Below are 144,179 nucleotides of genomic sequence, written 5' to 3' on the forward strand. Positions count from 1 at the left end.
AAATAAATAAATAAAATTAAATAAATAAATAAATAAATAAATAAATAAATAATAAAAGTGCAGTTAGTTGAGGAAGACATCCAGAGTCAGCCTCTGGCCTTCACATGAGCACACAGGTGAACTCTCACCTGCACAAACACATTTACATCACAAGCCAAGACTTCAGCTCATCTGTGTCCTTGTTCCTTCTCTGTGTCCATTCATCTTTACTGCTTTCCCATGAGACCTTGCATGGCAGGGATGTCTCCTCTTCTAGGGGTCTACATATATAATAACACTATCTTCATAATAATTTCTACATCTATGTATATTACACAACTAACTGAAACAAAGGCTGCATACCATGTACCAAGCATGTGATGATATCACACAGGTGGGTGCCTTAGGTTCAGATTAAAAACACCAAAGTATAAATAAATTATTTCCAATTTTGAGAATCAGGAAATGCTTCAAGGGAGATGTGTTATTTCAAATGTGTGTTGAATGGTATGCAAAATGTGAACAAAAACCACAAGTACTGTGGGAGGAAAGTTAGTAAAGGGAACAGACTAAGCATAGGTTGAGTCCAGTTGGATTTCAGAAAGATGGAAGATAAAGACCTGGAGAGGTCAAGCCTAAAGGGCATGTCAAAGCTGTCTCCATAATCATGCTTCTTTGAAATATCGGGTCAGTGTCTTACTTTTAACAATTAGAGTAGTCATGGATTCATACAAAAATGGTAACTTCCAAACAGAGCAAAGCAAGATCTATAGTTGACATTGACTTGTTCATATGTTGGAGAAAGAAGTTTGTTGTAATCAACAAAAAATGAAAAAGGAGTTAGAGGTTAGAGATCTGAAGACTGCTTTGACATCAGACATGGAGATGCAGAGTTTGGAGTTTGTCCAGCTGGTTTCCTGTCTTGCTTTGGGGATTACAATTAATTGACTGGGTAAATCGCACAAGAGACTTTAAGTCTGGGACTTTTAACATCATTGAGACTGCTATAGACTATGGGGACTTCAGAAATTGGATTAAATGTATTTTTTATTATGCTATGTGTAAGAAGGGCCCCCATAGACTCATATGTTTGAATAAGCCTATGAGAACCAGGGAGTGGAATGTTATGGTTTGTATATGCTTGCCAAAAGAGTAGCACTCTTAGGAGGTGTAGCCTTGTTGTATTAGGTATGTAAATGTGGTTGTGGGCTTAAGCCCTCATCCTAGCTGCCTAGAAGTCAGTATTCTGCTAGCAGCCTTCAGATGAAGATGAAACCCTCACTAAGACATATGTATTAGCTTACTTTTCTGTTCCAGTGATAAAAACACCTTGCCAAGGAAATTTATAAAATAAAGGGTTAGTTTGAGCTTCCAGCTCCAGGGGGACAAGGGTCCATCATGGTCAAGCAGACACATGGCAGCAGGAGCAACTAAGTGCTCACGACTCAATTAGCAAGAAGGAAACAGATACCAAACTGGGAATGACAAACTCTTGAAACCTCAAAGCCTACCCCTAGTGGCATACTTTTTCCAGTAAGGCCATATATCCTAAGCCTCTTGTCTTAGGTAGTGTTTTACTGCTGTGAACAGACACCATGACCAAGGCAACTCTTATAAGGACAACATTTAATTGGGGCTGTCTTACAGGTTCAGAGGTTCAGTTCATTATTATCAGAGCAGGAACATGGCAGCTTCCAGCCAGGCATGGCTCAGGAGAAGCTGAGAGTTCGACATTTTCATCTGAATGCCAATAGAAGACTGACTTCCAGGCAGCTAGGATGAGGGTCTTAAAGTCCATGCCTACAGTGACTCATTTCCTACAACAAGACCATACCTACTCCAACAAGACTCTACCTACTCCTAATGGTGCCACTCCCTGAGCCAAGCATATTCAAACCACCTCACCTCCCCAAACAGCATGACCAACTGGGGACCAAATAGTCAAATACTGGACTTTGAGGATACCTCATTCAAACTACCACACCATGTGTCAAACCTGTGATGTATGCTGGTGGCAGGAAGCAGAGGATATTAACACAGGTAGCGTAATGACAATGGCTCAGCTTCTGAAGGCACTCAATTTGACGGCCCTATCAACATTTCCAGGATAAACATTTTCATCACTGTGTGGCAAATGTAATAGACCTTAAGGTTGTATTTTCAAGAATTAATACTACACATGCTGTGTGAAAACATTATTCTCACAGGCATTTTTTTCAGATGTTTCTAATACAACATCTTTAAAGAAATCATTCTGAGATGAAATCATAAAGCTTCACAATGTATGATTCCAGAAACAATGCATAGGAAATAGATTTACAAGTGAAAAGTAGGAGGAGGTAACAGAGACGGGCTATACTCAGTATTTCTATTCCATTAAATTTTAAATTACTTCAATTACATTCTTTCACCAGGGCATAATGGGGAATCTGTTAATAGATGTTTGTGAGACATTTTGAGAGAGAGAAAAATACACAGTCAACATAGTCATAAAGTAAAAAAGAAATCCTAACTTCTATCTCATGAGGTCTCATCCAGAAAGCCTTGTGAAAATAATCTATTGTCATATGCAAAAGGGGACAATTTGACAACAGAGTCAAGACTTTCAAGGTAGACTTTTCCCTGAATTCAAAGACCTAATAGGGAAAATAATAATTATAATTTGGACGTATTTTTAATTATAGTCACATGAGTTTGATTGGGTGTCTGGCAAAATCTTTGAAAGGCCTGATCCTTTCAGAATAGGAAGAAAGTGGGAAAGTCAAATCATTTGCTCCTTGAATGCTCTTTGTATATGCAAGCAATGTACTGTGAAGAACTTATTGCACAATAAATATTGGTTTTCAGACTACTAAGCCCTTCAGCACTTGTAAACAAAGACACTTTGCTTCCTCCTCAGAAGATTTAACATGTTGGACACACTGAAGGATGAGTGCCTTATGGGGACAAAGTAGGCAGAGATCCTTCTGGTCATCAAGCACGAATCTGTTTCATTCCTTTATTCGACTCTCATCAGCCTTTGTGACTTAAATACTAGTTTTCTTGTTGTTTGAGCTTCAATAGAAGCAACTTCCTCCATTTCTATCACTCATGTGCTAAGGATTATAAACTGACCATAATGTAAAACTGGTTTCAAAATCAAATCGGCAGTTAATAGTTAGGTATGTATCAACCGGCAAGCTTGCAGAATTCTTTAATTCTCCCCACTGTTTTCATCTTAACCAACATTATCAGTGCATTAAATAGTATGTTGCAGATACCAAAGTAACAGAAAGGGTATGTGAGCCAAAGGAGGACAAGAGGTGGAAGGGACAGATAGAAGGAATGTGGTGTGAAAGTACAGGAGAACTTCCTGGGAATCAATGGGTTTAATTGAGGATTGGGGAGAGGAGCGAGTTGAAAGGAGGTTAAGCAATTCCCCACTCATTGTTGGCTTTCAGAGTGCTAGAAGGTGATATACAGCCTAAAGAGGGAGAAGATTCATCATGGTATTTGCCCAAGGATGGACCCTGGCATATAATACTGACAAATGTGCCTCATGGTTCAATAGTACTATGAATTTTATAAGGGTAATGAACCACTTCCTGATTGTATCTGAGGCCCCTCCTCAGACAGAATTCATAGTGAGTACTGTAATCCTGGAGAAATCATGGCCATAATGAGGACTTCCTATCTACTTTGATGTGCCTCATTGTTGGGGTGCCTAGAGTACTGCCCCAACAATGCTCAGGGGAGGCAATCAGAGTCTATAATGGTGCTTCACAGTTACTGCTTTCCTTCGATGGACTGGGAGGAGAAACAGCGGGATCTGGGACAAATGCTGCAGTTCCCAGATTTCTGAGTACCAGGGAGCCACTGGCTTACCTCTGGGAATCTGAGAATGGGTCCCAGGTCCCTGCTTCCTCTCAGGGCACTCATGTACTGGACAGGAATGGGGAAAACATACCACAGGATAGGGAGGAACCCAGTTTGATTCCCAATGAGTATGAAGGGGATGGAGGAGAGGTCTTCTGCAGGAGTTTAGGTGCAGTTGGTTAAGATAAATGCCTTCTCCTCCTACCTCTACTCCACCACCCCCACTCCACCCTACCCCTCATCCTTAATGAAGAAATGATCCTTGTTTGTTAATACTGCTTTATTCAATGGCAGATAGGAAGGCATATATTTTACTCAGGGTGAACCAGAGATTAAATAGCTTTTGTAGTAAGGGATGACCAGGAAAAGAAGCTCATTGGTGACTGCTGACGAGCTATGTAGGTACCGAATTAGCATGGAGAACTCCAGGTTTTATGCTATGTAACTGGTTGTCATGGACCTCAGTGGGGTGTCATGGTTCTGTGTTCCAGAACAGTTAGAGAAATGAGTAGCAAGTGTCTATACTCCTGAAGAACTCAAGTCTCTGAGACTTCCAGGGTCACTCAACTTTACCAGTTCTTACACCCCTCTGGTAACAAGGTCCCACATGCCCTACAACTGCCTCTTGTTTTTAATAAATGGATACGTTTTCAAACTGCCTTCTAAATATTTATGTATTAAAGTTGACTTTGTCCCAGATCAGGGAAGCTTTGCAGCAGCAGTTAATGAATCTAGTGATTCACAATGGGTCACACTGCTGAAAATAAGTGGCTATGGAGAGTTTTGTTCCAAACAGGACATTATACCACACCACACCCCAGAAGCTCACAGAACATCATAGTTGAGGATATGAAAAGAGTGTAACAACTATTCAATGGGAAGAAATGCTGTGAAACACTGTCTTCTGGACACAATGTGGCTGTCATACACATGAGCTAATGGCTGTGGTTACCACACAAGGCTTGAACAAGTCAAGTCCTTCAGCATTCCACTTTGGGGGTGGGGGTGGGCTGGGAACAGCATAGCCCATCCCTAGCTTAAGAACTTTTGACAGTTAATCCCCAGGAGAGATAGGTCAGTTTTCCTCCATAATTTAGCTACTGAGAAGTTCCCATGACTTATAACCCAACCACCATGTACATGCAAGTGATCCAAATTAAACTCAATGGATTAAAGAAATAAAAAGGCATTGAAAGTCATAGAAAAATATGGTGAGAAGAAGGATTCCAGGGAAAGTATTAGTGGGATAAGAGAGGGGAATGGGATGGAGTAAATAGGCTCAAAATCCATTTTATGCACATGTGGAGAATAAATAAAAGTTCATTGGTGTGGGCAGAAACACAAGATGACTCTGTCCTCAGGGTGTTCACAGGACATAATAAATAGTCAGCAGTGGTTAGCTAGGGATGCCCTTACCTAAATACTAAGTTGCCAAAAACCTGGTACAGACAATTGGTGTTACAGGAATTCTACTTGCATGCCACAGCTTCAGTCAGGGAAATAGGTAAATACATTGAACTCAGTTCTAGGGGGGCATCTGAAGGTATAATTCAGTGGTCCCTGATCTATGATCTGAGTGCAAGCATTCAGGAAAATGGAGGTAATAGTCCATCAGTGGCAAAAACCAAAGTCTGATGAGTGTGAGACACTTATCCTCCTCTCAGTTCCTTGTGACTTGTTAGTACTGGGAGTGAGTTTGTTGGTATTGTTACTTGGTTTTGGATCCAAATTTCTGGAAAGCTATCTAGGCGATGGCAAGAGTGTTCTTCATATAGAAGCACATCTGTATGCAAGTCTAGTGGCCTGAGTTCAAGTGCATGTCCCCACTGCAGAACATGAGAATGGACACTTGAAAGTTATCCTCTGCACTAAACCCATCTGGTCCTGGGATTTTTTTGGTTGGGAGACTATTGATGACTGCTTCTGTTTCTTTAGAGGAAATGAGACTGTTTAGATCATTAATCTGATCCTGATTTAACTTTGGTACCTGGTATCTGTCAAGGAAGTTGTCCATTTCATCCAGGTTTTCCAGTTTTGTTGAGTATAGCCTTTTGTAGTAGGATATGAAGATGTTTTGGTCTTGCAAACTTTATATGCCCCAGTACAGGGGAATGCCAGGGCCAAGAAGTGGGAGTGAGTGGATAGGAGAGCAGGGCAGGGAGGGGGGTATAGGGAACTTTTGGGATAGCATTTGAAATGTAAAAAAAGAAAATATCTAATAAAAAAATTAAAATAAAAAAGAAAGTTGTCCTCGTACATCCACACATGCATACACTCCCAGATACACCATATACACACAAACACCAAAATAATAAGTAATAAACGTTAACTTTAAGAAATAATGACATCTACAAATAAATACATAGGGGCTAATGAGAATATAGCACATTTGGTATGTAAAATTAAAATTATAGGTGCTGAAGAGATGAATCAGCGGTTAAAACCACTTCCTGCTCCTACAAAGGACATGAGTTTGCTTCCTAGCACCTACTTTGTGGCTCACAATCATCTGTAACTCCAGTTACAATAGATTTGATGTACTCCTCTAATGTTTGTGGGCGCCAGGTACAAATATGATACACAAACAAACATGTAGGCAAGATACTCATAGAAATAAAATAGAAATTCTTTAAGTAGATCAGGTATTACTATTCCTCCCCATGGTAAAAAGTGTTTCTGCTATATTTAGTTCTGTTCTTCTCATGGTAATTTTTGTGACAAGGCAAACATCTGGAGAATGTTGCTGTTTAGTTGCACAAGTCTTTGAGTAACTCAGATTATATCTCATAGTCTAGCTTAATCATTAGTAGTCATAAGGCCTTTCATCAAACCATTGACCTCTATGTGTCATCCTGATAAATAAAATCTGAAGGGTAAATGCAACTCAAAGAAGAACAATGTTGTCTCCTCACAGCAGCAAAACCCTAACGAAGACAACATTTAGCTATAGTTCAGCATCCAATCATTCAGAGACAATTATCCAAGTAGGTAATACACGTGAAACAACTGATGTTTGGTGAATATATTTAAATACCAGACGATTCCTTTTTGGTCAAGCTTGAATGCAGGATTTAGCCACTAAAAGTAAATAGACAAGAAGAAAAAAGGGAGGAAAGGGGAAAAAAACATAATGCCAAATAATTCTTTTTACCACCTTTAGGCCTCATAAAAAAGCATGTTTCCACCAGCGGGTCTAAGCAGCAATATATGGTAGAACATAGGAAACCATTAGGCCAAAATGTCAGATTCCTAAAGAAATGATGAAAAAGTAGAATAGGCTTAGCTGTAAAAGGCTCAGTCATACAAGGAGAAAACAGAGCTCAGGCCATACAAGGTCCTGTGGATACCGAACTACTGCTGAATGTTGTCTTAGTTAAGGTTTTACTGCTGTGAAGAGATACCATGACCAAGGCAACTCTTATAAGGACAACATTTAATCAGGGCTGGCTTACATGTTCAGAGGTTCAGTCCATTATCATCAAGGCAGGAGCTTGGCAGTGTCCAGGCAGGCATGGTGCAGGAGGAGCTGAGAGTTCTACATCTTTATCTGAAGGTCAGGAGGAGAAGACTTGCTTCCAGGTATCTAGAATAAGGCTCTTAAAGTCCACACCTTCAGTGACACACCTACTCCAACAAGGCCACACCTGTAAATAGTGCCACTCCCTGGCCAAGCATATACAAACCATCACAGCTGTCATTTGATATGATCTCTCTCTACCTAAAGCATACCTCTACATAACATGGTGCAATACTGGCAAGAGCATTCTTCCTCCCTCCTCATTAGAGAGGATGCATTGAAAAAGACCCAGAAAGATTTACACCACGGTTCTGTCTCTGGGAACTCTAGCTTGGTGATTTATTTCATTATCAAATTCAAAACTAGGACCAGACATCCTTCATTATCATCTAATATGAATCTATTTCATTAACTAATTTAAAATCATGCATTATTCATCACATGCATTTCTCACTTGTGGTTCAGCATTTATTTCTCTAGATGTGGTCCCGGTATTAGCTTTGCTTCAGTCTTTTTAATTCATTAAATAATGAAGATATATATTTCTTTATTGATAGATAGAGGAGGGCTCTTCTGTCTTTGACAAAATGGATCCCTAATTTCTCAGAGTATCATAAAAGCTTCCAACCCTTTCATATATATTGTCATTTTAAACTTCTAATAATCATATTTTACTGACCTAATAACAATGTTTAATTTATTTAAAAAGCAGGGAATGCATAATATCAAAAGGCTGATTTGCTCATGTAAAATACAATATGTTTAAATCTAGAATTTAAAACTGGCTTCTAACATCTGTATTTTCTGATGATCAACATGAAAATATTAGCGTATATACTTTAAGCTATAAAATTATTTAATCAGTTTTAAATTTTATCACTATTAATATGACAATAACAGCATTAATGACTACATTCTCAAATGTATATCTGATTGTTGTTGGGGTCTGATGAGGCCAACATAACAGGAGACAAACGCCATTGAAAAGATAGTTATTTTGTTTTTTGTTTTTTAATGTGGTTGGTTGGCTGATTACTTTGGTTTATTAAAAAGAGGAGCCACATAGTGAAACACTTGAGTCTTTCAAGGAGGCTAAGAGAACAAGTGAAATATATGGAGAGTGAACTGAAATTCCCAGAGGATGTCATACCTATGCAAAGATTAAAGATTATTTGAGGATGATTGACTGACTGATCAATTGATTGCTGATTATGGAATGTTAGAAAGTTGCAGATGTGAAGCCAAATTCTTTTTGGTAAGTCCTGTGTTTGTCCAAAATCTACTAACAGAGCCCTTCTCTTTCACCAACCCAAGTGCTAGGAATGTCTGCAGCACCTAACTAGAGCAGAGACTTCCCTACTTTGTTGCAACCTGCCTGCTTCACGCTTCTCCCATAGATTTGATGTATGACTTTTGTTGTTGTTCTGAAACTATGAGAATATTGTAGGATTATTACCACATTGAAAGATAGCAGTAGGGGTGCTCTAAATCCATGTTCCCAGGCCATGGTCATGCATGTGTCACTCTAGAATAACTACTCTTATTCCTTTAGAAGGTAGAGCTGTGTTTTTGCACTGATGGGAAATAAGCCTTTATTATAGCATTCAAGGAAAGGAGTACAGAGGGAAGCTAAACAGGCCTCATGCTGGGTACTTTGAATAATAGCTTCAGAGCCTGGAACATGACAACCATTAGCAGGGTTTTGTTTTGTTTCATTTTGTTCTGTTTTGCTTTGTTTTGTTTGTTTGTCTGTTTGTTTGTTTTGGAGGGTTCTTTTTGGTTTTGATTTTGGTTTTGTTTGCTTGTTTGCTTTTTTTATTATTATTATTAATTCCTGAGATAGATGAACAAGGGAAAGAGCACTGGAAAGATAAGTAAGTAACGTTCCTGTCATGTGGAGCTCAGAGAAAATACACTAAATCTTGAATCCTGGTAATTATTAGCAAGATGATCTGAGCAACGCCAATTATAGGGTTCACCTAAAAAGGAATGCCCAGATACTTTACTTGAACTTGGGGGTCTATAGGGAGTCAGAAAGTTTCTGAAGAGGTCCATTTATTAGACTGTTCTATTCAGGAATTTCTCATTGTTAGCTAAGGCTTCCAAAGACTTTTGGTTCCCTAGGCTCTAAATTATTGTTGTGCTGTTCCCATAATAGCATTAATCTGTATACCTACCAATCATCTGACCACTTCATATACACAGTTATAACCTTTACAGAGTCATTAAGCATGCTTGACAAAGAAAATGACATACTCTGCTTGGAGGGTCATTTATTAAATGCCACAAAGTGCAACATCAAAGAAATTTTAGCTCTACAGAAGAAGTCTGCTCTTCATTACAATTTACTTACATATTCTCAGTTTACAGGTCTTCAGTACCACACTAATATTTGGCAATAATAGATACAAGGACATCAAAATGCAGAGAGACAATTATTATTTAATATCTAAATTGACACATTGTAAAATAAATGTTAAATGGATCACTGTTAATAATCACACAGGGACAACACACATGGATGAGTTCAATACCAGACAAGCAGGAATGTCTGACATCATGAGGAGTGAGACAGGGAAACACACATCAGTTCACCATTACATGAGCATTGACTTTGGGGATGTTTGTCTCCATGTATCACCTATGTCTTCAGAAGACAATAGCATTGGCTATGAACTCTATCCCTCTGAAACTATAAGCCTCAAATGAACTCTTTTATACATTTCATTGGACACTGTGTGTGTGTGTGTGTGTGTGTGTGTGTGTGTGTGTGTGTATTTTTACAGCAATTGAAAAGAAACCAAGGCAGCCTTCTATCAGAAAGTGTGGCAATGATAAATTTCACAATCTGAATTTAATCTCCCAAACTATCTGGAAACTTCAAGAATTAAGCAAGAACTCAACATTATTATTAAGAACATCACTAAACAGAGGGAAAATTTTGTGAGATAAAAGGTATGAAAATTTCATGTTAAACTGATTATATAATTTTGAATAGTTCATTCAGTATTATTTTGTGTTCAACTCACGTGTTACAGAAGGGAAACATGAGAGGTGGCACTGCACCTGAAGGCTCTAGGAGGCTTTATGGCTAAGAATAATCATGTAGTTAGCATGATGCCAATACTTCGAAACCAAGGCAGAAAGGTGATTTATTTACATGGGAATGAAGCTTCACGATATATGTGCAAATTATAGAACATCATAAAGGCACAGTAGAGAGTCGTAAAAGTTATATGCATAGTAAGGCCTTGGTGAATAGCTTCAAAAATACAAGAGAAAGAGGAGACAGTGGGGTGACTGTGGTCAAAATTTACTACAGAAATGTATGAAAATGTCACAATGAAGCTCCCTTGGCATGTATGACTAACAGACACTAATAAAGGCTAAAATGTATTCGAGGACTTCCAGAAGGAAACATTAAGACTAACACAGGACGATTATAACTTTGATGGAGAGAAACACTTACCTGGAAGAAACAGGATCTGAAACTAACACTGAAAATGAGAAAGATTTTGATGCTCAAAGGAGAGACTGGGAGTCTTAAAGAAGAAGTGAATGCAAGATAAGGAAGGAGGCAGAACACTTCATTGCTGGTTTGAAGATGGGAAGGTGGGCCCTGGACTAGACTGGTACCATCAAGCGCCATATTTTCCAATACAAATTTCTTTACAGCAGTTGTGGAGGAATGGCTCAGTCATAACCTCTAAACATTCCTGTGATAATTGTGATTATTCATGAATATTACGTGCCTTTGGGAAATAGAATATTGATAGATACATTTGTACTCTCAGATGCAAAGGTAAAATCCCCCAAGCCTGCCCAGCTGTGAGCAACCTAGATAAGAAATGAAGCTGTGCAGGTTATTTTAATATAAACGCAAAACGTAAGAAAAATAAGCTTGCAAACTAGCAAAGTTCTCTTTGGATTTTTTGCACATTAAAGCCTTAAATAAAGTAGAGCTATTTCTGGATATCAAAAGAATTTTAAAGATATATTCAAATACTTCTTGAATTTTTTGAAAATGAAAAAAAAGGTGATTTTCTTTGGGATAACATGATAGAATAATTAGAACATTAATTTACAATTCCTACAGAAAATACCTTGTAGATCTTTCTACTAATAATAGTTAACATTTAAACATTGCTTACTATACACCAAATACTGTTTTAAATAACATATATTTACCAAAATAACTTGTGTTCAGATAAAATTTAAGACCCACAAACAAACATACAAATTCATAAGACAAAAAATCCCAAGGATAACCTATCAGCTGAGATCTGGGGGAAAACTATTGTGAAAATTACTATACAGGTTTCACACAGTGGACATCAGAAACCCAATGACAGTAAACATTAGTACTGCTCTTCTTGAGTTCTATGAAAATACCAAAGAAAGGGAGCAGATATGTTTGTTTCTCCTGTATAGGTTTTTTTTTTTTAATGCTTGCTAATATTTTTAAATAAGGAGATTCAGTATTAAAGTTGGAATGTCTATCTGTATGTATGTATACATGTCTCTGTCTTGGCTTTCTCTCTCTCTTTCCTTCTTTCCTTTCTTTTTTTTTGGGGGGGGGGAGGTAGAGAATCAGAAGGTCTAAAAACTGGGTGCAATGATCTAAAAGAGCAGTCATATCTTACCTGGCAGATGGTGTTCCCTTTAGATGGTCTATGTCCTCTGCTCTTCAGTTCATAGTCATCCCCAACCATGTACTTTCCTGCCCAAGAGAATAAAAGTTTTTAAAAGTGTGATATAGGAAGCATATTTTAAAAGCTACATACAGATTACACAGAAGAATGGCTGGGACTAGTGCTACATCAGAACAAGTTCCCTTGGAATTTTGACTTAGTTCTTAGAAAGTCAAGGTTCACACAACGTGGACAACCAGCTAAGAGTTGAACATGTGATTTTCAATAAATTTTCTTTACCTTTGTAATGTTTTCATGAGAGAGTTAGAGATGATTTAGGTTAATCCTTCTGTTATAAATATGAATTATTGGATTTGGTGGCACCGTAGAAATCTTTAGAACCTCCATCATCAAAGACTTTTGATTTCTTCACACATCACTGGCTCTCAACAATCAATAATTTTCTGGATGACTACTGAGAACAGTTTTTGTCTTTAAAAAGTCTCTTTTTTTCTATTCAATAAATATTTTGTTGTTATTGGAATTTTTGTTATACACACATACAAACATACGTACACACAATATGAGTGTGTGCATATTTAAGAGGAAAGAGAAAAACATGGTTTAACCTAAATTCAAATAAAAGGATTGAGGTGGCAGATAATTAGTTCTAATAATTAAATACAAATTATGAAAATTAGACCCTTTGTTTAAAACTAAAGCATAGTCTATTCAAGAAAGACAGTCAATATTTTCTACCATAGAAAATAATGGGGTCCCTCTTGAAGGACCCTATGTTCACACTCTGAGGTATCAAGCATTATTATTATAACACAGAAATTTGGAGAAAATAAAATTGAGACCATGATAGCATAAGTTAAAAAAAAAAAAAAAGGAACAAAATCAGAGAACTCAGAATAGAGCACCGAAAAACACTTTTTATGACTGCTCCTTAAATTTTGCATCCTGATATTTTCCTTGACACACCCTAGTCTTGACCCTGAAAACACTGAATTGCTAGAACTCTAGCACCAGAAAGAGTTGAAACTGAGAGGTCATCCAGCTACTGATCCACATCCCCAGTCCATTTCACATTCACGTCAGACATGAAGGAAGCTTGGGACCACTGAAGTGATCCACATCTTCCCTATCTAACGCTTTCAAGAGTACACAGAAGAGAACATTTAAAAGAAGGTAATCAGGGTAATGATGGGCACTGAGTTCCCATGGATACATATTTTTTTTTTATCTGAGGTATCAACCAAGTGTGTTAAATTCCACCTGTTATTTTTAAAGTGAGAATTATGTAGATGGAATAAGATGGAAGAGATGCTGAGAGCAAACACTTCCCTTGATGATGACAAGGTGGTAATGTGACATAGTAGTTGGTCATAACAGCAGCATCAGTTAAACAAAGAGAAATAAAAATCAGAAAGATCAGAATACAGCACTGAAGACCACAAAGAAGGGAAGTTCTCTAGCCCACATACCCGGCCACCAGGCAGAGACTGAAGAAAGTGACCTGAAGGCACATGACAACCTAGGGGCTCCAAGCCTGCACTTAATCTTTCTAGGGCCAGCGTCATTCAACCCTGTTGGATTTGGAGGTTGATAATTCTAGAACACAGATTGTCTTGTGCTCTGGAGTTTTTCAGATCAGCAGAACATGACTCATTCCTCTCTTGAGTTATCCACTCACATATCAAGGTTCAATGAGCTGATCATTTTGAATGTGCTGTTTTTGTTTGTTTCTTCCAGGCCATGGCCATATGGAAATTTACAGCGCAGAATAATACAAAATGTGAACCCCTGGTTTTATCAAAGCCACTAACCGCAGTCATCTTTGCCAGGCACCTGGCTTAATTGGAAACTATTTCAGTAATTGTGATGTAATTCTTCTAAAACAATCTTTAGTTTAATTATGGTTTAAAGTTAACATAATTGAATTACTTAGTCTGTAAAAGATGGCTGAATAGTGACTCGGTAGCTGTATTATCTTAATATAAAGGAATTTTCCACTAACACTCTCTGCTACAAGAAGGCTTATTGTAAGTAATCCACTGTTCCTTAGACACAATGATAGGAAGATGAACACATTTTATGCAAAGAATTAATGTTAGCAAGCAGTCTTTTTAAGTTCTGCATAGTGAAATAAAAGACTGCACTGAGAAGCTCTAAAACATCTAAAAATGTATATCTGGGGTATTTGGTATCTTCAGCAAAATAGTTTGACATTCTTCTTGGAGGCAACTGAGGACAACAGCAGTAGTCTATATTGTTTTCGGAGTCTCGGGACTATCTTTAGCAACAACTTGGAAGTTTCTCATGTTTGTTCATGTGACTTTTGTTAGTCTATGTCTCTTGTATCTGTGTATAATGGTATGACTTTATTGTATAGCAAGACATAGTAGTCTGTAGTATAATATATATGTATACACACGCATCTATGTGTGTGTGTGTGTGTGTGTGTGTGTAATATGGTATAATGTAGTATACAAGATAGTCTAATGTATAGCTTATGTTATGGTATATTATAGTTAAAAGTATAGTGCAATATATATAGCTTATTACAGTACCTACCACCAGATAGTGTACAGGATAGAATATCAAATAATATAGTATATTGTAGGCTTTTTAGCATGGTGCACTATAGTATACTATTCTGTAGAGTATAGTATGGAATGTAGGACAGTATATTATATAGTAGAGTTTATAATATTGTGTGGTATACTATAATATAGTACACAATAGAGTTGAATAAAATATAGTATAAAGATAGTATAGTATAATTTCTAGTATAGAATATTATACTATAGTTCCTGGTAAACTATAGCATAGAACAGTGTTTGGTGTTGTATAGTATGGCATAGTGCAGTATATAGCATAGTACAGTGAAGTATAGGTTCTGCTTATTGAACAACAGTGAATGAGTATAGAAAGACTATTAACAAAAATCCTCATGCTTATTTCACTGTGTTCACTCTCCCAAGTAATATGATTGATCTTCCATGTAGAGCAAATCACTCATAATTTTCTTCAATGATAGATCATGTATTATCTAAAACAAAAGCATCATTCCCAGGAGAGGTACTACATATGATAAAACAATATATGATAAGAAATTTTCCCATCTGAGTTGCCAATGTTCTCATTAAGAGTCATTGACTATATCACAAAAACTCAGTACCAGGCATGAGCAAACCCTCTTTTAAGTAGTTCAGAGTTGTCCAAGAGATTTTCCAAACATTATAAGCTACTTCCTCTTGTTGACCCCTAGCTGTAAGTTGCAAATTTTTAATCTGATGATACCATGAACTTCAGACTCAGGACCCAGAGGTACCAACCTGAATCTGACTGGAAAACTTTCTCCCAAATGACTAGTTTTCATGGTACCAGAAGGCATCATGAAACTTTTCAAAGGAGAGAATAGTTCTACCTACCTATGATATGGATGAACTGTGTCAGTGGCCGGCATGGCAACTTACCACTAAGTATGCAGAAGTGTCACCCATACTTTAGTAGTGACTAATAGCTCTCTAATTACACTATACTCTTAACTATACATTCAATAAAATTCAAAGTATTTGTGGTACTGGATATCTAGCCAACCAGGACTAATGAAGTCATGGATCTTACAGAAGAAATGAAAACTGCCACTTCACGAAACAAGTGTAATCCAGAAGTACATTCTAAATGTTTGTCCTTACACCCACATGTAAGGGTAGCTATCATCCCTCATCAAAACTTCTCTTTGCAACAGACAAATACCACTCCAGAAAGCTACAACCAATCAAAACACAGGGTTGTAGAGCCTAGTTCCAGTAGATACATCTAAAACACAGTTCCTCCACCTAAGGCTAAAAGCTCATTGCAGAAGAACATGGCAGAAAGACTGTAAGAACCAAAGGAATCAAGAGTTGCCCATAATATTGTGTCTTCTAGAAACACCAGAAACTACTCCCATAGAGTTCACAGTACCTGAACATGGATGGTACAAGTATATATGTAAACCTGGAAGAGGGATTTCTAGAGACCTCAACCCTACACAAGCAACTACTTGCTATTAAGGAATGTTACAATTAAGAGACAGAGTTAAGATGAGGGTAACTACAAAAGAGAGCAAGCAAGAGTGAGCAAGAGCAAGGGAGAAGTATCCCTCCCAAGCAAAGAACATATCAAGTGGTTATCTAATACAAAATGGTCAGCCCTGAAAATGTGTATATATAAATGCCATTATGAGCACTGAGAAAGTTATAATTATATATTTAGGAACACATACATATAACACACATATACAAACATACACATACATACACACATACATATACTTATTCATATTCATATACATATATAAAACAAATGCTATGTAGCAACAATTTTAAATGAGGAACATTGAAAGAGAGCAAAGGGTTTGGATGGACAAAATGGAAGTCATAAATGATATAATTATTTTATAATCTCAAAAAATAGAAAAATACTTTTAAAACAAAGGATTTTTCTTTTCAGTATGCAAAGGTTTTCCAACCTACATGTGGGGCTTCCCAAAAGTGAAAGGGCAACACTTCTCAACCTACTCTGGGCTCTGTAGGTATTTGGTTTCTCCCATACCCATAGGAAGAATTTTTCATCAGAAGAGACAGAGAAGGAGGACATTCTTGAGAGCAGAGCCATCAGGACTTACTCTTTGTGTGTTCAGGGCTTAGAATATGCAATCATCAGTTCCAGGCTGGTACCAAGTATTTGAATTTTCAGTACTAGTCTGGCTGTGGCCACAGGAGGATAGCACTTCAAAAGCTTGATCCTCACATGATACTACTGAAAAGAATAGTACCAACCAGCTCAAAGCAAAAGGCAAACCATACCCATGACTTATTGACAGAAAATGAGTACTTAACAAATTAGAATTAGAAAGATGGGTGATTCTAACATCTTGGGTATATTCTGAGATGTCAGAACTAAGATGTTTGCAAAGAGTAATCCCTTCTGTCTCCAGTCTCATATTGTCACTGGTTTCTAGTTCCCATTCACTGCTGTAGTCGTTTCTAGTTCCACTCCCCCTGTGCCCATTTAGTTTCCATCAACTAGAGACAGAACCAACATATAAGAGAAAATTACTTCAAGTTTCTGAGAACACAGAGGCTTGCATATCACAGCCGGACACTGTTTATCACTCATAGTGCAGATATTTTTGAAACTCCTAGATTAATTTTTCATTACTCCCATCCTTCCTATTTATAAGTAAAACTATTGTCTATTCCATTTTATATCTTTGGGGAATTCTAGTCCTAGTTTACTCATGCTCTGCAATTCAAAATGTGGGTCAAGAGCACATTACAAAGCCTTCCAATGAATTATGTACTTACTTGATGGCTATAGACATTCCCCGCAGTGATGGCTTCACTGTACTTTCTTAGCCAAGCTTCTCTTGTTGGCTTCCCCCACTTACATCCTAGCAGTTATTACAAAACTCTCTATACCAAACTTTAAAAATAATACAAATGTGGTAAAAAATATATCGTCTCCAAGAGCTGAGATGAAGGCAGTGCTTGGGATTACTACAAATCTATTATACAAGCAAACATGTAAATTTGTATCCCAGAAAATATATGCAATTATGTGCATAAGGAACACAAACCATAAATTCTGAAGTCATAATTAGAAAATGTTATCAAATATCTAATGTTTTTCTACAAGAATATTTCTTTTCATAAAATTCAATACATCTAACTTTAACATAATTTGTGTTTTAGAAAAAGCTTAGGCTCACAGAACAAAATGGAGCAGACGGTGTGGTTTCTCATATACCTTCTACCCCATATCCAAATAGTCTTTCCATTATTTCCATGCCTCCATGAGAGTAATATATTTATTACAAGTGGCTATTCTCTACTTACAAGTAATCACTCAGTGTCTTTAACTACATGCTGGGTGCTATGCATTCTATGGACTTAGGCAAATATACAAGGGCTCATATTCACCATGGCAGCATCATACAGAGTAGTTGTACCAGTTAAAAAAACTGTTAACAACTGTTCTCCAGCTGTTCATCACTCCCATATTTCCAGTCCTCGGAAATTACTGATCCTTTTATAGTCTCCATAGTTTTGCCTTTTTCAAAGCATCATTTCTTTGAGAATCATTCATTATATGGAATCCTTAAGACAGAGTCCTTTACTTGTTAATGGTCCTGTAAGCGTCTTCCCTGCATTTTCATGGTACATTTATCATTTAATTCCTCAAATACTTGCTAAATACCTTCTGTGCTATGGCATGGATCAGGTTGGCAGAGAGATGCTAAAGGATGCACTGTCTCATTTTCACAAGTTCATATGGAGCCAGGCAAAAATGCGTGAGTAAACATACATGATGAAGAGAAATAATTTTGAGGTAAAGAAGAGACAATGCTTTATATCTCTAAGATCACTCTTATCCTCACATATTAATAGATTCCAAAAACAGTTATCCAGCCAGGTATGGTTAGTGGCAGAGTAGGGATGCAGATAAAAACCAGCAAAAGGAAGGTGCATGCATAAAGTCCTGGAGGAATGAGGGACAAACTTGCACATATCTATCCCAGTGGAGTTACATGGAGAAGAGACATGTGTAGAGTTTACTGTGGAAGTTTTAATAATAGCTGATGGATGGGAACAAAGACAATCAGTTCCCAAGCATCTGTCCTTGACTTCTTATCGTTAAAATTCCTTGCAAACACAGAGGGGAAACAAGCTCCCATTAAACAAAATATTACAAAGGCGATCTTTAAGGACATAATACAAATGTGTTCTGGATAGTGTACACATATGAGCAGGCCATACATATTAAATAAGTCCTATAGTATATTCCCCAAAACTAACAGGATATACATAGATACATACATACACACACAGGCGCGCACACACACACACACACACACACACACACACTCGCATGCACATCCTTCAGGGATACCTTCAACAAATAAATAACATTAACCTGAGACTAAGAAGATAAATATATAAAAAGTAGAGAAAAGAGTGTTTTGAGCAGAAGAACCAAGGGTGAAGGTTCTTGGTAGAATGAGCTCAGGCTTCCGAGGAAAGAAAACTAAGGCCAGGGTTATTAATCAAAGGAGTAAATGACTCAAAGCATGCACAAAAGTAGGTAAGGATCAGACTGCACAAAGTAAACACAGATGTTTTAGATGTAACTGTTTTTTTTTCTTTTTCTTTTTTGCTTTTTAAAAAAATACATTAGATATTTTCTATATTTACATTTCTAATGTTATCCCCTTTCCAGGTTCCCCCCAAAACCTCCTATCCTATATCCCTTCCCCCTGCCTCCAGGAGGGTGCTCTCCTCCCACCTACCCTCTCCTGCCTCCCCACCCTTACATCCCCCTACACTAGGTCATCAAGCCTTCACAGGACCAGGGATCTCTTCTCCCATTGGTGCCTGACAAGGCCATTCTCTGCTACATATGCAGCTGAAGCCATGGGTCTCTCCATGTGTACTCTTTGGTTGGTGTCTCAGTCCCTAGGAGCTTTGGGGGGGTGGGGAATCTGGTTGGTTGATATTGTTGTTCTTCTCATGGGGTTGCAACCAGAGCCTGACAAATACAGAGGCAGATGCTCGCAGCCAACCATTGGACTGAGCATGGGTTCCCAATGGAGGAGCTAGAGAAAGGACTGAAAGGACTGATGTGATTGTTTCTTAATCACAAATACATTTTTTTAAAAAAGTCAAAACATTCTAATAGCTTTTGAAGAGCTACTGTTTGCTCTCTGGCAGTTGGATTAGAAGGAATGCAATGTGATACAGAGATGATGGCTACAGCAGCACTGAAAAACAGTTGTACTGAAAATGTCTCTGTACTCAAGGAAATGAGCCATAGGTGGATAAAAGCAGATTTGGGTGACTGGAATTTCTGGATGGTTCCTGGGCTTCAGGTCTGTGCATCTTGGTCAACAGAGGTTATGTTGCCAAGTGAAGAAGCCTGGACAAGAGCCAAACTCATAGAGGAATGCACGGGGCTTAACACCCAAATAATACTTTTATGACTCACCAACAAATAACAGTATGACAATGAGAGACCTTAATGTTATCCAAGATTAGCACTTATCCAAACCATAGCATTTATTATCTGATTCAAGTCTGACCCTCAGCAACCCTCATAGAAGAGAACTACTGGGCTTCAATTTCAAGCCTGTAAATAGGGGGAAATTGCATACTTCCTGTGGGTGCTCTCTTCTTCCTCCAACAAGAAAACACATTTGTGCAAAGCACAAAACAAACTCATTTTATGAATCTAAAGTACACTCACAGTAAGTCTGAAACCCCTGATGTGAGGAAACTTAAGGGTTGCGGTCCATCACCTGCATAAATATACCGTTCCAGCTCTGAGGATCAGGGTAATTCAGTACATATTAAATTGCTTACATGAAAGCCATCAAAGACTTGTAAGCTTAAAGCCTGGTATTACAGAAATGAGCCATAAAGGACTAGAGGCAGATGGATAAGTAAAGGGGTCCTGAGAGTTTAAGCTTTTTGCCAAGTATCACCTATGGCGTCCTTCTTTTATTTTTTATTTTTTGGCTTATATTTTATAGCTAAAAATACCAAAAACATATTCCTAGAGTTTCAAACAAGACTGTGATAGCCCAGATAAATTTATCAAAGAAAAGCACAACCCCCCCCCCCCCAGAGAGTGAGTGTCATACTCTCAGAATCCTCAGTACATGGCCAAGACATAAGATAAGAAAATTTGAGATAAAATGATAGACATAATACTATAATTACATGAAGCTTATACATGATATTCATGCCACCAGAATTATTATTCATTTAGGTAAACCTACCTTATGATCTAGAGCTTGTGTGATTATTATTCGTCAACATTCTATAATTTAAGACTACAACTTAAAACTAATTTAGCATATTAGTTCATGGCTACAGATCTTTCACTGATGTATGAAATCATATCTTATATTGTATTTTCCAAATTAAAATCAATGTGCAAAAATGCATAATTTTAAAGCCACATAATCAACACAATATATTTTGAAGCCAAACTGAAAGGAATATCAGTAAATAATCTTAAGTGGGGAAATGAGGTTGAACACATCAACAAAGTACATCAGAGTGCTGAGGAGGAACTGTATTTTGCTCTCAGAATCTGTTGCTCCATTTGTTTGGGTAGAAGATGCTTTAATGTCCTCTTCTAGCACAGCTGACAACACTTGAGTGCTTGTCTGCAGGCAAAGGAGACATTATTCCATTCCACTACATCTTTACCAAAGGGCAAGTCTGCTCCAATAACAGTTTGGATGGGATCTGGAGAGTTTCCTTTCGAGCTCTGGTTCACTGGTCTGATCTACACTGATTTGTGCCGACATGTAAATGGGGCTAGCCACTTAGAAAACTGAATACCCTGAACTTCCAGATCAATTGAAATGAACTATGTTGTAGTGAGCTGTTGAACCACATTGGCAGTTGCATATTCTGATTTTCAATAAGGAACATAAAAACGGACAAGGGATGGAAGTCCTCATTCTGGATCCAAGGCTACACATCAATGACCCAAAGTCACATTTGCTCATTTCTCATTACGGATGGCTTCACTCTGCATCCCCAGCATCCGAGGTTGTAAGGTTGTGCCAGTAAGCCCAAATGATTCATAAAACAGGAATAACTGGAGTTACTGATGGGTACTACTGATGGATAAGAAATTTGTAACAGAAAACAAGCATTTGGTGATTAATTTTATATGCTACAAGATATCAAAGTGTCCAATGCTATTAAAGCCAGCTTAAAGCAAAGATATTTAATATGTGTGTAGACCTTCAGAACCAAGTGCATATTCTATACTGTGTGTAGGCACTTTTTACATTTTGACCTATTAAAACTTAAGTATAAGTAAATTTGCCTAGAGCCTGACTTTTCAATAAATAATGCACTAGACCAATTCAATTACTGTTTTAGTTAAAATGCCTAGCATTTTATATAGCCCAAATGTGCAAAGAAATCAATATTAATTTGGGAATCTGAGTGTAAGAACTTTAGAATGTCAAATTGTTGCATCAAATCTCCAAAAGGGATTGTATGACTTGGCATTTGTGCAGATAACAGCAACAGTATATGGTAGCCATTGGTTTTGTTTTGTTTTGTTTTGTTTTTAATCTGTTCAATTGTGTTGTAGTTAAGAACACTAAAAGTCTTTACTCGGCTGGCTTCCTAAGCTATTAAGTATCTAGAACTGTTTGTTGTTAATGAGTTATTTCTTAATGTAGCATTCTAAAGCTTTTATCAACTATTCAAATCAGTATGGTTCCATAACTGAAAATCTGTCAAGCAACATGGAATCTAAAACAAATACAGGAACATCTTAAGCATCTAACTGCTGCCTCACTCATCTTCACGGGGTTCATTTTAGACCTCTAGAAAATCCTTCATGCTTTGACTTCCAATAAATATTGGTCAGGACTTCCCTTCCTATGATTATATTAAATTATCAATTAAATTATATGTCTTTAGTTTATAACTGTGTATATAATCCCACAGATGGCACAAAGCTTCCTGGCCCTAGAGCAATATGTATGGTTTAAATAAGCCGAATGGATAACTTCAAAGTAAAAGGTCAAAGGAGGTGCTATGATGGGAGTCAGCAAGAAAATATGAGCAATTACAGGCTGTGAGAGAAGTAAGAGAAAGGTCAGGTTCAAAGAGGAGCCCAGGGTCCACCGATCCTTCCCCACCCCCATAACATGTACTATTGACCTTAAAGTATTTTTGTTTGCTTAACTAGTGTGTTCCCATTGTTCAATCAGTCTGTTCCCATGATTTTAGTGTGTGTGTGTGTGTGTGTGTGTGTGTGTGTGTGTGTGTATGGTGTTTGCCATAGGCAAAATTCCACTTCTCCTGGGATGAATATCATTAGGACCCAGATATCTCTTTTCTCTAAACCACTCCCAGAAATATCCAGTGTCTCTTGTTGGTGACAATCTATCCTTTATGGGACTTCCCCTCTGTTTTTTCACTTCAAAAATAGTTCTCCCATACCTAGCAAGGGTCACATCAATCCCAGAAGAAGTTCACTGTGGTTTTTCTGATTCTTTGTTTGTTTGTTTGTTTGTTTTCTCCCTGGGTTTTGTTTTTCATTTTAAAAATGACTCTGCAGGACCGATGACAGAGGGTTTATTTAAATTGACTTAAAAGCAGCTTCTTGATGTTCACATATGGTTCCTGATCAAGGAAAGGAGTGTATCCCCGCTTGGTTTGAAGTATTTGGGTAATTTTGCTTCGGCTACCATATGGCACCACACACCCTCCTTCCTGTATTTAAAATCTTTTGGTTCTTTGTTATTTTTTCATTTATACTTGAGGCCAGGCATAGTTATAAAAAGAAGAGAAGAAATTAGTTTGGAAACTTAATTATCTTCGTATGTTGAGGAGCCAAGACATTCATACCCCCTTTTCTTTTGTTTTATCACATGGACTCACTCGGGGTGCCTCTTTTTATTGCTGCACACAATCACTGCTGTTGATGCTTATAATGAGAATGCTACCTCCTACAGACAGGAAGTGTGTAATGTTGGGACGATTCCCAGATGTAGGGATTCAAATTGGCAACTAAAGTCATGCTATGATTCATTTATAATGGCACTTTACTTTTAAGAAGGAAGAGACCTGCGCAATTATTAGAGGTACAACTTTTAAGCCTTTAAGATATTCCCAAATAATTTTGATAATGGAACTTAATGGGGTAAAACAAACATCGTGAGAATTTAATGAAATGTATCTGTTTAGGACTCAAATTGATATCAAACATTTCAGGCTGCTCATAAAAACATTATCTTCCAAACACTAGGACAGTCATTGCATTAAAAATAAATAAATACAACCTTCAAAATGTTGTTTTCCTCCTCATTAAATGTCAATTGCTTCAACAAGAAAAAAAGCAATGTACAGAGTTAAAAGACATCTCTTTCAATGATGGGATAGACTTTTAGACATAAAATGATTTCTCTCTACCCCCATCCATTTCTAAATAAAGAAACATGTTTAGTCTGTGGGATGGCTTTTAATTGAAGCAGGCTCTCTGTTCCAGCTAGTCCCAAACAACCTATCATTCCATCTGGCTCTCGGCTGGCCAAAGGGAGCATCTCCAGAGACTGAGAGAGCTCTCTTGCTTTCCTTTGCCCTTCCCATGCGATGCATGCAGATTTGAAGATTAACTCAGATTGTGACAATAGGCAACATCAGCCTTTTAAATATTAACTGGAAGCCAGGAACAGGGCATCAGTGGAAAGCAACATTCAAAAGTAAACTCTTCATTTCCAGAGTATCCTACCAATCTGAGATGGGCAGAGAATACAGACCCCACCCCTGAGAGGTTGTGGAACTGTGAGAAGACAGGACTTTTTAAAGGAAAGTAGGTCATTGGGACATAGTCATGAAGAGATATTGGGACATCAATCCCTCCTCTGCTTTTATCCTTCCAAACTTCCATGAAGTAAAGAGCTTTTGGCCAGGAGGAGCTGCTACCAGGAGGCCTTCTGCCTTAACATAGGCTCAGTAGCAAGAGAACCCAGCAAAACTCCTGAAACAATGAGCCTAAATAGAAGTTTCCCATTTGAAGTTGTATATCCCGGTTATATTGGTAGAGTGACAGAAGTCTAACCTATTAGACGGTTTGCAACAGTAATTTAGAATTTCTTAAAAGAGCTACAGACAACCTAAATGTGTAGAAGCCGTATTATTGACCTCTATTTACACTTCAGTATGTCTGTCACTAAGATGTAAGCTGGATAACTTCCATGTGGAGAACAGCGAAGGATAATGGCATAATTAATATTAATAGAGCCATTACGTCTCCACAAATCATTCACTTATTTAAATGAACTTTCCATTTCTTCCCCTCTCTGGGCTATTTTTGCATTGATATTATTATAACCTTTAGATCTCTATTTTAACTTCTGAAAGCAATTTACCTCATCAGGTTAACATCAAAGACAAAGCTGAAAAACTTATTTAAATATAATTTCCATTTTTTCAAGATATCACTCTTTCCCTTTGAACAGGCACCCTCCTGCTGTATCATTTGGCTCTTGAACATTGCTTACTTAATATCCCTTTCGTATATCCCTAATTGGGCAGGGCTTTCATAAAGCTAAACTTTTTTTTTATTGAGAAGTAAATCAGTATAAGAAGTTCAATTGTAGATCAGATGGCAAGAAGGTATATATGAGCTCAAGAAAGTGTAATTTTGCATGCCTTCCTCATAATCTACTACCAAAGGGAAGCTGCAGATGCATGCGTCGGATGTTAACACTAGAGCGGTTCAGAGTGAAGACTCGGGGAGGTGACAAGAATGCCCACTGCTAGATCAAACCCCCTTTCTGGGTTGAGTCTCTCCTTTAAGCTATGTAATGATTCTCTGAGTGAAGTTAAACCATTTCATAGAATCATAGGAATGGTTACATGAATGACATGGTTGTTATTCATGAATGACAGGAACAAAGAGAGTCCAAAGAAAAAAAGATGATTTGGTCTTCAAAACTTAAGATTCATCAATAGCGTAATGTTGCTTCTGATGTATGTTTGTGTGTGCATATTTCCATGGGTGAATGTACACATATGCGCATGTGCACTGTATGCATAGTAGGCTGGAGGAAAACCTTAGCTTTCTTTCCCCAGGCGCTGTGCACACTCTGCCTGGGTACTATGATTTGCAAGCGCATGCTTAGACGTCCATCAGTCTACTGAGTCAACGATCTTCCCAGTTTCCCAGCCCCACTTTACATTTGGAAATTTGGAAGTAAAGAACACTTGTACAAGGAGATCTGTGTCATGTATGTGTGTGGAGTAAAATTTCCTTCAAAGCATGACTAATAATTTTCTAATTTAACAGGTTGCTTAAATGATTCAATTGAGAGCTGCTTTCTGAGACTTTAATACAGGGCACTACTAGCAAACAGCAATAAGGTCTCTGACAGAAGAAACTTGAAAAGTGAACTGACATACTGATGTATTTCTTCTAAGATTCAGGCTTGGCTCTATAAATCTGTTCAAAACATAAACATACAAGAGCTAGATCATTTTTCAGAGATGCACATACACTAAACAACTTGTGTTTCCCAGATATCATGCAAAGTATGTAATTTCAATTGAGAACAGAGTCCGGGGATTGTCCTTCAAAAAGGGGGTTTTGTATAATCTGTAAGACCTAGGTTTGAGTTCAGACTTCACTACTTATCAACATATTAGAGGTTATCTCACCCTTCTGGATCCTAGGCCTTTCCCTTTCAAGATAATTGTGAAGGTCACTTGAGATAAAGAACAAAAATAAAGTAACCGCAGGCAGTAACTGATACATAACAAGTATTTGATTAATAACTTTTGATTAAGTCTTTACGGTACCCACTCTGAAGAGATTATTTAACCAGTAGCTCCTTACTGCTTTATACCATATATATAAAGTTTATAAAATAAATAAAAATACAAAGTGAATGATCTGCTGTATGTATTATTTGTGCAAATAAAATATAACTATTGTATACAATTGCAAACAACATTTGAGTTATGATGTTTCTGGCTTCAAAGTATATGTCAAGTTTGTAGAACATGAAAGCCTATTAAAATTAATTTTTCTAAATATAAGGTAAACAGATCTCATGTTTTCAGGGAAAGAAACTCTTCAATAACACAAAATATATCAAAATAGAACTATCTCCATTCAAACAACTCTGTGTTTGATGATGGGTACAGAACAAGAGACCCAGTGTGTGTTTTCACGTTTTTGTTCTGAGATGATGCTGAGCAAGCATTTATTCATATCAATCTGCATTGGAAATGAATTTGCCACCAATTCTGGCCTTTCATGCTTTTGCATATTGTCTTCCAAACATTCTTGGCCCCACCAAAAGTGCTTTTATAAGTCAACTACAAATTCATTGACAATTATGATGTCTGTTTGGAAATTTTTAGAAATTTTAAGATAACACAGCACATAAGAAAACAAACGTACATCTGAATCTGGTCATTTTCTTTCCATGATCAATGCCATATTTACTGCTTTGATCTCAGAGCAGGCCTGACTTGACAGAAACTGACCTATTACTGGCCAGCTCTCCAGGAACGAGCTCTGAAGTTCTATAACGTATCTTGTCTTCTAATTATTTTCATATTATTTTTTTACTTCTGAAAGCATTTCCATTAAGTACACAAAATCATATTTCTCATGTGAGTTATTAAACTGAGATAGTATATTTTACTTCATTAACTAGAAATCAAATTATGCAGCATGTTGATCAAAAGGCAGGAGGTGATTGCAGTTTCTTTAGAAAGATTGATTGCTCAGCAGGAACAGAGAGGGAAATGACAATGATGGCAATTACAGCTGTGTAAATATCCTTCAGATGCTGTCTCCTGTCTTTAGCAGGTCAAGATGAAGGGTAAAACATGGCCTGGCAGAAATGCTCTATTGTGATAACATTTAGTGAGGATTCTGTACTTGAAAGTATAGATAGATAGATGATAGATAGATAGATAGATAGATAGATAGATAGATAGATAGATAGATCAATCATATATATTAATATATACTAATATATACAAATTACATATATTAATATTACAGATATATATATATATAAAAAACCATTATCATTGCTGTTTCTCTGAACATCTAAAGAAGATAAAATAGGTACATGATGAACTCAATTTACTTTAGAAATACAGTGATTTTTTTTTTCTGTTTACAGTGTCGAATAGAAAAGTATGTCTGTGTCATAATGGTTAATGAAAAGTCTGTGATGATCATGTGAATGTACACTCAAAGTGATAGAGTGCTTATTATCAACTGTGCAATCAGTTAGTCTAACTGGACTCATTGATTACCAATGAAAGATTAGATGACTGACCAAACTGATGAGCTGAAATGTGAAATAGATTGGTTAACACAGGTCTATGTAGTTATTAGTTAAGCGGCCACATCCCTTGAGATGAAGATTAGAGAAATTTCAGATAAGTAGGAAACATGTATAGGCATCACTTTCAATCATTTTTCTGTAGTCCCAAGACCCTGGAACTACCTATCACCCAGACCTGCTTTCCAATTTGATTTTCAAGGCTTGCTAAGGCAGGTCAGTAAGATTTATTAGGTTTCTTCTGCTGAAATGAGCACAGATGAAATCTTAAAAACAGAACGGAGATTATTTGAGATGTCTGTTGAACTCTGTAAGTTACCAGCAGGCTCACCTGTCCATCATCAAGTCGGCATTGAACAGCTAGGTGTTACACAGCAATGCTGAGAACTGAAGGGTAATTGACTTTAGCATTAACATGATCTCTTACACTCTGGAGTCTGTAGGGTAGCAATTTTTTTAGTGATCAAAGTCCCAATTTCACCCACCCTTTCCCTCCATTCATGGACAAAGACTAAATTAAGTATTCAGAATTTGTAGTTTTCTCTGTGGTTTGTGGAAAGTATTGGGCAAAGAGAATGAGAGTATTCTAAAGTCACAGATGTTTCCAGCCTTGCGTTTCTATTGTGTGATTTCTCTATTGCTCTCAGAAATCTATTAAGGAATTAGGTTGCAGATAAAATATCTTTGTAGTGGTTTAGTGGAAGGCTAAAGACAATGTCACTAAATACTAGATAACTCCAAACACAATTTTCCATGATGTGGATTGAGGGATTTCCCAGAGCATAAAGTATCCAACTATGGACAAAATTAATCTCCTGCTAAGGGCACATGTGTGCATGCATGCACACTACACACACACACACACACACACACACACACACAGAGAGAGAGAGAGAGAGAGAGAGAGAGAGAGAGAGAGAGAGAGAGAGAGAGAAAGAGAGAAATTCCCTAAATAGGATACTAAGTAGGACATGCTGTAACATCATGCAATGGTGTAAGCTAAACATAAAAAGAAATTGTTTGAGTGGAAGGCCATGAAGCCAGTCCTAAGAGAGCACCATCTGACTCTAGCCAGATGACTAGTAATCTGGAACATTTATGTCTATTGACCCAAAATGGAAATGGCATCTATATTCCTGTGGCTGTTTACTGATGATATGCCAATTCAGCTCACGTGTACTCAAAGAAATCCAGGAAATGGAGACATGAACAGAATGCAAGTGACTCACAAGACAAATGGCCATCTGGTCCTTCTAGCTCCCAGTTCTATTTCTTAACTGGACCTCCTCCTTCCTTGGAGAAGTACAGCTAATATGGATAATGCTGCTAATCAGATTTTAGAAGAATGCCAAAACATAATAAAAATAAAACTGGGTAAGAGCAAATATGTATATGGAGCACTTAGACTTTGTTAGAAATCTAAGCCTATTTCATTAAAATTGACTTATTGAGAGAGACAAAATCCGTGTCATTTGCAGGATTTAGATAAGACAAGGCTAAGTGAACTTATGTACCATCAAGGCTCTAATAAAGACAGTATCTATTACTTAAAGCCATGACAGCCCTCTTAAATCAAGACTTCTCAAAAGCTATCCAGAAATATCCAGCAATCCCTGAATACTAAACTACTCAGATTATACGTAAATACTTAAAGGTAAAAGATACAGTGAAAACTCGAAACTCAGAGGACACGTAGCCATTCTGCCAGAGCAATGGGATATATCTGAGGGGCTGGGGGTTCTTCCACATTGCAGTGCAGGTGGGTCAGGATAGAAAGGAAAATAGAGGAGACATGAAGTGTAAGGAGCTCTCACCTCAAGATCTCACATCTCTCTTACCAGATAGTTCTAAAGTTTTAGCACAACTAGAAAAGATACACCATGAAATTTGCCTAAACAGACAACACTCTTTTTTTTCTTCTTCTGAGAAATATCTCAAATAGCTAATGTGCCTGTCCTCCTTTTGTTTGGCATTTTGAACACTCCTCTTCTATCTCTATAATCTATAACAACGCATATCAAAGCCTTCTTATATTTGCCCTGATAAAAGGAAATTCTTTAAGCATCAGTTATAAACCAGTTCATAATTTTTAAATTAATTTTAAAACTTTACTAACTTGAACGTTGCTTAATTGTTGAATCTGGTTGTAAATTATATCCTTAGAATAATATAACTTTAAAGTCCACAAAAATCATATTTATAAATATTATTCAACCCTTTAGGATCTGGTTCTCTTTACACCTCCCCCCTCCCTCCCCCCCCCCCGCACCTCTCTCTCTTTTTCTTCCTCCCTCCCTTCCTTCCTTCCAATGCCATTGTTTAAGTGCAAGTATTCATTATGTCTTTGTCTTGGATTTTAAAAATAAATAAACTAATTTTTCAACCAACTCACCCTAAAATTCTTTGCTCCAGCTTACCTCTAGCTCTTAGCCATCACTGGGCCGAGGGTAAGTAGATAAAGGAACTCTCGGGCTGCAGCATTCAATGTCGGGCTGTCCTATGCTGCCACCAACAGATGAGGACCAGGACTCTGCTGGCATCCAGGAGGCTGATCAATTTGCAGAATCCTCACCTTCCTTCAGTTTGTGGTAACAACAGACAATAAGCTATGAAAATGATTAGAGAGCTTACATTTGGAAAACTAAATAGAGCTCCAGAGAGTTAGTTAGCAATTGAACAATAAGCATAGGCGACACTCTGGTCAAGAGGCAAAAACTGTTCCCTGTGGCCCATCACATAAGCCTTCCCTTCTTTATAGAAATATTACTTTCAAAAAACATTGTCTCCTATCAGAAATTCCAACTGATAATATATTCTTTAAAGAGATCTAACATTTCACCTACGTCTAACCTAGGTCTATTTAGTAACAAAAGAAAATGAAGACTTAAACAATCACAGGGATTACATTATTATAAAGCATTCATTAAAATTTACCAATTTATTAATAAAACCTGACTCAAGCAAAACAGCCAGGTATTATGATTAAATTTACCTTTAGTTTAGAATGAACACCAGACAAACAGTCCTTAAAAAATTAATGACAGTACCTGTAACACTGTAACACTTTGAACAAAGTCAGCCAGTAGATTTCAACACAGGTCTAAAATGCTCCCAACATACAAGAGATAAAGGAAGCCAGGTGTGGTGGTGCACGCCTTTAATCCCAGCACTCTGGAGGCAGAGGCAGGCAGATTTCTGAGTTCGAGGCCAGCCTGGTCTACAAAGTGAGTTCCAGGACAGCCAGGGCTAATACAGAGAAACCCTGTCTCAAAAAAAAAAAAAAAAAAACAACCAAACAAAACAAAAACAAACACAAGAGATAAAGGAACTAGTTGCTAGAGCCTTCTAGCTGGTCAGTATCTGTAGTAGAAACCTGGGCTTTTCCAGTATCTCACTAGTCCCTGCTATACAGCCCCAAGAGAGAAACTGCTGCACTCTCTTAGGGAAGCAGTAGTGGCCCAGCAACCACAGCCAAAAGAAACCACAGGGCATTTTCACAACTCTATCATCTTTAGGGAGTTCTTGGATGCTTATAATATCATAAATGGCATGTCTCCATCTCTTTTTGCCAATGTTTCCAATGACCCAGGTTTCCCACTTAAGTGAGCCAAGTTTCTTCTTCCTTCTTGCACTGTTCTCTACCATTCCTCAATGTCATTCTACGTCAGTGGCTCTGACACCTCACGGGTCATCCTTCATTTGATACAGGACAGCCGGCTCCATCTTAAGAACCAGAATTATTGATCATGTCTCTTCCCTTTCAACATCGACACTAAATTTTTAGAGTTGTCTCCCCTCTGATCCTCCTGACACTGGAAGTATGGTGAGCAGGTGGCGCTCATCTTTGAATTCAAACCTTCCTCATGCATCTTCTACCCTTGAATTCCCCACAGCAAGTGGTGGTGATTGGTTAAGCTCACTTCTTCAACTGGATATTGAGCTGGAATTCTCTGAACTGTGAGGCACAGAGAGAACTCTGTGTGTGTGTGAGCTTTCACCCAGATTTACAGAAGACATATCTGATAAAAGATGGACCTATAGACAGCAGCCATGAATTACAGGGTGCCAGCTCACCCGGGAGACTTAATCTAGGATAGCAAATGACTGAATGCCAGATCGTTCAGGTTCAGCATGACTAGAGGACAATTTTGATTGAAGAATGTTATAGATTCTGTTCACAGTGCACAGTGTCCACACACACAAATCTCTCCTTGAAAACACAAATCACACAACCTCAATCTCTGTAGAATTTGAAACGAATGTGTACATATATCACATTTATCCCGAAAACAGGCAGGTATTATTGAAAGACAATGTGTAAATTCTGATTCTCTTATTTTTATTTTCATTGATCTATAATTTTTACAAACATAGTATGTTTCTCCATATAACCATTTTTGTGTTTGTATACATATTTGCACATGAATAAAATGAAAGCAATTAATAAAAAGTCCATTGCTACACACACACACACACACACACACACACACACACACACACACACACTCCCCTTATTTAGAAGGAGCAAATTTAAAATCCATGCCTCCCCTAGGCTTCCTGGCTTGAGAAAAAGGTTGACAGTTTGTGATGAGTTTTCTACCAGCCAGCCCACCTCTGCATTTCATGGTATCCACAGCTGTTCTCATTTTGACCAAGAAATTCGATTTAGACTGAATTTTAGTTGCTTGCCTTACCAATAAATCATCAGCACACAAGTTAGAAAAGAGCTGAGGCCCCAAAGTCAACCACTGAGTTAACTTCCAACAGGAGATGCTGATGGTCTAGCTTTGGGGAGCTGTCCCCTCCACGGCCTCTCAGCAGTCCTTGGCTGAGGGGACCCTGCTCATTTGTTTTACTTTGTGTCCTCCCTACAGCTTCTCTAGAAAGTGCAAATGAGGGACACCAATATCAATTTCATACCTTTCAGAAAATTCCCCATTATGTGAAATCCCATAACGTGTACACTCATGCAGAGAAAAGCCAATTTCCCTTCTGATCTACCACTAAAGTTGATGTGCACAGCGAGTCCACTTGTGAGGGAAAATTAGAGTTTTAGCCTAGCTGACTTTGGAGCCTCGTGACTCTAGCTATTACATTCTGACAACTTGACTTCAGCTTTATCTGTTTTCATGTGTTCTTGAGACTCTCTTTTCATTCAGTGCATCAGGTGTTAACACTCAGTCAAGGGACAGCCTGGCAGTTCAACCAATGCTTGTAGCCTCTCAAACGTTCTCCAAGTAATGTCCACTATGTAGTTTTATTTGGATGAAATAAAGCCATTCTTGCTGTATCCCAAATGTTCCCATACTCTTAGCCTTTAAAAAAAAGATATCATAACAGAAATGTCACGTTACTCTCACCATCCCAGTGCCCTGAGACTATCTCTGGCATAGCTTTGTTAAAATAAATAAATAAATAAAACCCACAGCTATTCCCTATTAAAGAAAAGATGTCAAAATAAAGATGGATACAGTAATTACTAAAGCAATATTTCTAAGATTTCCATTCTCAATGTCTTCATTGCAGTCAGTTAATGTCTGTCTGTGTACATTAATTCTTATATCTATGTGCAAAACTATTCTTTTCATTATTTTTAATTTATTTTTTACATTCCATATTCCACTCCCCACTCCCCCGTCCACCCTCCAACTGTTCCACATCCCACACCTCCTCTACCTCCCACCCCTTCTCCCCATGTATACCCCCCACCCCACCTGACCTCTAAACTCCCTGGGGCCTCCAGTCTCTTGAAGGTTAGGTGCATCATCTCTGAATGAACACAGACCCAGAAGTCCTTTGCTGTATGTGTGTTGGGGACCTTATATCAGCTGGTGTATGCTGTCTGTTTGGGGGTCCAGTGTTTGAGAGATCTCCGGGGTCCAGATTAACTGAGACTGCTGGTCCTACTACAGAATTGCCCTTCTCCTCAGCTTCTTTCAGCCTTTCTCTAATTCAACCACAGGGAACAGCTGCTTCTGTCCATTGGTTGAGTAAAAATATCTGTATCTAACTTTCAGCTGCTTATTGGGTCTTTTGGAGGGCAGCCTTTTTGTGAGTGCTCCAAAGCATCAGTAATAGAGTCAGGCCTTGGGACCTCCCCTTGAGCTGGATTCCACTTTGGGCCTGTCACTTGACCTTTTCCTCAGGCCCCTCTTCATTTCCATCCCTGTAATTCATTCAGGAGCAATTATGGGTCAGAGATGTGACTGTGGGATAGGAACTTCCTGCTAGAGGTAGTTTCTAAAAGTTCCCTCTTCCTACTGTAGAGCTTTTTATCCCTTTGAGTCCTGGGAGTCTCTCACCTCCTAGATCTCTAGTGCACTCTGGGGATTCCCCTCAATAGCTTTTGCTGGCCCTCAGGGCTTCAGTCCTTTTCCCTCACCCAATACCAGGTCAAATTCCCCTCTCCCCTGCTCCACTATTTCCTCCCCTTTCCCTCCCACATTCCTTCCTCCCTACCTACTTGTGATTGCTTTCTTCTCCCTCCCAAGTGGAACTGACTTGTCCTCACTTGGGCACTTCAACTTGTTGAACTTTTTGAGTTCTGTGGACTGTATCTTTGGTATTCTGTATTTTTGTTTTTGTTTGGTTTGGTTGGTTTTGATTTTTGGGGTTTTTTGTTTGTTTGTTTGTTTTTGTTTTTTTTGTTTTTGTTTTGTTTTTTTTGTTTTTTTTTTTTTTTTTTTTTTTTTTTTTTTTTGCTAATATCCACTTATTAGTGAGTACATACCATCCGTGTCCTTTTGGGTCTGAGTTACCTCACTCAGGATGATATTTTCTAGTTCCTTCCATTCACCTGCAAAATTCAGGATGTCCCCATTCTTAATAGCTGAGTAGTATTCCATTGTGTAAATGAACCAAATTTTCTGCATCCATTCTTCTGTCGGGGACATCTAGGTTGTTTCCAGCTTCTGGCTATCACAAATAAGGCCACTATGAACATAGTGGAACATGTACCCCTGTGGCATGGTGGGGCATCTTTGGGATATATTCCTGGTATACTGGGTCTTCAGATAGATCTATTTCCAATTTTCTGAGGAACCTCCAGATTGAATTCCAGAGGGATTCTACCAGTTTGTAATCCCACCAGCAATGGAGGAGTGTTCCTCTTTCTCCACTTCCTCTCCAACATGTGTTGTCACTTGAGGTTGTGATCTTAGCCATTCTGATTGGAGGAATCTCAGGGTCCTTTTGATGTTCTACTTGTTCAATTTTACTTCTACTGTGTGTGGGGGTGAAGATAAATGTGTGGGAGATTTTTATCCCTTCTGCTCTTGAGTTTGACAATCTCAGTACTTAACTAAGTTTGACAATCATTGTGCATTAACCTATGTGTCCAGTAGAAGATAAGGATCCCCTTAGAGACTTCTCAAAACCATGAGTATGAATTGAAGTTTATTAGATGGTTTGGATGTTTCTTTTTTTTTAAATTAGGTATTTATTTCATTTACATTTCCAATACTATCCCAAAAGTCCCTCACACGCTCCCCCACCCACTCCCCCACGCACCCATTCCCACTTCTGGGCCCTGGCGTTCCCCTGTACTGAGGCATATAAAGTTTGCACAACCAATGGGCCTCTCTTTCCACTGATGGCCGACTAGGCCATCTTCTGATACATATGCAGCTAGAGACACGAGCTCAGCGGCGGGGGGGAGGAGGGGGTACTGGTTAATTCATATTGTTGTTCCACCTATAGGGTTGCAGATCCCTTAAGCTCCTTGGTTACTTTCTCTAACTCCTCCATTGGGGGCCCTGTGATCCATCCAGTAGCTGACTGTGAGCATCCACTTCTGTGTTTGCTAGGCCCCGGCATAGTCTCACAAGACACAGCTATATCTGGTCCTTTCAGCAAAATCTTGCTAGTGTATGCAATGGTGTCAGCGTTTGGAAGCTGATTATGGGATGGAACCCCGGATATGGCAGTTTCTAGATGGTCCATCCTTTCATCTCAGCTCCAAACTTTGTCTCTGTAACTCCTTCCATGGGTGTTTTGTTCCCAATTCTAAGAAGGGGCAAAGTGTCCACACTTTGGTCTTTGTTCTTCTTCAGTTTCATGTGTTTTGCAAATTGTATCTTATATCTTGGATATTTTAAGTTTCTGGGCTAATATCCACTTATCAGTGAGCACATATCATGTGAGTTCTTTTGTGATTGGGTTACCTCACTCAGGATTATGCCCCCCCTGCCCAGGTCCATCCATTTGACTAGGAATTTCATCAATTCATTCTTTTTAATAGCTGAGTAATACTCCATTGTGTAAATGTACATTTTCTGTATCCATTCCTCTGTTGAGGGGCATCTGGGTTCTTTCCAGCTTCTGGCTATTATAAATAAGGCTGCTATGAACATAGTGGAGCATGTGTCCTTCTTACCGGTTGGGACATCTTCTGGATATATGCCCAGGAGAGGTATTGCTGGATCCTCCGGTAGTACTATGTCCAATTTTCTGAGGAACCACCAGACTGATTTCCAGAGTGGTTGTACAAGCCTGCAATCCCACCAACAATGGAGGAGTGTTCCTCTTTCTCCACATCCACGCAGGCATCTGCTGTCACCTGAATTTTTGATCTTAGCCATTCTGACTGGTGTGAGGTGGAATCTCAGGGTTATTTTGATTTGCATTTCCCTGATGATTAAGGACGTTTAGAACAGCAATGGCTTGTTCTGTAAGATGGAGAATCTACAAATGGAACCTCATAAAATTGCAAAGCTTCTGCAAGGCAAAAGACACCGTCAATAAGACAAAAAGGCCAACAACAGATTGGGAAAGGATCTTTACCTATCCTAAATCAGACAGGGGACTAATATCCAATATATATAAAGAACTCAAGAAGGTGGACTCCAGAAAATCAAATAACCCCATTAAAAATGGGGCTCAGAATTGAACAAAGAATTCTCACCTGAGGAATACCGAATGGCAGAGAAGCACCTGAAAAAATGTTCAACATCCTTAATCATCAGAGTTTGGATGTTTCTATTGAGATAAACATGTAGCTTTCACTCTTAACATATGATATGAAATAAGAGATCTATGAATTTCTTAATGCTGAATTATTCTTATATTCTTTATCTCTAGAATGGATTTGATTTGGAGCCACAAGTTTGATTTTTACATCTATTGTCAATGAAATGAGTGTATTATTCTTCTTGTAAGGTTTATGTTTTGCTATATAATGATGGAATTTATGCCTTCAAAGACAACTTGAAGTTCCATGTTATTTCTATTGAATAAAATTATGATTTTTGAACATTGGGTATACATTTCTCATAAAATTTTCTACATATTATGTTTACATTGATTCTTCTTTGGTGGAATTGGACATTTTATGCTTTTTATTTACTATTTAAGCACTAATAAGTCCTCTCTAAGATGTATCTATTTTATCTTACTGTGTCATATCAGTTTAGTTTCTGATGGTCTTTTCCTGGTAGGCAATTTATTCTATTGTTTTCTCTCAATATTTGTGTGTCATTCTGGCTTTGGTATGTCAGTTAGAAGCAACTTCTGCCTGTTAAACTTTATATTTTTAGCCTTTTCCCAATTTAGTATGTTTATTTTAATTCTTGGTAGGCTTGCATGTATTTTAAACTAACTCAATCAATTGACAGAGTTAGTTTTTATCTTTTAAAAAAAATTTATGATTTGAATGGATAATTTTATCTCTATCCTAAAATGAAAAAGGGACTTTTACATTTTCCCTCTCAAAAACATTTAAACCTTAAACTCAAGTGAAAGTACTTAAATTACAATAGTCTATGCACACATACACACACACTCTCTCTCTCTCTCACACACACACACACACACAAATATATACACACAAATAAAAATACACAAGTTTGTACATGTACATACATATGCACACATAAATACTTTTTAAAATATTTTTAAACAAGCAGTTTTTTTCTTTTTAAATTAATCATTTTATTTGTTTACATTTCAAATATTATCTCTTTTCCTGGTCTCATCTCCATGAACCTCCCACCCCAATCCCCTCTCCTCCGTGAACCCCTATCCAAATCCCCTGCCCCGTTGCCTCAGAAAGGATGCTCCCCCATCCACCCATCCACTCCCTTCTATCCCTCTAGCCTCCCCCTTCTCTGGGGCACCAAGCCTCCACAGGACCAAGCATGTCCCTTCCCACTGATGCCAGATAAGGCAGTCTTCTGCTACATATGTAGCAGGAGCCATGGACTGACCATGTATATTCTTTGGTTGATGGCTTAATCTCACAGAAGAATGGATACATAAAATGTGGTTCACTTACACAGCTATTAAGGACAAGGACATCCTGAGTTTTGCTGGTGATTGGATGGAACTAGAAAATATCATCCTGAGTGAGGTTACTCAGACCCAAAAGGACATGCATGGTATGTACTCACTAATAAATAGATATTAGCCAAAAACAAAAGTGAAAACAAAAAACAAAAAAAATGTACAGATACCCAAGATACAGTCCACAGAACTCAAAAAACTCAACAAGATGAAGTGCCCAAGTGAGGACTCCTCAGTCCAACTTGGGAGAAAGAAGAAAGTGGGGAGAGAGGGAGGGACTGGGAAGGAAACTAGGATGGGGAGTTTAGGGGTGGCAGATAGGAGAACCTGATCTGGTATTGGGTAAGGGAAAAGGACTGGAGACCCGGGGGCCATCAGAAAGAATGTAAGTAGGCAACCTCAGGAAATAGGAGGTTGGGTGGAACCCTCAGAGTGCACTAGAGATCTGGGAGGTGAGAGACTCCCAGGATTCAAAGGGAGGGACCTTATGTAAAACACTGGACAGTAGGGAGAGGGAACTTACAGAGCCCACCTCCAGCAGAAGACAAGACATCAAATGAGGGATGGTGTTGCCATACCCAGGGATCCATCCCATAATCAGCTCCAAACGCTCACACCATTGCATACACTAGCAAGATTTTGCTGAAAGGACCCAGATATAGCTCTCTCTTGTGAGACTATGCCGGGGCCTAGCAAACACAGAAGTGGATGATCACAGTCAGCTATTGGATGGGTCACATGGCCCCCAATAGAGGAGCTAGAGAAATTACCCAAGGAGCTAAAGGGAACTGCAACCCTATAGGTGGAACAACAATATGAACTAACCAGTACCCCGGAGCTCTTGTCTCTAGCTGCATATGTATCAAAAGATAGCCTAGGCGGCCATCACTGCAAAGAGAGGCCCATTGGACTTGCAAACTTTATATGCCCCAGTACAGGGGAACGCCAGGGCCAAAAAGGGGGAGTGGGTGGGTAGGGGATTGGGGGGGTGGGTATGGGGGACCTTTGGGATAGCATTGAAAATGTAAATGAGGAAAATACCTAATTTAAAAAATATATATATTTTTTAAAAAATTAAAATTTTTAAAAATGAAAAGAATTCAACAGTAATCTTTAAAAAAAAGAAAATGGTCAACAAATATCAATGTACATTTTTCTAAAGAAATCCTACAAATCCAAACAGCCTATGAAAAGATTCTCAGCTCCTCTATGCAATAGGAAAATTCATATTGAAACCTCAAAGAGAGGCTGGTCAAAGGGCTTCATTGGCAAGAGTGTCTGCCACCAAGGTTGATGATCTGAGTTCAATCTCTCAGAATCATGTGGTTGAGGGAGAAAGCAAAGTTCTGCAGCTTGCCTTCAGACTTCCATACGCACACTAATCAAACAATTAATTAATTAATTATTAATATTTTAAGAACATACTCAATACCTTTTACTATAAAAGTAAAATAAAGACAGTTCAAGCAAAGGATAAAGGCTGGAAAGGATGTGGGGTAATGAGCATCAGTGAGGATGTGAATTACAACAGACATGACAAAAATGGTCTGAAGGTTTCTCAAAAAACTTAGCAACCAAAATGCCAAACAAGGCAAGATTTTTCTTCTGAGTATGTACCCACACCATGACATGCAGTTAATTTAACTTCTGGACTTAAGGTGATTGTTTCTTCTCTTGGGGAATCAAAATGCCTTAACAACATTTACAGCTAGGATTAAGTTCATCAATAGCAGCCTTGGAGCAAAACAACAACAAAATATCACTCTGATCCAAAAACATTCCAAAGATCTCTGTTTATCCTACTACTCGGAACGGTTCAGCCTCACTTCAAGCTCCTCATTTTCACACACAAGTAACTGCTTTATGCAAACCAGACTCAATTCCTGTCAGTCACCTCACGGCTCTGTGACTTGTTTCACAGTGTTATTTTTAATAAATTTCATTTTCTTATTTACCAACCACTACTCTTTTCAAAACTTGGCACCAAACCACTAACAGTGCAGCTTTGTAAATATATTTATTGCATATCTAGTTAGAAAAGGAGTTGTAATCCCAGATGTTCTCTTCTCTGGATCTGTCTACATACCCCTATTATAACATGATACAGAAGATCACGGTACTGGCTCGTGCACTGCTCTTGCTTAAATCTTCACATTTAAAGGGTTTAAATGAAGATGTTTTGTTTTGAGATGTCCAGGATCAAAATGACTTTCCTGTTTGGAGACTGGCCAGATGTAGCAAAGATAAATACAGGAAACCAAGTTAAATATAAGCATCCTTTCACAAAACATCCATTTCATTAATCTGAAACTCAAATATGATTGACTGCATTGCACTTTATCTGTCAACCCCAATTTTGAGGGAAACTAAATATCAGTAGATATTAGAACCATGCTCTCACACGAAGTAGCAAGGAACAGCAAGCCATCTTTCTACAAAGCCCAAGAATAGGCAAGAGACCTGGGCTGAGCTATCACAAGTTTTTGCCCAAGGTGTGAGGCTGGAGTAGTCACACAAACAGAGACATGATAGGACAAGTCAATGTGAGAGTCCTAAGGTCAAGTTGCAGACCCTTGCGCAGACCATTGGGCTCTAGCCACTATTGCTTACTCTCCCATGAATCCCTTTATGTCACCCCAATTTATGAACTTTTCATCAATTCTAACTTTCACTTTTCTTTCGTCCTATATATCAGTTTTCACCATTTAGACATATTTGTCTAATGCGTCTTCCTGGAAGGAATATAAGCAACCTCATAGCAGGACCTGAATAGCATCCCATATTCCTTCCCCAGAGCCCAGGATGAAACTTAGATGTTAAGAGCAATTAAGGGACAACATGAATACATTATCCAAGAATAACTTTTCTATGCAAATGCAACAAATATGATTTCTGTTTTGAAACCAAAACACTTACTTGTTATACTCATTTTCTTAGAAAGTAGATCATATAATACAATTGTGGGAATACAATATTATAAAAGTATATTTTACATTCTAAGAGACTGGAACTTTACTGGCCCTCACAGGCAAAGTTGATAATGTAGCCTGAGATCACTTAGGCCTTCTAGCATACTGTCTGTTTAGCCTGTCTTTAAGAGAACAATGTGGAAGTTGACCTTTTCTTGCTTTGGATTTCACATGCAATCAACTTTTAAATCCTAAACTAATGCATAGCTACAGTCTTAAATTATGTGCATGCTTCATTTCCCCGACCCAGATAATGCCTATGAATCATTTGCTGAGAGCAACAAACACAGTAGTTGAATCTAACATCCTGATATCTACCATAAAAACAACCATTTATGAATATTGGCAGATAAACAATGATGTTTCCTGGGTGAGTTGAGATCAGTTGGAGCCAGTGACTTAATTCCTTGTAAAATCTCTGTTAAAGATTTCTATAAAGTATCCTATATCTACCCCATGTGATGCTTTCTATGTTCAGAGAAAACTCTTCACTAGGGAGAGACAAACACATACATACACAGATACAACAGGAAGACACACACACAGAGACCCACACATCTCATACAACAGAAAGACACAGGGACAAAACAATTCACAAGACAGCCTTCAAGCAGATACAAGTTCAGACTAATGTAACTGTGGAAGAACACGGGATGTGAACTAGGTCACTCAAATTTGGACTCACTCTTGCTTAGATGTCTCCAAGAGAAAAGTTATTTCTTTCCTTAATGTAACACTGACGCATTATTGGTGACACAGATTTAATCACAAATGTGTTAAAATGCGTGTATCACATCTACCTACCGTGTCAAAAAATAAAATTGTTGAAACCTTGGATAAAACAATATAATAAACTTTAAACCCCATAGTTGAGGTTGTGTAGAACCCAAGACTGGTGATACAATAGCAATGGCTTGAACACACAGGGCTCTCTGAACTTCACATTGATGTTTTGACAGCTTCATGCACATGTGCAGTGTAATGAGAGAATACTCACCTGTATCCTATTACCTTCAATAACCCACGTCCTTGCCACATGGACTCCTTCTTCCTAGCTGCTCTCCCAGTGGCTATATCATTAGAGAAAATGACACTCCCTCCTCCAGCAACCATTAGCAGTTACTATCTCCTCCTGGAGGGATGAGGCCTCGTGGGTACTCCCGCCAAGTTCTGACAGAAAGTTGGAAAGCCCAAACTTGTGCAGGTATTTGTAATTGCTAAAATTCACACTGATCTTAATCCCTTAAAGAAAACCATCAGGAGTAATTGGGTCAAAATGATTCTGCCTTATGAAGGCAATGAGCATCCTATAAAGTGGACAGAAGAACTCCTTTCTTACCAAGGCTGAATGAAGGCTTCACCAGGCCTAGACTCTGCGGTTACTTTGATACTGGAATTTCTAGTTTCCAAACTTACACAAAACAACTCCAGACAACCCTCTCTTATCTATCTTTCCCTACAGCTCCTCACCGTCCCCTAATCCATTTAGCCATATTGGGTTGACTTCCTTGGAGAAAACCCTTTGCAGCTCCAATGTTAAATAAATACTTGTTTGCAGATCTAGTTAGGCAGTGAAAAGGAACCAAGATTTTTTTCCACGTGAGATTTTGCAGAAATAGGCTTTCAAGAATTTTTTTTCTAAAAATGTTTGTTTATGAAATTTGAGCTTGGTATGGCAGTTTATGAGCTTAAAGAATTATGAAATGGCAGATGGGTCAGACATGCAAAGGGCAAGAGGGAAGGGAGAACTCTATAATTATATATTAATGTAAAATTTTAAAGATAGTTATTAAGTAACTCACTGTCTAACTATGAACCAGAAAAAAAAATCCTAGTTTCAAAAAAAGAACAAATAATGAATTACCACGTGTGTATGTACATGTGTGCACACACGTCTGTGTATCCTTAAGTATACAAATACAACCTGCTCAGTTTGAATTTAAATTTTATTTTAAAAAAGAAAAAAAACTATAAACACGTTCATCAGAAAATAATTAATTACCTTATTGGTGACATCATAAAGTATGGAACAGCAATATTTGCTTTTAAATTACACATTCTACTGTCTCACAAAATAAGTTAGCTACTTTCCTCTTACTTCTGTATTCCAACACTAATACCCTGCAGAGCATAGTGAAATCTGCCCACACAGAGCTCTCCACATGCGCCCCTCTATGAGAGAATGAACTTCTAGGACTAGAGCACATGGTACAGCAACTAATCCAGAGAGAAGAAAACAAAGGTTAAGGATACCTTAACCGGACTTCGGATCTGTCCGCCCATAATAAAATAGTGGGTACTTTACAAAGAAAGAGGATGCCTTGGCTGGTCAGGTCTCCCCTTACCACTCTTTATGTGAGATCCCAGAGGTTCTAGGTACCAGGACAACTCATTTTGGCCTAACTACATTGAGACTCTGTGCACTTCTGGTAGAATCTGTCTAAATTTGCATTTACTCCTAATGACCCATAGTCACTTCTTTGCATTGTGGACTCCACTGACTGGAGAATGTGAAGACCACGTCTGTGCATGAAAACCCATGTGGAATTTTCCATTTTTGTTTTTCTTGACTTCTCAGCGGAGTTGAATCAATTTCTGCATTATTTTTTTTTATGTTTTTTTTTAACTTCTATTGCATTCCAAACTGCTGGCCATTCTTATCTTATAAATGTCTTTCCTTACTTTCTCTGATATTCATGTATTTAAATTCTTAAGCACTTTCCAAAGGCTCCCTTTCCTCCTTGTCATCTTGAAGTTTTTGCTGAGGAAACTCATTGATTACAGGATCTGTATGTCATACAGGGACAACTTACTTAGTTTATCCAGCCAAGAAAGTTCCTTCAGGTTAAACTGCAGAATTGACACCCTAAAGAGTTATTTCACCACAGGATCTAAACCATTACACTTCTTTATAAAATGTGTCAATATTGCAGTCATCAGTCAGGAGCCATCAGTGAGGAATCATGGCTTGCTTATAACTGAAATAAATCTCGATTCTAGACTTAGCTCGAAGCCATAGCAACTATTCACTTAACCTTTGAAACACCCAAACAACAGGAGAATTGCTAATTGGGTCAACGAATCAAACATTCAAAGGCAGAGAATATAGCAATGTGGCAGAGTATTTGCTTACCAAACATAAGGTTCAGTCCTCAACATCAGAAACAACAACAACAATAACACTGAATTGTGTTATTCAATCTCATTTCTGGTCTTTATTTCTCATCTATGAGTATTCCTCAAGATACCTTTCTGTCACATCGTTTATAGTAAGCAGAACTCTGTTTATAAAGTGTTCTGAGCACTCTGATTCCTTTCTTGTTTCACTTTTGATATTATTTGATAAAATCCACCATATTTCCGTTACAAAGGATCTGTCATCCAAGTATTTCATTTAGAGTTTTTTCATCACATTCATCAAATGTGGATATTTTTCAAACATTTTATCTGCAAGATATCTATTAATCACTCTACATAGATATATTTTCTCTAACTTGGGGCATGAAACATTATGATTTAAAGTTACAAAGTTGAAACATGCCCTTTTGTGTTGCATTTAGTAAACTGTTATTATTTTGTTATAGGTGCGTTTTATTATTTCTAGTTTCTTCGGGATTCTTTATCATGGAGGGATATTGAACTTTATCAACTGCTTCCTTCATGTCTATCAAAAAAACCCATAAACATTCTATCCTTAACTTTCTTTCTGTGGTGCATTCCAATGACTGATTTGCTTCTATCGAACCAACCTTGCCTCCCTGAGATGACACTGACTTGGCCGTGGTGTGTGATCTTCTAAACATCATCTACAATTTGCTTTGCAGCTTTTTTATTGAGGCTTTTTGCATCTTTGCTCACTGTGGAAATTAATGTAAGTGTACAAGGGAGGCGCAGGAGGGTGGGGTTGAAGAGGGAAAAGGAATCCAAAGCAGTGAATTGTGTTTGAAAGTGACATAAGAAAACCTAGTACTTTGTATGCCAATCCAAAAACTAACAGGCAGTATTTTCATTAATCTTCTGTCAGTGACAGGAATACTATTTCTACTATTTTTCTAAGCTTTCTGCATAATTTCAGTGGTAAATAGTTAGCTATTGGTTAAGCACCCATCTGTGTTGATTTATGATTTATGTTTTTCAATCTAAAGATCAACAAAAATGGCATAAAGTATAGATAGTTCTGGATAACAGGTTAAACAGTGATACAAAAACTGTTAAAACACTCATATCAAACACCGTTTCCCATGATCCTAGAGACCATATAGTCTTTAGTATGCATCCCTTACAAATATTTTAACTTGGAAAAATATGAAATAAATTTATTTTCTCATTGCATTTGGTCCTAGAAAGTATCTAGTATCTGTCATCGTGGTGATACCACTTAAATATGGGTGTATAACTCTAACCATGGTGATCAATGACTTATTGGAATGAGTAAGTGATGCCATCAACCTTTGAGTAGGAATCTAACGCATGAGCTATTTTCCACAGTTCTTCATGCAAATCCTAGTTTACAATGTCATGAAAGCAAAGCACTGATTATTTCAGTTTTAAGCAAGGAGTGTCATAAAGATCTCATTTGAAATTGTGAATATAATAACGTATAATATATAATACAAAATATTTTTGTATCTTTTTCATCTCAAAAACATTGGAGAATATCTGTTTCTTGAAGAGAGCCAGTGTATCTTGGAGCAAAGCTAGTCTTACAAGTTGTCTTTTTTTTTTTTTCAAAGCACTCTGACAGTAACTTTGTTCCATTCGATAATTTCTAGTGCTTTATTAACTGAACGAAGAGAAACTGTATCCAGTCAAGTGTATGTTATGAGCAAAGCAGACTGCTCCTAGTGTTAAATATCTCCTCGATCCAGTCAGTAGCACTGTTACCTCAACATACTAATCTTGAACATCTCTCTTGTGCACTAGCACCCCAGAAACCAATCATTAGAACTGTTCTTTCAAACCTATCTCCTGCAGTGTCAGTGTTGACCAAAGCATAGTCTCTGAACACTTTTCTCTCAGATATTCCACGTGCTCTCCATAAATGCATTGTCAGTAGTATATTAGACTTGTCATACAGAAGCTGCGTAATATCTGGTAAGCACATGAGGATAACTACTTCCTAAGGCATAAGCCTTGACAGTAGACAGTGATATTTCATTTTAAAACCATGGTTTGCCAATAACTTTTTCTTTACCTTCAGCATTAATGATACTATAAGATAATTTTGAGTGTATAATATCCAATATTACACCGTTATGTATGTATTGTTTAAAGGTAACCTTCATTTATAGCAGGGTATGGAGGTATATGCTTTTAATTCCAGCACTCGTTAGGCACAGACAGACAAATCTCTGTGAGTCTGAGATAAGCCTGGCCTGCACAAGGAAGTTCCAGGACACACAGAACCACAAAGTGAGACCCTGTTTCAAATATTCTTTTAAGGTCATTTGTACATTCATCTAAATATCCTAGTTTTTGTTTGTTTGTAGTTAAGTATTTTCTGAGACTATACATATTTATGTTCTATATTAACATTATTTTAGGAGATCCATTTACCCTGCAATTATTATCACTGCTTTTATCAAACATTTTAATCCATTAACATATTTTTAAAGAAGTAGACTAAAATTTGAAACAACTGTGAAAACTGGTGTGAATGAGAACAGTTAATCAATATAAAAATGATGTATAAACACTTCGTTCAAACACATTGAGTGTGGGCCAGTACAATCAATTTCATACTTGTAGCACATTTGAGATTGTAAGAGGACAAGGCCAGTTCAGAATATTGAACAACTAAATCTACTACCCTACCATTGTGAAATGCATACAAACAAAAGTATTTCCTTCCTTCATGTTTCCAGGTAAATATCAACTCATATGATAGGCCAGTTGATATCAATAGGCATTCAAATGCTGAGGCTTGATGAACTCTGCATCATACATTAATACACACGGAACTGGAAAGGTCTCCCCTAGACAAATCTCTAGAGCCTTGGGGTTTACACAGAAGGTACTAGGACTCTTCCTTAACACTCCCCATGAGCAAAACCTAGCACATGACCATGGCTGGGATTACTTCCGCAGGGAGTGTTTTTACCTTTTTTTTGAAACATTATTGAAAATAGTTTGTTGACGTTGTACCTAGAATTAATTGATTGCTAGGGTTTAATGAGGCTAAGCAGGCTTCATTTATGGCTTAGATTTGTAGCCCTACAAAACCAGTTTACTGTGAATAGATGCTTCAATCTGGTTCTGGTGTTAGGTGTTTGCTTTGCAACTGGACTCCCCTGCCCTAAGGTGCTAGCCATCATTAACTCTTTATTATTATTATTATTATTATTATTGTTATTATTATTATATGTAAGTACACTGTAACTGTCTTCAGACACTCCAGAAGAGGGAGTCAGATCTCGTTATGGATGGTTGTGAGCCACCATGTGGATGCTGGGATTTGAACTCAGCACCTTCAGAAGAGCAGTCGGGTGCTCTTACCCGCTGAGCCATCTCACCAGCCCCCATCATTAACTCTTAATAGTAATTTTCATATCTAACCCATTCCTTCTCACATCATTGGATTTTTCCTCTAGTCTATAAAGTATTGGACAACTTCAGGTAAAGGTCCAGCTTCATTTTCTAGACTCTTGGACATTTACAGTGCCCCAACCCCCACACCCACTTTACCATATTCCTCTCCTGATTCATTTTCTCACACAGGCACGAATTCCCCTTTACATAACCTTCCTCCTCTTTCCCTTCTTAAATTTTTTTTCTTATCTGGACATATTCAACACATCAAAAAGTAGAAAAATCTTGATGCAAAAGAAAAAGAAATTGGTGCCCTAAAAGTGAATTTACCATCATCATTATAGTTCTGAAGAGTATTGAATACCAGAAAAGTAAAAATCATTCTAAGCTGAAAAATCACAAATATTTAGCATGAGGTTTAGGGCTTTTTTGGTTTTGTTTTGTTTTCTTTTGTTTTGTTTCTGAATGTTTCTTTCTCTCATATGTAAAGTGGATGTAATAATAACCAAATGAGCCCTACAAGATAGGAAATGTAATCTCCTGTTTAAAAAAAAAAGTCATTCAGGATATGCTCATTATGCCTACCCTGTTTCTCTGGGACATTAAATATTTGTAGAACTCTGACAAACAGCTTTAGTCTATTTATTTCATTGACCAAAAGCAAGAAGGTTAAGCCAGATGCTGGGAAAAGCCTCTGGGTTACCAGTTCCTTGTGGAGGTCAGGAATGTAGCTTCTACAAAGCCCCTGATGGGGTTGGAGAGATGCTGTTTCTCCTCTTTCTGTTAGAGCCTAGGTGACTGGAATTTCCTCTGTCAAAAGTAAACAAGTCTACATTTTGGGGTTCAGCAAGAACAGCCCCTAGGACCCTCTCTCTAGGTTTTCAGGAAGCACTACTGCCTTTCATGGGCCTCCCTAAAATCCCTCTTAGAAAATCCAAAGAAACAGCTTTTTGTGTGTGGCCACATGTGCTCCTTGTCAGCCAAGAGATTTCTAGAAGTTTTATTAAAAATTTATATATTTTAGCAATGAAATTCTGCCCCAGTATCTGTGACTATTAGACTACGATATTCTGATCACCAGCCTTATGTACAGAATGATTCTTCTGTTTCCAACTAAGTGCATTATGTACTTTAATACCCTTCCTCAGCCAACTGTGGAGCCACTGATCCCTTTTATCATGGCTTGAAGAGGGAAAGTTATATATAGCAAGTCACAGACAGAATCCTCACATCATTAAGGCTGTGGGTACCACTGTTATTTTCCTCTGCATCTTTTCCTAATGGGATGGAACAATATAAATCTAAGAATTATTTTATTGCTGTACATTTCTCTAAAACCATTGCCCCAAATGATAGCTCCTTTGTGTAACATAACTGATTCTATCCCATATCATAGCTATTGGCTGTTTAATACTGCCTTGAAAATTACACGGAAAATTAAAGCAATCCAACCAGCTAAGATATAGTGTGACATTAAATGTCTAACAAACTCACTCAAGCTAAAAATAAGTAGCATTAAATCAATATATTCAAGCTATTTTCATAACTGTCCCATCTTTCAAAAGTCTGTTTGCTACTTCCTGCCCACTTTGTTTTCCACTGTACATATCATGGTTAATAGATTTTTAATTAATCTACAAGCAATGCTTCCTTAGAACCTGCTGGAAACTACTTAATGAAAACTAACATCCGGGCACTCCCTTCTTACTCTCATGACTTGCACACAAACCATCGCATAAGCATTCTTTGACAATGTTTCCATTTCAAAAAAAGGAACGTTCAGAGAGACTGGATGAGTTTTTCAAAGTCAGCCAGCAGTTAAAACATGAAATTAAGAGTCCAAGTTATCTGTTTCCAGTATTCTTATTCTTATAAAATGTCACTGCTAATTACTCAATTAATTATATCATAGCCATACAAATGATATACTTAACATCTTTTTAATTTAGTTATAGTCATCTAGTTGTTTGAATAATTTTTATAGCTTTGAAGAAAATAACCAAAAAGTATACTTTAAGAATCATAATTCATGTGCTATTTCCTTGAGAGAAGGATTCTGAAACTTAGGCTCCTTTTAATAGCACCAACGATTATTAGTATAGTGGGAATATTATTTGACTAGTTACTGAGTGTATTTGTTGCATTAGAAAAGTTTATTTTAAAATAATAATAATAATTTGTTCTGGGAAAATGGTTTTTGTCACCCTATTTTTTTCTTCCTAGAACTACATCAAATCATTCTATTAGAATGTTATTTAATATGTAAATTCTAATGTGATACATAGAATAAAGTATGGCTTTCTAAAAAGGAAGAATTTTTTAAAAAGTCAAAAAGAAACAATCCTGCATTATAATATACTGATTATATTTTACTAAATCCACGAAGAAGTGAAAGGCTATGATGTTTTTATCTTCTCTCTACCATGTTTCTGTTGTAGCAATGCTGTCATTGATCCAGAGAAGGCCATTGTGTGCGGTTGCATTCTAAAAGTCATACCCACCTCAGCTTCCAACACCCATCCCATTCCAATCCCTTCCTCCTACTCTTGTGTAATCCAGCCACCCCGAGAAATGGTTTCCATATCTGATTAATGCCAAGTAACACAGAAGGGAAGGAGAATCGTAGTGACCCAACAAAACTGGGAGATCTCAAGTCCAAACACAAACAGGGACTGGAATCTGTCTCATGATGTCATTGTGTTCTTGTGGATGGGGTTAAAAACTTGCAGACATTTTCAGAGATGGCAAGAAAGACACAAGAGAGTCATGAGGTATTGAAAAGGTCTCTACCTCACTCTCTTCTTGAAGAGAACATGTTTCAAATTGAGTTCATGCTACAGAGCACTAATGCTATTAGGGGAAATTTGAGGCCATTGCCCTCTAACCTGGATGCCAACAACTACAGTGATTCAATTTCTTTAGCCCTGTTTTTGATCACTATCTTTCTGTGAAACACTTGCATTCTCATGTGGTCCAAATGCACATTTAGTATTACAGAAAAGGCTCTGTCAATATAGTTGATATTTTTAAAAAGTGTCCTCCCCAATACTCAACTTCTCTGTGCTGCTCTTTAATCCAGAAGAGTCCAAGGCTTTCCAATGTGTTCTTCTAGTAGTCATATAATACATTAAATAAATTAGCACTGTGTAGAATCCAAGGTTGCACCTGTTCAAGACTTTACTCTCTTTTATGTGCCTGGTATATGACAAATGATCAATTTTGCCATTGGGGTTCCCATATTTTGTTATGATGTGTCTTCAGGTCCTGGCAGCCTTCCAGCTATAAATAAAATTTCAACTTTCATCTGCATTTCCACCTGGGGTGAAAGTGTAAAAATTAAATGTTTTCATATTCTTGTGGGTACCAGTCATTCTCTGTGGGCTCTGAAACAGTAAAATAGGTTCCACACTGCCTCTCCTTCTGAATGAGTTCTGGTTTTGCAATGGCTCTTTAAAAAGAAGGTGTTCTTATTAACATATCTACAACACATGTAAACTCCAGCTCTCCCTCCCTTTGCAACATTGAAAAGGGGTCTCGACCCTCCAGAATGCACCAGAGACCTGGGAGGTAAGAGACTCTGAGGAATCAAAAGGAGGGACCTTAGATGAAACACTGGACAGCAGGAAAAAGAAACTTATAGAGCCCACCTCCCGCAGGAAGACAGGGCATCAAATGAGGGATGGGGTTGCCATCCCATGTCACATCTCTGACCCATAATTATTCCTGTCTGAAAGAACTGTAAGGATGGAAATGGCGAGGAGCCTGATAAAAAGAAGGTCTAGCAACAGGGATCCAACTCAAGGGGAGGTCCCAAGGCCTGACACTGTTACTGAGGCTATGGAACATGTGGGGAGCCGTGAGCAATTGCCATCATGAGCCTCCGCTGTGCCTAACTGGTAAACAAGTAATGTGCGCAGGTGCAAGAGTAAATTCGTGCCAAGTCACTGCCCATCCCAGGGCGTAGTAGTGGGGTGATGAGTGAGAAGCTAATCAGGAGCTGACACGTCACATGGAGGGGTATATAAGCAGCATCATTTTCCTTATTCGGGGTTGTTCTTCTTTCGCCTATGCAATCAATGCTCTCCCAATAAACATGTGCAGAAGGATCCTGTTGCAGCATCGTTACTGCTGGCCAGTCCGGTGCACAAGAGGAACACTCATAAAAAGGGACCTAACATGACTGCCCTCTGAAAGACCCAACAAACAGCTGAAAGAGTCAGATGCAGATATTTTCATCCAACCAATGAACAGAAGAAGCTGACCCCTGTTGTTGAATTAGGGAAGGCTGAAAGAAGCTGAGGAGAAGGGAAATTCTCTAGGAGGACCAGCAGTCTCAAATAATCTGGACCCCTGAGATCTTTCAAACACTGGACCACCAAACAGACCGCATACACCAGCTGATATGAGGCCCCTAACATACATATAGTAGAGGACTGCCAAGTCTGTGTTCATTCAAAGATGATGCACCTAACTCTCAAGAGACTGGAGGCCCCAGACTGGGAGTTTAGAGGTCAGGTGGGGTAGGGGTAGGGGTATCCACATGGAGATGGGGTGGGGTGGGGAGGAGGTGTGGGGTGATGAGTAGTTGGAGGGTAGATGGCGGGGGGGGGAGGTCAGGGGGCGGAAAATGGAATAGGTAATGTAAAAAATAATTATTTTTTTTTAAAAAGAAAGAAATGGGGTCCCATGCAGCTTGGACAAATAGAACAAACCTCATACTGCAGAGGCTATGACCAAAAAGGTTAAAAAATAATAATAATGCAAGTGTCCAGGTCAGTCAGAGACAACAAACAGTCTCCTAATTTCCATGACCCTAGAAGATTTAACCATTGAAGCATCACATTTCGGGAAGAATGTTGCAATCTAGATGGCTATTTAATAGATCTCACCAAGGGCACAGCTAACCAAACCAAAGTACTTTGAGATATTTCGTTAAAACTCCATCTATTTATCCATAAGAAAGTACCTGTTGTTTGGTCTGCAAATTGCCCCCACAATGTTTTTATGTATTTGTGTATTGCGTGACAGTGGTAACTGTAAATAGGGATGAGAGTGTGTGTTTTGATTTTCTTTGGAATTTAAATTTAGAGGGGAGGGTGGGGTATGATCAGTTTCTGCTGGGCAGCTAAATGAATCAACCTGTCTAAACTGTTGGTTTTTTTTTCCCCTCTTTTCTCTTCTCTCTTTTTTTTCCTCTGTAAGAACTGAATCTACATTCCACCATCTTGAAACTATCATAAAAACACAGGCGAGGAAAATGAAATTAATCCCCAGTGGACTGTAAAGGTTGCCGTTAATAATGTTCACCTGAACTTAAGGCTTCAAGCATTGCACGTCTGTCAAATAAAAGAGACAGAGTGTGTGGAGGGGAAGCAAGGACAGGCTCAAACAAGGCATGCACTTTCAGCTTCAACAGGTACAAATTGCACGTGGGAAATAGAGGGTTAGCAAAATAAATTATTTCCTGCCTCCCATAATGTCTCACAATCCGGGTGGCAATGGTTTCACTGCTGACACTGTCACCTACGCTCAGCTCAGCAGCATCTGCAGTCATTCACTGTGACCCAGTAAGGACAGCAGCCCTCTTTTCCAAAGAACCAAACACCAGATTCTGCATAACGCAAAACACCTTCTGCTTTCCCAAGTGTACAACGAAATTAGAAAAACGGAATCGGTCCACATGCTGCATTTATTTAACAAGGTGGTTATACAGAGAGCAAGTGTTTATGAAGTCTCTTCTTATTTTCAAACTTCTGGCTCAATTTACACCAAAACAAACTCTAAACTGCTCCTGAAGGAAAACATTTCACGAATGATACTTGCTCCCTGAACCTCCCTGAGCAGAAGCAAACACATATAACTACTCACCATCCTCTCTGTACCCCCTTCCCGCAAAAATGAAAAAATGTTTCTGCTGTTTGTATCTCAAACAGCAACAAGAAAGGAATGGACACTCACTAGAAGAACCGGTCAGTAGATAAACACGTAAGACCATCTTAACCACAGAGAATAACTTTTAATCCAGTTATGAGTAGACCTTTTTTGAATAATGTTAGCCTTTGGTTCTTGAGAATGTAACACAAATATCTGGCTTGGATCACAGTATCTCTACAAGGAATCTTAAACAAGTCCCAAAAGATCATGACAGGGGGAAAAAGGGGACCTAGCACCAGGACCCAGAGTGAAGGTCTGTTATGTCTCATGAACAGGAAAAGTCAAAGGTCAGTTGACATCATTAAAATTGCCCCACTATGAATTCTCTATGTAGCACTAGTTAGCCTTGCCTGCTCAGTACTGAGGAAATCCCCAGTTTGTGTTAAATAATTTCTCTGGACTTTAAAACAACTGTGTAACAAAAGTAAAACAAGAACCTCAGTCTGAGATCTGCTGTGAGGCAAGAGTCCAGGGATGACTAGATCTATCTCTCAGTGATCTGCTGTGAGGGGAGGATCCAGGGATGACTAGATCTATCCCTCAGTGATCTGCCGTGAGGTGAGGATCCAGGGATGGCTTAGATCTATCTCCACATATAACCCATACGTCATCTTGGCCAGTCACCTGGAACGAAGGCTTCTTGAGAATGCTGCAAATAGAAATTGGGAAACTGTTTTCTATACAAACAATACTTTTATGTTTTGTCATCACTCAAATACACATGTGTGGATAAGAATGAGGGCACCTAGCAATAAACTCTGTACGGTTTACAAATGCGGTCAGCAGGGGAGGTAGCTCAGCAGTTAAGATCACTTGTTGCTCTTGCAGAGGATCCAAGTTTCAGTCCCAAGCACCGAAGTCAGGGGGCTTCCAACCCACATGTAACTAACTCCAAGGGAGCCAGCATCTGACCTCCACAGATGCCAGCACACTTCTGACATAGACACAGACAGACCTACACACAGTCATACCCTAGAAATAAACAAACAAACCAACAAACAAATAAAAGTAAATTGAAGAGAAGAAAAATTTGTAAATGTTGCCGTCCTCGAAAACACAGTTGGGAACAGTGACCATGGTAACTGGCTGTTCTCTGTTCTTCCCGTGCTTCCCTGGAGCCTCCCGAAAGAAACGCTACTCACTGGGCTGCCCAGCACAAGATAAACCTGTGTGGAGGAATTTAAGCCTAACCACAGTAATAACAGTAATAAAAACACCAGGCTTGCCTCTGCCTCAGAAGTGTTGAGCAAAAGTTTCCCATCTTGAACCATCAGAGCTCCAGGGAGTGATAGGATATACATGGCTCTCCCTATTAATTTAACCAATCACACAGGAGCGCCATAGGAAAACAGACTCCCTCCTGCTACAGTACATCAAGTAGCCACATGTTGTCCCTCTGCAGACAGCCTGTCATTTCCACTGCAGAAGCTGTCACAGGATAGAGAAAGTCTTCTAAGTGTCTGACAGCCCGACAGCCTGTTTGAGGCAGGAGGGCACAGAGGTCAGAGCCCTTGCCTAGAGTTCAAATATTTTTCTGTTACAATAACAATTTTGACTGAAATGTCAGTGTTCTGAATATATTTCCCTTAGTTCAAGTTTTACCATTAAGTGGATGCTTATTTCTGGAGCCCAAAGAGATCAAGTTTCCTAAGAAGTTTCTTCTATCAAAACACTGTTTTTATTCATCAAGAGATTATAGGTGTTTGAAGGAGCTGTTCCAATGATATTCTTGATGATGATTAAGTATGCAAGATTGGGAATCATCTGTTTAGACAGTTTGTGGGTACTAGCATATAAATGGGGGGTTGGGGCCCAGATGTATAAACTGAGGCATGACAACAAGGTATATATAGTTAAGGGGATGAAAAGTAGGATCAGAGACATCTGAAAAGGGCCTGAACAGGGAGAGAGAGTAGTCAAGTGAACATGGCCAGCAGACTGGGCGGTGAGAGGAGAGAAAGAAGGGAGAGAGAGGGAGGAAGACGAAAGAGTGCTGACAAAGGACACTAAGAGAGATTGGCCAAGAAAGGAAAGCAAAATTGTTAGACAAAAGAGAGCACTTAGCGAAAATGGCAGGGTGTGGGAATGAGATGCCAAGGGAAATAAATCCATGGTCTTCAGAGTTCAGGGTAGGGGACAAGGTGAAATAAGTAGAACTGAGGAGAGCCACGGGTGCTGAGTGAGCCTGCCTCGGGGCCAGCATGTGCTTTGCTATCTTACTAGGCACCACAGATAGTCATCTGTCCCTTCTGACAGAGAAATGGAGAATTTCAGGGAGTATGGCCTCCTTTGGGCCTGACAAGGAGAACTTAGGGTTTTGTATAACATATGGGCTGAGGCTGTGGCTCAGCGGTCTAGTGCTTGCCTGGAATTTATGACATCTGCATTTGATCTCTAGCACTGAAACAAAAATCCTAGGGTGTGACTGAGCATGTGTCTGAATCAACGCTCAGATCACTGACATTTGGTTTCAGCCATAGGAAGATGCATACTTCATGAAACACAAAAAACTCACAGCCAGGGGCTCAGTGGGTAGAGAGCTTGATATTAAGATAAGGACTTGCATTTGGATCACTAATTCTCTCTGGGAACAGTAATGGACATGTGTAAACATGTGTGCCAGCACTGGGGAGTCAGATAGAAAGGTCCCTGGACCTCAATAGAGAGTCATTGTAGCCAATCCATGAGCTCCAGCTTCGATAAGAAACCCTATCTCAACCCAAAAGGTAGAAAGGAGATGAAGAAGGCACCTGACCTTGGTTTCTGGCCCATACAGGCATGTGTGCACACACATGTATATGTGGATTTCTATGTAGGCATCCACATGAAGTTACAGGTCTTTTTTTTTTTTTTTTTTGTCATGATTTATTTCAGAATGGTTTGATTTTCAACAGTAAGGTTTTATGGAAGCATCTAGAGAAGTTGAAAGGAAAAGCCCGAAGGTGGGGAACTAAGAAAACTGCTGCGGAAACAAAGGAAATGGGGGCAGTAAATTAAGGAGGTTTTTACATCCTACAGCCTCCTGATGGAGACACATTCACTCGCATCAATTTGCACTTAAGAGGGAAAATGGATGTTTATCAAGATTTTTAATAATGCCGCTGCTTACATAAATTAGCATGGGGCTGCCTGGGTTGATTTAAGCATCAGTGTAAAGAGGCATTCATTCCCACAGTAGAATTCAATCTCCTCTCTGAAAATACAATTACAAGCCCAGTGGACAGCCCTTCCCAAGGACTATTTGCTCAAATAACAGTCTTTTTACAATGATTTTTTTATTGTTTGAGGATTTCACAGATGTGCATAATATGTTTTGATCAATACACCATCCATGCCCTTTCTTTCAATCCCTACCCTTCTTATCCCTTCCCCTCCCAACTCCATAGGGCCTGTCTTTAACTCACGGAGTCCTCTAGATGCTGCCTGAATGTGCATGGGTATGGGGCCATCCACTGGAGCATGGGCAGCTTCTCAGAAAGCACACTCCTGAAGAAACAGACTTTCTTTTAACTAACAGTCATCAATCGCCAATAGCTCCTCATATAGGGGCAGGGCTTAATAGCTCCTCACTATCTGTGCTGAGATTTTCGCTTAATCCTGTGCAGGAATTGTGCATGCAGTCACAGCTGCTGTGAGACCACATGTGCAACTGCTCTATCATGCCCAGAAAGCACGGTTTTGTTGCAGAAGTCTACTCCCTCTGGCTCGTACATCCATTCTACCCCCTTCTTTGGTGATAATCCCTAAGATTTAGGAGGAGAATGTTGATAAATGTACAATTTATGATTGACCAGTTATAGATCTCTGTGTTAATTGTTATTTATGGCAAAAAAAGAAGCCTCTATAATGAGAGTTGAAATATGCTCTAATCTGTGGGTCTAAAGATCTCCCAGAGGTATCAGTAGAAGCTTCAGACCCAGGGTATCTACAAGTTCTAAACCAGGGTGAGACCAATTGGTGAGACTGAAGACCCAGGATAGAAATTAGATTTACATTGGTTTAGGCTGAAGGACCTATAGGAAGTTCTAAGTAATAGTTTTAAAATCTGATTTGATAAAAGTATAATCTAAATACCTTGCTGTGATATTTGTTTTGTTTAGTTTGAGTATTTGGGGGAATATTTTTTGCCTCTATTATGCTTGGTTTATGGGTTTTTTTTATTTATATAATATCTTAATATTTATGAGGTCTAAAACCCTGTGCTGAACTTTGAGGTTGAGTTGGAGAGCATCTCCTCCTAGTGACTGTGACTGGTGCAGAATGTGTTGTTTTGGATCACAAAAAATAGAGGCAGGGGTACCAGGTAGATAAAGGGCAGAGACTTCTTTGCTACAGGATTTGCAAGAAGCAATATGGCGTCTCTGAGTTTGTCTTAACCCTGTGTTGTATTACTATCAACTTTTATAGATTTAACTCAGTCTAAAAGACACAGGATGGAGTGAAGCTTGTAACATCCTTCTTGCTGCTGGATTAGGGTTGAGGCTCCTTGCAAATTGGCACAAGGTTGATTACATTGATTTTCATTATGAGTCTTAACTTGACATAAATTGGCTTCATCTGGGTTCTCGCATGGTCTCTTGCAAATATTCATCTATCTGATCATTTTCATAAGAACATTAAATCCCATTTCTAAACTCACTTGACTTGTAGAAATGCAAGACTTCTTGACTACAATTAAGAGGTCTAATTGCAAAACCAGTTTTCCAAAAGGAAATCTATGAAGTAGGGCTAGGATGGAGTTGACAAATTTAGCAAATAAAATTGTAAGGTGCCCTTGTATGAAAATGCATGGCAAACAAGACTGTCAGTATAAATTTACTCCAGGTGGCATCTGGCACACATTCCAGTTTCTAAACTATTCACTTGTTCACCAAGATTCAGATTTGACTAGGTACCTTAGCCTACAAAGTCTAGCCCATGCCTTCAAAAAGTTAAAACATCAACATATTGTTTACCTTTCATTATTTCTCATTTATTTTAAATATAACTTGAAAGCATCATTTCCTGTTATGTTCACTAACCTAATTATGTCAAACATAGTACAACCTACAAGTATTCAAAGCATAGAAGAGCTAGGAAATCAAAATGTCGCATTCCAAAGCATGCTTTTTCCTACATAATTAAAAATATGAGTCTTATAGCAGTTCAAAATTAATATTAAAAACAGATTACTATTCTTTTATTCACACCTCTGGGATTCTGCTTTGAGGTCTAGGATCTAATTCAAGGTGAAAAAATTAAATGGTTTACTAAATTTAGGCAATCCATATACATTTACATACAACAAATAACCATGTGGTTCATACAGCAAAGATTGACCAAAATCCATCATCTAAACATCAGATCAAATCCTTTAGTCTGGATTTTTACTCATAATGTCACCTTGGGGACATAATAGAGATAGTCAGGTAGACACTGCTTGTATTGATTAAGAAGAAGTAAAGACACAACCTAGTATTAAATATGGAAAATGCCAAGCTGAACCTTTTACTGTTTGGAGGTAGGAAAGACTGCTAAAAATAATAAATACATTATAAAACTCTAGAAGAGCAAAGAAACATTTTTACATGAGATAACATACTTTTAGAATCAGGAAGCAAAGAAAGATGGGGGCATTCATCGGCACCCACCTTGGACCTCTGAGGTCACCTAGGCTCCAAAAGAAGTCTGCAGAGCCCATAATGGCTCCAGAACAACTAAGAAAATAAAGCAAGTCTTATGAGAAGATACTTTTTAAAAGTAGACTCATGAAATTGAGGGGAAAAAGTTGTGGAACAGAACTGCCTGCTGTGGAGAATGTCTAACCCATACCATTCTATACCTCTAGCCACCAGGTGTCAGCCAGCAGGCTGCAAGCATAAAAAGTTGTTTCTGGATGAACTGCAGGGTGACCAGCACTGAAAAACAGGGAGGCATGTGGTGGCCTGGAGTTTCATAGGGACAGCCCTAGGCCCCCTGACCCCTGGCCTCCAACATGCAGCCACCATGGCTATAGCCCATACTGCTTGCCCCGCCAAGAGACAAAAAATGTGGTGTAGGAGTACTGCCCACAGGCTACAAGCAGACAGGTTGATCCCAGTGAGCCTCGGAGTGGTAGACATCAAGGTTGGGGAGTTGTACAGTAGGTAGGAGTTCACACAGAACCTGCCCTTTTGCCCTGCCTAGTCCCGACATCCCTCACCCCTGGGCACCAACAGGCTATCAGAGACAAATCCAGTATTTACAGTGTGTCAAACACCAGAAACCTTGTACCAGACCAATGACTCACTGCAATGAATATTTGCATGGGGGATTTGTTTAGGGGAAAAACAAACAAACAAAAATATTGTGTGGCACACGGCAGTTTCCAAGGCCACCACTAGGACAAATGAATATCTATGGAGAGGTGGGAAAGATGGAGGAACGGAGCAGTGAGGGGCAGACTTTGAGATGTGATGATAGGTGTGAGAAAGCTGCTGTGGACAGAGGAATGACTGACAGGGTGTGAGCAGATGCCTGGAGCACTCAGCAACCCCACACAATGCCCAGCCACACAATCACTTGGTTCTAAACAATGATAAGATGCCGAAGATGAAGAATGACTCATTTTCTGTACTGGACCTCCTTGAAAGGCATCTATGGTCCATGTTGCCCCTGGAGGCCGTGTTGGTATCCATGGTCTACTGTCCCAGACCATGTGGAAGCCCTCAATTCATGTGGATATCTATGGTCATACAGCAGCCAAGGGTTGTGTGGATGACTACATGTCATCTTACCACTGCAGGGCATGCATATGTCTGTGGTCTGTGCCACCACCTGTTGTCTTGTTGATGTCTATGGCCATGCTGCCACAGGGGACCATGTTGACGTGACTGAATGTGATGGCATCTGAGGTCATTTTAATGTCTGTAGTCTGTACTGCCACTGAGGGCCATGTGTACGTCAGTGGTCCTACTGCAACTGGGGGTTCTTTTGAGATCTGTGGCCCATGTTACCGCCTGAAGTCAATGCCCAGGGTACGTCTGTGCTTCCACCAGAGACCACGCAGTGGTTCATGGGATATCCTGTCAACAGAGACCATGTGGAAGACTACCCCACCCCGGGATCCATCCCATAATCAGCCACCAAACCCAGACATTATTGCATATGCCAGCAAGATTTTGCTGAAAGGACCCTGATATAGCTGTCTCATGTGAGGCTATTCTAGTGCCTGGCAAATACAGAAGTGGATGCTCACAGTCGTCTATAGGATGCAACACAGGGCCCCCAATGGAGGAGCTAGAGAAAGTACCCAAGGAGCTAAAGGGATCTTCAACCCTATAGGTGGAACAACACTATGAACTAACCAGTACCCCGGAGCTCTTGACTCTAGCTGCATATGTATCAGAAGTTGGCCTAGTCGGCCATCATTGGGAAGAGAAGCCCCTTGGTCTTGCAAACTTTATATGCCCCAGTACAGGTCCAAGAAGAGGGAGTGGGTGGGTAGGGGAGCAGGGCAGAGGGAGGGTATAGGGAACTTTCAGGATAGCATTTAAAATGTAAAGAAAATATCTAGTTTTTAAAAAGGCAAAAAAAACAACAACAGAACAAAACAAAAACCACAAAAAGAAAAGAACAAGGAAGCTGTACCTGCAGCAGTGTCAATGTTTGCAGACTCACGGTTGGGAAGGGGCGGGCGTAAAAGCTTCTATCAAAATCCCATTCCTCCTCATGCCTCTCCTAAAAAATAACAGCCTAGACAGGAAACCATTAAAGAGAACTCTTTTAAAAACAGTGATGAGGATGCTGATGGCTTCTGGATGGGGGTGCAACTGGGGAAGGACTCTGTTTTTCTTTAAGGGCTAGCTGGGAGTTTGAGCATGCTTCAGAGAGTATATGGGCACCGCAAATTGGGCTTTGTTCTTTTGTTTTTGTTTTTGTTTTGTTTCGTTTTTTCTTATTTTTTGTTCCTTCATATATATATATATATATATTTTAGGGGGAGGTCAGGGGGTTGGAGTGGTAGACCTGAGAGGACTGAGAAATGAGTATGACCTGGGTTCACGGTGTGAAATTCTCAAATCATCAATAAAAATATTATGTAAAAATAATATTTTTTTCAGGAAAGAAAACTCTTACACTTACAACCAGTGAACACTGAAAGATACCTATCATGGAGTCACTTCTTCCCTGAGGAAGGCAAGTCAATACTTTTCTTGATTTACTACCTAAAATGAAGCTAAGGAGGGACACATGGCACAGTGAGAACTCCAAATGCCAGGATGACAAACGCTATTTCTCTGTTTCAAAGGACAAATCATTGATGCAGGAAAAAAAAAAGCAAATTTTCAAAAGCACTCTGTCAAGGTACCCTGAAAGGAATTAAAGTAGCCCAGTAAATCCCACCTTGAGATAAGAGCCTGTATCCCAACACTGACAGGAGATGCACAGTGGGATATTCCAAAGGTACAGAAAAGCATCTTGTCCCCTAGTTGCTATGGTTTCAATGAGAAGGCACACTCCACTTGTGAAAGATAAATTAATGTACAGTTCAAGCTAAGAGCCAGAACTTTCTAGAATGAGGTCATTGTTTTCCAAATAAAAGGCATTGCTTGCTAATCCTGTAACTTTCATCTCCCAAACACTATTTGACCTTCCCCTGCCTGAGGGTAGTCATACTGTCTAATAACTAACAACTGACTGTAACTCCAGCTGCCATGGATCTGACATCCCTGGTTGGGCACTGCACTCATGTGTACATACTCACAGGCACATATGCATACAAATAATTAAAAATAATAGTTTCTTAAATCACATAAATTAATAGTACTATATCATTTTCAAAGTATAGGAACTATCTTATTTGATTCTTCCAGATCTTCATATGTTCTAATTCAATCAGGAAGAGGAGAATTCCAGTATCATGTGTCCAACATATGTACCCCATGAGTAAAACAACAACTGGATGAGATTTTTTATTTTTAATAACCTTTATGTAATATTTATTTTTGATTGACTATCCAGGTTCTAAGGTCTTACATAACCCCATTTGTTTGTGTGTGTGTGTTTGTGTGTGTGTTTGTGTGTGTGTGTGTGTGTGTGTGTGTGTGTGTGTGTATGTATGTGTTGTGTGTACAATTTCACACATGTCAAGCATGTCAAATTTTAGCATCTGATTTTGGCAAACTCACAAGACCATAACCAAAGTGTTTGGGCTCTTTTCTAAATCAAGTAACAGAAATAATTCCACCTTCCTCTCTGTCAGTCATCTTTCACCCCAGTCTAATTACAAGGTTTTCTACTGTGAAAATCAGTTTTAAAAATAATTTATGCAGCCTTGTGCAACTCAAGTATGAGTCTAAATGAAAATCTTGATAAATGCAAGTAATTGATGTTAATTTACATGTTCCACAATGATTATCATTGGTTTCAGGTAAACAGTCTGAGGCTCTGGGCTGCATCCTAAATACTAGAAATGGCAGTGCCTACATGGAACTAGATGCAAGGTCACTTTGGGACAAAGACAATCATCAGGGGAACTGTCTGTGAAACTCCAGAAACCCCAGAGTGTGTTCACAGCAAGCAAATAATCAAAGTCTTGTGCAATTCATTTTCATAAAAATGAGATTAAAACTATTTGTTCATTTATAAATATGAATTAACTTCCAATGTGTATCAGGCTCTGCTTGCAGCATTACAAACTCTGTGGAGAGAAATTAAAGGCCTGGCCCTGCTCCATGAGTCTGTGTAGAAACAGAATTAGATCCAATCTGCAAATATGAGGAGAGTATTTGAGTATAAGGAAGAGAGTTTCCCATGGAGCTATGAAGTAATAAAAAGGAACACTGTCTGAAGTACTTGTATAAATGGGATGGAAAAGGAGGAGGAGAAGGGGCACACAGGCATGACTGGCAATGAAGCTAGAGAGAAGGCCAAAGGAAGGGCATCTATAGAGATATAAAAGGGGGCATCAAAGAGGCAGGGAGGGGACCCTAAGGAAGGGAAGACAGAACACATTTGGACATGTCAATGTAAGGGACAAAACCAGGAATTCAAAGATCAAACAATAAAAAGTGTTCATGAAAAGAAAAAGAAAGCTGAGGAAGCTGAAGCTTGAGCTCTGGTGGGTAGAGCAGACTCTAATGTTCAGCTCTTGGGAAGGCTGCTCTAGTAATACCTTGGTTAAGCCTGGCAGATCACTGACAATAGAGCGAGAGGGAATGAGCACTTGATGTGGAATGGATGACATTGAGGCAGCAGGTTGCATAATGGAACAACAACAAATGTAACAGATCATGGATCCAACTGGGACTTCTCTTACCAATATTTGGAATTGGTAAAAACAAGGATGAGAGGGCTAACGGAACAAGGGTTCCCAAGATTCTAAATGGCATGTCTTAGATGGATGGTGATGTCTCGAAGGTACTGAAAGCCCATGAAGAACGACAGGCTTGAAGTAAGTGCCTGCATGTTAATTTTACCTTTTTGGTCTTGAATTCAATCAATAGCAGTTAAGATAAAAGAGAAGGAAGGCACTGTAGAGCCCCTGAATGATCTTGTCAGTAGATAGACATTTCCAAATCACTCATTTAAGAGAAGTGATTAATGACTTAGTATAAACACTATTTCCTAAGCAGAGACTGTAGAGTAAGAAGAGGAGCATATGTGAACCAAGCTCAGAAAAGCCTTCTGACCCAAAGAAAAGGAGTTGATGAGCCTACAGAGGAGAAGCAGCACATGGAGAGAAACATGGAAACACACAGGAAAGACTTAGCTTGTGGGGAACAGGGTCAGATCTGTTTCAAGGCAATGACCATGTTGAATGCAATTCAAAAGTCACAAAAGAAGAGAACAGAAATCATCCTTCAGGTTTGTCAATATAAAAACGATGTGTGAGATTAAGTAATAACTGATGAACAACTTATTATATACAGTGGACACCTTACAAGGAGGACATGTGGTATTCATTGGAAGGGTAGTAGAGTAGTGGACTCATTGTATAGTGAATATATGGCATATAGTAGACACTTGACATGCAGTTGGCATATGGTGTACAGTTGTAGTAGTCTGAATATAAATGCTCTCCAAAGATTCACAGAGAGTGGCATTGTTGGATGAATTATGACAATGGAGGTGGGCTTTGAGGTTTAAGAAGCTCAAGCCAGGCCTAGTGGCTCACTATCTCTTCCATCTGAGGGTCCAGAGGTGAAACTCTAAGCTACCTTCTAGCACCATGTCTGCTTGCATGCCATCATGCGTCTTGCCATGATGATAATGGTCTAAACCTGTGAACTGCAAGCCATCACAATTAAGTGTTTTCCTTTATAAGAGTTGTGGTGATCATGGTGTTTCTTCACAGCAATAAAACTCTAGGTAAGGCAACAGTGGGCATGACAGACAATAGTGGACACATGGCATACAGTAGGAATTTAGTATAGCATGAGCATGTGGCATACAGGCAGGTAGAAAAGGAAAAAAAAAATTGGTGGCTAGACAATGAGTGGGAAGAGCACATGTGAGCAGGAAAGGCCAATGAGAAGCATTCCTCTGTTAAGAAAAGGTTGCCTAAACAACACACAGAAGGGCTGCTCTACTTGAAATCCTTTTAAAAAGTTCAATTTGACCCAAGTACTGTCAATATGAGAAATGCTGTCCTCAGAAGTGTGTGGCAGATTCAGGATATCAGACTATGTGGTCAGTAGAATAATCAAGAAGCATCTAGAAAAATGAAGAAAAATAACAAAAAAACTGAACAAACAATAATAACAAAAATAAGCAACAACAACAAAAATACAATGTTGAAAAAACATGTACGAAAATGGGTGTTTATAGCATCAAGGAAGGAAACACCTTTCTCTGAAGCTCTCTGATGTTATTCTATTAAGGAAAATGAAAGCCCAGTCTTGAATATTGGCCATTTCCATATGTAATCCATGCCTTGAGAGTTAAAAGTGATACATTAATCAGTACAACTGCCATAGCAAAAGAAAGAAAGAAAGAAAGAAAGAAAGAAAGAAAGAAAGAAAGAAAGAAAGAAAGAAAGAAAGAAAGGAAGGAAGGAAGGAAGGAAGGAAGGAAGGAAGGGAGGGAGAAAAGAGCAGAGAAGAGAAGAGGAGAGGAGAGGAGAGGAGAGGAGAGGAGAGGAGAGGAGAGGAGAGGAGAGGAGAGGAGAGGAGAGGAGAGGAAAAAGAAAAATAAAAGAAAAAGAAAAAGAAGAAGAAAAAGGAAAGAAAGAGAAAGAGAAAGAGAAGAGAAAGAGAAAGAGAAAGAAAGAGAGAGAGAGAGAAAGAGAAAGAGAAAGAGAAAGAGAAAGAGAAAGAGAAAGAGAAAGAGAAAGAGAAAGAGAAAGAGAAAGAGAAGGAGAAAGAGAAAGAGAAAGAGAAAAAGAAAAAGAAAAAGGAGAAGAAGAAGAAAAAGAACATAAGGCTGAGTGGCTTATGGGACAGCGATTTGTTTCTTACAGTTCTAGAGCATGGTGTGTCTAGGATGCTGGTGCTCTAAGCACAGAGTCTATTTAAGTGATTTGGTAAAGTTAGTTTAATCATAAGGCCTTCTCTGTGACCCCCATCTCTGTGTGTACTAATAAGGCCTCCTCCTGGAGGTTTTGATGGAACAGTGCTCCTTGATGCAGACAGAAAGAGACCTCTGATGTGACTCCCTGTGAACAGACTACTCTTGTAAGGCCAGGATTCCATGCTTACAATCTCAATGTCAATTATTTCTATAATAGCCAAGTTCTATCATAATGGGTACTAGGAATTTACACAGGGATTTTAGGGGGATTTTAGAGGATTCAGACTTTCATCCATTGCAAATGAGAATGAATCTTAAAAACTGCATTGATGTTTAATGCAGTCTTTTCTCAGTGTCTATAGTGGATTAGTTCCAGAGTCTCCTTTGGTTAAGTCCTTTGAATGGGTGCCATAGTAATCACATGTAATGTCACATCCTCTTCTGTAGTTTTAAAATTATCTCTGGGGTCAGAGAATCAGTTTATACTAGAGCACTTCTGTAGCATATGCAAGATTTGTTACTCAGTAATATGAGCCGAAAATTCATCTCTGGTCATAGTACATGCCTATGATGCTAATACTCAGGAGGCAGAGACATGAGCACCATGAGTCCAAGGCCATCTTGGTATAAAAACAATTAATTAATTAACCATGTATTTATTACAAAAAATAAATTAACCATCCGTGCATTACTTACAATGCCTAACATAATATAACTAGGATATAAATGGCTGTCACCCTGTATTGTTTGTGGAATAATGACAGAGGGAAATATGTGCACATCGTATGTAACCAATTTTTTTCATATTGTCAGCCTGAGCATGGCTGAATTCACAAATACAGAGTTGAGTACTAAAGGACTGACTGTACTCCAGATGTGGAAGAAAATGAAGTGATCTGGAGTTCAGGAATACAAGGCCTTGAGAAGTTAATTTGATCCAAGTTTTGTGTACCTTACTATCCTTCTATCCTCCTCACAAAATGCATATGTACAAATACATGTCTTGGCCAACAGTACATGAAAAACTGTTCAATACCACCAAATATCAGGAAAGCACCACTCAGAATAGTGAGACATTATCACACCCCTGTAAGGATCTTATCAGAAAGAGTAAAGATAGCATGTATTGGCAAAGAAGGGAAGAAAAAGAAACTCTGAAATCCATGCTATGGATAGAATGTAGACCAGTATGGCCACTATTCAAAACAGCATGGGGGTGCCTCACAAAACTAAAAGTAGAATAATTATGTAATCTATATACCCAAAGACAATATAGTCCTTATGTTGAAGAAACACTTGTCACCCCATGTTCACTGCAGTGCTACTCAAGGTAGCCAAGAAATGGCAAGAGCCTCAGCATCTATCATGTGACAGACAGATAAAGAAAACATGGAATATATCCCCAGCGGAATACTATTTAACCATAAAAAGAACAAAAATTGCTACTATACCGATAAGTAAGGATAATATATTAAATAAAAACAATCCAGGAGTATAACTATCACATGATCTCATTCATAAATAGAATCTAAAATGTTGCCCTTACATAAATTTAGAATGGTAGTTGCCAGAGACAACAAAGGAAGTGGGAAATGGTAAAAGACTGCTCAATCCATACAAAGTTAGCTAGAAGCAAGTTCTGGTATGCTATTTTGCATAGTAGAATGACTATAGATAACAATGTAATATGAATTTCAAATGTCAGAAATGATGGGTTACGTAACTTTGTACTCAGGTAGAAAAGATTAATAATATCCATGGATATAAATATGCATAATCTGATTTAAGCATCATTTATTGAATATAATTAATGATATTGCCTTGTTCCCATTAATATGGCCAACTTTATAATTTTTTTTGCATCAACTGAAACACATTTTATAAATAAAAGTGATTTGTAATTGGTAAGAAAAATCAATTATTGCACATATAATTGTGCCTTGGAAGAAAGAAATATTACCAGAACAGAGAATGAAGAAAACATAATCCATACATGTCCATGCTTTTTCTCTTAATGGGTGAGATGGATGGATGGATGCAAGGATAGGTCGATGCAGTACGGATGTATGGATGGAATTTCTGTCTTTGTATTGACTTACTGCATCTTTATCCACGATCACTAAGTGACAAAGAGAACTTCCTCACCAAGTGTGGGATTTAACCTATGTAGCTTGCAGTGTTCTTGGCTTCACCCATCTCACAGTGCCATGGGTTACTACAGCAGCTCCAGCTTAATTTTTGCCTTTCGGCGATCCTACCACATGTTCTTAAGCCCCTGCGAAACACCCAGGATTTACCTACTGCTTCAGCGTTCTGACCGCAAACCTCCAAAGGCACATGAGACTTACAACTGCCCCTGGATCTATGGCTGAGCCTGAAATCTGAAATTTCCCCAAGTACTTAAATCTCTTTCTCTACCTCTTAGATTATTGTACCTTAAAGAATTCTAGGATTTAGGGCTATTCTTTCTAGGTTCTGTAAATGATTTTCTAGTACGTACCACTCTGAGAACAAAGAGATCCTGAGTCCATTTTGGTCTAAGTTGCTTACTCATGGTGGGATGCTCTGAGTACTTGGGTTGTACTTCTGACAATCTGTTGATGGGGAAACAGGGTTTAATCTTCAGGATAAGAGAAATATCTCTAAGTCTCTTGACGATCCCTTCCAGTGCAGGCTCGTATGAAAAGGAGTCTTGCCTTGGTTAGGTGGTTGTAAGAACTCAGGTGTGTTTCTCTGCCTTCCTCATTGAAATTCGTATCTCTCACATGGGAAACTTCACCAAGGCCACCCCCAATCTGCTTTAAAACTTTAAATCTGCTAAGATTTAAAGTTTTAAATATTTTAGTGATGGAAAGGAAGTGAAATATGCCCAAGTTCTAGAAATTGAGTGTCAACCTAATAAGGCAAGGACCTAAAATTATTGTCTCCTTCAGTGAATTAGTTCAAAAGAAGAGAGCTGTAAACTAAAGCTTCTTTGATCATGAAAAATGTAACTGCTATATAATATACCCTGAAACTTACTGCTCTATCTCCTGCCCTTCGAGCTAATTGCAAGAAAATCAAGGGCAACAGGCCCAGGGTTGATTATGAAGCAATTCTGCGATAATTTAGAGTAATTGAGATTTTTTTATGACAGTTGCTATAGAGAATATATAGCTTTGGTATTCTTTGTGACAGTTCTTTGAATTACACCTACAGAATAAGAAGTCTGAGGCAGGGCTTTTAATTTATGGTGATACACCCATTCTGTGATCCATGGGCTAGCATTTCAAATGAGGAAGAAAAAAATAGCCTCTGGAGGTGATGAGAAGTGCCTTCAAGTGCTCTCATGGTGACCAGATTCATTTCTGCCCACTCGTACATCCACACAGCCCTGATGCAGCCCTCTGATGGCAATCTGCAGCTTGTAGGCAAATGGCAACTCCTCTGAAATCCTAAGTGCTAAGTGCAATGCTGAAAACATGCGAAAATCTTAATTAGTAAAGGATCAAGAAAAAAAAGTAAGTGTTCTATTAATAATTAGGCAAAATTGAAGCATGGTAACAAGTGCTCAGACTGAGACAGTCACTGCCTCCTCAGCACAAATTACATTTGATCCAAGGAAGGGCTCTTAAGAGCCAAGAGTATAAAGATGTTTTCGGTATCTTCTCTCCCATTCAGTGTCCCTGCTGTGTGGGCTCCACTATAATGAGATGCTGGCATTTAGTGGAACACTTGGACTGTTCAATTAGATTTCCTTTATTCCTAACTGTCCTCTTTTAAAAATGAGTGAATACAAAGCCAATTATCTTTTAGAAGCTTGCACGGAGTTGCATTGACAGACTTCCCACATGTTTGACAACTATCACTCTAGGACACTGTCCTTAATTCAAATGTAAGGAAGAAGAAAAAGGAATGGCCTCAATGTCTGTGTGAATTCAATTGAAATCATGATGCTTCACTTGCCAAAGGGAGTTGTAGACCAAAGTCTGGCTCTTTGAAGTGTTTACTCCACTCTGTGTTAACAGTATCCTCACTGTCTGGGCCTCCTCACTGCAGTCCCCCTGACCCAGAACATGCACTTTAATAAGATCTTGGGTGGTTTGTATCAGCATGAATGCTTGGGAGACATTTGATATGAAACCATCAAAACTCATAGAGAAATATACATCCCTTAATGAACATACCTGCTTCTGTATAGAACTACAACAACAAGACCAAAAAGAGTGTCTGTTTTTTGTCTCATCAAAAATGGTGATCACAAAACACAGTTTCAGCAATGCTCAAAGATACATGCTAGACCTAGCTACTGCAACAGTCATCAGCAAGACACGTTCACACTGTTCTGTTTCATCTCCTTCACTTCCCTCTGACTAGGATGGAGTGACTGTGGCTGATAAAATGGGAGTGGAAGGGACTACTCCCCTGTAGAGGCGGTAGGCAACTAGTACCCTTTCTCTGTGCTCTCTCCTTAGAAGTCTTCAAGGAAGGTCATGTTGATATGCAGAGGAAATGGGTTAAGGACAGAAGCAGAAGGGAACAAATGATGGCATTTTTTTTTTGTCTCTACACTAAAATAGTGAATACTGAGTATAGAGTTTTAGCAATATTGATGCCATTTTCCTCTACATACCAAAATAGTGACTACTGAGTATAGCATTTTAGAAATAGTTATAGAAATCTGAAGCAAACCAGAATATCTCTCCTAACACATGGAGGACAGCTGTCCTCGTACAGAATTCTTGGCCCTCAGCATGTTTTATCTGGGTGAGATATAAGCTTCTATGACAGGGGTTATATTATGTCACTATAGCCATATCTCTGCTGACAGATACAATTGGCTGTCTACATATGAAATGCATAAAGAAAAGCAAGATTTACCCATTGCTTGATCAAGAACTAAGGCACTTATAGCTTTGGCACAGCATGCTGTCAGAGGCACCAGTGTCACCATAAAACATCCAGTGTAGCTTGCAAATACCCAGTAGCATTCGACTCTGGTAGCATAGAGCTATATAATACAGTATTGTACCTTGACTTAAAGCCCATTAAATGGAACAATAAACCTTTCTGAGTTTAGGAAGGAGGGGAAAGGGTCTCATAAAGCTCTAATAAAAAAAAAATCCATTTCCCCTTAAAATGTCCTGTTTTATATGCATCAGAGGCTTTATCTATATGTTTCTAAGGATTCCAAAAGCTTCCACAGGCTTTCTATAGAGCAAGTATAAAATTATAGGACATGAATGCACCTTGTTAGCATAAATAACATTATCTGATTTTCATTGCATGTGAATGTATGCCACATGTGTGCAGGTGCCTGCAAAGACCAGAAGAGGGCATTGCATCGCTTGGATCTGAAGTTGTGGGAGGTTGTGAGCCACCAAACGTGGAGGCTGGGAACCAAACCCTGGTCCTCTGGAAGAGCAGGAAATAATGTTACCACTGAGCCATCTCCCTCCCTTCACTGGTTATTCTTTAACCACTTCTCACTCACTCTCTGCAGAAAAAGAAGACCCAGGCTACCCTCAATTTTCAAAGCTCTACCTGGCACTGAGCCATGGTTAATTTTTTTAATGACTTTGATAATGTCGCTTCTTAGAAAATATGATACAGGCTTCCAAGTACTTATTTCAAGCATAGAAATACCACTCTGAGATCTCAGCCATGCTAGTCTGCATTTGCCTTCCTTTCTGAGGTTAAACATCAATAAAGGCACAGGAGCAGGAAAGGATGTACCCCGGAACTACTCTTGAGAAGTGTCTCCCCTCCCTTTCCCTCTTGTCCCCCTCCTCCTTTCCCCTCTACTCCCCTCCTCTCTTCTCCCTTCTCCTCTCCTTCCCTCATGCTTAAATTTATTCTAATTTTTCTTTTTCTTTTTCTTTTTTTTTGGGGGGGGGGGGGCGGCGGTTCGAGACAGGGTTTCTCTGTATAGCCCTGGGGCTGTCCTGGAACTCACTTTGTAGACTAGGCTAGCCTCGAACTCAGAAATCCGCCTGCGTCTGCCTCCCAAGTGCTGGGATTAAAGGCGTGTGCCACCAGGGCCGGCTTATTCTAATTTTTCTTAATAAACTTGAAATGCACTTCATGAAAAAAGAAGAATGAGCAGACTCAGCCAGATAGCTACTGCATCGATCCAAAACCTGCTTAGAGAAATGTTAACATAAGAGAACTATTGATACAATATTAAAGAAGTAGTTATTGAACACAAGTCAGTCATGAACTTGAGTAAGTTTGAACATAGTGTATTATATTTATCAATAGTGAAATATAACATGAAATTTAAGTCAAAAGGCTTAACTGTTGGATTTATGACTTGGGTTCAAATCTTCCCTGCTTAATGCAAGATAAACTATTAAACACAAACCAAGAAAATTTGTTCTAGATGTGATAATGAAGTCATGGGTGGCTTTGAAGGAAAAGACCTTATCTTTTGGGGATATGAAAAGCACTCAGTGTCTGGGCTTTGGTTTTTCGTAGCTGGAGTGGGGAAAGGATCTAATGTCTAAAATGAGCCTTCGTGAAGCAATCACAAAGCAAAGCTGCTTGGTGGCTACAATAGTACCATTAAGCCATTCTCTTCAATTCTGTGAATATTCAAATTCTTATAATAAATCATTTAAGACATAAAACAAGCAAACCAAGGCCTCTGAATTAATTTGTTGTCACTTGAAACTAATGACTTGCAGTTCACGCTGGGTCAGAAGAGGTAAAAGTTCACAAAAGTTTCCTCAGTCCTTTAATGCCTGCTCTGCACACAAGGTTGTTATGATTAAATTTAATCAACTATACTAATTTGCATTAATAGCTGGGCATTGCTGGATATTTCAAAGAAAAATCCATTTCTAGAAAAAAACACATAGTTTAGCTAATGAGCGTTTTGAGATTGTTAGCTTTAAATTGCTTTACTCTGTCTGCCCCTCTCATATAGCCTGATGGTGAGACAGTCTCTAAATATGGGTAATCCTTTTATTTATCTTAATTCCAATGAGTCATCTTCCTCTTTAAATTTAATTGGCATGTATTATAAGCTGAATTTTCCAAAGTTTCACATAGTTAACTAAATTTCCTTAGGCATCCAAGTGAATTAGACATATTTCACATTTTGGCTTAATCATGCTTCTCTCTCTCTTTCTCTCTCTCTCTCTCTCTCTCTCTCTCTCTCTCTCTCTCTCTCTCTCTATCTATATCTATCTACCTATCTTTCTCTCTCTCTTAAAAACAAAAAATAATAATAATTAAGGTTCCATGTCTCTGCAGAAGATTTTTATGTTTTGTCTCAAGGAAATTTTCAGAGTTACAAATGGAAGTTAGACTTAAAAAAAATCACAGAATTATAGTTTATAGATTAGGATATAACCAACTTGAATTTCAATCCAACCAAAGGACACTTGCTGTTCTAGTTCGTATGTGTGACAATGAATTTGATTATCTACTTAATCAGATTATGAGGCACCAGGAGATTAATACAACACACTCCTAGATATGTCTGTGAAGCTGTCTCCAGAGAGGTTTACTAACGGGGTGAGGAACAGTCCTGAATGTGGTGTCACTACCTACTAGTCTAGGAGCCCAAATGACACAAAAGGGGGAAAGGAGGAGCCTTATTCATCTCTCTCTCTCTCTCTCTCTCTCTCTCTCTCTCTCTCTCTCTCTCTCTTTTTCTTCCTGCTTACCATATGCAGACTAGCTTATCCCATCACACACACACACACACACACACACACACACACACACACACACACACACATTCTCATGATAGGCCAGTATTTCTCAGCCTTCCTGATGCAATGACCTTATAATACAGTGTCTCATGGATCCTGACCCCAACCATAAAATTACTTTCATTGCTACTTCTTAACGTAATTTTGCTACTGTTATGAACCATAATATACATATCTGATATACAGAATACCAAATAGAATGAACCAGAAAAAAAATTCTCCCACCATATAATAATCAAAACACTAAATGTGCAGAAGAAAGAATATTAAAAGCTGAAAGGTAAAAGGGCCAAGAAACATACAAAGGCAGACCTATCAGAATTACACTCATCTTCTCAACAGAAACTCTAAAAGACAGAAGGGCCTGAGCAGATATCTTGCAGACCCTAGAAGGCCACAGATGTCAACCCAGACTACTATACACACCAAAACTTTTAATCATTGTAGATAGAGAAAACAAGATATTCTACAAAAAAATTGTAAACAATATATGTCCACAAATTCAACTGTACAGAAGATACTAGAAGGAAAACTCCAACCCAAGGAGGATAGCTATATCCAAGAAAACACAGGAAACAGATAACCCCACAAAAATAAACCAAAAGAAAGGAAGTGAGCCCCCTCCCAACCAACATCAAAATAACAGAGTCATTGTCATCAATCTCTCACAACATAAATGGATTCAATTCCCCAATAAGAAGACATAGGCTAACAGGATGGATGTGAAAACAGGATCATCTGTATATACATCATTCCACTGAAACACACTTCAGCAACAATGATAGATATTACCTAAGAGTAAAGGGCTTGAAAAAGGTTTTCCAAGCAAACAGACCCAAGAGGCAAGTTGGAGTAGACATTCTACTATCTGACAAAATAGACTTTCAACCAAACTTAATCAAAGAAATGGGGAAGGATACCATACTCAACTCAACAAAGGAAAAGTCCACCAAGATAGTCAATTATCTCAATTCTGAACAATTATGCCCCAAGTTTAATTGCACCAATACTCATAAAAGAAACATAACTAAATCTTATAATACACATCAAATTGATAGTGGGAGACTTCAACACACCACTTGCACTAATGGACAGATCATTGAGATAGAAACTAAACAGAAATAATGAAAGTAACATATGTTATGAGTCAAATAAACCTAACATATATCTACAGAACATTTAATCCAAACAGAAATGAAGAGACCACCTTCTCAGCACTTCACTGTACAGTCTTCAAAATTGACCATATAGTTAGTCACAAAACAAGCCTCAACAGATACAAAAAATATATATATAATCAAACCTTTGTATCTTATCAGACCACCATGGATTAAGCTGGAATTCAATAACAGAAACAACAGAAAACCTACAAACTCATGAAAACTGAACATCTACTCAGTGATGACTGGGTCAGGGAAGAAATGAATAAAGAAATTAGATACTTTCTAGAATTCAATCAAAATGAGAGAACATACTCAAACTTATGGGATATAATGGAAAAAGTGCTAAGAGGAAAGTTGATAGCACTAAGTGCCTTCATAAAAAAAATTGGAGAAATCTCACCGGGTGATGGTGGCACATGCCTTTAATCCCAGTACTTGGGAAGCAGAGGCAGGCAGATTTCTAAGTTCAAGGCCAGCCTGGTCTACAAAGTGAGTTCCAGGACAGCCAGGGCTATACAGAGAAACCCTGTCTCGAAAAACAAAACAAAACAAAAAGAAAACAAACAAAAAAAAAAAAGAAGAAATCTCAACAGCACATTTAAAAGTTCTAAAACAAAAAGAAGCAAACACCCACAAGAAGAGTAGACAGCAGCGAATAATCAAACTGAGGACTGAAATCAATGAATTAGAAACAAAGGGAACAATTAGAAGACTCAACAAAACCAAGAGCTGATTCTTTGAGAAAATCAACAAGACAGACCAACCCTTAGCCAAACTGATGAAAAGACAGAGAGACAGTACCCAAATTAACAAAATCAGAAGAGAAAAGAACAAAACAAGACACTGAGGAAATCCAAAGAATCATTAGGTCTTACTTCAAAAGCCTGTACTTCACAAAATTGGAAAATGTAAACAAAATGGATGACTTTCCAGCTAGATATCACTTACCAAAGTTAAGTCAAAATCAAGTAAACTATTTAAATAGACCCATAAACACTCAAGAAAAATAGAAACTGGTGTTCCTTGTCTGGCCTCAGTGAGAGAGGATGCATGCAGTCCTGATGAGACTTGATGTGACAGCATGGGTTGATACTGGGGTTGGGAGAATTCCCATCTAAGTAGAATGGAAAGGGGAAATGGGAGAAGGGGAAATGGGAGAAGGGGATGGTAGGGTGGGACTAGGAGGAGAGGACAGAGAAGGCCCTGCAATTGGCATGCAAAGTGAATAAATAAGTAACTTAATGAAAAAAATACAAAAAAAAAAAAAAACCTACCACCTACATGGACACAAAAGTGGATTCAGGCACCTCAGAAAACTCTTTGTCAATATCTGATAAAGATAAAAACATGACTATTTTTTCACCAAGCTCATCTATTCTTAAGTATATAATGACCAAATTAAATACAATGACTCACCAAAATGCACAAATGATAGTTTTGAGAGTAAGACTTTCATAATTGGTCCAAGATGAGAAGTAACTACATGCCCACAGCCAGTAGACTACATAAATAAACCATGGAACATTCACAAGGGCTCCAAATTAGAGACTCCCAGCTATAAATCATGCATTTCACTGATATCAACATTTTGTTATACCTAAAAATGCTCATAAACTGGTACTGGCCCTCCTGAAATTTTGCCCTTACTTATAGAACAATATAATGAATCAGTTTCCTGTTTTGAGCTGGGATTGACTTTGCTGAGATACTTTTCTTAAAGGAGTGGGACATAAGTATAAGGCTGTTGGAATGAACTTTTTAATGCGTCATTCTAGTCTGTCTCATATTACTTTCCGATACAAATATACTGGAGATATTATTAACATTAAAGCATCATTTCCTGAAAATCTATGGTAACTTAAAAATGTGTGAAACATACATAGTGAACCTTAAATATATGCCAACACATATATGAAGATCTTAGTATGTTTATGTCCAAATGATCAACCAGCAAAAAATATTCTGAAGCAATAGAATATGGGGTTTATGAGGAAGTATGGAAAGATCTCGATATGTGCAATAGGCTATCCATTGTATGTGCTACAAAAAGTAACCTTAACTCTAAGTATTAAAAAAAATAGATTCATAAGTTTTCAGGAGGCAAGAGCTACAAGAGAAATCTGCTTCTACATTTTGCTCAGAGACTTAATTGGGTTTAATACTACTGTGATCAAACATCATGACTAAAAGCAATTTGGAGATGAAAAGGGTTGATTTAGTTTACACTTCCAGATTGGAGTTCATCACTGGTGGGAGTCAGAGAAGGAATTCAAACAGGGCAGGAACCCAGGGAAGGAACGGATACAGAAGCCATGTGCTATTGCTTTCTGACTTGCTCCTCATGGTTTGCTGAACCTGCTTTTTTATAAAACTCAAGACCAATAGCCCAGGAATGGTGATGCACACAATGGTCTGCACACTCCCCGATCAATCACTAATTAAGAAAATTCCCTATAGGCTGGCCTGCAGTCTAATCTTATAGAGACATTTTCTCAATTGAGGTTCCCTCCACACAGACAACTCTAACCTGTCAAGTTGATATAAAACTAACCAGTACAATTGAAGCTTTTTCAACTTGACACACAAACACATCACTTTTCAATTATTATCTTTCCTTTCTTATTTATCCCCAAGATGACCTGTTAGTATTAATATGGTAAAATAAAACAAATAACTTTTAAAGTCCCACAGTCTTTACAAATCCAAAGACACTATAAGTTGTCTCTTTACAAGACCCAGTCCCTCTAAAAATTGAGAATCTCTTTTAGAGTTCAAAGTCTCAACTCTGGGCTTCTATAAACTCAAAATTATGTTAAGTCCTTACTTCAAGAGGGAAAATCCAGGGCCCAGTCACAACCTGAACAGAGTAAAACCAAGCTCTCACTCTGTAAATAGCTCAGTGTCCTTGTCTGGGATTCACTCATAGTCTTTTGGGGTGGGTTACTTCTCTGGCTCTACCCTCTGCAGCACACAGCTTGTTTTCTAGACTCTGGCTGGCTTTACTCCACCCATTGTTGTTCTTGGAGATTATCCCATGGTATGATTACTCACCAAAATACTGACGTCCCTTGCTACAATGGGGATGCACTTTCACCAGTAGCCTTCCCTGAGCTCTCTTCAGGGAATCCAGCAAGAGTCAACTCTTAGTTGCTTTCCTTTGCCCCTTTATTGCCTTCAAAAGCATTACTACCTGGGGTACTCTTGTACTAACAAGTTCAGCTGCTTTCACAAGGTACAGCTATGGCCACTTCTGAAGCACAGTTTCTGTGTTCTGATCCTGAGGAAGTACATCCCAGAAGACTTCACCTCAATGATGCTGGCCTTGTCTTATTCACAACTGATTCATCATTCCCAGCTGACCAGCAGCCATTGTCCCAACAAAGCAAAGGTTTCATTTTAGCAGTTCTGGTCTCTTGTTAATCACAGCAGAGTCTTCAGCTCCAGCTGACCAAAAACCAGAATTCTTCACACAAATGGCCTGGTAGAGTCTTTGCTTCCCTCTGAAACTTCACAAGCCAGGACTCCATCATCTGCTCCTCTGTGCATTATTGTCTAGTTTTCCAAGTCCTCACAATAGCTCATCGAGCTTTGAACATTCAATGGCTTCTCTAGGCTTAACCTTGAAAGTCTTTCCAGAATCATCTCAAAAACACATGGCCAAGTTGGTTACAGTGATACCTCATGATCCTGGTACCAATCCCTCTTTCTTAATTAGTGTTAATATTGCTATGATGAAACAAGTACCAAAAGCCAGTTGGGGAAGAAAGGGTTTATTTGGCTTTCACTTCCATGTTGAGGTCAATCATTGAAAAAAGTCAGTACAGTAACTCAATCAGGACAGGAATCTTAGGGTCTGGAGCTGATTCAGAGACTACGGAGGAGAGGTTGCTTACTGGCTTGTTCCTCATGGCTTGCTCACCCTGCTTCCTTAAAGACTTCAGGACCACCAGTTCAGGAGATGGCACCATCCACAATAGGCTGGGTTCTCCCCAATCAATCACCAATTAAGAAAATGCCTTATAGGATTACCCATAGCTCAGTCTTATGAAGACATTTTCTCAACTGAGGTTTCTTTCTCTCAAATGACTCTAGCCTGTGTAGAGTTGACATAAAACTAGCCAGCATACTTAGTGTCTTATAAAGCTGGTTTCTACGACTATGTCTTATGCAAAATAAACTTTCACTATTCCCTCTGTTTTCTTAAATGTAGTCATATATCATTTAATCATAAAGGTATTTTCTGAAAAATATGGACAATTTCATCATTATGTGAGCATCATGGAGTCAACTTAAACAAATGTATTGCTCTGATGACAGTAGAGAATATAATCTTACAGGTTATAGTTGCATGTGGTACATCGTTGATTAAACCATCATTCTGTGGCATCAGCTGCAAATAGTCATTATATATAAATATACATGTTAATTATATGCATATTATACATATGTGTGTTGCATGTTAGTCAATAACATTCATTTACAGGACACTCACAACTATCTAGTTTTCCAATGAGTAAGCCTAACTAAATATTTGGAGAAGTTTCTATTTTATATAGCCAATTCTATTGTCATTGAGAGAACATGTGGAATTAACTTATTTCTCTTTGATCATTATTATAAGTCATTTGATGTTCATGTCAAAATAATCAGGACACTAAATCTTTTTAGACTGTTAAAGTAATAAATGTTAACTTAAATACCCGAGTCGTCCTACTTTAAAAAGGATAACTTAATTCAGTGACTTTTACTTTCTCCCAAAACCCAACTAAAAACAGAGTAAAAAAAAAAAAATATATATATATATATGGACATGACAAAGAATAGAAGACAGTAATACAGCACCAAGTGCTATGCAGGCAAACAATAGCACCAACTGACTCCATAGATAGAAAATAGCTGACCCCCCAAGTTTACAGAAAACACTGAGGAATGTTATTTACCCGACAGAATACTGCAAGCTTGGGAGTTGCTATGATTGAGTAATTCAGGAAACAAGGAAGAATTGGCCATGGGTGGCTACAATCAAGAAGGACCTCAGGAAAACTGAAAAAGCAGATTTCTAACCAAGTGGCTGGGCAACTGCCCTTCTCTCTTGTCAGAAGTAATTCGTGAATTTTATCTCTGAAGCTTTCTGACCACAGGTATACTGTGCAGGAGTTGAAAGTATAGGTATCTATCTATAGCCTATCTACCTATCAAGTAGCGCATCTGTGCTTATTCGTGATTATGAACAGACAACTATAGCACTGCCAGAATCCCAGAAACTAGACTGTAAGGCTACCTTGTACCATCTGACCAGCTCAGGAATGAAAGCCCACAGACACTGTCATTAGAGGTGACCTCCACTTAACCTCCACCAAGGTCACCCTGAAATAAGGCATGATGACACTGAATGCGGAAGAGATTGCCAGTTGATCAGCAGCAGCAGATAGTCAAGGCTGGCCCAACTCATCTCAGGCAAAGCTCTCTCCCAGAAGACAGAAACCAAACTAAAGTACTAAAGACTCCAAGGGCATAAAATATTAATAAGAGAAAAACTTTAAAGATAATTCCTTTAAATATCATTCTAAGAGAAATGAAGCAAGATACAGCAAGATAAATTAGAGTCTTTAGAAAAGATAATGTAGAGTTTTGAAAGGGGTACGATGAATAGAGGCACTCCTAAAACAACTGTGACAAGAAAAGGAAGTATTTCCAGAAACTGAACAGCAGAGAGGAAGAAATCAGCCTGCTAGTTCAGGTCTTTGAGCCTAGCTATCCAGGAGAATGAGGCAGGAAGACTTCCAGTTCACCTATCAGCATTCCATCAAAGTAAAAAATGAAAATGAACCTAGGGACCTGAAGGGTGGCTCAACCTAAACTTCTATTCCGTTCTCAGCACCCACAGGGACACACAGTCATCTGTAATGCCTTCTCCTGGCCTCTATGAGCATGAGGCACACATGTAATGTGCATGCATACATGCAGGCAAGTAGTCACAAAATAAAAATTAATATGTCATTTTAGAAAATAGGGTTGGGTGTACCTTGGTGGTAGGAGCCCTTGCCTGGTCTGTGTGAAGCCCTGGGTTCTATCCCCAGCATTATAAGATAAGGAAGAGAGAGAGAGAAGGGGGTTGAGATATAACAGCGTTTCAGAGCATTGGTGGAGAAAAAACTAACAGAAGTTATGAAACAAATGGATTTAACAGATCTATAGAACATTTTATCCTAAAAAAAAAAAAAGGTAACTCAGAATTCTAAAAGATGATGGATTCTGAAAAGGAACTTTTACCCAATCACATTACAGGTCATTTCAGACTTACCTCTTTACATGGATCTATAGTCCTCCCACCTCCTCTCAAAAGGCCACTAGAGGAAGGAAGTTAAGGGCCTGAGCAACTAACAATGGTTGCTGCTCTTGCAGAGGATCTCAGTTCAGCTCCCAGTTTCTATATGTTGGATCACAACTGCCTGTGACTCTAGTTCCAGGGGCTTTGACACCCTGTTCTGGCACCTGAGGGCACTCATTCTTCACACGGTATACAGACATACAAGAAGGCAAAACATCTATATATGTAAAATAAAAGTGCAAAAACATTTAAATATAAAGCTACAAGAGGGTGATAGGTAATAACACATAAAACAGGAAGCAAGAAAGTAGACAAAAATACTAAATATATAAGCTATTCATAATATCTGAATATATAAGCTGGGCAGTGGTGGTACACACCTTCAATCCCAGCACTTGGGAGGCAGAGGCAGGCAGATTTCTGAGTTTGAGGCCACCCTGGTCTACAGAGTGAGTTCCAGAACAACCAAAGAAACCCCGTCTTGAAAAAACAAAAAAAACAAAAAATAATAATATATAAGAACTAAATATATACTATATAATAAACAAAAGGATGAAAGAGAGCCATTAGACAGGACAAAAAGCAAAAGGAATTCCTGGGACAGAGATGAAGGATTCCAGACTGATGCCCATGGTAATCATCAAAGCACAGAGAAATGTTCTTTAAGAGGCAGTCATTCAAGAATGCTAAGGGCCCAGCTCTATGAACCAGGGGACAGATTCCTAGGTAAAGCCAGCCATGACTCATGTCTTCTTCAATGACCTTGCTTCCAATGGATTCTATGAATCCTGAAGCAAACCACTAATTTCTCTCAAAACAGCTCTCTGTCTTTGCTAAATCTGAGACCTACAAAGTCGGCCATAGTGATGCTGACGAAAACAAAAAGTAGTTTGCTTTCTCTCGCTTCATTTCTGTGGAGTAGTCAATACCACTTTTGCTAGATGCTCTGTTAGGTGAGTCCCATTTTCCCAGGACTCTATCAGACTAGAAGAGTTATGGAAATGATAAAGACTAAATCCAATGAACTTTTGGATTTGGATGTAGTTTCCCAGACCAATAAATAAATAGATTGTTTAGAAAGAATGTTCAGAAAGTAAAACATTTTCAAAAGCAAAGGAATAAGAGAGGCAAAAGACAGATCTTGGTTACCTGAATGCTGGGGCAGGACAAGAGAACAAAACATAAGGTTCCAGAGAGCTGGATGAGCCCACAGACTTTTGTAGTTTAAGTATGTGTGGTATGTGTGTATGCATGTGTATGTGTGATTGCATATTTATGTGTGTATATATTATCCTTTTCTCTGTGTTAAACTTCTCAGTACAATTAAAACAAGTGAAATTACTTATCTTCCCATTGCACAGACAAATCTCTTGCCACAAATGCTATCCTATCATTATTGGTAGACGTTGATAACTTCTTCAACCAGCTCATTTTTCTTTTGTTCTTTTATCATTACCCAACATCTTGCAGAATCGTTCTAGAATTAATCCATCTCTTGCAGCGTATCATAGGACTGTTCCAAAATCTAGCCAACTGTTCGCTGTAGGCAATTTTCCATCTGCAAAGTTCCTTCCTCCAGAAATGGAAACAAGTATTACTTCCTGTTCCTTTCACTGCGCTTTAGAGATGCCATAACAGCCAGAGAGAAAATTAAAAAGCACCGTGACTCACAGGAAGGCAAACATTTGGAGACCACTCTGTTCTTTTAAGGGAGGATGACTATTGTATGCACGTGGAAAGGGCTCTGCCTTCTTACAGAGAAGATAACTGTGTGTGCACTCAGAGACCACTCTGTTCCTCTTATAGCAAGGACCAGTGTTGCATGCACTTGGAGATGACCTTGTCCTGGAGAGAGAATGATGGCTGTATGTAATTGGAGGCCACTCTACTCCTCTTACAGAGAGGACAGATGTTGATAGAAGGTTTTACATTGTGATCTTGTGTCTCCACATTTCAGTATTCCACTGAACATGTACTGAGGCTGCATATTATAACAATAAACTTAATAAACTAAGGGTCTTGGAAAAATAAAACCTTCCTGTTCTATTTTCTTAATATTTAATTAATGTTTTTGATAGATAAATAATAAGAAATGCACAAATTTTAAAAAGCTTAAGATGACCCTGTCACAGTTACCATCACCGCCCTATATTCCTATAACCACAGTTGGCAAGATAATAAGTGATAATAATTTGGTGTGTGTCCTTCTACACATTCCTGTGAGATCTCTCCTTTTAATGAGATATTCCTTGATGTACAGCTTCTTCCCCAGAGCCTCTCTGCAGGCTTCTTAGCATCTGAGGCAACACAAAGCCATTAGCTGATACCCTAGCACAAACAAAAGCGCTGTGTAACACTCTTGTTCTCAGACACGCACATGATCCTTTTCATTGTCTTTTATACATCAATCTACCCAAGTCACTGTGCAACTGTGCAGTTTTCTGCTAACAGATCTGTGGTGCCCAGTTCCTTTGACAGAGGCCATTTGAATTTATTCAGGAAATCTTTTGCAGGCAACCCCCTTGAACTGCCTCACAGTTGAAAATCCTGGGAACCAAGTTTTTTTCAAGCCCTTACAGAAGAGGTGGCAAGTCCCACTGCCTCCCATGCCTCCTCTGGCTTCAAATCAAACACTCTCTTAAGAAACCCAGATACCTTTAACTGACCATCAGGGCTTCTTACAAAGCACAGCATTCACTTGGAGACATCAGTCTGCACTTTTTGCCAAAGTAGCACAATATCCTTCTTGAGTGCTTGTTGAAGAGTGACTAAGGAAACACTTGGAGCACAGAATCATGTCCATAACCTCTATTCAGAACTCTTCCACCCTATGCCCTCCCTCGTTCCAAGTGCCCTCTCTCATTCCCAGTGCCCTCCCTTATTCCCAGTGCCCTCCCTTGCCCCATCCTTCCTGTAGTTTAATAAAAAGTGGTTAATGGTTTACAAGAAGTACAGAATTAAAACCAGAGAGACGTATAAATCTTGTCCCAAGACAAAAGAATTAAGCTGGGTTCAAGGTTTCCAACACCAGCCAGGATTACATGCACACCAATCAGAATGCATTCATACATTCTACTCTCTTTCGGTTGAAATGAGAAGAAAGTGCTATGGATATAAGGGTAACCTCTAGATTACTTCCTAAACACAAATTCATCAAACATTGGGAAACTTATGAATAGGAAGGGTTATAAAACTTCCTTTATCTGGGTTTTGATGAATGAAGCCTTAACATTCTAGCAGAGAGAGAGAGAGAGAGAGAGAGAGAGAGAGAGAGAGAGAGAGAGAGAGAATTCCTAAAACTGCACTCAATCAAGCATTCTATGCACATTAAAACATCCAAAAATAAAAATAATAAATATACTTGCCAATGATTTTTGCCTGTATCTGTCACTGTTTTCATGTCATGTCATTTTAATTTCTGTTACTACCATAATCAGATTATATTTTCCTAGTGTTTTATCATGATTTCCATGAATAGATTATTAATTATTTCTATTGCCTTCTAAAATTCATTGAATGTCAACACTGTAATATCCTCTGGTGCCATGTAAAATATGAAGCTATTAACAAACAACCAAGTAAGAAAGGAATTTAAATGTTCCTTTTTGAAGTAGTTCTATTTCAGAACAATGCTTTTCTGCATTGTTCAGTAGAACCCAGCTTTTGCCCTTATATTACAAAACTGAATACATTACATTGGGTATTTGATTATTAGTTGACCCTAATTTTTTAATTTAAAAAAATAGCTTTTCATTTCATTCATTTAAAATACTTACAGAATAACCATTCTGTGGGGAAAACAAATAGAAAACACCTCCCCAATATGGTCAGAAGTGTTTTTAAATAGATTCCAGTCATTCTAAGGGAAAGAAACATTTTTCTCTATTTATAACTCTGAGCTCTTTGGAAGCAGGGAACATGATGCAGCTGTACAGCTGGTGCCTAGCAGTATCTTGTCCCATGGTAACAAGCTCATGATTATGTAGTAAATGAGTGAAGCCAAATGACTGGGTGGACATTAAAGATGGGAGAAGGAGCAATGCAATCATGATAGAGTCAAATCAGAAATGTTTCTGCTTGCATGGGGAGTGTTCTCTTCTAGTTGTTCTCAGCCTGTGAGTATCAGCCCCTCTGGGGTCGAATACCAGATACCCTGCATATCAGATATTTACACTACAATTTCTAACAGTAGCAAAAATATAGATAAGAAGTAGTAACAATATAATTTTATGGTTAGGGGTCACCTCAACATGAGGAACTGTATTAAGGGGTTGCAGCATGAGGAAGGTTGCGAACCACTGTGATATAGTCAATATAACATTTCACAGGCCTTTAATACATTAATTAATATGCATGCATTCATTATATAGACCACAAATAGTTTCTCTGATCTTAGCTTTCTTTGTCATCTGTGTATTTTACTACAACATGCAATCCATAGGGAAATAGTCTATTGTAATAGCTGAGTGAATCCAGGAAGACTGATATTTCCTCCATGGTAGTGAAGGTAGAATGATGTGAAAGATGCCCTCTCTAAGCAGAGAGGCACGAAATCAGGAATAAAAGAGAAAAACCCAGTGATGTTCTGGAAGAAGCTAATGTTGATGGATTCACTACGACTCTTTAGGTCACTAACTAATATATTCACTTAGTTTCTGGCCAGGAAGGTGGGGAAGTAGTCATGAGTGCCAGAGTGACATCAGCACAGAGGATTTGAAAGAGTACAGAAGCTCCTAGGATTACAGACATCTTTCAGGAAGTGTTGATACTCAGAGCTGAGCCAAGAAGCTCAAGAGCAACTTTGATGGGTGGCAGAGTTCAAGAAGGAAAAGGAAATGCAGGAAAGAGCCAAACATTGTAGAGAAGATAGGTATTCAGTAGAGAGGGGCAGAGAGAGCAAGCCAATCATGTCAAAGCAATGATGCTATTCACCAGAAATGGATTGTACTGGCCATCATACCTAGGAGCATAGACTTTTTATGTGAAAATAGATCTATCAAGGACTGTAAATATGGACAAATTGCTTCTAAAGACAAAATAATATGTATTGGAATTTCTCTTCACTATGGGAAGAGAAATTATTTCAGGAAGTTATCATATTTCATAGACAGTGAATTGGAAGAGCCATATATGTTCCTATTATCAACATAAAAATTTTTTATGTTCCAGGATATTTGATCACACTGTGAACTCTGAAATTATGTTGTTTACTTGAAAAACCTATTTCTAGTTGTGGTGTGGCTCAGCCTTAGCACAGACCTTTAATCCCTCTGACTGGAATATAGACACGCCCTTAGCACACACATTTAATTCCAAACAATGAAGTTAAAGTTAGTTAGTAGAAGGAAGCAGCCATGTTTGAAAGTGACATCTAATTGACTGGCACACAATGTAACAAATCAGGACAAGACTTTACAGAATAGGCTATGCCCAACTCTCATAAAAGAGAACAAGAAGAGGCTACTTAAGGGAGAGCATCGCAGAGAAAAGAAAGAGGGAGGCAGTTTTCCAGGACAGTTGTACATGTTTCAGAAAGAGAACAAGCTAGACACCAGGGAAGACAGAATGAGCCAGAAAATGAGGAGCTATCAGGTAAGGACAGATTGCCAAAGTTAGAGTAAGCCAAGAAAAGCGATTCAGTCAGAAGCTGAGAAGGAAGCCAGAATCAATCAGTCAACTTGGAGAGGAGTCTTCAGCCAGAAAAGCTGGGTTGAACCACCCAGCCAGAGACCAGGAAAAGCTAGGAAGGGATGAGCTTATTCAGCAGCAAGTCTGAAAACATTCTAAGCCTAAATTAGATTGTACGGGGGCGGCTAGAAGCTTCCAGGACTAGGCCTAAGTAAGCAGACAGAGGCACTAAGCCTCTGAGAAAGTAATTTCATATGGAAAATAAAAGTTATGTTTACACTCTTATGTGCAACATTCTCTTTCATTATTTCTCCCTTGCTTAGGGGAATTTATTCAAACACGTTTCCAAGATACATATTGCACCCATTAGATTCTTTCTGAGTTATACCTAAACGTGCAATACTAACTAGCCAGTAACTAGGATAGGAACACACATGCACACTCATTTTCAACTGAAACTAAATAATGGACAGCAATTAGTCAAAACAATGACAAAAATGGTATGGTCATCATGCTCATATTCATTATTTCCAATAGAGTCATTGCTGTCCATTCCAGAGTTCATGTCATAGTAGACACAGCATTATGAAAAGGTTTATACATTACTTGAAGTGAAAAAAATGAAATGATAATTCTGTTCACCTCTTTCTTGCATTAGTAGATGTTACTGGATGTATAAACTCATGAATAGATAAAACAACTCAATTAACACATGATTGGAACATAAAAATAGATTTATTTTATGCAGTAACTAGTCATTCATTTGGTTCCTGAGACATTCTATACACCATTAATTTACATCACAGGCTATATAATAAAAAGATATTCTCGTATTACTGAAGCTGTGACAGGAGATAACATACTTGTTAAATTAAACAACTAATAAAAATACAAACAGTGAATACTGCAAGACATTTATTTTATTCATTATGTAATTTTGGCATACAGGACACAAAACACTGCAATTACATTAAACACTAATAAGAACTTCATACACACAAAGCCACCAATAACCTGGTTCTTCATAGCCACTATAATGATTGCTTTATAGCCCTAAGAGAAACTGCCGAACCTAAGATTGAGAACATCTGTGTGAGACACTTGAGCTGTGTCTTTAAGTTTGGCAGCTGTTTTTTTTTAAACCATTTTACTCTTTAAAACACAAAAATACTTGTTTCTCATTCTGTTTGTGGGGCAAGGGGACAGTGCCACCAGACAGAAGAACTGGTAAGGTTGAGTGATCTTAGACCCCAAGAGTCTCGGATTTGAGAACAAGGCAGGAATAGAGTCATTCCCTGCCTACCTCTACCTACTCTGTAACACATAACCATGAAAGGGCCATGATAATCAGCCAAGTGGAGAAAGAACCTGGAGTCCTTCTCCATGCAAATAGAGCATCACTGCCATCTCAAACTGAGTCAACAGGAAACAACTAGCCCTAAATCCTAGCCTACCCCTCAATGTTTATATAGTCCACAGGAAATAAAGTGCACAAGTAATTTCACCAAGGTCCATCTGAAAGTGGCTGTTTTACTGAGCTGTAATACTTGGGGAAGAGTTATCTCTCCCGAAGCCTTCATCACTGGACCTTGGACCTGCCTGACAGGCCAGACTCCACCACTGCCTTAGTAGGAATGTCAGCAACTGTCGTAGAGCTATAACACTTCCAGATTTCCAAGCCAGACTGAGATCCATGGAACCTATTTATTCTGGTTACACTTTACCCTTTGGGTAGATAGAGGACCACACTGCCCTCTCAGAAATCCTACTACTTTTATGTCCAATAGCATCGTGTTGGGGGAAAAAAAGGAAGCCTCCTGTCAAATAGCATGCAAATAAATTGCCTTTTGAGTCCAGAACTAAAAAGACTTAACTTTTCAATGGAAGCCTTCTATAAGTTATCAGAGATCAGGTGCAACAATGTTCACCATCCTGGAAGTAGGAATAACAGCCATTGCCATGGGATACGAGGCCCTGGCATTTGCCTTGTCTCTCAAGAAGTTTATAATGATGCATGATATTAGTCTAGTTATAAGGTACATAGAGAATGAGAGAGAGCAAATTTGAAAGTCACCTACTTTCCAGTCAGGGACCCGGAGATTGAAACTGAGGCACTATCATGACTAGCATGAGGTCCCCAAAGTAGAATTAAAAACTTCAGATCGTCAGTTCTGGCCATGGGAAGCAGTCTGAGAAGTTCTCAGACTTCTACTTGACATTTGAAATGGGAGAAGCCAGAGGAGGAGGTTCCCAAATCAGAAAATTCATTTACAAACTGTGTAGATAATGAGGAGTCTGAAGAAAATCTTGTGTTACAAAACAAAACAAAAAACAAAACAAAACAAAATCCTGTATTAAAAGCAAAAAGAAAACCTAGACAAAGTGACACAAGGCTCATCCTCAAATAATGTTTTCTTCCCTGCACAGCTGAACACACAAAGTGGAGGTGTGCATCCCTGCCTGTCGTGCTTAAGAAATAGACCACCAAGTCAAGCCAGACCCTAACACCTTGCCTGCATCCTCAGGGTGTCGTTGGTATTGTTGATGCTGTTGTTGCCATCGTTGTGTTAATAGGTAACAAAGAAAAAACTAGATTACAAACAAAAGTATAAATCATTTCAAAATGAGATGACAAACCTCAATAAGAGGTTTCTACAGAAAAATTACCCAGCACAAGTGTTAATGGTGAAAGAGCCATATTGAAACATCGCTACTACTCAAGCTCTGTGTCTATAACTACACACAAATGAAGAAGTTGACAATTATTTCAAGCAAAGAATGATTTTTGCAGAATCAATTACTTGAGAAGCACTTTACCAGTCAGTGTAACATAATGAATAATAATTCAAAAAGCTAAGCTGAAGTGTTCTGAACTGCAGAGCATTTCGACAAGTCTCCAATAGTCTGCCACTGCAATCTGCTTCTCATCGCTCCAAAAAAAAGAAAAAGAAAAAGAAAAAGAAAAAGAAAAAGAAAGAAAGAAAGAAAGAAAGAAAGAAAGAAAGAAAGAAAGAAAGAAAGAAAACAAAAGAAAGGAAGAAAGAAAGAGAAGAAAAAGAGCTGTTCCTTCATGACAATGTTTCCGTAACTGACAACTGACAGAGTTGGCAGTGTGGCTGGAGATAGCAGGGATATTAGGAACCATGACTGATAGGAAAACTGGGGGCTGCAGAAAAGGAAAATGTGCAAATTCAAAATTTAAGCAATAGCTGCTGTACTTCAGAATCCTTTCAAAAATATGGGATGACATATTGAGGTCACAACTGATTAAAAAGATGTATCTGCCAAAGGAGCCACGTATCTCTTCTGCAATCTTCACAGAGGCTCTGCCTACCAATTCCTGCTGCAGGCACATCATAGGCGTCTGTGGATCACTCCTTCCAGGCTGGATGACCCACTGAATGGCGTGGTTAATTAGAGGGGAAAAGCTGAAGACTTGGTTTGCTTTGATGTACAAGCCAGTGTGAAAAGCAAAGAAGCAGGCTCGCTGACCTCTAATGTACCAGAGCAGATCTTAAGGAGCAAGCGGGTAACACTATGATGTGGAATACTCAATTGCTATCAATTGAGACTGGAATGGGTTGTGTGAGAATAGCCCCTGTAGGCTCTTATGTTTGAATACTTGGTCCCCAGTGGTTGAAGCTATTTGAATTAGCAAGTATGGCCTTGTTGGAGAGGTGTGTCACTGTAGGTAGGATTTGGTGTCAAAACCCCATGCCATTCCCAACTAGGTCTCTCTGCCTCTCCTCCAGCCCCACAGTTGTTTGTCTCAAGATGTGATCGCTCAGCTACTGCTCCAGCACCATTCCTGCCTGGCTATCTGCCTGCCTGCCTGCCTGCCTGCCTGCTGCCATGATGGACATGGACTCCAAACATCTGAAATTGTAAGCAAGCCCCAGTATGGTGGCCTTTGGTAGCCGACTAAAAGGGCAGAGTATAAAAGTACAGAATATTAAGAATATAGCTTAAATTTTAGAATAAATGCTATCAATATACATCTATTATTATGTTGAAAATTTGAATAAATATTTTGCATTAAATAAGATTCCTCTCCTATACACACACAAACACACACACACACACACACACACACACAGCCTAGATTTTCAGCTAACTTACTTATACTAGTAACCAAGAACTAGGTCCATGACAGTCCAGTGGACATGCCTAGACTTGTCAGCACTGCTATATAGCCTAGCCCATCACTGCCCACCCCACTACTGTAGCATTTAGAACAGACTTCTAATATTTATATTCAACCAGAGGAAAGACTGAAGGGAATCATAAATGAAGAACAGCTTTGGCTTAGAATAGCAACTGAGCTGTGTTGAAGAAAGAAATAGAGTTTTGGCCCCTGCGTCTTGAGAAAGATGGGGGAGGTGAGATGGACACATGATGCTACTGAAGTCTGTACTCCCAAAGACCTGAACACATGCTGGTGCCACATAGGTAATATAGGTAAAGTAGAAAAAGGGAACAGGCCTAACACAACTTTAAACCATTTAATAATGATGTTAATAATTTACATGAGAATTTTCCCCATCTCAGTCTCATCTTTACTCCTGCAGTCTTCTGAGACTACAGGTAGAATCCACCATACTCTGTTTGGAATTATCAGCACTTATCTTGTCTCAGGCAGGCCATGGTCCTCCCTGACCACCTATTCCAAGTTTCTCTTCCTCAACGCCAGAGGCAAGGTTGTACCTTCAGAGTTTCATTGCTCCTGCTACTAAGATGTATTTGAGGTTACATTATTTGCCCCTGTTACAGAGTTGGTGTGTAGTTTTCACAGGTGTTGACTAAAGATATCATGTTTGTGCTGTGTATAAGGGATGCTCGATCTGAGAGAAGAACGTGATCGTGTATAGAGAGCTGCCCAGGATTGACGAGAATAATGGAGAGATGTATTGAAATGACAAACACACCTTGAAGAAAAAAGAAATTTCTCTTAATCTCTTTCAGTATTTCTTTGGTGATGCTACTGTTATTCTTTCCTTGAGGATATTTTATCTAAATTGTTACATGGGAAGAGGCAAGTTAAATTAATAAATAAATTAAAATCTTGAAATTGAAAAAAAAATACGTGTTATAGCAAACCCTAAAATTAAGCTAAAGTAAGGATAAATACAAGATTTTGAAACTGTTTTTAATTGCTTTCTGTTTAATTACTAGCATTGCAGTAATGTTGCTTTATACTCAACACTCAGTAGCAGCTATGATAATTAAAACCAATGATGTAGTATGGAATTACATAAGTTTATTATAAATATATTATATATGCTAAACTGGCTTACAAAGTAAAGTCGAGGAAACTGGAGAGGAAAAACAGTAGAATCAGAGTTGGAAATCTTTCTGTCTCTAGAGCACCATAGAAGAAGAAAAGCTGTACCACGTCTGTACATCCACAATGGATGGTCCTTCGCAACTGCTCCAATTATTTGAGAGAAATAGGCAGATGTATAGCACCAAACCCAATGATTTGAAGGACCACTATTCTTTGCGGCTGATTTACCTAAAGACTCTGGGGTCCCTGGCAAAGGGATTATCAGGATCATGAAACACAGATCTGGCCCTCAAAAACTAGCCACTTCTTACATGAGGACCACCATTAACAAGAATACACTGACCACCCTCAGTGCCATCAGGCACAAAATGAGTACCAAACTGATATGTGCAGGCATCAGTCTGCAGAGCCAGTGTCACCCTGGGAAGCCAGAGCCTAAAATAGATCAGATCCACCAAGAGAGCACCTCCTGAGCCCTACACTCCAAAGGCAATGAAGAGCCCATTGATCTTTTCAGCCACATAAAAAAGGTGGAAATTAGGAAGAGAAAGAAGAAAAATAACAGAGGAAGAAATAACAATGAAGAATATCCTTGCCATATGAATGTGATTTTAAAGCAAAAGAAAAGGGGGACTTTAGAATGAAGAAAATGGAACCCAAACTGTGTCTACATTAAAAAAAAAAAAAAAGATACAGACAGGCTGAAGAGATGGCTCACAAGATAAGAATGGCACTCACCCTGCAAGCATGAGGACCCAAAGACATGAATTCAAATCTTGAGTATTCATATATATTAAAAAAAAAAAAAAGCAAGGTATAGCTATATGTATCTGTAACACCAGAATGACATCCCAGAGACAGGCAGATCTCAAAAGGCTTACTGGCCAGCCAGCCCAGCCAAAATGCTGTATGTCAGGCATTTTGAGACCCTGAATCATAGGAATAAAAGGCAGAGGGAGACATTGGATGTCCTCTTCTGGCCTCTTCACATACATACGTGGCCATACACACGTACCAAAACAGCATACACATATTCAACACACACACACACACACACACACACACACACAGAAATCCAGTACCTCTTAGGCTTCTGCATGAAGTGGTTAAAGTAAAGATGAGACAGAGCGTAGTTATCCTAACACTGAAGCATGGCCACTGCTGAGCCCTTAGGGAGCCAAGCTGGAGTAGAGGCAAAAACACTACTGGGCTGATCAATAAGATGCGAGTGAGCCCTAGGCTGTGTCCAAGGGTCTGTAACCTTTGAGGGCAGGTGTTCTTGTTATCACCTCATTTTCAGTAACCTAGGAAACGCTTTTCCTTTTTCTACTGAAGCAATCAATATCCAGATGATTGTAAGGCTTGCTTTTATCACTGAAGATAGTAATATTTTAAGTCCTGGGCACTGGAAAAGGTGGAAAAATAAAGTGAAAGTCGTTGATTTCAAGTAGTTTACATTTGATGGCTCTTAATAAAAACTGGTATGCAATTAAATGATTTCACACACACCCTTCAGAAGAGTACAAGTTTTAAAAATTACAGGCTCATACAATAAAGGAAGGATGTTTACGCCAGGACAGAAGTTTGGTTTGACATTATTTTTATTTTAAAATCATATTAAATTCTCCTCTAACAGCTCATATAATCTACTTCTAGAGAACTTATAAATATAATTTAAATAAAATAAGAGATGTGATACAAATCAGATGTCTACCATATTTGAGGCTGTGGATAAGCCTCACCAGTAATAGTCCTTTTCTAGCCTACAGAAAAAAACGTTAGGAGGAGGAAGAGGAGGAGGAGGAGGAGGAGGAGGAGCAAGATGAGGAAAAGGAGATATAGTTACTCTCTATCAGCTCAGGCTACTTTTTGATGCAAAGCTTGGTTATACTGATCCACACCACTGAAAGGATTTTCTTTCCATCTTTGTTCATCAGCAGTTGCTCCACAAAGTCATTTAAACCACATCCTAAGAAGATATGCTATAAAATGGAATCAAGAATGGAAACACAACATAATTCATTTACAAAGGAACATTGGATGGCAGCGACTAAATCTCCAGAAACTTTAAAAATAAAATTTATATTCAGACTCTGTCAGATAGCTTATGGAAAAATAAAAAAGCTGAAGTCACCATGAAACCACACCTATATTCAAAACACATAGCTGTTCAGGATGTGAAATACCAAGAAAGTCAAACTATAAGGCACTCCCTGCATTTTGCTATCTTTAGACTTCTCTGAATAGCAATTTTACATGGTTTAACTTACAAATCACTTTATCAAACACAACAACAATAAAGAACAATTAGTTAAAAATAATTCTATTAGGGGTCTGCAACCCTATAGGTGGAACAACAATATGAACTAATTTGTACCCCCCAGAACTCGTGTCTCTAGCTGTATATGTAGCAGAAGATGGCCTAGTTGGCCATCAATGGGAAGAGAGGCCTCTTGGTCTAGCAAACTTCCTATGCCCCAGTACAGGGGCAAGCAAGGGCCAAGAAGTGGGAGTGAATGGGTAGGCGAGCAGGACGGGGGTCGGAGGGGAGGGTATAGGGGACTTTTAGGATAGCATTTGAAATGTAAATGAAGAAAAAAAGTAGTTTCAGCGTTCCTCGCTGACACTAGGCTAACCAAGCTAGTACTTTGAAGGAGAGGAAGATCTAGACACGTAATGGGGTAGAACTTCATTAGGGTCATCTAACCTTTTAGGATATACTATCAAAAGGAAGGGAGTAAACCCTGAGGATGTATACTACAATAATACTGTCTGTGCAATTCTTATTTGGGAGGAATATAATGTTTTCCTAAAGAGGGTGTTCCCAACTCCACATCTCAAAGGCAGGTTTCCGTAGTACAAAGCATTCACTTATGGCTTCTCAGGCTGAGCTAAGAAGAAAGAAAGCAATTCACGTGATATGAATTTGAGAGAGAGAGAACACTAGTGAGGAGGGGAGACTGTAATGCCAAACCAAACGAAATAAAAACCTATATCCTCAATAGGTTTCGTCATCTAGCAGAACTGTGATGCGTGAAGCAGCAGAGCCTGCAGACCTCTTCCTCCTGGCCTGTGGTGGGATGCTTAAAGACAACGTATCGGGATACAATGCTTCTGGATAGTCAGTATGCCTTTGTGCTGGGAGGTTACAGTACTTCTCTTCACGGTAGCACTTCAGATAGACCCCCATCTGGAAACGTGCTTTGTGCTTCTTCCTTGCTGTCTTAAATTATTAATCTATGCTGTGTGTGGGTAGGGGCTTAGAAGGCATAGCTCATGCCATAGTCAGATCTTATTAGCTTTCTAATGGTGGGGCATTGCTTAACATTTCATCTCAGGTTTCTAGCTCTTTAACATCTACTCCTTAATGTTGCTGAGAGGGGGGAGGGGATGCTAACAGAGTGGAAGTGGAAATCAGAGCCCATAATCTAAGTTCTTGAGGTTGCTTTTATCCTTCCTCAGCCCTACACTTGAACATTGCTTGTGCCTATTTCCAACTCCCAATACAACTACTAAATTATAAAGTCCAACTACTGATAAAGTACTTAAGAAGAAAAGGATTGTTGCATCCACCTTCTTCTTAACTTTCTCCTATACTACACTGACCCATGCTTGGCCTCCTAATTCATTTTTAAGATCTTTGGGGGTGAGTATATCCACTATGTACATTTACTCTATTTACTGTCCAATTCAACCCACTTACAACTAACAAAGGATTTGAGTATTCCTTTGTGCAAAAATCCTATCTCAAATACGCTTATGAAATGAACATAAATATAATCTCACCTAAGATCAAGGGTGGGCAAAGCTTCCGAGGGATTTGCTACACCTTGACCATTCTTTTTCCCTTTTTAGGCAGAAACAGAGAGTCTCATCTAAGCACTGTCTGATTTCAAGAGGGAAAAGCATCCAGAGGGCTGTATTATTCCTTGTCATATTAGAAAGGAGAAGGGATTGCTCCTGGACAAGAAATATGAAAGTATATTCCATGACAGTAGTTGAGTTGAGTCAGCACACATAGATCTCTAATGGAAGCCACGTGGGGAAGTGCAGGGACTACCTTAAATTATGATTTTTGAAAAGATATGGCAATTGAAATGAGATTATTGTGATTGGATTAGAATAACTACTATCTACTCCTGGAAAGAGAGGGCCTGAATTTCCTCTAGAGTTACAAGACCTAAGGGGCAGACTGCTGAACACAGAAAAAGCCTACGGCTCATTTTCTGTGCTGATGACGTACACTGATAAGGCTCAGCATTCAGTCAGCCTGGCTCTGACTCAGAACCCTCTTCTCACAGTGAAATAGAAATGATGTTTTAAGACATTCATTTGATAAATGGTGCATCCCATGTAAAGCCTTTTGCCTTTCTCTCTCTAACTACCCATCATTAAATCAAGTGTGTGAATATTCTCTAAGATGAGCACAGCTTAGAACATAAAGACCATCATACTTTTCTTTCCATATGTGTTGATAGAGCCACCAGCTCTTGTTGACAAAGAAAAGGGTTCCCTGGGTCTGCCATTTCTCACCTCGTGATTCAAAATCAAAAAGGACCTAGGGGTATAGCTCAAAGGAGAGTACATGCTTTGCCTGTTTGAATGAACATAATCACATAGGCCCATTAGGAAATGGCACTATTAGAAGGTGTGACCTTGTTGGAGGAAGTGTGCCACTGGGAGTGGGTTTTGAGTTTTCAAATGCTCAAACCAGGACCTCTTTTCTTGCTGTCTGCCAATCCAGATGCAGAACTCTCAGCTTCTCTAGCACCATGTCTGCCTGTGTGCAGTTTATGCTCCCTACCATGATGATAATGAACTAAACCTCTGAAATATAAGCCAATCCCAATTTAAATGCTTTTCTTTATAAAAATTGTTGTGGTCATGGCATCTCTGCACAGCAATAGAACTCTGACTAAGACAACCTATGTGGTGGGGACCTAGACTCAATCTTCAGCTCACAACAAAAAAGAAGAGAGTGAGACAAAAAGAGAGGAGTAGGAACACAAAAACAAAGAAAAGAGAAAAAAATATGTAAGCTGCTAAACATAATGATTTAGAAGAAGTCAAGGAAAAGAAAAAGAGGGAAAATAGGAAACACTTTAAATGCTTTGTGAAGAACATCCTTGTGGAACATGCAGAAAAAGACAGAGAGAGAATAAAGTTCTTCTTCACTTACACCCCTATCCCACATACAAAGATAAAATACTAATGTCAGAAACATTCAGATAATTCTGGGAGAAAAATCCTATAAGCAGAGGCTTTATAGCTTTATTTTTTTCAATGACTCTGGAGAGGCTCACAGCAAAGTATAAGAGAATAAGAAATTGCACCATGAAAGAAATAAGCAGAGAGGACCTGGGAAAGAATGCTTGACATTGAGCATGAGACCCAGATATTCCTGCACACTCCAGAAATGCAAAAGGTGGGTGAATGCACTAACTCAATGTTCCCTGGAAGATAGACAGTGGTGACCGAATGAAGCTGTTCAGAAGAGGATAAAGTTACCCTACAAATAAAAGCACAGGGCAGCTTGTCCAAACCAGTAAGAAAATGTGAGTTACAGCCAGACCCCAGAAAAGTAGCAAAACTCCCCTTCTCTGTCCTGTACCACTGTCCTGCAAAGTGACAGCTAGCTAGCCTATTAGAGAGCATGAGCAAGCCCTGGAGGTGCCAGCAGAAAGAGTCCCATGAGGAATGACTGAGCTCACAGGTTCAGATACAAACTGTAGCCAGCAATGGTGAGTGGTTGTTGCCTGCATTTCCCTCACATAAACATCATAAAAGTTACTAGATTCCCTTGATGGTTGAGCTAAGCTTACTTCTACAGTCTCACCCTCTATTTTCCCCATAGGCACTCGTGTTTTTCTGGGTCTCCGTCTTACACTGGGCAGAATGCTCTTTCTTTGGCTTTGTGTGGCTGGCTCATCTGATATCTCTCGGGATTTAGTTTATCCTTTTGGGTTTGATTGCTAATTTTGGTAGAGATACAGTTCAAATCAAACCACTGGGCTTGATGATGATCATTTGAAGCATCCCATCAACATTCTGGGAAAAGAAGTCAAACTGCCCAGAGCACAACACATGCTATCTATTTTACCTTTTACGAAGGTACTAGCCAGTACAGTTGCCAGGATAAACAATTTTAAATACTAATAAGATACAGGAATGACTATAAATAAGCATAGTAAGAAAATGTGCTGATGTGATGGAAACTGCTATATATACTATGTATACATACATATCACTACATACATATCATACAAACATATCAATAGTCTTCATGGCATACAATATGTAGAAAATACAGCTAGAGTTACTCATCAACTTTGTAGGCTGAATTAAAAAATCTAATTTATTAGAAAAAGCAAGAAAGTAATCTTCTTTCAACAAAGCAAATAGACACAAATCAAAACAACCCTGAGATCCCACCTTACACCAGTCAAAATGTCTAAGATCAAAACCCCCAGGTGACAGCAGATGCTGGCAAAGATGTAGAGAAAGAACACTCCTCTATTGCAAGCTGGTACAACCACTCTGGAAAACAGTTTGGTGGTTCCTCAGAAAGTTGAACATAGTACTTACTACCCGAGGTCCCAGCAATACTACTCCTGGGCATATACCCAGAAGATGCTCCAACTTGTAAGAAGGACACATGCTCCACTATGTTCTTAGCAGCCTTATTTATAACAGCCAGAAGCTGAAAAGTATCCAGAGGTCCCTCAACAGAGGAATGGATACAGAAGATGTGGTACATTTACACAATGGAGTACTACTCAGCTATTAAAAACAATGAATTTATGAAATTCTTGGGCAAATGGATGTATCTGGAGGATATCATCCTAAGTGAGGTAACCCAATCACAAAAGAACTCACATGATATGAACTCACTGATAAGTGGATATTAGCCCCAAAACTTAGAATACCCAAGATACAGTTCACAGACCACATGAAGCTCAAGAAGAAGGAAGACCAAAGTGTGGATACTTCAATCCTTCTTAGAAGGGAGAACAAAATATCCATGGAAGGAGTTACAGAGACAAAGTGTGGAGCAGATACTGAAGGAAAGGCCATCCAGAGACTGCCCCACCTGGAGTTCCATCCATATACAATCACCAAACCCAGACACCATTATGGATGCCAACAAGTGCTTGCTGACAAAAGCCTGATATAGCTGTCTCCTGAGGGGCTCTACCAGTGCCTGACAAATACAGAGGTGGATGGTCTCAGCCAACCATTGGACTGAGCACAGGATCCCCAATGGAAGAAATAGAGAAAGGACCCAAGAAGGTGAAGGGTTTTGCAGGCCCATAGGAGGAACAACAATATGAACCAACCAGTATCCCCACAACTCCCAGGGACTAAACCAACAACCAAAGTGTACACATGGAAGGACCCATGGCTCCAGCCACATATGTAGCAGAGTATGGCCTAGCCAGTCATCAATGGGAGTAGAGGCCGTTGGTCCTATGAAGGCACTATGCCTCTGTGTAGGGGAATGCCAGGGCCAGGAAGCAGGAGTGGGTGACTTGGTGAGTAAGGGGAGGGAGAGGGTATAGGGGGTTTTCAGAGGGGAAACCAGGAAAGAGAATAACATTTGAAATGTAAATAAAGTAAATATCTAATAAAAAAAGAAAATATTAAAATCATTTTCTACAAACATCATGGAAATACTATTGATCATTTTTTCAATGTGCTTGAAATTAGCAGTTTCTTAATGTTTAACCTCAAAGAGTTTTTGCTATTTTGAAATTTTTAAAATATACTTACTGATAAAATAAAAAATTGCATTTGTTTACTTTTAAATAAAAACATTTGTTTAAAAAATTATCACTGCTAACAAAAGAAATTAATTATAGGGAAAATGATAAGATATGATCATAAAGCCAGATGTGGAATTACAAACCTGAAATCCAAGCTTTGAGAAGGTAGAGGAAGAAAGATCAAGATTTTAAGACCAGCCTCAGCTATGTTATGAGTTTGAAGCTAGCCTGGGATATATGAGATCCTATTGCTGGGGAAGAAGGACAGAGAAGGGATAGAGATATATTGAAAGATAGAGGTGGAGTTTACATATGCATTTCATGCTGCTGACAATGATATGCATATTGCATATGCATATCAGACATACTCAGACATTTAAACATAAGAAGTATGTATTTTTTGAAGCACCAACCCCATATCTGGCAGTATTTAGATGCACAGTGGTTATACAGGGTGATTCATAATTCTAAAGCCCTCCTACCCTGCTAAATCCCTGCTTTGATGGGTTTGCTATGTGACTTGAGGCATGTTGCTTAACCACTGTGTGCTTTGACCCATGAATTTAAAGGAAGTCATTTTTAATAATACCTATATCATAAGGTCCATTGTGATTGTCAAGTGAAATTAATCAAAGCAGCACCTACCCGTTTCTGGATGCCTTTGTCAGCTAGAAGTTGTAGACGAAGCAGTACCGGTCACTGTGGTTGTGGTGAGAGAGGTGGTGTTAGCAAGAGCAGTAGTGAAATGACGGAAGCACAGCTCATCATGGCTGTCTCATGGAGCCAGAAAGTAAAATTTAGATCTGTGTCAAGCAGTGTCAAATACAAGGTACTAAATTAACATCGAATTGACTTGTTCCCACAGTGCTTCCTATCATACAGCCAGATGATCTGACACAATTGATTTTTTTTTTCTTCAAGAACTGAGTGAATCAGCAGATTTGTAGACCTTGTCAGTGGCAATCCGATTTCAAGTAATTCATCCTCGGCTTCAGCCCACAGACTGCCATACATACGCACGCACTGTGAGCACTTGGGATGCAGGATGTATGTGTAGGACTCAGATTCTGTCATGAGTCTATAAGAATTTATTCTTCTGAGAAACCAAGCAGGATAATCATAGGAAGTCCTGAAAAATAAGACATGACGTTTACAAATCAATAGTCATTTATTCAAAGGGCTGACTGGTTTACATTTATCAGAAACATTGTCGATGCATCTTCCTTGAAAATGAACAAGATGGAAGCATTTAGAATATTAGCTGACTTTACAGCGGTTCATCCCATGGTTCTCCAAGTACATTGTCTAAGGTGCCTGAACAGATATATCTCAGGATATGGTGAGAATCAGAGCGAGCCTCCAGGTACAAGAGCCAGAAGTAAGACCAGTACTTGATAATCCAAAGAGAATCAGAGGAAAGTACTGTAAAAAGAAATATGCAGTATAAATAAGAGTGAAGGAGCTGTCTTCCACTAAAAGAAACCAGGAATGTGTTGTATTGGAAATAGCCTAAAGGATTATTTTCCATCTAGGAAAGAAAACACACACTTAGGGAACATTCCAGTCAAGTGAGATATGGCTCAGTGTTGAACACAAGGGAGACTATGAATGGTTACGCTGATGCTGGCTTGCTCTGAAAATAAGCCGATTCCTCCACTTCTAGCTCTTCCAAAACTATATTGTAGCAATGCATCTTTATGAAAATATTCACTCTAAAAGACTAGAACATTTGCTGGGCTTCACAGAAGAGCTAATAATGTAACTCGAGGTCACTTAGGACTGCTATTTTACTGTGAGCTCAGCCTTTTTGTTTAATCTGCCTCCAAGAGGACAACGAAACAACCAACCTTGCTTGCCTTGGGTTTCCCATGTAGTCAACATTTACAACCTAAGCTAACGCATAGATATAATCTTAAATTATGTGTTCTTCCATGTCTCTGACCCACAAGTAATGCATGTACATTGAGGTAATAAATGCTGGAAACAGCCAATAGGTTCAAAACAACCTAATAAATGTTGAAAGCAGCATATGAATATTGCTTGACACTGCACAATTGTTTGTTATCTGGGTCAGTTGGAGTCAGTAAAGTTTCATTCCTTATAAAACTCTATTATAATTTTTTTTTGTAAACTATCCCTCATTCTTTTCCTAATAGCTTCCTGTACTAGTCAATAAAAGCCAGAGCATACACAAACAGACACACACACAGGAACAGACAAATTCACAAGATAGCATTCAGGCACGTATTGATTCAGATTCATACAACCAACAGATATAGACAGGGAAGCTCGGAAGGCTCAGGAAGGGAGACGTAGAGAATGCAAGTCTTGGCTTGCTTTTAGCTAACTTTTTCTAAGGGGAGATGCTTTTTATTTCTTGTCCTTAATGCAACACTGATATATTACTTATGATTGGATTTTTTATCAATTATGAATGTGTTCAAAAAACATTATATAGATCAGACATGCAAAGGGGAGGAAGTGGTAGCCCACCACTCCTTTGTCTGTGTATGGGTGAGAATCACAGATAAGAAGTAGTTCTCCAACTCGAAGACATAGGTTAAGTTCCATAAAGCATGTTACTTTTAAGAAATAATTATAATAAATTCATTAAAAATGAATATAGGGTCACAGGCAATATTGTGGCCCTTTCGTAATTATCCAAATGCTAGCTGACTTTCCAATTGCATTGCACTTAGATCTAACTCACAAAGGAGTGATTACATAGAGAGGCTAATGTCATTGGAAGAATGTTTTAATAGATTTCCCACATAAATAGTATGCACAGCATACCACACAAGGCCTCATGGGAAAGAGACCAGTGCAGTTGGGAGGCAGAAGACAAAAACAAGGGAAAAAATTAAGCCAATTCCTTTGATGGAGATTCCATGAGAAAGGCAAGGATGGGAAAAGTGACATGTTAGAATGACTAGTTTAATATTAGAGGGCTTTGAACTATAGTGGTGGCTGCGAGGTGCCTGGCACATGGTCCTAAGATGACTAAAGCACAGGAGCATTGCATCCTTAGGTATTTAAGCCACACTGAAGAAGGATGGCTCTGTCCATGTGTCAAAGACATGCTCTTTCTTATTGTCTTTAAGAATTGGCCAGCCTCAGGAGATGTACTATTTCCTGAGCCAGACAGGTGTTTCTAAGACAGCCACATTTCATAATACACAGAAAAAGTATTCTCATATAGGAATGCAGGTCTAGTAACTTTTCAGCTATATGCAGTTTCTAATTATCTATGGCAATTATTTCTTTCACCTAAATCAATTCATATATATATAAATATATATAAATTATATATATATATATATATGATGCATTTATATTTTTGAAGCAATGAAAATATTTTAAGAGAAGGAATCAATATAGTTCAAAGCCCTCTGACATTCCCATGAGGCCTTGTGTGGTCAATAGCATTGGGTGACTTCTTAAAGCCATGATCTGAAAGACATCACCTGAGAAGCTGTGCAGACCTGGATAGAAAGGAGGACTGAGGATAGGTCTCAGGGACTCTTCAATGCTTAGATGATGACAGAACGAAAGCAGAGGGAGAAGTGGTCCATGAGATGGTATGCTTCGCAGGTATGTGATGCAACCACAAGCGCCTGGTAAGCCACAAGCAAAGAAGAGAAAGCCTTTCCAAAAGAAAAAAGTACGCAAATATCGAAAGGTGTGGAATGCTGCCAAGAAGCTAAGAGCATAAGGACTGAGAGGACAGTAAGCTCGGCAATGAAGAGGTGGTTGGGACCATACAAGAGCTAACTGACTGGAGGCTTAGAGATGAAAATTTAAGCAGAGTAATCAGTGGAGGGCAGGATAAAGACAGAACACTGGGGGCTGGAGAGAGCTAGGCAGCTAAAGTGATTTCTCTGCAGGCTCGAGGAGTGGAGTTCAGATCCCCAGAAACCCACTTAAATGTCAGCTGGGCTTGAAAGCCTGCAGGTAATTCTAGCTTCAGAAGGCAAAAACAGGAACTCTCCAAGAGCAAGCTGGCCAGCAAGACTAGCCAGATCAGTGAGCTCTGGGTTCAATTGAGAGTCCCTGCCTTAAACCCAGAAGAGCAATCAAGAATGATTCCTGACATCGACCTTGGGTCTCCACATGCACTGGTACACACGTGCACCTATACTGATACACATTCACCTTCATAATGCAAAAACACACATACATGTACAGTCCACAAGCAAAAATAAAAAGAAAGAAAAGAAAAAGGAAAGTGCAATTCTTTGGGAGAAAGTAGCTATAAATGGAAGCATAAAATGAATACATAGATTTTGGTATATAACAGATAGTGGACCTTCAGTTATTTTACTATGTAATACCACACTAGGTTAGATACAATTCTGTTTTATAGGCAAACTGGTACCTACTTTGCATCTCCTTCTGTCCTTATACCCTCAAGCCTTGCCTGTGCAATTCTTACCTGTACTTCCGTTGAGAACCTGCTACCCTTGCTTCATATTTTACTGATGAAGATAAAAGAAACCAGAAACCCATCTGTCAAAAACAAGACTTATCGAAGTACTGATAAGCATGCAGTTTTCCTACTTTCATGTCACAAAGGGTGAATTCTTTCTACTGTCATCCAAGACGACCCTGTCCAGCTGTAAACTTTCTTCTAGAAAATTTTCCAACCCAGTTCCCTCCCATCTCGTGTAGATCACCTTTATCAGCCCACAATATATCCACAGTGTTTACAGGGGTTCTGATTTCTTATATTTTCATCACGAAAATATGAAGCAAGGGCAGCTGGTTGACAATGGGAGTATAGGCAAGTATCTGAAGATAAAGGGAAATATGAAGCAGTAGGAAGAGCTTGCCAATAAGACAGAATATTGTCTAATATGGTGTGGTATTACACAGTAAGATAACTGTAGGTTCACTAGCTATTATATACCAAAAAAAAAAAAAAACCTAGAAAGTATTTTGATGCTTCCACCATGAATAAATAATTATGTTTAATCTGGTTTAAACATTATAAATATAAGGCTGTGGAGATGGTTCAGTGAGTAAGAATGCTTACTCTGTAGACGTGAGGACTTGAGTTCTAATCCTCAGCACCTAGGTGAATAGATAGGCTTCATGTGACATCTCTGTAACTCTAGCATTGGGAAGCTAAGGAACATGGAACCCAAGAGCTTGCTGGCTAGCCCAAAGCTTCAGCACTTGCCTGTACTCCAGCAAAAGGGGGAAGCTCCAGTTCAGCGAGAGACCCGCCTCAGGGAAATTAGACAGAGAAGCAAAGGAAGACACTACATCCCACTGTGGCCTCTACCTATATACACTCTCAACTGTACACCCCTCTGCATGGACAACATATACATAACACCACATACAACATATACCACACATACTCAAAAACTAAGGGGAAGCATTGCATACAAGTACACAGGTGTGAAAAGATTGTGTGGTAATTCATTAATTTGTACAATTTGTTCAATTTTTTAAAATAACAAAGTCATTTTTCTTTAATGGGAGAGTAATATGTATTTACTTTTAAATAAAATTTAAAAATAGGCCATCTAATCAGTGGTTTAAGGCCATTAGGGCTATGGTCACAAGTTTCAAGTGAGACTTGTTCCTATTTAAGTGTGCTTTCCGCAGCCATGTTCAGGGGCTCAGGCTCAGCTGCACAACCAAGTGTGAGATTTAAGCAAAGTCCTGGTTTCCACAACGGATTTTACTGATGAAAGGAGGGAGAATATGCTTAGGGTATGTATAAGAGGGTGCTTATAGTGATCCAATCTGAACAGGGAGGAAAGGGGGATATTGAGAACACTGGGTTGAAAAAAGAGCATAGCCTATGCGAATAGCAAAATTACTAAAGTACAAATTTGGCCAACAAAGAACTCTTGGAGGTAATAGATGGGAATTTCAGAGAGTAAGATGACAAAAATTACTTCCTAACAACATGATTGTTCCTGGTTACCTCTACAGCACATACCCCCAACCCTTTTGATAGCAAAAGAAATGCAATTTTGTATGTAATAGATTGGATCCACGAAAGGATATGCTGATGCCTTAACCTTTGATATCTATAAAAATTACCCCTGAGTGGGATTTTATAGATATAAATATGCAGAATAAGAGAGGATCTAATGCCCCCAGAGCTCATGTCTCTAGCTGCATATGTAGCAGAAGATGGCCTAGTCGGCCATCAGTGGAAAGAGAGGCCCATTGGTCTTGCAAACTATATGCCCCAGTACAGGGGAATGACAGGGCCAAGAAGTGGGAGTGGGTGGGTAGGGGAGTGGGAGGGGAGGGTATGGGGGACTTTTGGGGTAGCATTGGAAATGTAAATGAAGAAAATACCTAATTAAAATTAAAAAAAATAAATAAAAGAGAGGTTCTAATCCAACATGGGTTGACACATTGCAAGGGGAAAAATCTGTGCCAAGAAACATCAGGGAGCGGGCTATGTTATCGGATGATGGAGGCAGAATTAAAAATTGTGCAGCTGTAATACACAGAATTCCTGGAAGCACCAGGGGTACTGAGAAGACTCTTGCCTAGGAGCCTCAAGGGAACCTGAATATTCTTTGATTTTGAGCTTCTGACCACCCCAACCAGAATACTGTTCTGTTGCTTTAAGACACCTAGTTTGTGGTCCTTTGTTATAACATCATAGCAGACTAATCAATGCCCTTTTATTCTCAGTCAAATGTGTAAGGAGTTGGTCACCTAGCCACCTCTGTATTCATGCAATTGCTTAGGGGAAAACATGTGATTCAAGAAAGCCAATAAAGGCTGGAGAGATGGCTCAGGGGGTAAGAGCACTGACTGCTCTTCCAGAGGTTCTGAGTTCAATTCCCAGCAACCACATGGTGGATCACAGCCATCTGTAATGGGACCTGATGTCCTCTTCTGGTGTGTCTGAAGAGAGCAATGGTGTACTCATATACATAAAATAAATAAATCTTTTTTTTAAATGGACTGGAGAGATGGCTCAGTGGTTAAGAGCACTGAATACTCTTCTAGAGGTCCTGAGTTCAATCCCCAGCAACCACATGGTGATTCACAACCATTTGTAATAGGATCTGATGTTCTCTTCTGGTGTGTTTGAAAATGGCTACAATGTACTCACATACATAAAATAAAAATTTTTAAAAAGAAAGAAAGAAAGAAAGAAAGAAAGAGAGAGAGAGAGAGAGAGAGAGAGAGAGAGAGGGAGGGAGGGAGGGAGGGAGGGAGAGAGGGAGGGAGGGAGGGAGGGAGGGAGGGAGGGAGGGAGGGAGGAAGGAAGGAAGGAAGGAAGGAAGGAAGGAAGGAAGGAAGGAAGGAAGGAAGGAAGGAAGAAAGCCAATAAATTCCAGGAGATATTTCACCTTCTGTGGAAGGAAGCCCTTCTTCCTTTCCCTGTGTAGCTTTCAAGGCTCTCTTGTAGGATGTGAAGAATGGTTTAGTCCTGAAAACTGCTGGCAGCACCTGGTAGCTCTCTGGATAGTTAATGTAATGTCAGGATCCAAGAAACAAAGTGAAGATTGAGGGAAATGAAGAAATAAATTTTCTGTCCTGAAACAATAGTCCTGAGGTTTTTACCTGAAAACTCATGTGATAAGTAGCAAAACATACCCTTTATCCCTTTTTTTAGTGTTTTATTATTCTTTATTCTTTGAAATTTTAATACATTTAGACAAGGTATTTTAATCATATATGCATCTATAGATAGATAGACAGACAGACAGACAGACAGACAGACAGACAGACAGACAGATAGATAGATAGATAGATAGATAGATTATTCTAGTCTTCATTCTTTAAGTCTGTTATTTATTAATCTTATTAATTAATTATTAATCTTTTATCATTAACATATGTTGTTGTTGTTGTTGTTGTTGTTGTTGAAACAAGACCTCAAACCCTAAGTCCTCCTACTTCTGTCTCCAGAGTGCTGAGATTATAGGTATCTACCACTACATCAGGACCATCTAGTTTCCCTATCCTCTTAAACATAAGAGCCCAGACCTAACCAAGATTGTCTAAGACAGCCTTATTCTTTCACTCAACCTGACTGAAATTTAGACCTGCTTCCTTCTGAGCATAAGGCAAGTGCTCTGCTCTTCCTAAGGTAGGCACTTACTTTAAGAACTTGACAGTATACAAACACTTCTCTGCCCCTTTGAGATGTAAATAATTTTGATACTAGAGAATTCATGGTGTTCTTAGTCTACATTAATAATAATAATAAAAATTGAAGAATGAACTAAAAAAATCCAGAGGACAATTTTATTAGAGTTTAAAGAAAAAATACCTCAGAGCAGGCAAGCTATAAATCTCAGCGACTAAAGAGGAAAAGGAAAAAGTAGCCATACTGTTTAAGCCAACACACAGATCAGCCACATGGAAGGGATGGAGAAAGAGGGGGAAGGAGGAAGGCAGGAAAAAGCTATTTTTCTTTTATTTTAGTTTTTCAAGGCATAATCTCTCTCTGTAGGCTTGGTTGTTCAAAAACTCACTCTGTAGATCAGGCTGGCCTCGAAGTCACAAAGATCCATCTTACTGGCAAGCATGGAGAAAGAGACTTTAAATAAAGAATAAGGATCCCCAAGGTATCAGAAAAAGTACTCTTTGGTTCAAGCCAGAATCGTAAAGAAAGGTAGACCAAGAGAAAACTGAGATATGCCTCAGAAAGGTGGAAGACCAAAAGACCCCCCATGGCAGCTTGGAAGGACTGCAATAGCAAGCAGAAATTCTGAGAAGGAAAAGTATACTTGACCTGGACCAGAAAGTCATTCCTCAGTGACAGGGTCCTGAGAGAAAGGACCAGGAGATCAACAGATAAACAGAATAGAGGATAGAAAAGATTTTTTTAAAAATGTCTGGAACTGTATTTCTTTGGCAAATCTTCGCCTAAACTTGCTTTTGTCAGGGCACTTTATCCCAGCAATGATAAAGTCATTAAGACTAGGCTTGACTTCAATAATGGACAATTAGCAAGCACAGGTGACCTAATCACACCAACAAACCTCCTACCCAATGCCCTCCAAGATTTTTTCCACTAGCTCACCCCGCATGGCTTTCAACTGTTCTCCTGTTTGTGGCTGTGAAGTTGGACTTCATCCTTTCATTCCCACTACAACAGCCTTGAGTAACATGTCTGCTCTGTTCAACTTATCCAGCAGCACATTTTCTCTTTGACAAGGGTCCAGGATCTCCTCTTAACTAAGGCTGATGCTTTGAATAAGAATGACTCCCATGGAGGAGAGGCCCTTGGTCTTGGGAAGATTATATGCCCCAGTACAGGGGAATGCCAGGGCCAGGAAGCGGGAGAGGATGGGTTGGGAAGCAGGGTGGGGGGAGGGTATAGGGGACTTTCGGGATAGCATTTGAAATGTAAATGAAGAAAATATCTAATTAAAAAAAAAAAAGAATGACTCCCATGGGCTCAAATATTTGAATGCTTATTCATCATCAGGGAGTGGCACTACTTGAGAAGGATTAGGAGGTGTGGCCTTAATGTCAGAAGTGTTTCACTGGGAGTGGGCTTTGAGGTTTACAATAATAGCCCAACTCTCCCCTATCTACTGCCTGCAGATCTGAATATAAAACTCTCGGCTACCTCTCCAGGACTGTCTGCCTGCATACCACCGTGCTCCCTACCATAATGGACTAAACCTCTGAAACTGTAAGACAGCACTAATTAAATGTTTTCTTCTATAAGAGTTGCCATGGTCACGATGTCTCTTCACAGCTACAGAAGAGTACCTAAGACATTATACCTAGAAAACTTAGCGCTACAGAAAAATTTCAAAACCTCTGTTAGAAGTAGTATTTTGTTAATAGGTTTTCAGCCTGACATTTCCCTGGAGAAAACATAGTGCCAGTTGATTTCCATGCTATGGGTAGATTTTGTCCTTGACTAGGAAAAGAAGCAAGCATTCCCAGAGTGTTTGATGCCAGCAGATTTTCCCAGTGTACCTAACCTAGATTTATTTTTTTTCATCTCACTGTATACTCTAGATTTCCTTCCTTGGCCTTTGCTCTATGCCTTTTCCCTTAGCTCCAAAGCTTTCTTTCTCTCTCCCAGAGTCATGCTTTCCTTCCAAGCTAAACCACCTGAAGGTCTTTTCCTTGTTTATAGGAAGAGAATAAATTACATCTTTTCACATTGTGTGGGCTGACTGCTTCAAACAGAAAACGGCTTTGAAAATGGCTTTCTAAGGCAGCACAATTTAATTGTTAGGAAAGTATGCCCAGAGGCCACTGTGGTCTATTCTATTCTGGAGTATTCTCTTGAGTGGGTATAAGACTTAGGTGAAATTGTTTTGGGAAAAGAGGGTAGTTTTGTTTTGTTTTTCTGTTGTTGTTGTTATAATACTAACACATAACCAAATAAGCATGAGGAAAAAGACTTTCCATTTAGGTTTTGCTAATGTGACACTGGCAAGTCCTACCAACACTTGCCATCTAGGTCTATAAACTCCTCATATAGGCACCTAGAAACAGCATTTGCTAAGTAGCATTGACTCCACACTTGTGACCTTCCCTTCTGCTATCAGGCTATTAGATACTTTTTTCCACTTAGAAAATTAGCCTGTTTAGCAAGAATAGAAAAGTATAGATCTTGAAGATACACTCTGGTGGTTTGGATATGAATAGCCCCATAGGATCATATATTTGAATGTTTGGTCATCAGCAGGTGGCACTACTTGAGAGGGATTGGGGGTGTGACCTTGTTGGAGTAATTGTTTCACTGGTGGTAGGTTTTGGAGTTTCAAAAGCCCAAGCCAGTCCCAATGTCCCTCTCTCTTTCATCCCGCTGCCTACCATGAAGATAATGGACTAAACCTCTGAAACTGTAAGCCAGCCCCCAGCTAAGTGTTTCCTTTATAAGAGTTGTCATAGTCACGGTGTCTCTTCATAGCAAGATAACACTGACCAAGACAGACTCCAAAGAAAAAGTTTAAAAGCCTAGATTCTCCAACTACCAAAGGATTAGAGTCCTGGATAAAGAGCTAGTCAAAGAATTTAAAGGTTTCAGCTGAAGAAGGAGTTCAAAGGATTACTGAGATGAATTACTGAAAAGAAAGGAGTTTATTGGGAAGGTTTATTAACACCGTGAATAGGAAGACAGAATGGTAAAAGCATAGTGGGGGATCTGAAGAGCATTCCAGTCCTAGCACCTGAGACAATATGGCCATGTCTCTGAAGAGAGGAGTCAGAGACCCTATGTTAGAACTGGGATTTCTTCTTATACCATTGTGAGGGTGGAGAAGGTTTCATAGCACTAGCTTGCAGGCAGACTCTGATTTCCAGGTAGGGTGAGAAATAGGATGTATGGCCATTGATGTAAACTCACTTTCCAGGTGAGAGATCTTGATCCTGGGAAGTCTGTTATCTAGAGACTCACAGAGTCTTAATGGGATGCTTATGGACATCTGTGAGAGGCAGAGCTACTTCACAGTATTATGGACTGAGTAACAGTTAAAGTATAGCTCTACAGTATTACAAGAATGAGTAAGAATCCCACATCCCATGAACCCATTCCAGTCTGGCAGAATTCTTCGCTAATTCTTCCCAATTTTTTTTGGGGGGGTAGGTGAAGTGTAAAATCTTTTCCATATTTTTAGAGATTGCCTTCAGGTTTCAAACTCCTGAGTTCCTATTAAATTCACTAATTTTTCAAGTAGAATAAAGTGACTTCCTAATATCTGAAGATAGGAGCACATAAGGCTCTTTCTAGAATGGCTTCCTTCTAGCCAGAGTTTCAGATGAGGATTACTAACAACATAGCATATCCCCATTCCTGCCATGTCTTCAGCACAGGTCCACAGTTACACTAAACAAGAATCGTGAAACCAACTAATAAAATTAACATTTGACTTTCTCGTTTCCCCAGCCACCTATACCCTCTGTGTTATCTAAATGTTCTGTTTCTGTTTAGTTTGACTCCCTGAAATGATTGCAGGCTCCAATCTAGATTTCTGAACTCGAGATATCATCAGGAAAAAATAACTCAAAACAGATCCTCATCCTCTGGTCTGATAGCCCCATGCTGGGTCTAGGGATGAGCTCAGGGGCTGTCTTCCTTTCTCTCTCCATGGGGAACAGCTCCTTACCTCAGCCTCAGCACTTGTATCACCTCCCATCTCATTGTCCCAGTGTTGGGAGACATGACCCCTCTACTAGCTCTAATTAGGAATAAGAAATGGGCTTTAAACATGATGGGATGTGATTAGATACTTGTTGATAGTGTTGGAGGTGAGCTACACAGGGACAGAAATAAACTAAGAAAATGAATTTCTAAGTACCGGCTCCGACCTGAAATGGAGATTGAAATAACAACCAAAGTGGTACACAAGCAACTTTTAGAGATCCTTAGTCAGAAAAAGCAGAAAAATGACTACAGCTTTGTTATCAGTCTCACAGTGGGGTGCCTCGGTTCTTGGATCCTTGTCATCTCAGTCAGAGGAATTCAGAACAAGGGCTATAGAAATGGCTCAGAAGAGACTCCTGAGGTTGGTTCCTAGCAACTACTGTGTACAGCTCACACCTACCTGTAGCTCCAGTTCTGGGGGACCCAAGCCCTCCCTGGATTTAGTAGGCACCTTTTCCCACACATGCACACAGATACACATAATAATAAATAAATATTTAAAGGAAGAAACTCAGAGAAAACACAAATTCAGAGAAAGCACACTACATAGAGTTTAAGCTGAATTTATGACACAGTGAAGTAAAAGTCCTCAAAGGGTAAGAGAAGATATGGCCAAAGTCCATGTGCCAGTCCAGTTCACACTTAATGTATTCTGTATACTATTTTTAAAATCCCTATGACATGTAACTTTCCCCCAGGGAGTATCTACCTGCCCAGATACTTGGCAAGCCCATTTGGATTGTGGGTTATGGGAAGGATAAGGAGTATCCTTCCCACCAGAAAGCATCTGGCTCAGATGGGAATCATAAGGTTTCAGTAGTTACCGATTGATGACCTTCTATACAGTTCAGAATGTCACATGTCATCCAAGGCCATAGATACGGTTCATATCCCATGCTCGTAGATAGTAATCAGAGTCCTAGAGCTTCAGATTCTGGCTTTGCAAGCTGCTGATTATAAGGGAAGGGCACAGAGCCCTCAATGGAGGAGCTAGAGAAAGTACCCAAGGAGCTAAAGGGATCTGCAACCCTATAGATGGAACAACATTATGAACTAACCAGTACCCCGGAGCTCTTGACTCTAGCTGCATATGTATCAAAAGATGGCCTAGTCGGCCATCACTGGAAAGAGAGGCCCATTGGACAGGCAAACTTTATATGCCCCAGTACAGGGGAACGCCAGGGCCAAAAAATGGGAATGGGTGGGTAGGGAAGTGGGGGGGGGGGGTATGGGGGACTTTTGGGATAGCATTCTAAATGTAATTGAGGAAAATACATAATAATAAAAAATATTTTTAAAAAAAGGATTGAAGTATCCACACTTTGCTCTTCCTTCATCTTGAGTTTCATGTGTTTTACTGTATCACTGATAAGCAGTGCATAGTTTAAATATAATAAATTAGCCCATGTATATATTTAAATTTACTTTGTCAACCTTTGTTTATTAAACCAAAGATTTTAATCTAAAAAAAAAATAAAAAAAAAAAAGGAAGGGCTTACGTCAATGGCCTCAACCCTACTAATATCTCACTAGCTACCTAACAATCTGATGTGTGGTTGGAGATAAATGGGAAATCACTGGGAAGTGGGAGATTTTAAAGACAATACCCATGGGGTTTGGAGGTTGGTGGGTTGTTTGTTTGTTTGTTTGTTTGTTTGTTTGTTTTAGAGTATCTGAATAGGAAATGATGGTGGTGTTCATCAATACTTTTTATCTGTCCATTGTTGGACTTCTGCTTTCCATATATAGTGTAAATAAAGCAACAATTTTGGCGTAAGTATAAGTAAGTGATTTTATTTACATTTTATGAAATGAGAAATAGCTTGCTCCAAACTGCACTGTCGGAGACTCACGTCTTGGAGGGAAAATTCAGCCCAGCCATGCTGCTTCAGTGATGTTCCCTGAGAAGAAGGTTTCGAGGTTAGGTAGGATGTTTAGCTGAGTCCTGAACAAGCTGCAAGTTTACAGTCCTCGGGAAATGTCTCAGGGGAAATGATGTCCAGCTGATGATGTACAAAGGACTAGACCCACACAAGTGCAAAGTTCCAGATTTCAGTTATTTGCACATATGAAGTACCTGGAGCCAAGAGGTAGGAAGAGACTGTTAAAAGAACGGGAGGCTGAGAAGCTGTGGTCCAAACCCCAGCCTTGAAGAGCCGTATATTTAAAGAGGAGGCACTGACAAAATGTTTAGATGCAGCCTGCTAGAAGTAGAACAAAAGCAAGAAGTCAGAGAGAAAAACAGAAAAAAAAAGGGGGGGTGAGAAAAACAGAAAAAAAAAGGTGAGTAAAACTGAGAAACACTAACTGGGAGACAGGCGGGATCCAAAGGTATCTATTTTTAATGTGAAAAAAGTAAATCTGCATGAAAGCTGGCATGAATCCAGCCAACAGCCCAGTTTTGTTAAACTTGCCCCTCACCCGCATACTGGTGTAACACTCCGATTATATTTCTTATACAAACAGAGACTGGGCAGTGTTAGCTGCCCTAGCTAAGCAGGAAGGACACTGCTGAGGAAAACCATGGGACAGCTACTTTTATTCCCAGTGACATTACTCACAGCAATTTCCTGCCTTCTTAAAAACCTAATTCTCAAATTTCTAACTGGAAATTAATATCTGAAAGGGGGTATTCATACAAATTAATGCAGGCATTTTAATTTTTTGAACTTAGAACTTCATGCATGCTAGGTAAGTGTTCTGCCAATGGGCCAAATTTCTAGGCCTAGTTCAATACTGTAGTATAAGTCTAATCCTAATAAACTAATAAATTATCTTAACATAAACTTTAAGTACCTTGGAGAATATGGATCAAGGCTACTTTATGTACCTTTGTTTCACTCATCAAGCATTTAAGAACCTACTATGAGACAGGTGTTTTTCTAGGTACTGGAAATATAACTGGGAACATAAAAAAAACAGGATCTTGTGCCTGCAAGGACATTCCTGGATGACATGTCTGGATTTCTATGTCTATTTTATCACAAGATCTTCAGCACAAGCTGTAGTTGTTCATTCTGCTGGTTTTTTAAAAAGTGACTATATGCCATATTTCTAATGCATCTTTCTTAAAGCTCTTACTTGGCCTCATTTTTCAACAGTGTAATAACTACAGTTAGTATCAATACCAATTTAGAATCCCATTAGAAGCAGTGATTTTGCAGTCCCTAAATAGATAAAATCAATGCAGGAAAAAGTGTTTACTGAACATTAGTTGGTCTGGAGACCTAAGACAATACTTTTCAACTCATGCAATCACAGATTTTACTTACAAATTGAAAGAAGAGTCGTTCCTTCCTTGACAGCTACCACAGAGTAATTAAAGCAAAGCATCTGCCTTCAGCCATCTTTCCTGTCCCTCCTAATGCATGCAGCCGTTAGCTCTACCCCTGCAACTAGGTTCTCAGCACCTCACTCAATTTACTTAGTGTACCAGACAACTCATGAGAACATCCTTTGTACTGCAACTAATAGGCTCTTCAAATGAAAGACTGCCCTGCTGTGCAATGATGATAGAAGAATTGACATGATACATATATACATACATACACACACATGCACACACACACACACACACACACACACACACACACACACACATCCTATCACATCATGAAAAGATATCAAGGAACAGCCTCTTCATGAAGGACAAAAACTAACTTCATTTCTCTAAGAATTGAGGACTTTTTTTTTTTTACCCAGTAAATGGACAGTCAGTGTGGTGGATGTCTCAAGGCTTTCAATGGTTCATTCAAATCCAAACACTAAGTAATAGGCTGGAACATGTTCTTAAAATGGATGCTGTCAGTTTGCTCTCAAATATAAAGCTGAATCAATATTGATGTCATGGGCTTAGAAGAGGAATGTTTCTGACCCTGGTGGTGTTATTTCAAGGCATTAAGGATCTAAGCTGACTCTTCAGGAAAGCCTTCAATTCTGTATTCAGATATTTATCACAGACACTTGAAGGAAAAATTCCAAATCAAATAAATTTAGACAAATCAATTTCAACCATGCATAAATCAGATGTCATACTATTTTACAGCACTTAGACTCTACCTATGCCACACACCACTAAGGATTTAGTAAGAGAAACAGGTAAAGAGAAAAGGATGAAGAACAGTGTGTCCTCAGTTGGTGGCACAGTTTGGGTAGGTTAGACATGTGTAGCTTCGCTCGCGGAAGTGCACCACGGTGTCTGTCCATTTCCAGTTCTCTCGGCTTGTGCTTTCAACTCAGCCTCTTCTCCAGCCACCACATCTACCACCTGCTGCCTCTTCTGTGATCACAGACTCGAATCCTCAGACGCTGTAAACCCTGATGTCCACTTTCTGTAAGTTACCTTGGTCATGGTGTTTTATCACAGCAATAGAAACACAACTAATACAGTAAAAAGGAAATCATTTCACAACAGCAAAAGGGCTTCTTGACCAGAAATGTGCAAATTATTTTAGGTGGAACCCAAAATCTTAATGGCTAAACTTAGATTCATATTGACATTATGGCCCTATGAAATAAATGTCTCAATGATTTCATGGATAGGTTGACCCACCTAGCTAGTTTGAAAGAAGGTATTAAGTATGAAAATCCAGGTGTCTAGAAAAGAAGAAGCTGGCAGCTGTGCCACCTGTGTAGACTCTAAGGCGCAGGACAAGATCAGAAGCAAACAGCCACTTATGCACACTTTCAGAAGCTGGGGCCCTGTGTCCAAGTCAACCATGCAGAGAAGATGTTTATTTTGTAACAAAGGAAAACTCAAGAGAGATAGATTGGTGCTGGCAAGAATTGATTTTTATTTCCACCAAAAATTTCAGGAGAGGAGAACTCTCACGTTCAATAAATCTGTACCGAGTACCAGTCTATTGAATCCGAAGTAGAGCCAATTTCCACTCAGCCAGTTTGTGAGGAGTCATGTGCAGAAATCACAATGAGCTGGCGTGTACTAACACTTCATTCCAATGCCGCTAAAAACTTCGGAGGATGTTTCCCAGGCCAATCATCTGACTAATCAGCACACAACCTTATATTTCTTACTGGGGAGAAAACCAAATTGGTCAGGCAGATACAAATATCTGATTTGAATGCTAGCTAAATGTCTGCCTCTAAATTAACAATGATATTCTGGGTTTAAATTGGGCTTATAAGTTTTCAGCATGAAGTTACAGTATCCCCACATCTTTCCACTTGGGTACCTAATGAAACAGTCATATTAAGCAAATAGGGAAAAATCCAGTCTGGGATAAACGTAACTGTAAAATATAACCCAATGAGGACCTGCTCTAAGCATCATGTCACCTACCATTCTTGCCATAGCTAATTAAACCAAAAATTGGTTCCCAAAACATAGGTCACTAGCAAGGGCTTAAGATCAAGTAAGAGATTAAAATATGGAGTCAGATGTCTTAAAAGAAAATTTAACATAACAATTTCAAAAAAAAATTAACAGACAATGGGAGATAAAAGCCAGGAGGCAATAGAGAAAAAGCAGCAGCAGAAGTCATCAATATGTGGAAACCGCCAATAGAGAAGTATTGTGAATGGAAACCAGAAAGCACCTGGGGCACCATAGCATTAGAAGCTGAGGCTCTAGGCATGGGGACTTATCTGCAATTGGGGAATCAATTTCTCACCTCCATTTTCCTTACAAGAAAGCCTCACTAAGTGAGATAACTGAATATGTTTTGCTGCTTGGAATGCAGAGAGCCTAACATATCTTTAAGGACATTAAAATGTAGACTTCCTTTTTTGATTTTTTTTAAATTATGTGATGGATTTATAAAGATTGATGAAATGGGGCCATGGAGACAACTCAGTCTATAAAGTGTTTGCTGTACAACCATAAAGACGCCAGTCCAGTCTCTGACAGCCACATACAAAACCAAACAAAACCCAACCAAACAAAACCAGCTGCATGGCAGGATGCTCTTATACCAAAGTTTTATTTTGAGCAGAAGCATCTTTAGCAGCTATTGAACTACTACACATAATTTTACAAGTATATAAGGAAATAATACAAAAATAATATAAAAATAAATGTAAAATTCAGAAGTAAATATCTAATGTAAATAGAAAATTATTACTTGTCATGCATTTTGAAAACAAAGTAAAATAATCCCATTGTCTCGTTCTCTTAATCCTTGAGACACATGACAGATGATGGGTTTTGTCGCCGCTGATTTAATGTGGCTTGTATTTCCCCCCAAGGTTCTGTAATCTGATCCATGTATAATCGCTCAGCTCAATTTAAACCTGTCCTTACATAAAACTCTTCTGTTCTCATTTCTGTCACCAAGTGAAGCCCTTATCACCAGACAAAGAGTTCATTTTTCCTGAAATATTCAATAAAAACCTAATCTGTGCAGAGTTCTGTAGTAACTCAATTGAAAAGCATAAAAAGAGATGTTTCTGCAATCCAAATAGTACTTGAAAAATGAGAAGAGAAATGCTTATCACTAGCTAACGGGACAGGCTAAACATATGCTAGTTCAAGAGATTGAAGATACACAGTGAACTATGATGCATCCTGTGTATGAAGATGCTTTCCAAACTAAAAGCATATCATGACAATGATAGTCTTATAGTGAAGTAGAAATTTAGTATAGAACTGTAGTCCTAGTGGACTATTGAACTGGCAAAACCTCCAGGTAAATCTGAGTGTTGGGCAGAGCTAGACTTGACATAGGGTTAGGATAGCAGAAGAGATGGAGACTATCTCTGACCACAGTACACAAAGCAAGGCAAAGCATTCCTCTGGGTACAGAGGTCAGGACAGAGAGAACAAAGAAACAAACAAGCTTGGTAGTATGGTTCCTAGGGCTTGAGCCCATGAGCACCAAGGACCAAGAAGTTGTACTTAAATATTCCAAACTAGGCAGGGAAAACCCACAAGGGCTCAGTCCTACACAAAGAACTGTAAACAATGGAGTAAAGCTGTGAGTAGGGGAGGTGGGCCTTCCCAAGGAAGAGCTCGCCAGTTGGTTATCCAGGGCTAAATATTTAGCCCCGAAAACAAGCAATGTTACGTAGACTCACAGGTTATATTTAGGAATATGTATGTATATACAAATACATATAGACATACAATAGCAATAGATGAAAAAGAGGTCATAAATTTGAAGGAGAGCAGGGAGGGGTATAGAGGAGGGTTTAAAGGGGAAAGAAAACATGGAAAAATATTCCAATTACAATATAATCTCAAAAATACACTAAAAAAGACATCTTTAAAAGGCATATACATACAAATAATACTAAATGGACTTAGCATGGTGTGTGTGTGTTTTCTGTGTGTGTGTTTTCTCTCTCTCTCTCTCTCTCTCTCTCTCTCTCTCTGTGTGTGTGTGTGTGTGTGTGTGTGTGTGTGTGTCAGAGAGAGGGGGGAGAGAGAGAGAGGGAGAAAGAGAGAGGGGGAGAGGGAGAGAGGGGGGAGAGACAGAGACAGAGACAGAGAGAGAGAGAGAGAGAGAGAGAGAGAGAGAGAGAGAGAGAGAAACAATAACTAAAGAAAAGTAAACCATGAAGTTAAGTGGGGCAGAAATGTGGAAGGAGTTGGATAAAGGAAAGGAAGCAGTAGGAAGTGATGTAATATTTTAATTAAAAATAAATTTTTAAATGTGGTTTCAGATACTGATCTACTGCCAGCAATGGGACCACTAAGGAGACCACTAATAACTAGTACAAAGAATTATGAGAGTAAGACCCAGCCCTGTTGAAATATGGCAAAGGATAAATTAAAGATAAATATAAAATGATTGTGAATTGGGGAAGATTTTGAAATAATCAGAGACAAAAATTATACTGAATGTTGAGAATATGGCCCCAAGGCTTGGGAAATAAATGTAGGAGGTGAAGACATAGCATATTTTAAGAGAGGAAATTATCATTTTTCAAATCATCAGCGGATTAGCCTGGTGGAACTGGACATGGGAGAGAACAATGTGTCCTCTGCCCTGCCTTCCTATTAAGGGTGCTGACATGCGCACACACTGGATGCAGTCCAGTGCCTATGCTGTTTTCTAATTGAGTAAGGTAAAGCTCACCTCCACAGGACCAGTCACTATAGAAGCACAGGGAAGACCTAGATGGTAAGAGAAAATGTGATGCCCCAGCACACAGTAACTTAATAAGAGTGTACATGTGCAGTCCAGATATGATACTCACAAACCAATACCATATCTAGAGTCCTAGGACCTTCTGGTCAGCGCCTAGCTGTGATCAGTATTTAAAACTATTTCTGACAATGTTTAACATTATTTCTGGAAGTAGGAGACATGGGCCTATCCAAGGAAGAACAAACCAATCATTTATCCAGTCAATGCTAAAGGATTAGCCCTGAAAACATGCATGTAAGTGACTCAGCAGGTTGTATTTAGGAATATATATACATATAAATGTGTGTGTGTATGTGTGTGTATTTAGGAATACACACACACACACGTATATATATACATATATATATATATATATATATATATATATATATATATATATATACATACATACATGAAGGGTATATGGGAGAGTCTAAATGGGAAAAAGAAAAATGGGAAAATGTTCTAATTAAAATACAGTCTCAACAATAAACAAAAGAAGTTGTCTTTTAAAAACATATACATGAAAATAATGCAGGTCCCTGAAGCTAAACGTTAATGCACCATTCCTGCCCTGAATTCTCCCCTCTTCTTGGGCTCTGCTTGGCTTGAGTCTGTTGAAAATGTACTGCTCTGTTCACGTCTGTGTTTGTATATTTGACAATCCTTTTAGATATGCCTCAGTCTAACCTTAAACTCACTATGTAGCCAAGGATGATTTTGAACTTCTGGTCCTCCTGCCTCTACCTCGTGTGCGCTGAAATCATCGACATGCACCACTCACTCTGCCCTGTTTATAGAGAACTGGGAATCAAATCGAGGCTTCATATGTGCTTGGCAAGAACTAGAACTGCATCCCCATGCCCTGCTTCAGATCAAGTACTGTATTAAAAGCAGATGCAATATAAAAAGACCAAGCTAAATAACTGTGGTTCAACACTACATATCAGCTAGATTGCATGCTGTTAAAACATGATGTAGGAATTCAATTTCTGCCTTGGAACCCAGCCTCCATGCCTGGCCACTAGGTCGCTGTTCTTGTTCTTCTCCTCCATTGAAATCCTCTAGAGCTACACTCTTACCAGATCATAAACCCTTGTAATGCAGCCTCAATTTCTACATGTGTACTTAGGGCAAATTTATGCTCATCACTCCCAAATAAGCATTCCATAGAGATAAGTGGAAACTTTGAAAGGAACCATTAAAATGGTATTGATTTCCCCTCTCCTGTGTTTCAACTTTATTATCTAAATTAAACTAATCAATCTATTATTAAACCTTTTTGAGCTATGAAATGGCATACTCTTTTTGTATAAAAGCTATAATTATATTACAAAGGATTACATAAGTCAAGAAATAAAGGCATAAATATGACCTCACAACTGTCAAAGACCTACCTGGTCTTCCTTTTTCATAATGCATTCCGTTATAACATGAAAAGTTCTAGCTAAAGACTCAGTATGTTGCTTCCTGGCACATTACTTGCCTACTATAATCAGAACGTGGCACAGAAAGCAAGAGCATAAATCAGAAATCTTCATTTGATTAGTAATATCAGATTAATTCTTTAAGCATAAAAGGGAACATCTCATAAACCTATTCATAGGAAGTTCAGGGTTTTTAATATTTTGACCTCTCAATGAATAAAGTGTTTGGCAAAGGAAACCTACTTATCAGAAGTTAATAAATATATTTAAATATTTTCTTTCAATGTCTATATTGAAGTCCCCATGCAGAAATCATTTTTATGAGTGAGTAACCTTCACTCAAATAAGTAATAACACAATTCAAAGGCGCTTGGGTATTAGATAACTTGTTATCTAATATGTTAGTTTGTCTGTCCATTGCTGGATTTTTGCTTGGGATAATATTTTTAAATGTTGCTTACATTGTACAACCACTCTGGAAATCAGTCTGGTGGTTCCTCAGAAAAATGGACATAGTACTACTGGAAGATCCAGCAATACCACTCCTGGGCATATACACAGAAGATGTTCCAACTGGTAATAAGGACACATGCTCCACTATGTTCATAGCAGCCCTATTTATAATAGCCAGAAGCTGGAAAGAACCCAGATGTCCCTCAACAGAGAAATGGATACAGAAAATGTGGTACATTTACACAATGGAGTACTACTCAGCTATTAAAAATAATGAATTTATGAAATTCTTAGGCAAATAGATGTATCTGGAGGATATCATCCTGAGTGAAGTAACCCAATCACAAAAGGAGTCACTTGATATGCACTCACTCATAAGTGGATATTAGTCCATAAACCTAGAATACACAAGATACAATTTGCAAAACACAAGAAAATCAAGAAGAAGGAAGACCAACGTGTAGATATTTCATTCCTCCCTAGAATAGGGAACAAAATACCCATAGAAGGAGTTACAGAGACAAAGTTTGGAGCTAAGACAAAAGTATGGACCATCCAGAGACTGCCCCACTCAGGGGTCCATCCCATAATCAGCCACCAAATGCAGATACTATTGCATATGCCAACAAGATTTTGCTGAAAGAACCCTGATATAGCTGTCTCTTGTGAGGCCATGCCAGTGCCTGGCAAATACAGAAGTGGATGCTCACAGTCAGCTATTGGATGGAACACAGGGCCCCCAATAGAGAAGCTAGTGAAAGTACCCAAGGAGCTGAAGGGGTCTGCAACCCTATAGGTGGAACAACAATATGAACTACTTACTCAGTACCCCCAGAGCTTGTGTCTCTAGGTGCATATGTAGCAGAAGATGGCCTAGTCGGCCATCATTGGGAAGAGACGTCCCTTGGTCTTGCAAACTTTATATGCCCCAGTACCGGGGAATGCCAGGGCCAAGAAGTGGGAATGAGTGGGTAGGGGAGCAGGGCAGGGGGAGGGTATAAGGAACTTTTGGGATAGCATTTGAAATGTAAATGAAGAAAATACCTAATAATTTTTTTAAAAATAAAATAAATAAATGTTGCTTATGTAGTTCATACTCCCTTAATTTGCCAAGGAACTCCTGAGCAATATTTAAGAAAGCACTCTAACCTGCTCAGGGAACATGCCTACCAGCCTTGAGATCTTTTCATTAAATAGTATTCATGTCATGGAAAAGATGAAGGCCGGGGGGTCCTCAGCCTTTCTCATCCAGGGCCCATATTGTTTTCCTTTTTGGTATCACCTTACCCATCTTTCTTACACAACCTTTGTGTGGTACAGAGATGATCAGGGTTTTCAGTGCAGACCAGACAAGCATCACTAAACAATGAAGATTAGGCAGTGAGGTCTGCTTCTTCAGGTTAGGCTTTGGGAAAGTGCCCTCTACTGACTTGGTCATCTCCTCATCTTTCCACTCCAGGCACCTTCAGCTTATCTATGAGCAGCAGCAGCGTCTACCTTCTTCCCTTAGGAACTGCTCTCCTACTTGAGAAATGACACAGCACCCCATTATCTCTTGCAATTTGTAATGCATTCATTGTAAGCCAGAGATCTCAGTTGGTTTTATTAGCCCAAAGTTCTGGATCCGCAGAGACAAACCCTAGCACCAAAAATGTGTGAAAGAGAACAACATACGGTCTGGTTTGAATTGACTCTCCATTAGTGAAGTGAGTGGCTGAATACACACACACACATGGACTATGTCCAGACCATATGTAACAAGAGAACCCATGTGGTCCTCAGTAATGAGTCAGGAAAGCAGCCAGAAGGCCAGCCTGCTATGTCAGATCTATAAGATGTCAGTTCACGATCTCCACGAAACCATTCAAGAAGCTTCCCAACTGCTCTAGTAAAAATTGGTCCTAAACAACCAAAAATTGATTAAAAACTGGCAGCATCCATAATTTTTTTGTCCCCACTTCCAACTTGGCTCTAAACAGAATAAGCCAAATATTCACCTTAAGGCAATCACGTGAAACATCTCACTTCTAGTTAGCCTACAGCTTCCCCATGCCAACTGCCTCCAGCAGGGCACATTTGAAGCCTTCTCTTTTTCCCACTGTTAAGCTTCCCAATTTTCTTGCTTTCACAGTCCCTGCCAAGCACAAGTGACTCTCTCACTGTAGCAACCACTGAATGAATAGCCTCGGCTCACTCTTATTTGCTTGCTATTTATTATTACCGCAGAGGTCGATACTCTTTCTCCCTGACTATGGACAGGCACACCTCACCCTAAGAAGAATTAATTCATTGCCTTAAATGAACAGATTATCCCAGGGATAGGCAGAACTTCTCAAACATGAAGAAAGCTTGGGCCTCCTCATCTCTCCATGACTATTGAACTGACTTCTTGAGAACCTTGAGAAAGAACTGGCATTGTTTTGCTAAAGAACCATTTGATGGCTACTCGTTCTGCTTTTATTGTCAGGTGCTCACGTGCCAGCTAAGAATGGTTCTGTCTGAATCAACCAGTGTAGACGTCTGAATCTCCCAATGCCTTAAGGATGATCCTAATTTGATAGGGAGGGGAACTAGTGTCAATCCATTTTACCAAATTTAACTTACTCTATCCCAGTTTGATAGCGAAGGAAATCAGAAAGCAATGCAACCCAACAGAACATGAACATGAACTACAAGAAATTAACTCTGAAAAGTGCAAAAGGAAGAGAAGTATACTCAGAAGAAAAACATACTCAGAAGATTCTCATACAGATGAGATCATTTACAATCAATTACTTCTATTATTATGGAATTTGGGAAGTGGAAACAGTGGCCAAACATGTTGAGTGTTTCTATCACTTTAAGTCATCCACCACACCAGAGAGAGAGAGAGAGAGAAGAAGAAGAAGAAGAAGAAGAAGAAGAAGAAGAAGAAGAAGAAGAAGAAGAAGAAGAAGAAGAAGAAGAAGAAGAAGAAAGTTCACCACAAGGTATTTCTGTCCACATAGGCAAAACTGAAGAGGAAAACTACGTATTTATAAATTATTTAAATTCTGTGTATCACATGGCTTTCCCTAGAAAGGTATAAAGAAACATTTAATTCATCCCAGACAGCAAGGGCACCAAAGGATTCTGCCCAAGTCTAGCTTGGTGAACCAATGAGTTTATTAAGGTTTCTTATAGGAACATAAGTAGCATTCAGACAGTTGCATCACTGAAGTGTCCCTGGGAAGCTTACAGGCAACTACATTACCAAAGGGCCCCAAGCCCCAGTCAGTCATTAAGCTCATACAACTGCAGAGAGGGGAATGGTCTTTGGAGGATTTTGTGAAGCCTTGTAAACTTCATGAGCCTCATCCTAAGCTCCTTCCTCTCTCTATGAAGGAATGTTATTAGCCCCCATTTCCTGAGGGCCTCATATTGGTGGTCACAGATTCTCTGATACAAGAGAGCAAAGGGCATGTCCAGCCCAGAGGAAGCACATGTGTGGAGATAGGAACCCCAGAGTAAGCACAAAGTTTGCATTTGCACAATAATTAAAGGAGACTTCTAAAACCCAAACAAAGGTATCCTGGAAGAAGAAATTCTGATTACTGGCTTGATTGAATAGCCATATCCCTGATTCAAAAAGAGATATGATGAGGTTAGATTTCTCCTTTGACTTAGCCCATAATAAATCACAAACGAAGCATGGTAATACACAATGTTTTTTTTTTAAGCCAAAAAAAAATCCCTAGAGGTTACATGTGAATTATGAATAACGTCTAAGGGAATGACCTAGCTGTTTCTTCATGGCCTACTGTGAACAGACATTTGCACATGATGAGCACTGCCAAGACAGGAGAGGAAGCAGCTGTGGAGGGAGAGAGGTGTGGTGTTTCACCCTGGGCAGCAGCAGCATGAACCTGGTGCTCAGATTCCCTGTGGACCCTTTTCTAAATATTTCCGTAATAAGAGAGGATAGTGTGCTCTTATGTGAGCATCATCACAGACATCAGCAGCATCCTCAATGATTGACAGCCAGGAGATGATGATGTATTTATCCAGGTAGTAGAGGCTATAAGGTTTCTTCAAACACTTACCAGGTCCAGAGAAATACTCACGGAAATAAGTGTAGAAAACCTCAAGTGGGATTAGTCTACAAAGAGACAAAGAATCAGAACAAGAGTATCTTTTCTAGTATTGTCATTTTTGTTCTTCAAAGGTGGTACGTTTAAAAGAAATATTATTTACAACTATATTAATTTATTTTCTGTGGGACTATCTTGAATTTTTAAAGGAATTTTTTTTTTTTTAAATTTTGTTTGAGTGGTTGTTTGGGCTGCGTGTTTGTCTGTCATACAGTACCCGCGGAGGCCAGAAGGGGGCACTGTATCCTCTGGAACTGGAATTACAGGTAGTTGTTAGGTATCTTGTGAGTTCTGAGAATCAAACGGGTGTCCTCCAGAATACCATCCAGTGCTCTTATCCCGAGCCATCTCTCCACTCCCTACTTTGATTTCTTTTTTACAACATCTTCTTTATTCACCTTACATACCGATCTCAGCCTCCCTCCCTTACAGTCCCTCTTGCATACCCTCTGTTTTTCTCCGAGAGTGGAGCACTTACCCCCGTGTAACCCCCAACCCTGGCATATCATCTCTGAAGGATGGGCACTTCCTCTCCCACTGAGGCCAGACAGGACAACCAAATTAGGAAAACAGGTTCCACAGACAGGCAACAGCTTAATGAATAGCTCTACTCCAGTTGTTCGGTACCCACATGAAGTCTGAGCTGCATATCTGCTACATTTGGGGTGAGGGCCTAGGCCCAGCCTGTGTATGCTTTTTGGTTGGTAATTTAATCTCTGTGAGTCCCTAAGGGTCTAGGTTAGTTGATTCTATTAGTCTTCCTGTGTAGTTCCTATCCTTTTAAGGAACCTCAATTCTTCCCCCGACTCTTTCATAAGAATCCCCAAGCTCCATCCAATGTTTGACTGTGGATCCCTGCATCAGTCTGAGTCAGCTGCTGGATGGAGCCTCTCAGAGGGCAGCCATGCTAGGCTCCTGTCTGCAAGCATAGCAGAGTATCATTAAGTGTCAGGGATTGGTGCTTGCCCATGGGATAGGTCTCTGGTTGGGCCCATTATTGCTTGGCTATTCTCTCCATCCAACAGCCAGTATTTCTTGTCAGCAGGATAAATTTGGAGTGGAAAAATTTTGTGCGTGGGTTGGTGTCCCTATTGCTTCACTGGGGTTCCTGCATCAGTAAAGGAAGTACTCTCTTCAGGTTCTATATCCACAGTGCTGTGTGTCTCAGCTAAGGTCACTCCATTGATTCTTGAAAGTCTCCCCTATCTCAGACTGCTGGCACATACCCCACCCTTCTGCCAGCTACAGATTCCATTCATTCTCATGGCTATCTGGCCATCTTCCCTTTCTTTCCCTACACTGATCCTGAAACCCCTCCATATTCCCCTCCACACCCCCTCCCCCACCCAGTTCCCTCTCTCCATCTGCCTCCTATAACTATCTTATTCCCCTTTCTAAGTGAGATTCAAGCGTCCTCACTTGAGGCTTCCTTCTTATTTAGCTTCTTTGAGTCTGTGGAGAATAGAATTGGTATCCTGTACTTTATGGCTAATATCATCCACTTATGAGTGAGTACATACCATGCATGTCCTTTAGGGGACTGGACAGCCTCACTCAGAATGCTATTCTCAAGTTTCATCCGTTTGTTTGCATATTTCATGATGAACTTGTTTTAAATACCTGAGTAGTATTCCAATGTGTACCATATTTTCTTTATCCATTCTTCAACCAAGGGACATCTAGGTTGTTTCTAGTTTCTGGATATTACGAATAAAAAGCTGCTATCAACCAAAATTTACAAAGAACTCAAGAAGTTAGACACCAACAACCCAAATAACCCAATTTTAAAATGGGGTTCAGAAGTAAAAGAATACTCAACAGGGATCTAGAATGGCCAAGAAACACTTCTAAAAAATGGTCAAAGTCCTTAGTTATCAGGTAAATGCAAATAAAAAATAACTCTGAGATTCCACCTTACACTGGTCAGAATGGCTAAGATCAAAAACTCAAGATATGGCACATGCTGACTAGGATGTGGAGCAAGGAAAACAGTCCTCCATTGCTGGTGGGAGTGCAAACCAGTACAACCACATTGGAAATCAATTTGGTGGTTTCTCAGAAAACTGGGAATAGTTTTACTTCAAGACCCAGCTATACCACTCCTGAGCATATACTCAAAAGATGCCCCACTCTGCCACAGGGACACTTGCTTGACAAATTTTGAATTTTCTAAATTAAGCATGTCCTTCTCTTTTCCTATTCTCTGCTTCTCAGAATCATCTAGAACTCTATCTTCCAACCTTTCCAGACGGTTAGAGGAAATAAAAGGCATGCCGAGCCAGAAAGAAAGCTGGAAATAGATGCACCTAGAGTTCATTGTGCCCCATTTTCGAGATCTTGCTGCAAACTGTAGATGGGAAGAGAGCGAGGCCATTGGGGCTCTGATGCCCAGACAAGGACTGCACTTCTTTGGCACAGGCCATGGAAGTCTGAGGCTTGTCGAAGTAACTTGGCATGTCATTTGGTGCCACATCCAGCATGGAACAGAAATGAGGTGTCCCTGACAGATGGAGATGGTGAGGCAGATGAGCCTGAGGTTCAGCTTCTGGCTCCCCTCCAGTTTCATATGGCTTCAGTAGCTTGTAGAGTTCTGCATGCCTGGCAGGAGGCTTGCAGAGGAAGTAAGACAATGACTGGTTTTCCACAGAGTCGGAGTCAGAAGATTCAAGTAGTATGTGGTGATTATTTTAGTAAAAAGAAATTGACCAGAATCACAGACTTCGGGGGTCCAAGCCAGCACACATTTCTAGAAATCTAGGTGGTGTGAAATCAGCCTCTGTGCACATCCCTCTGATAGAAACAGAAGGATTTAGTGGGTATATAGCAGGTGATAATGCCTCCTACCTACCCTCTGCAAGATGGCATGTGTCCCTCTCCCCATGCATTGGCAACTAGCCATCTTATAGTGAAGATAGGAGAAATAGAGAAAAGCTGAAAATTTAAGCATTAACCTGCAAGAGAATGCCACAGAAAAGATAGTACGAAGGAGAATTATTTTGCAAGTTTAAAACTCTCCTGTTTTGCCAACTTTAGCCAGAGAAGACATACATGTATCCAAGAAGAGAAGTCTCACACAAAAGGCATTTCATCTTCAGGAAGACAAACTTCTGTATCATTTCTAAGTTCATGCTATAAATTTGTATTTATGACTTTTTTTTTCTTTTGATTGGCTATTTTCTTTATTTCCATTTCAAATGTTTTCCCCTTTCCCCTTTGAGGACCCCCTATCCCATTCTACCCATGCCTCTATGAGGGTGCTCCCCCACCCACCCACCTCTCCCATCCTCCTGTCCTAGCATTTCCCTACACTGGGGCATCGAACACCCTCGGGCCCAAGGGCCTCTCCTCCCACTGATGTCGAACAAGCCCATCTTCTGCCACATATGTGACCAGCATCATGGGTCACTCCATGTGTACTCTTTTGTTGGTGGTCCAGTCCCTGGAGTTCTGGGGTATCTGGGCTGTTGACACTGTTGCTCCCTCCATGGGGCTGCAATCCCCCTCAGCTCCTTCAGTTCCTTCTCCAACTCCTCCATTGGGAACCTCTGAGCTCAGTCCAATGGTTGACTGAGAGCTTCCACCTCTGTCTCTGTCAGGCAGAGACTCTCAGGAGACAGCCATGTCAGGCTTCCATCAGCATGCACTTCCCACTTCCTGGCATCCACAATAATGTCCAAGTTTGGTGGTTGTATACAGGATGGATCCCCAGGTAGGGCAGTCTCTGGATGGCCTCTTAAAATTATGTGTGCGTGTATGCATGCATTGTAGTACAAAGCCTTAAGCATTGTTGTGTCTGTCTCTAGTTAGTTAGTTAGTTAGTTAGTTAGTTAGTTAGTTAGTTAGTTAGTTAATGTCTTAGTTATTGTTGTGATAAAACACTATCATCCTTGGGAAGGAAAGGGTTTTTTTTTCTTGTTTTGTTTTGTTTTTCAGCTTACAAATCTCAGGAAACACTCCATCACTGTGGTAAGTCAGGGAAGGTACCTGAAAACAGTCACTGAAGCAGATCCCATGTAAAAATGCTGTTACTGGCATGCTCCTTATGGCTTGCTCAGCCTGCTTCCTTCTAACATTTTACAGCAGGACCACCAGCCCAGAAATAGCACCACCGCTCATTAGCTGAGTCTGCTGTGTGAATCATTTTCCCATAAACTGGCCTGTAAGTTTGTCCATGAGCCAATCTGGTGAAGGCCTTTTCTCAATTGAGCTTCCCTCTTCTCAAATGACTCTAGTTCAGGTCAAGTTGATATAAAACTAACCAGCATAGTCTGTTTAAATGAAAATAAAAATAGGAGGGAAAAAAAAGAAGCAATGAGGAAGCTCATGAGACAAGAGGACGAATTGGGGTGTTTGTTCTTGGAACCAAGGACTGAGCAAGAGACCTAGGAGAAAGTTGGAGGTGGTAATATTTAGAATACCAATGCTGTTGGACACAGACCAGGGTGTCCGAGAGGACGCATGGTGTGAGCAGAGTATACGTCAGTACAGCAAAAGCCATCAGCACTGATTATGACAAACATATAGGCAACAGAGGTATTGGCATTTTCCAGATATGTCCCCAAGCCCGTGATGAACGCATGTCTGTGCTTTCAAATGACAGCAAGAAAAATGTTGAGGCATTTTCCCATACCCTGCACACCAAGCTTTAAGCATTGAGCATTATTTCAGAATCACATTTCATTGACCCCTCTGAAGTCTGGGTCACATAAATTGTGTTTAAAAGAAATGGAATCACAATAGAAAGACCATCCCGACTCTAACTTACAGAAGTGGTTTGGAAACTTATTTACAATAAAGGTACTTGTACCCGATAAGGACTTAAGAATTTTGCTAATGCCATTTGATTTATAAAGCACTGCACCAAGTTGGTGGTAGCATCTAGACCTTCAACATTCCTAATGCAGCTATCCCTAGTAGGATTCCTCATGTTACGGTGACCCCCATCATAAATTTATTTTCATTGCTCCTTCATAACTGTAACTTTGCTATTATGAATTGCAATGTAAAAAATATGATATGCAGGATATTGGATGTGAGATTTCCTCTGCGAAAGAGTCATTCAATCTCCCCTCCAATGGGTCATGACTGACAAGTTGAAAGATGCTGATCTAGTAGCATTAGAAGAAATATATCTTTAAACAATAAATAACTGTTGCCTATGGGCTAGTGAGATTGCTTGATGGTTAAGAGGACTTCCAGATGGCCAGAGTTTGGTTATTAGCAGTGATATTTGTCATTCAGTAACTCCAGCTCCAAGGTATCTGATATATCCAGCTTCTGCAGGCGTCTATACTCTTGCACACATAAAGATGAATACCCAATTGAAAATAACAAAAATAAAATCTTTTTTAAAGTCCCATAAAAATACACTTAATTGGGGGAGGGAGTGGAAGGGTGAGACTGGGGTGGGGGGAGAGGAAGGCAAGAGGCCATGATCAGGATATAAAGTAAATAAACTAATTAATGAAGAAGAATATAGTTAATCTCGGGAGATCACACTATTGTCAGCATTAGTTTTGGTTGCCAATGTTTCTGCACTTTTGAGTCTTTGCCGTTGAGGAGTTTATTCTTTGTGCAACAGTGATTTTGAGTATTTTCAGTAAAGCAATGTGTGGGCATTGGAACAGCTTTTCCTAGAGGAACTCCAATGGACAGATGTCGAGTAAATGCCACTGGACCAGAGACAAACCACTCATAGGAGCAGACTGGGGATTCTACATATGATCCAAGATCATATGCATTTGTCATTCACTCCAGTAGCATACGGTTCACAATGAACAGGGAAAACTTAGAAATCAAAGATTTATCATAGAAAAATCCCTTAATCCATAACCCAGTGGTAAACATCTAGCTATAAGAACAGTTAAACAGAGAGAAAACATTCTCTCCACATACTGCCTGGAATCACGACAATTCTGGTGAAAGCCGACTTAAGCCCATAAGGGCCATAGTCTATGAGTAGAAAGTTACCACAGATGCATAAGAGGAACACGTGATGGGCAGGCTAGGCTCTGGCTCCTAAAAAGTTGACCGTACACAGGGGACTTAAAAGTACTGAACAAAAAGGGTTTCTAAAGCTATCTAGACTTATGCCCAAACCCAACTATAGCATCCCTAGCCACCTGCATCCAGCTTCTTCAGGCATCTTACCTGGGAAAGGAGTCTGCAGGAGATGGAGCATGGGAATAAGCAAACTGACAACATGACTCCCCAGCTGTAAATTAGGTAGGCATGGCAGAGGACAATGAATTACATGGAGGGTCTAGGTAAGTTTCCATATGATCTTCCTTCTTAACATTTCACCCAGGCCCCTAAACATTCTGGAAAAGTCCTTAGAAAAAATACTCATGTCTCATAACTAAACTCACATTTTACAAAATTCTATGACTGTGTCTCTTGGGGCATATCTGTGGAGAAAGTTTAATAATGTTCATGAGATTGTCAAAGGTATATGTGGTCTCCTCCCCATACAAAAACGCCTTCCCTGCCCCATCTTAAATCTTTAACTCTTTCTCTGGATCCAGTGGTTTTGGATCTTCTAGAACAACTTTAGAGCTTTAAACTTGTCTTCAAAACTCTCTTTTGGAGCTAAGGCTATAGAGCTCAGTGCTAGAACACTTTCCTAGAGCATGCACTACCCTTGGTTCAGTCTCCAGCATTAAAAATAAATTGCTCTTACTACTAATGATATCTTCATTGTGTAACACTATTCCTGGGAGGAATGACCAGATGTCTATTGATTCCAGATAGGGAACACTTAGCAGAATGAACGAACTAAAGTAAGGAAACCACCAAAGTCCATCTTCGCCATCCAGTGACTTATCTTAAGGTTACTTATAGGAGTATAGGTGAGGGGTGACTTACAGGAGCAGAAATGATCAAAAACAGCTGCACTGCCAAATTCCCCAGCATGAGTCATGGCTCACAAAAGCTTACTGCACAACCTACAAGCAGCTCCACAGGTTGGACAGTATCTTTTTCCTGAAAAATCTCAGTTGGTCTCTGCCTCTTCTAGCCTGGGTTATCTAAAAGCACATTTCCTGGGTCCTTGCTGCTTATGTAAGTGTGATTAGGTAATGGCCTGGTGCAACTGGGTCAGGTTTTGGGTTTTCTTAAAGCTTCTGAGTTGTTTGCACATGCGCCTTAAAACCTCTCCCTTCTAAACATCCCCAATCCCAGAACAGAATGTTTTCTCTTGAAGGAAATTGCTACAAAACATCTTTGACCAGAACCTTAACCACTGCTCTGTTAGAACTTCCCATGCTCAGAGTGAGGTTATGCCTCCTCTCCTCCAACCACAGACTTACAGCATGGATATGTGTTCAATAAAATCAAAAGAATATCTCCCAGAAGATACTCAGTACAATAACACTGTCCATTTACACACTGGATGCAAGAACTTCATAAAAATTTCCCTCACATGTAAGGTAGTGAACACAAGGTATACCAATGGCCATAAAATAAAGTTGTTTTGATTTCCACAAATCATTGTCTGTGTGGAGAGATATGGTTACTAGGTCCATTCTGTGGGGCTTTGTTTTTCATCATGGAGATGTATTAAAATTGATTCATTTTATGATTAGAAAGGTATCACCCAATAGCAGTCAATCACCTATTTTCATATTGAGATGCATAGACATTTTTCATATATCTTAAAATAAAAAGTAAAGAAAAATGACATAAAGGAGAATTAAATGTCAAATGAAGAACAGCTTTTTTTCTCTTATTAGTGACCCAACCTCACTAAGTTGGCATATTATAAAATAAATCAATTCAGTCCATACTACTACTAACTACTGCTGCTACTACTACTACTACTACTACTACTACTACTACTACTACACAAATTCATTATAAAAGCACAAAAGAATCCACTAGATTTCCCCCAAAAGCCTTCCTGCTGTATTCACTAGTCAAAATTCTATCCAGAAAACTAAATATAAAACTCTTATTTTCAGGGATGTCTTTTCTCAGAACATTAAACTGTGCTGTGTCTAATGAAATATATTTCATCATGTACATCTGAAAGCTATATAAATAAAGGGTAATATCCTTTAAAAATTCTCTCTCTCTCTCTCTCTCTCTCTCTCTCTCTCTCTCTGTGTGTGTGTGTGTGTGTGTGTGTGTGTGTGTGCGCGCGCGCGCATGCGCACGCAGGTGTGTATGTAATATGTGTGTAGAAACCCACAGAAGCATGAAGATAGTTCAATGTGCTGGTGCTGGAGTTACATGTGATGATGACCCATCCGACATGGGATAATGGAATTGAACTTGGATCCTCTAGAGAAGCAATAAACACTCTTAACAGCTGAGCTATCTCTCTATCCATTAATATCTTCTTTCAAAAGGAAATAAACCCAGAATTTTGGGGGATTCTGGGTAAAATGACAGAGTGGAAGTTGACTCTGAGTGAGCACAGGAAATAGTCAGAATCAGAAAAGAATATACTGTTTCAAAAGAGAAGAGCTTGGGGACTCACAAGGGAAGGAAACAGACGCCTGAGAACAGAATCAAAGATAAGTAAGCCAAATATAGCTACAGCTGCAAAGCTCGCTGTTGGTGAGAAGGGAGCAGAAACTACTTCTAAAAGCAATTTGTTTTCTCTGGCAGAGTACTACACAGAATTGAGCTTTCAAGAGTAGGCTGCTCAATAAGAAGTTCCACCCTCCAGAGCCGGAGCACAGAGACAAAGCAATATATACACAAGTCACAACACAAGAACCTAAGGAACGTGACAAACCATGACAACATGACTCCTCAAGAAGATTGTATCCAGTCAACGCCTGAACCCAAAGACACTGAAATGGGTAAAATGTCAAATGAAGATTTCATATATGTTATGTTAAAAATTGTCAGTAATCTGAAAAAAATAAAAATAAACAGATGAATTATAGGACCCAGAGAGGAAAGTCATCAACATAGAGGGAAAAAGTCAACGACATGAATAAAACAGAAAACCAGCACTGGGCCGGAGCACCTGGGGGAGCCATCTTGGTTCCCGGATCTCTCAGAGACTGGTCTGCACAGGTGAGAGTATGGACTACAGAAGTGACACAGCTTCTGGGGCAGACCCTGTTTTGGGCACCAGACATCCGGGCACCTTCCCTGACAGAGGAGAGGTATCTGCCCGGCCATGGAGGGCTTTGCTGGAGCACCTGTGGGGAGCCATCTGTGGTCCAGGATCTCTCAGAGACTAGTCTGTGTACGTGAGAGTGTGGACTTCAGAAGCTACAAAGCTTCTGGGACAGGCCCTGTTGCAGGCCTTCATCTTCTGCCAGGAGGCAGGTCCGAACGCCAGATATCTGTGTACCTTCCCTGCAAGAGGAGAACTTGTCTGCAGAGAGTACTCTGACCACTGAAACTCAGAAGAAATCTAGTCTCCCAGGTCTGATGATAGAGGCTAACTGAAAAAAGGGAAGAAAAAGCTCCAACCAGAGACAACTATAACAACTAACTCCAGAGATTACCAGATGGTGAAAGGCAAACATAAGAATCTTACTAACAGAACCAAGACCATTCACCATCAGCAGAACTCAGCACTCCCACCTCAGCCAGTCCTGGATACCCCAACACACCCGAAAAGCTAGACCCATATTTAAAAGCATATCTCATGATGATTGTAGAGGACATCAAGAAGGACTTTAATAACTCACTTAAAGAAATACAGGAGAACACTGCTAAAGAGTTCGTAATGAAAAACAGGAAAATACAACCAAACAGGTGATGGAATTGAACAAAACCATACAAGACCTAAAGAGGGAACTAGACACAACAAAGAAAACCCAAAGTAAGACAATGCTGGAGTTAGACAACCTAGGAAAGAAATCTGGAACCATAGCTGTGAGCATCAGCAAGAGAATACAAGAGATGGAAGAGAGAATCACAGGTGCAGAAGATTCCATAGAGAACATGGGCACAACAATCAAAGAAAAGGCAAAATGCAAAAAGATCCTAACTCAAAACATCCAGGAAATCCAGGACACAATGAGAAGACCAAACCTACAGACAATAGGAGTAGATGAGAATGAAGATTTTAAACTTAAAGGGCCAGCAAATATCTTCAACAAAATTATAGAAGAAAACTTCCCTAACCTAAAGAAAGAAATGCCCATGAATATACAAGAAGCCTTCAGAACTCCAAATAGACTGGACCAAAAGAGAAATTCCTCCTGACACTTAATAATCAGAACAACAAACGCACTAAAGATAGAATATTAAAAGCAATAAGGTCAAGTAACATATAAAGGCAGGCCTATTAGAATTAAACCAGACTTTTCACCAGAGACTATGAAAGCCAGAAGATCCTGGACAGATGTTATACAGACACTAAGAGAACACAAATGCCAGCCCAGGCTACTATACCCAGCCAAACTTTCAATTACCATACATGGAGAAACCAAACTATTCCATGACAAGACCAAATTCAGACAATATCTTTCCACAAATTCAGCCCTTCAAAGGATAATAACAGAAAAAAAACAATACAAGCATGGAAACCACGCCCTAGAAAAAGCAAGAAAGTAATCCTTCAACAAACTTAAAGAAGACAACCACAAGAACAGAATGCCAACTCTAATAACAAAAACAATATGAAGCAACAATTACTTTTCCTTAATATCTCTTAATATCAATGGACTCAATTCCCCAATAAAAAGACATAAACTAACAGACTGGCTACACAAACAGGCAAACAGGACCCAACATTTTGCTCCTTACAGGAAAACTATCTCAGGGAAAAAGACAGACACTACCTCAGAGTAAAAGCCTGGAAAACAATTTTCCAAGCAAATGGTCTGAAGAAACAAGTTGGAGTAGCCATTCTAATATCTAATAAAATCTACTTCCAACCCAAAGTTATCAAAAAAGACAAGGAGGGGCACTTCATACCCATTAAAGGTAAAATCTTCCAAGAGGAACTCTCGATTCTGAATATCTATGCTCCAAATGCAAGGGCAACCACAATCATTAAAGAAACTTTAGTAAAGCTCAAAGCACACTTTGCACCTAACAAAATAATAGTGGGAGATTTCAACACACCACTTTCATCAATGGACAGGTCGTGGAAACAGAAACTAAACAGGGACAGAGTGAAACTAACAGAAGTAATGAAACATATGTATTTAACAGATATCTACAGAACATTTTATCCTAAAACAAAAGGATATAACATCTTCTTAGCACCTCATATTACCTTCTCCAAAAATTGCCATATAATTGGTCACAAAACAGGCCTCAATAGATACAAAAATATTGAAATTGTCCCATGCATCCTATCAGATCACCATGGACTAAGGCTGATCTTCAATAACAACATAAATAATAGAAAGCCAACATTCAGATGGAAACTGAACAACATTCTTCTCAAAGATACCTTGGTCAAGGAAGAAATAAAGAAAAAATTAAAGACGTTTTAGAGTTTAATGAAAATGAATCCACAATACCCAAACTTATGGGACACAATGAAAGCACTTCTAAGAGGAAAACTTACAGCTCTGAGTGCCTCCAAAAAGAAACTAGAGAGAGCAGACACTAGCAGCTTGACAACACACCTAAAAGCTCTAGAACAAAAGGAAGCAAATTCACCCAAGAGGAGTAGACTGCAGGAAATAATGAAACTCAGGGGCAAAATCAACCAAGTGGAAACAAGAAGAATTATTCAAAGAATCAACCAAATGAGGAGCTGGTTCTTTGAGAAACCAACAAGATAGATAAACCCTCAGCCAGACTCTCCAGAGGGCACATGGACAGCATCCTAATTAACAAAATCAGAAATGAAAAGAGAGACATAACAACAGATCCTGAAGAAATCCAAAACACCATCAAATCCTTCTACAAAAGGCTATATTCAACAAAACTGGAAAACGTGGATTAAATGGACAAATTTTTAGACAGATACCAGGTACCAAAGTTAAATCAGGATAAGATTTATCACCTAAACAGTCCTATATCCCCTAAAGAAATAGGAGCAGTAATTAATAGCCTCCCAAACAAAAGAAGCCCAGGACTAGATGGGGTTAGTGCAGAGTTCTATCAGACCTTCAAAGAAGATCTAATTCCAGTTCTTCTCAAACTATTTCACAAAATAGAAACAGAAGGTACTCTACCCAATTAATTTTATGAAGCCACAATTGCTCTGATACCTAAACCACAGAAAGACCCAACAAAGATAGAGAATTTCAGACCAATTTCCCCTATGAAAATCAATGCAAAAATTCTCAATAAAATTCTTGCTAACAGAATCCAAGAACACATCAAAACAATCATCCATCCTGACCAAGTAGGTTTCATTCCAGGGATGCAGGGATGGTGTAATATACGGAATTCCATCAATATAATAAACTATATAAACCAACTCAAAGACAAAAACCACGTGATCATCTTGTTAGATGCAGAGAAAGCATTTGACAAAATCCAACATCCATTCATGATAAAAGTCTTGGAAAGATCAGGAATTTAAGGCCCATACCTAAACATGATAAAAGCAATCTACAGCAAACCAGTAGCCAATATCAAAGTAAATGGTGAGAAGCTGGAAGCAATCCCACTAAAATCAGGGACTGGACAAGGCTGTCCACTCTCTCCATACCTATTCAACATTATACTTGATGTCTTAGCAAGAGCAATTCGACAACAAAAGGAGATCAAGGGGATACAAATTGGAAAGGAAGAAGTCAAAATATCACTTTTTGCAGATGATATAATAGTATATATAAGTGACCCTAAAAATTCCATCAGAGAACTCCTAAACCTGATAAACAGCTTCAGTGAAGTAGCTGGATATAAAATTAACTCAAACAAGGCAATGGCCTTTCTATACACACAGGGTAAACAGGCTGAGAAAGAAATTAGGGAAACAACAGTCTTCACGATAGTCACACATAATATAAAATACCTTGGCATGACTCTAACTAAGGAAGTGAAAGATCTGTATGATAAGAACTTGAAGTCTCTGAATAAGAAATCAAATAAGATCTCAGAAGATGGAAAGAACTCCCATGCTCATGGATTGGCAGGATCAACATTGTAAAAATGGCTATCTTGCCAAAAGCAATCTACAGCTTCAATGCAATCCCCATCAAAATTCCAACTCAATTCTTCGACAAATTAGAATTAGAAATCTGCAAATTTATCTGGAATAACAAAAAACCTAGGATAGCAAAAACTCTTCTCAATGATAAAATAACCTCTGGGGCAACCAACATGCCTGACCTAAAGCTGTACTACAGAGCAATTGTGGTAAAAACTGCATGGTACTGGTATAGATACAGACAAGTAGACCAATGGAATAGAATTGAAGACCCAGAAATGAACCCACACACCTATGGTCACTTGATCTTTGACAAGGGAGCTAAAACCATCCAGTGGAAAAAAGACAGCATTTTCAACAAATGGTGCTGGCACAACTGGCAGTTATCATGTAGAAAAATTCGAATTGATCCATTCCTATCTCCTTGTACTAAGGTCAAATCTAAGTGGATTAAGGAACTCCACATAAAACCAGAGACACTGAAACTTATAGAGGACAAAGTGGGAAAAGCTTCAAAGATATTGGCACAGGGGGAAAATTCCTGAATAGAACAGCAATGACTTGTGCTGTACGATCAATAATCAACAAATGGGACCTCATAAAATTGAAAAGCTTCTGTAAGGCAAAAGACACCGTCAATTAGACAAAAATGCCACCAACAGATTGGGAAAGGATCTTTACCTATCCTATATCAGATAGGGGACTAATATCCACTATATATAAAGAACTCAAGAAGGTGGACTCCAGAAAAATCAAATAACCCCATTTAAAAATGGGGCTTAGAGCTAAACAAAGAATTCTCATCTGAGGAATACCAAATGGCTGAGAAGCACCTGAAAATACGTTCAGCATCCTTAATCATCAGGGAAATGCAAATCAAAACAACCCTGAGATTCCACCTCACACCAGTCAGAATGGCTAAGATGAAAAATTCAGGTGACAGCAGATGCTGGCAAGGATGTGGAGAAAGAGGAGCACTCCTCCATTGTTGGTGGGATTACAAGCTGGTACAACCACTCTGGAAATCAGTCTGGCGGTTCCTCAGAAAATTGGACATAGTACTACCGGAGGATCCCCCAATACCTCTCCTGGGCATATATCCAGAAGATGTCCCAACTGGTAAGAAGGACACAAGCTCCATTATGTTCATAGCAGCCTTATTTATAATAGCCAGAAGCTAGAAAAAACCCAGATGTCCCTCAACAGAGGAATGGATACATAAAATGCAGTACATTTACACAATGGAGTACTACTCAGCTATTAAAAAGAATGAATTTATGAAATTCATAGGCAAATGGATGAACCTGGAGGGCATCATCCTGAGTGAGGTAACCCAATCACAAAAGAACTCACACAATATGTACTCAGTGATCAGTGGATATTAGCCCAGAAACTTAGAATGCCTAAGATACAAGATACAATTTGCAAGGCACATGAAACTCAAGAAGAACGAAGTCCAAAGTGTGGACACTTTGCCCCTTCTTAGAATTGGGAAAAAACACCCATGGAAGGAGTTACAGAGACAAAGTTTGGGGCTGAGATGAAAGGATGGACCATCTAGAGACTGCCACACCCAGGGATCCATCCCATAATCAACCTCCAAAAGCTGACACCATTGCCTACACTAGCAAGATTTTGCTGAAAGGACCATGATAGAGCTGTCTCTTGTGACGCTATGCAGGTGCCTTGCAAACACATAAGTAGATGCTCACAATCAGCTATTGGGTGGAACACAGGCCCCAATGGAGGAGCTAGAGAAAGTACCCAAGGATCTGAAGGGGTCTGCAACCCTATAGGTGGAACAACAATATGAACTAACCAGTACCCCCAGAGCTCGTGTCTCTAGCTGCGTATGTAGCAGAAGATGACCTACTCGGCCATCATTGGGAAGAAAGGCCCCTTGGTCTTGCAAACTTTATATGCCTTAGTACAGGGGAATGCCAGGTCCAAGAAGTGGGAGTGGGTGGGTAGGGGAGTGGGGTTGGAGGGTATGGGAGACTTTTGGGATAGCATTTGAAATGTAAATGAAGAAAATACCTAATTAAAAAAGAAAAGAAAAGAAAAGAAAAGAAAACCAGCACTGTGTATTTTAACAGTCATCTATAGGCAGGAAAATTTAGCAGGGAAATTGAGATTTGGGGCCAAAAATAACAAATGAAATATTGTTTTCTATTGCTGTGAAGGGACACCATGACCACATAACTCTTTTTTATGTTATTTTTCCATAATTTATTTTTTCATATTATATCCCAATCACATGACCCTTCCCTCTTCCCCTTTCACTCCAGCTCTTGCAAATCCCTCCCCCATTACTCTGTTCCCTTCTCTTCAGGATGAGGATGCCCCCTTTGGGTACCACCCCATCCTGGGTCATCTAGTCCCAGCAGGACTAAGCACATCCTCTCCCACTGAAGCCAAGCCAGGTGGTGCAGGTAGCAAAAAGGGACCCAATGGCAGAGACAGCCCCCACTCCAATTGTTAGGGAACCCATATGAAAAACAAGCTGCACATCTGCTACAAATATGCAGGGGATCTCGGTACAGCCGTTGCATGCTCTTTGGTTGGTGGTTCAGTCTCTGTGAATCCCCATGCGCCCACGTTAGTAGACTGTATAGGACTTCTTGGGGTGTCTTTGACCCATCTGGTGCACTCACTTCTGTCCCTCACTCTTCCACAAGATTCCTCAAGCCCTGCCTGATGTTCAGGTATGGGTCTCTGTATCTGCTTCCATCCAGTGCTAGGTGAGGCCTCTCAGGAGACAATTATGTTAGATTCCCAATCTGTAAGCATGTCAGAGACATTAATAGTGTCATGACATTAGTAGTGTCAGGGGTTGCTCTCTCCCATGAGATGGGTCTCAAGTTGGGCCAGTCATTTGTTGGCTATTCCCTCAGGCTCTGGTCCATCTTTATCCCTGTGCATCTTGTAGACAGAAAAAATCTTGGGTTGAATGTTTTATGGGTAAGGTGATCTCCTCCTCCTTCCACTGGAAGTCCTGCCTGGCTCCAGGTGGGGAGGATATGGGGATCCTATGGGGGTGACCCTACCTGAGATTCCTACTAGCAAGGGATATATAAACTGAAGTGACTATGCAACTCTTTTTTTTAATTTATTTTTATTAGGTATTTTCCTCGTTTACATTTTCAATGCTATCCCAAAAGTCCCCCATACCCACCCACCCCCAATCCCCTACCCACCCACTCCCCCTTTTTGGCCCTGGCGTTCCCCTGTACAGGGGCATATAAAGTTTGCAAGTCCAATGGGCCTCTCTTTGCAGTGATGGCCGACTAGGCCATCTTTTGATACATATGCAGCTAGAGACAAGAGCTCCAGGGTACTGGTTAGTTCATATTGTTGTTCCACCTATAGGGTTGCAGTTCCCTTTAGCTCCTTGGGTAATTTCTCTAACTCCTCCATTGGGGGCCGTGTGACCCATCCAATAGCTGACTGTGATCATCCACTTCTGTGTTTGCTAGGCCCTGGCATAGTCTCACAAGAGACAGCTATATCTGGGTCCTTTCAGCAAAATCTTGCTAGTGTATGCAATGGTGTCAGCGTATGGAAGCTGATTGTGGGGTGGATCCCTGCATATGGCAATCACTAGATGGTCCATCCTTTCGTCACAGCTCCAAATTGCAACTCTTATAAAAGGAAGGATTTATAATATATAAAGGCCTGGCTTACAGTTTCAGGGGTTTAATGTCATCAGCCTGGCATTAAGAATGCCAGCATAAAGGCAGACATGATGCTGAAGAGGTAGTTGAGAGCTCCATATTTGAGTCTACAGACAGAAGAAAGAGAAAGACTCTGGGCATGGAATGGGCTTTTTTTGAAACGCTGTTACACACTCCCTTCAGGAAAGTCACACCTCCTAATCCTTTCAAATATTGCCATTCCCTAGTGAACAAGTATTCAAATCTATGAGCTTACTGGGACCATTCTTATTTAGAGCACTACATATTAGAAATAAAATTTCAGTGTATTAAGTAAAAGAAAACCCTCATTGGACAGAATCATCAATAGTCTTACTAAACAGAAGAATGACCACCAGGGATGATATAAAAGGTTGATAAAATACTATATTCAAACACAGAAAAAGAAAACAGATAAATGAATGTGCCTACAGCATCTAAGAGCTCAGGATATGATCAAAAGATCAAACCCAAGAATCCAGGAAGTACAAAGAAGGGGCAGACAAAGGAATACTATACACAGAACAGAAACAACAACAAACCCAGTGAAGATAGCATAATGTATTTCTTGTGAGGAATCCATGAACAAGGGGGAGGTAGTAAGGAATCCAAAATGTCTCAGACAGGAAGATAGCTAACACTTTGTAATGGTAGAAGAGAAAGTAAAGATCAAAATAAATTTCAACCAATTAGAAAAGCAATCAACATAATTATAGGAATTTGTAAATATCTGTCAATAATAACCTGAAAAATAAATGATCTCAACTCACCAATAGATATTTGACTAGCTAAGTGATTTAAGATAATACATATGTCTACTGTTTCCAAGAAATGTGCCTTACCCAAAAAGACACCAACAATCTGAGAGTCAAATAACAAAAGAGAATCTATCGAGAAAATAGCCAAAAATAAGCCTATGTGGTTGTCTTGCCTCTGATATAGTAGACTTCAAATCAAAGTTAATAAAAGCCACAAGATAGAAACTATATTAGATTTTAAAACAAACTAGTAATAATCACTGTCCCAAAATAGTAAGAAAAAAGTGTTTACAAAAATTATAAATATAGATACACCTATTGTTGGTATTTCCAGTTCCATAAATCAAATAAAAATAGACATAAACGCTTATATGGATCCAGATATGACGGTCATGTGTTACTCTAGCACCCCACCTGTCATTCAAGATAGGTCATCCAAAGTAAAAATCAATTCAGAAATCCGATTTAAACTGCACCATAGATAAACTGGACTTAACAGATATTTACAGAGCATTCCACCCAACGGGTGCAGAATACACATTCTTCTCAGCAGCTCACAGAACTTTTTCTAAAACAAACCCTATTTCA

General features: G+C 39.2%; 1 long non-coding RNA gene across 2 annotated transcripts; it reads right to left on the reverse strand.

Moving 5' to 3' along the window:
• Nucleotides 1-10,404: 10,404 nt before the first annotated feature.
• Nucleotides 10,405-100,870, reverse strand: Gm32870. Of its 2 annotated transcripts, none has more exons than XR_386214.2 (3): nt 100,578-100,870; nt 30,301-30,489; nt 10,405-12,071 (listed from the first exon to the last, which is right to left on the reverse strand). It is a non-coding gene; the product is annotated as a predicted gene, 32870 (long non-coding RNA). The 2 variants fall into 2 exon arrangements; XR_386215.4 differs by lacking the exon at nt 100,578-100,870 and adding an exon at nt 93,252-93,354.
• Between the last annotated feature and the right edge of the window lie 43,309 nt (nt 100,871-144,179).

The sequence above is a fragment of the Mus musculus genome, chromosome 18, assembly GCF_000001635.26.
Source record: "Mus musculus strain C57BL/6J chromosome 18, GRCm38.p6 C57BL/6J".
Classification (NCBI taxonomy): domain Eukaryota; kingdom Metazoa; phylum Chordata; class Mammalia; order Rodentia; family Muridae; genus Mus; species Mus musculus.